The following is a 144,179-nucleotide window of genomic DNA, read 5'->3' as shown; positions in this document are numbered from 1 at the left end:
CCAAATCAATCGAGAATTCTACTTCCCTTTTAGGAGGTAATCTTGTCACTTCATCTGAAAATACCTTAGGGAATTCACTCACTACCCCCGATCTTCTCAATTCCACTATCATACACCGTATTGGAGGCAAAGATCACCATATATGCATCATAACCTTATTGGATTAACTTCTCGACACTAACTATCGATAAGAACTTGAATTGCTCTAAAGAAACTATTGTTACAGACCACACTGGCAATGAAACCACCTTTCTAGCACAATCGAGAGTAGCATTATTCACTGCTAGCCAATCCATGCCAATAATTACATCTATTCCTTTCATAAGAATACAAATCAGATCAATCTTAGAAACTCTGTCCTTAAATTGAATATCTACACCTTGACACGCTCTACTCGTAATACTAGACGATCCAGAAGGTGTCGTTACTCTAATGAGCACATGTAATTCTTGTAAAGATAGTTGTAATCGATTCACACATTCTTTAGATACAAAGGAATGTGTGGCACTAGAATCAAATAGTGCCTCTACTTGGTGACCATAAACAGAAATCATACCTTTGATCAGGTTCAAAGATGCTCTGGTCTCTTCCTGCGTGATTGCACACACTCATCCAGGAATTGTGATATTTGCTTAGTTCCCTTAATTCTACCCTTCAGGCACTGCCGCATTATATGACCTAACTTGTGACTCTTGAAGCAAGCCTAACATCTTTTCGGATGAGATCAGCCACAAATGTTGCATTAGGGCGTCCTTTCAGTACTCATGCCCCCACTTCTTTGTATTGACCCCCTCTACACTAAGCAAGACTAAGACTTTTTCATAAAACCTCTCCTTCTTAAAGAACTAAAATTGCCAGCACTATATCCAGGCCTTTTTGAAATTCCACCTGTCAGACCTAAAGGGGATGAGAATCTCCCCATATTGTCTTGTCTCCTCTCGACATCTGCCTCTTTACCATGCCTAGCCATTACTCTCTACTTGTGGTACATTTCCTCATATGTTGTCGCATCTAACAATGCTATCTGCTAGCAATACTCGGGTCTCATCTATTCCAGTAACCTTTCAACTTTCCACTTTGTCTCTCTGCTATGCTGGAGGTATGTGAAATAAGTCGATAGGTCATTACACCTTCAGATAAACTTTTCCTCATCAAGATCTACTTGCCTAAATGCATGAAATTCTTCCTCATTTTCAGTCCTGAAGGAAACTAGAAAGTATTAGTCAAAAAAGACCTTCTTAAATTCATCCCAACTTAATTGAATACCACTGGTTGACCTCACAGACTCTTACCATCTCCTGACAACACTAACTAGCTGCATTGTGGCTAGAACAACCTTCTACTTAGGGGTATAGATTATTGAAAATTGTTCCCTAGGCCAATCATTATGCTATGCATATTATTATGTAATGAACTTCTCTTTTATTATCATAACAATTGCATGTTCAATATGGTAACTGTGTCTTGGACAAACTATAGTGATTGTCCTAAATGTCCTTGATTGATCATCTATGAGGGATCATAGATAAAACAAGACTAGTATGACTTTGATTAATTATAGAGATATAACTCAAGGTCATAGGCACTTGAAAGAGTACAAGGTGTTGAATCGAGCCGCTATAAGAAAGCTGTATAGTACAAGTCATAAGCTTATCGCATATGTAAATATATCACTAAGCCCTTTTATAACATCCTAAATTTTTTAATCATAAGTTTAGAGGTTAATCGAGGGTGAAGTGGAAATTAGTGTGGGACTAGAGATTCAGATGATTAATTAGTATTTTGACTTGTTTGTGTATTGTGTGAATAGATATAGGTGATAAGAGTGCATTTTGGGTCGAAGAAAGTACGTATGTTGAGAATAAATCTCACTCCGCCAAACGCCGCAGCTCGTGCTACATGCGCTGTGGCGTATGGACTAGAAAATCACTTCTTAAGTCATGAAATTGGATTGTTTTCAAAAGTGAAATTTTAGAAACACATGAGATATAGAGAGGAGAAGGCCTGAGGAGCTAAGACAAGTTATTTTAAAACAGTGGAAGGTAATTCAGATCGGTAACTTGCCAGATAAGCTACGTATAACTCTTACCTTCCATTCTACATAAATTTCTTTGGAAAATAAGTTATAAGGAAATTGAATCGGTGGAATTTGAGGGGTTTGGTTCTTGTTCAATAGTAATAAAAAGGTTCTCAAAAGTTAAATTAGAGCTTTACGACTGGTTAGGAGTTGAACGGTGAGCTTTGAACCCACGGACTCAATTTTACCCTTTAGAGAGAGAAAGTTAGGGTAAAAATTTGATTTGAGTAAAATAAGACCGGTTGGGGTGATGTAAAGTAGTAATTGGGTAGTCATAGAATTAAATCGATAAATGAAAAAGAGTTTACAGATGAATGTAGCCCTAAGTAATAAAAATAAGTTTTTGGTCAAAATGGACCAAATGACTAGAATGTGCCAAATATGTTTAGATTGGCATATTGGATGTGCGAGTAGAGAAAGGAAACTTGAGATAAGCTTGTGTGATAGTTGAAATCTATGGGTAACTTTTTTAGTGATAGAAGGGTTGAGTTAATCAAATAATTTCCTTTGTTTGACTGTTTATTGTAACTATATGTTAGTATGCTATGTAGTGCATGAAACAGTTTTAAACTAAGCATGTTTTATAGCATTGAGTGATTATTGTGTGTGAAATAGCTTTTGGTTAAAATGTGCATTGAAATGTGTATTTTTGTATTGTAAAGTATTATATGTATAAATTATGTGCAAGAAAGTGTGAAATAGTAAATAGGAACCTTATATGGTTCGGGAAAGCATGATCATAAGGGTAAGAGTTCACCCAAGTATAAGAGATGATAAAGACCATATGGCAAGGTTTTCTTAGTACCTAGTAGGGTATGACGTTGGAAATAATTCTCCTTAGTGCCTTGAAAGGTATGGTGTTGGAGAAGATGTCCTTAGTGCCTATTGAGGTATGGTGTTGGAGATGAAAGACTCCTTAGTATCTTTACAATATAGTGTTGGAGTCAACGACGCCCCATCGTGTGTATTGGGGGAAACCATAGTCCGTATTGTGCATTAAAACATCTTTGGCCAGGTGATTTTACCACTACAGGTGAGCTCAAGACTAATGAGAGTGTACATTAGTCTAAGATAAGCCTATAGTTTTGTGTCGGGGTGATTTGGAGGTTTAGTTGGTAGAAATCATGCTAGTGTGTTATGTGATACGATGAAATATCTTGAGATAACATGGAATCTTATGTGATATAAATATTATTTTATGAGATTTTAATGATATACTATGTTTATTGTTGCATGTGATAGTCAATAGGAGTGAATTATTCTGTTACTGAGATTTTTTTCTCAACCCCATGGTTACATGTTTACAAGACTAGGAAGTGATTAGGGTAAGGGAAGAGAGTCTTGACTGGCTTGAGTGTGAAGCTGTGTACCCTAAGGTTATGAAATGAACTGAACTGAGATTGTATATATAAGTGTATATGAGTTTTCATAGGATTGCATGCATGTGTTGTTTGAAACAACAGGGGCTATGATTTGAATACATTATGTTGAAATGATTTTTTTTGTGTTGGTAAATCTTAAGCTAAGGAACAAATTATGATGAAATGAGTAATTTGGGGGCTAAGATTATATCGTGAATATGATTATATATATATGGGTTGAGAAATAGGCAAGTGGGCTAAGTTTTACTAAGAAATGGCAAAGTATGTGAAATTAGTTAATTATGGATATTGGCCGTAGAGAGGTCAAATTTTGATATATGAGTATGATTTTGAATAATTGTGGTCAATCAAGTGTATTATATCTTTTTAGACTTAGTTCAAGGCCTAGTGTGGTCTAATGAGAGAAAGGGTTCAATTTAAGCGCTTGGGTACATAAATTTTTTTAAAAAAGTGACTTTTTACACCTGAGTGTCTAAATTTTGATCAGACCATTAGATCATGTCTAAACCTATCTCATTAGTTAGTATACAAGCTAAGCTTCATGTGGGCACTTAAATCAGTCTAATTGGATGTCATATGTAAAAATGACGTACGCTTGAAATTCATCATTTTTGCTGTCAAAATGACAACAAAATTCCAAACAGGTTAGCCACAACGCATGGTGACATATGCCATGGTGCACGGCACAGAATGGGCAAGTGTGTGGCTTTATGCCACATGCCGTGGTGAACGGACTACCCACCGCGGCATACATACCATTTCTCAGTTTTGTTTTTGTGATGAAATGCATGTAATTAGAATAGGAATGCTGGTGGGTTATGTCCACTATATATTTGAGGAGTGTATGATTTACTTCCACTGTGTTTTTCTCTGATTGCATTGTGATTTAATTGATTTTACAAAATAAGTCTTCAGCCAAAGCTTTTGAAATGAAACTTGATTATTGTGATTGATGTTAGGTAGTGGTAACACCCTGATCTTCTCTTATATTGAGTAGATATATAAGAGGAGGTTATACCTTTGACCTGAGATCATCATGGATTCTTACATGGTGACCACTGAATTTTGACCTAGTTAAAAGTCACCTTTGATCGAGTGATCATAAGGGCTATGATTGAGTTTAGTGATATTCATGCAAAGGAATATGAGTGGCCAAGATGGAATTTGTCCCTCACCTTAAGTGAGAGATATTACTGAGCCCCTTGATGAGTAAGACTGAAAAAATGTATGGCCATACTATAATGGAAAGAGTTTTTCATTGCTACTATCAATCTACTTAGAGATCAAGAAAGTAACAGTCAGGTAAAGGAGAATGATAAAAGGGATGTGATACGGTTGCATGATAGGTTACATCAGATCATCGACCCCCATGTGAATTTAGTAGTTGCAATGTCTTGCTAGAGGCCACTTGTGACTTGTGGGCTAATACCGTAATTAGCCTACTGCCAATTTTATATGAGCCTACAAGGTTGCACATAAGAGCAGCCCAACTTCAGCTATAATGTCCAAGTTCATTGAATTTGGAATATGTGTAGATTCAATGAATGTAATATAAAGTGAATGAATTATATATATATATATATTTGAATATTTATTTGATAAATATTTATATATATATTTATATAAAATATAAAATTCAAAATATAATTATACACATATATTTATATATATTTAAATTTATATATCATATATATTTCATAAATATATATATATATATAATATATAAATATATATATAATATATATATATATATTCAAAATATATATGTATATATATATTCGTGTATATATATAATATAATATGTATATGTGATATATGTTATATTATATTATATTACGTTAGTTTTAAATTTACCTTTATATGATAGATTAAATTTAATAACTAACATGATATGAGAGAATATCATATCAATTTTATAATTTAAATTTATAAGATAAATTCAAATTAGATGTGATATCATGAATTAAATTTATGAAATAAATTTAATTATTTTTTCGTGGGCCTTTTAAGTGAATGACAAAAACCCTTATCTATATACTATATATAGATAGGGAGATCCTTTATGAAGGATGAGAGTTTAAAAAGTTCTAATAGCATAAACACTATGAGAGTCATGAAACACCCTATAAAAAGAAAAAATAACGTTCAAAGAAGAATGGATGCTGGGAGTGCTAGCATACTATTTGAGTTAGAGAGCTATTTGTGTGGATACCGATAGAGGGAGCAGATCTACATTGCCAGCTCCTAAGTTCAAAGAGTAAAAAGTAACTCTTCTATCCACCTTAAGTTAAACGAGTTCGTTTGGTCCATAATAGGATAGGAACTTTAAAAATTTTAATCTTCTGCTGCGCCTCCCTATCCAATAGTAGTATTAGAGCCAGGTCAAATTTTTGTTTAAGTTGGGTTTCGATTGATCACGTTCTTAAATTTTCATGTGATAAACTTCTTTAGATAAATGTTTCTTTAAGATTTTCAAAATTTATATGTGATATTTTTGAAATCTATATATGTTTTTCTTGTGATGTTTTTGAAACATATATATATATATATATAAAAACTCTTTTTATATATATTTAAATTTATATGAATTTACATAAATTATGTGATTAATATTTAGCTATGTGATGTGCGTTCTCAATGTCATTATTATTCATTCGCATTCTCATATTGTTTAGGCTGGATTGTCAATATGATTGATGAATCTAACGGGTTTAAGGCAGCAAATTTATATGAATTGTTCATTTGTTGTGTTTTTCTTGCCTTGAAGTTGTTTGGGTATGGTGACACATATGGCTCTCGTTTTACAAGGGTTGTAAATTTTAAATACGGCATGCATGTCGTGTCTCTCTCTATAAACTCTGAATGTACATTCTCTTCTCATCCTAATCCCCTCATATGTATAAATGAGGCTTCTTGATGTAATTCATTTGTTTAGAAAGGTCCTCTCATTGGCTTAGAAGAACATAGGTTAGGTGAGCAATATGGTGTCACATTTAATTATACTTTTGACTAGATCATAATATGCATGGTTTTATATAAGATATAATTGCTTCAACTTTGCACGATTATTAAATTAATAAATCAAACCCTCTAATTAAAATCTTAAGTCATGATGCCGTTAATTAATGAATACTTGTCAAAATCTAGATCACTCAATGTAGGATCCACCAAAGCAGATACATTTAGGTTATCTTGGTGAGACAAGCATGAGTAATGGTGCTACTCACAAATATTCATTATTGTCTGACTTAATTAAGATTATCAAAATGGTTTTCGATCTCAAGGCATTAGATAGGATTGAACATGCCAGATCATATAATGATTAAATCTATAAAGATCTAAGAGTTACATGTGATGTAATTGGTAAATGAGTTGCCTACCTAAATAACTTAATTTTAAGCGTCTTTCCAAATGAGTTATGACCAGTTTATTATGAACTATAACATGAATGACATGGAGAAATCCATTTTGAACTGTATGGGATGCTTAAAACTGCTGAGCAAAACATTAAGAAAAAGCCTAGCACTATTTTGATGGTTCATAAAGGAAAGAGTATGAAAAAGAAGGGAATGTGCAAGGGCAAGGGAAAGGGTAAGGCTCATATAGTAAGACGAAAGAGTCAAACAAGCTTGAAACCAAGCCTCCAGCCAAGAAGGCAATGACTCCAAAGGAAGGAGTTTGCTTCTTTTACAATGAACCGGGTCAATGAAAGAGGAACTGCAAGCTGTACCTGGAAGATCTGAAAAAGAAGAAAGATAGTAGGGCTACTCCTTCAGGTATTTATGTTATAGACATTTACCTTTCTACTTCTTCTACATGGGTATTAAAGACAGTAGAAAGTTGATAAAGGGTGAAGTGGACCTATGAGTTAGAAATAGAGCAAGAGTTGCTGCTTTAGCTGTAGGCACTTATGAATTACTTTTTATCTAGTGGGCTTTTGTTAATTTTGAACAATTGCTATTATATTCCTACTTTGAGTAGCAACATTCTTTCTCTTTCTTATTTGGATAAGGAAGGTTTTACTTCCATTATTAGAAATGGTAAATGTTCTATTTGTCGGAATGACATTTTTTTTGTTAATGGTGATTTGCACTTTAGTCATTATCTTTTAAATCTGGAACATCCAAGTAATGAAGATATCTATAACATAACTATCAAAAGGATCAAATCAAATGATTTGAATCCAACTTACATATGGCATTATTGTCTCAGCCACATAAATGAAAATGCATTTCTAAGCTCCATTATGACTTATGAAGTGATTTTCTGGTCCTTGTGCCCAGCGCATATAGCACAAGCTACGGAGCGTGGCACAGTGAGATTCATTCTCACCATATATACTTGCTTCGATCCGAGACGTACTCCTATCACCCATATCTGTTCATACAACATACAAACAAGTCAAAATTCTTATTAATCATCTGAATCTCTAATCCCACACTAACTTTCACTTCACCCTTGATTAACCTCTAAACTTAGGATTAAGAAATTTAAGATGTTACAAGATGGACTTCTCAACTTGTTTGATTTTGAATCTTATGACACTTGTGAATCTTGTTTATTAGGAAAGATGACAAAAGCACCTTTTATTGGGCATTGTGAAAGGTCTAATGACTTATTAGGACTCATACATATAGATATATGTGGACTAATGAGTATAATTTCCAGAGGGGGTTATGTTTACTTTATTACCTTTAGTGATGACTACAATAGATATGAATACATCTACCTAATGAAACACAAATATGAATCTTTTGAAATGTTCAAAATATTCTAAAATGAAATACAAAACCAACTTAGTAAGACTATTAAAACTCTTCGATCTAATTGAGGAGGTGAATATTTGAGCCAAGAATTCATTAATCATCTCAGGAGTTATGGGATAGTCTCATAATTAACTCCTCCGGCAACACCATAATGGAATGGTATTTTTGAGTGGAGAAATCAGACATTATTAGATATGGTTCAATCCATGATGAGTTAAGTAGATCTTCCACCATCTTTTTGGGGCTATGTATTAGAAATAGCTATGTTCACACTGAGTCATGTTCTATCTAAGGTAATTGAGAAGACACCATATGAGATATGGACTAGGAAGAAACCTAGTTTTTCCTTTCTCAAGATTTGGGGAAGTGAGGTTTATATTAAGAAACAAGCCTTAAACAAGTTAGCACCCAAATCCACAAAGTGCCTTTTTGTGGGGTATCCTAAAGAAACAAAGGGATACTATGCCTACAATCCCACTAATAACAAAGTGTTTGTAATTCGAAATGGTATCTTTTTAGAAAGAGAATTTATCTCTAAAAGAACCAGTAGGAGCAAGATACATCTTAAAGAAATTCAAGAACCACAAAATAACACAAAGTCACAGATGGAAAACCGAGAAGACTTACAAGAAGTAAATGAGCCTACTCAAATAACACAAGGCCCATGAAGGTTTGATAGGACACAGCATCATCCTCAAAGATATGGATTTCTAATTAATGAATGTCGTGATATGTTGCTTATTGAACATAATGAACCAATCACCTACTAAGAAGCTATAGTGGGACTAAATCTTGAGAAATGGCTAAATGCCGTGAAGTTTAAAATGCAATCCATATACGATAATAAGGTATCGACCTTAATCGATCCACCTGAAGGAATAAAAACTTTAAACTCTTCTTATATTCACTCAATATAATAGAAGATTATGATGTTACCACTACCTCACATCAATTACAATAAACAAAATTTCATTTCAAAAGCTTCGACTGAAGACTTATTTTGTAAAATCAGTCAATTCACAATACAATCAAAGAAAAACACAACGAAAGTAAATCATACACACCTCAAATATATAGTAGATATAACTCACTAGCATTTGTATTCCAATTGCATGCATTTCATCACAAAATAAAATTGAGAAATGGTTCGTGCATTGTGGCGTGCAATCCGTGCGCCGTGGCACATGGCATAGAGCCACACGCTCCCCCTTTTTGTGCTATGCGCTGCAACATGTGTCACCACGCATCGCGGCATGCCTATCCGACTTTCTACTATCATTTTGACAACAAAAATGATAAACTTTCAACGTACGCTATTTTCAAATATGCATCCAATCGGAGTTATTCAAGTGCCCACATGAAGCTTAGCTTGTATATTAACTAATGAGATAGGTTTGGACACTCCGATCAAAATTTAGACACCTGATTGCAAGAAGTCACTTTTTTTGAAAATTTTGTGCACCCAAGTGCTCAATTTGATCCCTTTCTCTCATTAGATCACACTAGGCCTTAAACCAAGTCCAAAAGGATGTAATACACCTAATTGACTATAATTGGTTACAATCATACTCATATATCCAAATTTGACCCTTCTATGGCTAATTTTCACAATTCACTAACTTAGCATACTTTGCCATTTCTTGGCAAAACTTAGCCCACTTGGCTATTTCTCAACTCATACATATACAATCATATTCACAATGCAATCTTAGCCCCTGAATTACTCATTTCATCATAATTTATCCCTTGGCTTAAGATTCACTAACACAACCAACCATATTAATAGAAACATGCTCAAATCATAGCCCTTTTTTGTCTCAAACAACACCTATACACATAATCGGGCTTGATTTCACAAAATCACAATTCAATACATGCATGCAACCTATGGAAACTCATATACATTTATATATACCATCTCAATTCAGTTTATTACACAACTTTAGAGTACATGACTTCACACTCAAGCTGGTACAGACTCTCTTCCCTTGCCCTGATCACTTTTCGGTCCTGTAAACATGTAACCATGGGGCTGAGATAAAAATCTTAGTAACATAACAACTCACTCCTATTGACTATTACATGCAATAATATGAAAATAAACATAGTATATCATCAAAACCTCATAAAATAGCATTTATATCACATATCTCATTTCATTCTCAACTTTTCATCATATCATAAATGATTCCATGTTATCTCAAGATATTTCATCATATTGTATAATATACTAGCATGATCTCTACCAACCGAACCTCCGAATCACCTCGACACAAAATCATAGGATTATCTTAGACTAATATATACTCTCATTAATCTTGAGCTCACCTGTAGTGGTAGAATCACCCGGCCAAAGATGTTATAACGTACAATACAAACTATGGTTTCCCCCAATACACATAATGAGACGTCATTGACCGCAGCACCATATCACAAGGATACTAAGGAGTCTCTTATCTCTAACACCATACCTAATAGGCACTAAGGAGATCTTCTCCAATACTGCACCTTTCAAGATACTAAGAAGAATTGTTTCCGATACCGCACCCTATTGGGTATTAAAGAAACCTTGCCATATGGTCTTTATCATCTCCTACACTTGGGTGAACTCCCATTCCTATGATCATGCTTTTTTGAACCATTTAAGGTTCCTATTTACCATTTCCCACTTTCTTACATTATATATACAAATAATACTTTACATTACAAAACACACAATTCCATCCTTATTTCAAGCAAAAGTCATTTCATATAACAATCACTCAATGCTATAAAACATGCTTAGTTTGAAACCATTTCATGTACTACATAGCATACTAACATATAGTTATAATAAACAGTCAAACAAAGGAAGTTATTCAATTACCTCAATCCTTCTGTCATTAGAAAGGTTACTCATGGATTTCAACTTTCACACAAGCTTATCTCAAGATTCCTTTCTCTATTCATGTGTTCAATAGGCCAATCCGTACACATTTAGCACATTTTAGTCATTTGGTCCATTTTGACCAAAAACTCCTTTTCACTACTCAGGGCTATATTTATCTGTAAACTCTTTTCTATATATCCATTCTAAGTTCATGACTATCCAACTACTACTTTACATCACCTCAACTGGTCTTATTTCACTCAATTCAGATTTTTACCCTAACTTTCTCTCTCTAAATGCTAAAATTGAGCCTACAGGTCCAAAGCTCTACCATTCAGCTCTAAACCAGTCATAAAGCTCTAATTTAACTTTTGAGAACTTTTTTATTACTATTAGGAAAGAATCAAACCCCTCAAATTTCACCGATTCAATTTTCATATAACTCATTTTTAGAGAAATTTGTGTAGAATGGAAGGTATGAGTTATACGTAGCGTACCTGGCAAGTTACCAATCTGAATCACCTTTCACAGCTCTAAAATAACTTGACTTAGCTCCTCAACCCTTTTCCTCTCTCTATCTCGTGTGTTTCTCAATTTTACTCCTTTGAAATTTTTAAATTTTCACAACTTATGAAGGCAATTTTTGGTCCATGTGCCATATGCATGCAACATGGGTCGCGATGCGTGGCACAGTGATGTTTATTCTTACCACGCGCACTTGCTTCAACCCGAAATGCAATCCTATCACCCATATCTATTCATATAACACACAAATAAATCAAAATACCAACAAATCATCTGAATCTCTAATCCCATACTAATTTCCACTTCACCCTCGATTAACCTTTAAACTTAGGATTAAAAAATCTAGGATATTATAAGATAGAATTCTCTAACATTGTAAAATCATAAATTTCTTAATCTCGTGATTAACTAATAATCGAGGGTAAAGTGGTCATTAGTGTGAGATTAGAGATTTGGATGATTATGTGATAACTTGACTCATTGGGATGTTGTATGAATAGGTATGGGTGAGAAGATAGCATTTCAAGTCGAATCAAGTACACGTGGTGAGAATTGTTCTCACTGTGCCATGTGCTGTGGCTTGTGCTATATATACCACAATGCATGGACCAAAAAATAACCCTTTAAGATATGAATTTTGAGTAATTTTTAGAAAGGCAAATCTAAAAACAAATGAAAGGAGAAGAGAAGAATGGCAGGTCAGCTAGGGCAAGCTATTTCAGGTCATTGGAAGGTGCTTCTAAATGATAATTTAGCAGGTAAGCTATGTATAACCCTTACCTTACATTGTACCCAAATTTCTCTAAATGAGTTATAGAGAAATTGAATCAATGAAATTTTAAGGTTTTAATTCTTGCCAATAGTAATAAATATTTTCTCAAGAGTTAAATTAGAGTTTTGCGACTAGTTTAAGGCTAAATGATAGAGCTTTGAACTCATAGGCTCAATTTGGCCCTAAATAAAGAGATTTTTTAGGTGACAATCTGGTTTGAGTGAAATGAGACCGGTTGAGTTGATGTAAAGTAGTAATGGACCTAGAATGAATAAATGGAAAAGAATTTATGGTTGAATATAGCCATAAGTAGTAAAAATGTATTTTTGGTCAAATTAGACCAAATTACTAAATTATGCCAATTGTGTTTAGATTGGCATATTGAGTGGGTGAATTGAGAAAGGAAGCTTGTGACACATTACAGTGGTGGTTGAAATCCATGAGTAACCTTTGTAGTGATAGAAGGGTTGAGGTAATTAAATAACTTTCTTTATTTGATGGTCTGTTGTAACTATGTGTAAGTTTGCTATGTAATGCATGAAATAGTTTTCAAATGAGCATGTTTAGTAGCACTGAGTTTTTATTGCATAAAAAAGGATTTTGGTTAAATGAATAAAGAAGTTTGTGTAAATTGATGTGAAAATCTATATATGTATATATATGAGTAAAGTAGTGATTGGGAACCTATGAATGGTTCAGAAAGCATGATTATAGGGGTAGGAGTTCACCTGACTGGAGAGGTGGTGATAAGACCATATGTTATATTCTCTTTAATGCCCGATAGGGTGCGATGTTGGGGAATTATACCTCTTTAGTTTCATTCGAGGCGTGGTGTTAGAGAAGATCTCTTTAGTATCCATTGAGGTGTAGTGTTAGAAATTTGGGACTCCTTAGTGTCTATGTGATATAGTGTTTGAGTCAATGATATCCCATTATGTGTATTGGGGGAAACCATAGTCTAAAAGTGAGATAGAACACCTTTAGCCAGGTGATTCTACTACTAATGGTGAGCTCAGGACCAATGAGAGTGTACATTGATCTAAGGCAAGCCTGTGGTTTCGTGTCAGGGTGATTTAGAGGTTCGATCGATAGTGATCATGCTATATATTATATATGTGAAAAAGTAGTGATCAAAATGGTAAAAGAAATGAATTGACTCTTATGGTTATGGATTGGAATAGAATATGTGATATGTTATAACAAATGATATATTATGTCTTAGTTTCATATAGCTGCATGTGATAGTCAATATGAGTGAGTTATTTTATTACTGTGATTTTTATCTCACTCTGTGGTTATATTTTTACAGGACATAATAGTGATTAGGGTAAGGGAAAAGAGTCAAGATCGGCTTAGGGTTGTGAAAACTGTGTGAACTCAGAGCTTTATATAATAAACTGAGAACTCGTGCATATATATGTATATAAGTTCCCATAGGGTTACATGCATTTTTTGAGTAGTGGTTTTGTGAAATCTTAGTCTAATTGTGTATATAAGGTGAAATGAATTAGGGGGTAAGATTTGGGTGTATTTGTGTTAAAAATATTGTAATAATGGTGAATCTTAAGCCCCTATATGAAATTATGATGAAATAAGTAATTTGGGAATAATATTGAGTAATAAATATGTTATGGATATAGTTATATGTGAATGTGTTAAGAAAGGCCATGTTGTGCCAAGTGATGACAAATTGTGAAAATTTATGAAACATGAAAATTGGCTGTTAAGGGGTTAAATTTTGATATATGAATATATATATATATATATATATATCTGTGTGTGTGTGTTATATTGTGGTTAATCAAATATAATGAGTCCTTTTGGACTTGGTTCAAGGCCTTATGTGGTCCGATGAGAGAAATAAATTGATTTAAGTACTTGGGTGTGTGAAATTTTTATAAGAAGTAACCTTTTTCACTCGAGTGTCCAAATGTTGATCGGACTGTTAGATCATGTCCAAACCTATCTCATTAGCTAGCTTACGAGGTAAGCTTCATGTGGGTACTTGAATCACTCCGATTAGACATTGTATGTGGAAACAGCACATGTTAGAAGTTTATCATTTTACTGTCAAAATGACAGCAGAAATTTCAAACTAGCGCATCACAACACATGTCACAAAATCTTTAGACGTGTGGCTCTATGACATATGCCACGATGCATGTACTTAGCCTAATTTCCAACTTGATTTTGAGGTTTTGAATGTATCGAATGAATAAGATTAATGTATATGATTTATTTCCGCTATGTATTACTCTAATGCATTATGGTTTTGATGATTTTGAAAACAAGTCTTTGGCTAAAGCTTTTCAAACAAACTATTTGATTACTTATTGGTGTGTACGATGTGGTGGTTTAGTAATCTTCTCTTATATCGAGTGGATATGGAGGAAGGTTACAATTTTGGTGTCAGTTTCTCAAGTTTTGAGACCTGATTATGGTGATTGAATTTTGTTTGATGCATTCATTTAGAGATATGGAAACTTATAATTGTTTATTACACAACTCTTTCCCTGATGCTCTTTGTCTTCCTTATTTTCGTCTTTATGAGGGGAGAAAGTAGTACAGTATGAGGAGAGGCATTCGTACAAGAAGTACTGTGTATAGATGGGTTGTTGAGGAGGAACAGGGGTCGAAAGTTTAACCGATTTAGCTACAAAGGGATATACATGATAAGCTACTAGAGGAGCTCAGAGACATGGTGGTAGATATAAGGAAAATTGTTGGGGATCATGACACAATACTAAGAGGTATAGAGAAAGAAGAGAGAGTTGAGGCTCAAGATGTTCAAGTGCATGAGGAAGCAGATAGTAAACCTGTACTGTCTTTTGATCATGCTTGGAATATGTTTGTTCAGTTTAAGCCACCGATTTTTTATGGAAGCATGAAAGGGGGGAAGTAGAGCTATTGATTGAGCGACTGGAAACCAACTTTGAGGTGGTGATTTGTACCCCTAAGCAAAAGGTTATTTTGGCCATGGTGCAACTTGTTAGTGCCAACAAGAAGTGGTGGGAATCTGTGAGGCCTTCGGGTGGTATTTGGTTGAATTAGGATAAGTTCAAGAAAGTTTTCTTTGATCAGTATTTCCCAGTCTCATTTAGAATCGAGAAGGAAGAAGAGTTTCATGCTTTCAGGTAGGGAGACCTTGACGAGGAGGAATTCATAAGAAGGTTTAATGATCTATCGGCTTATTTCCATATATCTCTAGAACAGTAGTGATATAAAGTGGAAAGCTGAGAGGTTACTGGAAAAGATAAGACCCGAATATCACTAGTAAATAATGCTTGCTTGATGTGACAACTTATGAGGAAATGTGCCATAAGCTAAGAGTAACAGCTAGGCGTGGTAGAGAGGTAGATGCTGAGAGGAGACAAGATAGTATAGGGAGATTTTCATCCCCTTTAGGTTCGACATGCAAAATTTCAAAAAGGTCTAGGTTTAGTATTGGTCGTTCCAGTTCTTCTAGAAGGAGAGGATTTGTTAGAGGATCTTAGTCTTGATCTGTGCAGAAAGGATCAGTTCAGAGAAGTGGAGGTGTGAGAGTTAGGCTTCCACAGTCTTCAAGGCAAGCATTGAATGTTCAAACACTGACTTTGAGTACGGGAAGAATACCTTAGTGTAACATTTATGGCCTATCCCATCTGAAAAGATGTTAGGCTTACTTCAAGTATGTGAAGCCAGGACATAGTGAGGCAGTGCCTGGAGTGTAAAATTGAGGGGACTGAGCAGAGATCTATAATTCCTAGCTAAGTATAGTCATGCAGGAAGAGGCTAAAGCATCTCCGAACCTGATTAGAGGTATGATTTTTGTTTGTGGTCACAAAGTAGAGGCACTGTTTAATTCGGGTGCCATATATTCATTTGTGTTTGAGGAGTGCGTTGATAGATTGGATTAGTCTTTGTAAGAATTACCTTTTCTCATTAGAGTGACAACACCTTTTAGATCATCTAATATTACAAGTAAAGCTTGTCAAGGTGTAGAGATTTGATTTGACAACAGAGTTTCCAAGATCAATCTAATTTGTATTCCTATGAAAGGAATAGATGTAATCATTGGCATGGATTAGCTAGCAGTGAATAATCTACGCTTGATTGTGCCAAAAAGGTGGTTTTACTATCAGTGTTATGTGCATCAATGGATTCTTCAGAACAACCTAAGGTTTTATCAGTGGTTAGTGCTAAGAAGTTAATTTAGTAAAGTTGTGAGGCGTATATGGTGTTCTTTGTAGCCAGTACAGTGTATGATGCTAGACTCAAGAAGATCAAAGTAATAAGTGAGTTCCCAGAGGTATTTTCAGATGAAGTGACTGGATTACCTCTTAAAAGGAAGTTAAGTTCTCAATGGATTTGGTTCCTAGAACTGAACCATTATCAAAGGCCCCATATAGAATGTCGCCATCGAAATTGGTTAAGTTAAAGAAGAAAATTGAAGACTTGCTAGACGAGGGATTATCAGGCCGAGCATCTCACCTTGAGGGTTGCCGATGTTGTTTGTAAGAAAGAAGGATGGTAGTCTGTGTCTTTGTATAGATTATACTGTCAAGAACAAGTATCCTTTACTAAGGATAGATGATCTTTTAGGTCAATTAGCTAGTACCTCTGTTGTTTCCAAGATTGACTTGAGAATAAGGTATCATTAGTTGAGAGTCAATGCAGTAGATGTTCTAAGATAGCTTTCAAAACTCTGTACAGGCATTATGAATTTTTGGTTATGCTATTTGGTTTGACCAATGTGTTTGCAGTGTTCATAGACTATATGAACCACATATTCAAACCATACTTAGATTAATTTATAGTAGTCTTTATAGATGACATCCTAATCTATTCCAAGGATGAGGAGCAGCATGTGAAGCACTTAAGGATGGTGCTTTAGATTTTAAGAGATAAGAAGTTATATGCCAAGCTTAGTAAGTATGAGTTTTGGCTGAGAGAAGTCCAGTTTTTAGGTCATGTGGTGTCTGCGGATGGGAAATCTGTGGATCTGTATAAGGTTAATGTAATGTTGAAATGAAAATGTCCTAGTTCAGTCATGGAGATACATAGTTTTCTAGGATTAGTTGGGTATTATCAACAATTTATCCAAGAATTTTCCTAGTTAGCTTCTTCTTTAACTAAATTAACGTGAAATGATCAGCCTTACATTTAGGATGATCGGTGTGAATTGGCATTTTAGTAGTTAAAAGAGAAGTTAACCACAACACTAGTGTTGATTATCCCTAATCTGAGATTACTTTACAAGGTATACACAGAAGCATCATTGAGAGGTCTTAGTGTGTCTTGATGTAAGATGGTCAGGTTGTAGCTTATGCTTCACGACAATTAAGATCGCATAAAGAAAACTATCCTGTGCATGACTTAGAGCTCACAGCAACGGTGTTTGCTCTAAATATTTGGCACTATTACCTGTATGGTGCAGTATTCACTGTGTTTAGTGACCATAAGAGTCTGAAATACCTGGTGGATTATAAGGAGCTAAATATGAGGTAGAGGAGATAGATGGAGCTCCTTAAGGATTATAATTTTGAATTGAAATACCATCCAGGTAAAGCTAATATGGTTAATGATGCATTAAGTTAAAAGACTTTTTATGTGGCAAGTCTTATGGTTAAGGAGCATAGATTGATGGAATCTTTTGTTAAGTTGTAATAGGATGCTCTACTAAAGACATTATTAGTGCCTATTCTATAGAGGTCAGCAATGATGTCTGGAAGGAATTGAAAATGACTCAACTAAAAGATGAGAGTCCTTTGAGGATTAGAGAAGAAATCAAAGTGAATCAAGCCATTAATTTCAATTTCAATGATGATAGGTTTGTTATCTACTAGGACAGGATTTGTGTGCTCGATGATAAAGACTTGAGGAAAGTGATATTGAGTGAAGCTCATTATAGTAAGTACACAATCTATTTGGGAGTTACAAAGATGTACTAGGACATGAGGTAGTATTGGTGGTGGCTTGGTATGAAGAGAGATATAGCTAAGTTAATGACTCGGTGTTTGACCCATCGAAGGTTAAAATAGAACACCAAAGACTAATAGGAATGATGCAATCACTTAGCCAGTTATATCTCACTTACAGACTATGGTTTCCCCTATTACACACAATAGGGTGTAGTTGACTCCAACATTGTATCACAGATGCATAGGGGCCCAAATCTCCAACATCACACCTCAATAGGCACTGAGGAGATAATCTCTAATACCGCACCTCAATAGGTACTAAGGAGATACAATTCTCTAACATCACACCCTATCAGGTACTAAGGAGAATAATGCCATATGGTCTTTTTATACTTTTCCATATAGGTGAACTTCCACCTCTATGATAATGCTTTCATATAAATCACATCTTTACATATATATTAATGTTGGTGTACATATAACCCTTTGTAAAGTTACAAAATCATGCAATTAATAAAATCAATTCTTTTAAAATCACATTCATGCATTAAAATATTCATTTAACACATATGCTCATTTTAAAACATTTTCATATAATAATATTCATACTCCCAACCAATTACAAGAGATAATAAACTGGAGAAAGTTATTTAGTTATCTTAAGTATTTTATCACGAGAAAGGTCACTCATGGATTCAATCACCGCTAACGATTCACTATAAGCTTCTTCTCTCATTTTACATCTATAATGTGCCAATCTAGACACAATTGGCACAATTAGTCAATTAGTAGAAATAACCAAAAATACTTAATTGTTGCTTAAAGCCATATTTACTCAATTTTCCCGCCTTTTTCCTTCCTATTTAGGGCCAAATTAAGGTTACAGCTTCAAATTTCTATCGTTTAACTTCAAACCAATTACAAAGCCTTAACTTAACTCCCTAGAACATTTTTATTATTATAGGGTAAGAAACTAACCCCTTAAACTTCCCTAATTCAATTTCTCTATAACGTATACTAAGATAAATTATAGCAGAATCGAAGGTAAGGGTTGTATGAAACTTACCCGATAAGTTATCAGTTGAAATTCTCTTCCAATGCCCCATAAATCCTTTCCCTAGCTACCAACTCTTTCCTCTCCCTTTCCCTTTTTCATTTTCTTTCATTCCCTTCTCAAACTCACAAGATGATCGAGTATTAATCAGCCAATTTTTGTGCCATGCGTAGTGGCACAAGTAGCTTGTGCCATGACACATGGCATAGTGAGGAAAATCCTCCCCATACACACATGCTTTGTTTTGAGGCGTAGTTATTTAAACCATATCTATCCATTCAACACTCTAATGAGTTAAAAGACCAAACGTTCATCCATAATACTGATCATTTATTAATTATTAATTCATCCACGATTAGTAACTAATTATAGGATTAAAAAAATCAGGATGTTACAAATCATAATGAAACCTAAATCTAGAATTACAAAGGAAAGTAAAATAGAATAGTGAGGTCAAAGTAATTCTTATCCAAAGGTGTAGGTCTAAAATGGTTGCTCATCCTCCTTCATTCTCACTCTACAAATCAAAATGAGCCTAGACTTCAATCTCCATGGAAATCTCCATCAATTTCTTGAAGTAGCTGAATTCTTGCATACCTCCAACTTGAGTTTGAGGCTTTAGATGGATGATCAAGTAGTGTAGATGAGAAGAGGATGATGAGACGATAGGAATGGTGGTGGTTTTGTGAGGATGCAGCAGTTAGACATAAAGATAAGCGTTAGGGTTTTGGAGAGATAAATGAGAGAAAATGAAAAACAAGGTGAACAAGAGAGAGAACGTAAAAGTTAAAATGAAGATGATGAATTTGAATTGTGTGAATCTAAAAATATGTGACGGAGGATGTACAAACCTACTTTGGATCAGATTTGGCTCCCAAAAATAATTCAAAACGAAATTAAAATCATAAGGGAGCTTCACATTTTGTGTGCATGCCCTTAGATGACATCTTCTCATTAGTTGGGTAATAGTTCTTATGTTAATATGAATAATCCCATACATTGCAATTAGGAAATCAGATCTACCCCATCCATTAAGCCTTTCGTCATTCTACATATGGTCTCCCAAGTTCTCTTGCATTTCCTTGACCAATTGATGCAAGTCCAAGTACACATATGTCACCTATGTCACATAATAAACAAAATTTAATTAAATAAATGTGTGTGACATAATAATTCATATCTTGGCATATGGAATTAATTATTTAGATGGAAGGAAAATAATAAAATACAAAAATAAGGCTGCAACATGTGAAGCCAACCTTGCACACACACATGTACAAAACCCAAATTAAGTCAACAAAGTCAACCATCCTAAATTATAATTTTTAATTAATATCCCTCAAACCAAATTGAATTTTCAAAATCAAATGTTGCATTCATTCTCCTGGGCATAAAACACATTAAATTTAATATTAACCCAAATTTTCAAAAAAATTATATGTTTTTGACCAAAATGCCTCTAATGCACATATTTGACCCTTAAGCGATTTTTTCAATTTTAACACCGTAAATGCACTCAATAGGAAATAAAACATGAAAAAATGGCTCTTAAATGAATAGATAAAGTGTGTAAATAATGTGTCTTATTACCTACCCTTTCCTTCTTATTTTCAAATTGATCCACGTCCTTAAAAGTTACTTGTATGTGCCATGTGCTGCAACTCATGAATCATGTACCACAGCATATGGCATAATGAGAAGAATCTCATTGCTACTCACACGCTTCACTCTAGAACACCATTTCTTCCATCCAATCCTATCCATTTAATAGTACAATAAGCCAAAATGTCAGTTTACCATTCAAAATCCTGATTATCTATTTAAATAATCCACTAATTTACCAATTTACCCTTAGGTAGTGATAGGTCATATTTGTTACACCCTTTTTTAGGCATTTAGGATTGCATTTTATAGTAAGGAACTCTAGAATGTGCATTTTTTGTGTTAAATTAGGGTTTTGGGTCTTAGAGAGAAGTTATGCAAATTAGGGGTATCCTGGTCATTTTGCATTTTGTTGGAAATTTAAGGGAAAATATGGAATTTGATGTGTGCATTGGTATTAGGTTCATTTGGATTAAAATATTTGGTCTTAAAAGTTGCATTTGGACCTGGGGTTAAAAAGTCAACATTTTGGATTAACTTGTCAATGTGACAAGTTTGACCTAATTTGCATGTATGCATGGCCATCTTATATTTCTCATGTGTGTTTGTAAAGTTTTGAATGAATTTTAAAGATACAATCAAAAAGATATTATGGTTTGAATATTTTCATATTTTATTACATGTGCAAATACCTTAGTCAAATTTTATGTTGTTGTCTTAGGTGATACTTTGTATGGAAGAGACTTGTACATCAAGACTTGGCTTTACACATGAGGATGCTTGTGACACATGATTCAAATTTGATTGAGAGGCTTTGGCTGTGAATTTCAAGGCTTAAAGAGGAGCATACGAAGTTTACCATGTACTACATATAAGGGATCAAAGATGACATCAACTTAGCTTGTCTTGTTCAAGATGGTTACAATTTGGCTAAAGAGGCTTATGCTAGGCACGATTTCCAATGATGATTAAGGGAACACAAGATCTTATTATGTTCATGCACATAAGAGATTAGGAGAGTTAGCAAGAGTAATATTGGAACTATCACACTAATTGACTTATAACCTAATCTACCCTTAACCTTACCTTGCCTAATCTCTTGTAATTAGTTTTGAGGCAACTTGCTAATCATGTAAACCATAGGAATTTTGGCCAAAACACTTCTTAGCTAGGTCCTTACTAAATTTTTAAATCATTCACTTCATTTTCTTAATTTTTATCTTCTTCATCAATTCTCTCACTTCTCTCTCAATACTTTTACTCTCTCTCCTCCATATCTTTCATTCTAACCATCCAAACCTTACAAAAATCACATCAATCTCTTCCTCTCATCTTGCTCTCCATAACCTAGAGTCTTCATAAGGATTAAGCATTAATTTTCAAGAGAAGGTGACCATGATCATGGAGCTTCACCTTGGTGTCAACTTAGAGATGCAAGGCTAGATTCTTGAAGGAGCTACTTTGTGGAGAAAGAAACCTTGAATTTGTATTGCTCTCTAGCTAGATTTAAATTTCGCTCTCTATCTTTCTCTCTCTAAAATTATAAATTTGTATGACTCTTTGATCATGAGATTTCAAGTGATGATACATGTGATTAAGAGATATTTGTTGCAATATGATGATGTTATGTTAAGCCATTGATTTCAGCCTCACCTATTTATGCCATAATCTTACTGTAGCTTGATGAGTATAACATACTATAGAATTAAGTATATTTGATGATTATTTTTGTATATATTTGATGGCTAAAAATTTTCAAATAAGCCCTTGTCATTTATGCAACTCCATATAGTTATGGTTATTTTAATTGTCAAATATGTGTTAGTATACTTGATAGTTTTTAATGACTGTCAAGTATAAGGTACCAGAACTAATTTTGGTAATAAAAAGCTGGCATATTTAATGGTTATTTGTGAGAATTGTTGAATATTACCCATTATATTTGATGTTATTTTGAATAACCATCAAATATTTGTACATATTTGATGGTTATTAAAGTAACCGTCAAATATGTTGAAGAATTTTTTTTAATATGGAAGCTGCGTTTTAAGCAGTCCTCCTGCAACAAAATTGACAATTTACAGCCATAACAATCCCAGAAAATCTAGCAAACATTATCACCAACAACATTGTTCCAAAATTAAAAGAATATGTATATATATACACATACACACATTAATTAGAAACAAAAAAGTTACAAATCTTATTCCTAAATCACAATTTTATCCTAAAAAAATGAAACAATTATATCTTAAGTCACATTCTTGTTGCTCCTAGCTAGACCAAATGTGAACGCACTAAAGATTAATGTGTGAATTTTGCATGATCCATAGTTGAAATATGAGTTGGCACCACTCTTCTAAGACTTCATTAATGTGAGCATCCCTAAAATCTTCACAATAATTGTCATCATAATATTGGAATTTAAATTATAACCACAACAAAGTTAGCTAACTAATGAAATTTTACCATATATAAAATGTATATTTAAATTAAATATGAACCTTGGTACGGATTGAAGTCTTGGCATGAGTAATGATATCCCTAGTGAATCTCATCACACAATATCCATAGTCTACTAAATCTAGTCTTTGATGTGGGTACTTTAAAATTAAAACAAACAAAATATATTAAAATATTGAATAATTGTTAATAAATACTTGAATAATTAATATTTAAACATGTACCCTTAGTGAAGTCAAGAATTTATGTGATAATTGAGGCTCCGTCTTTTGAAGTAGGGGAAGTGAAACAATCTTTGACTCATGGCTGGTCAATTGTTTGCTAAGGAAGTCTTTTTCCTTGGTAATAGAGATAGTTAGAGATCAAAAGTTATTATTTATATACCTTATCTTTATTAGAGATTAGCCTTATAAATGATATATATATATATATATATACACCTTATCTTTGTTAGATATCAACCTTATATATGTGGTAGGTCATGCAATAAAGGTGCCTAATACATTTCCTACAATCATCACATCCTTAGTGAAAATGGGTAATTGATAGTTGTCATCTAAAGAAAATTTTAGACAAACTTGTACATGGCCCAAAGGAATTGGCACATTATGTATAGTTCCCCTAGGGACATTATACATTATACTAGTTGCAACCACGTCGCAATCTGGACTATTTGCCAAAAACTCACATTTGACTTCACCTTAAACCAATGGAAACATATATAAGTTGTCAATACAAAAATGAGTCTAACTAAAGAAAATATTAATATTACCTCAGGAAGGTTCGAATGGGAAGGCTGAGCTACGGTGCAACTGTCTCTCTTACTATTGAGACTAATTTCCATAGGAGTAAATGTCTTTCCTTAGGAAGTGAGCAACACATCAACTAGGCAGTACAGCCTATCAACCTCATCTTTTAGCACATTAAACTCAGTTAAAGAAGGCATTGCACCTTTTGATGGCTTCAAATTAGGTGACACCAAAATCAACACCCTTAACATGTCTAGGGTGGTCAGCATTACCTAATGCTTGACACAAGATATCTTCATCCTCCAAACACCACCCTTTGAGACTTCATCTAAGATAGTAGCCTGTGTGATACAAATTGGAAAACTTAAATTATTTGTTTGAATGAACAAATTGAATTTATTATCTCAAATTAATAATAATGATACTTACACATTTATTAGCTATCTTCTAAATGTGCTCATCTGTAATGTTACCTTCTTTATTGGTTCAGCCTTCTATGAAAAGAACATGATAGGATATGGTACTAACTCTTGTGCTTTCTCAATCAATCTATGCATTTCAATAGCAAAATAATTAGTAATTAGCAAATATAACAAATAAATATGGACAAATTTTAAAATTAGTAAGTTTTAAGAATTAGTAAATAACATCTCTTCCTTTATGCCTGAATATCCTACACACCCTTTCTTAAAAGGATATGGGTTTTTCTTAACTAACTCCTGATTTTGTTAGCTCAATTGCTGTGAAAAACAATTAAAATCAATTAAACTTATGATATAACACGATATTATTAGAAATTTAAATCAGTTAGTAAATTAAAATCACCAAAAATTCCATTTGGAAACAAGATGCAATAAATTCATCACATTGTTTTTGATTTACCAAAGGTCTTATTAAAGTGGGGACCTCAATACTAATGTCTCCACTGACTCTTTTAATATATTTTGATCCCATAAAATATTGAAAAGTACGCATTCCTCTCTCAACTATTTGAAGAACATATTTCCTTTGACTAGCATCAATTATAAATGCTGACTGCAAAACATTAGCATGTTATTAATAGATTGATAAATTATTATGGGCACAACAGTCATATAATGGTAAGTTAAAAAATATACCTCTACTTGTTCCCAAATATATTGCCTCATAGATTGATCAGCCTTCTTCCAATTTGTAAGTATAATAGGCACATTTGCTCTTGTGACAACTCCAATATAGCTGATGAATTTATCTTTATTGTCCTTAATCAATTGACCTTTAGCATTCCATCAGAGGGATATTTTTGTTAAGTTATCCTCCATCTATTTACTTTTGTCATCAAAACTAATCCCTTTCTAATCTCAGTTTCCTCCTCTTGAAGCTGATTGTAACCTCTCCCATATCTACTTGAAATTAGGAGGGGTTAACTTAATCACCATACTCACCAACCTAACTATACTAAAAAATATTGTTTGAAAAGCTTGAGACCCAAGACTTGTTTTTCAAATCATCAAAATTATTTAAAATACAATATGCAATAGTCATTGTATAATAGAAGACCAATGCCAGCATTCATCACATTCAATGCATGCCTTTAGAGTAAAGAAATAAAGTTAGAAACTGAGCCATGGGCTGCGGCATGTGGCACAAAACCACAAGTAGACCTTCTCTATACCATGCACTGTGGTATGATATGCAAATTGCTGCAGTGCACATGATAGAATTTTTTATTGTCATATGATAGTTCGCAGGGTGAATTTCTAGCGTGAGCCATTTCCACATGCGACATCTTATTGGAGTAATTCAAGTGCCCACATGAAGCTTATTTTACAAGCTAGCTAATGAGATAAGTTTGGACACGATCCATGGTCTGATCAAAATTTGCACACTTAAATTTAAAAAGCTATGTTTTTTAGAAATTTATCGCACCCAAGTTGTTAATCACTCACGTTGTCTCATTAAACTATTCTAGGCCTTAAACTAAGTCCAAAAGGACTTAATACACTTGATTGACCACAATTCACATTATATATACCCACATAACTAAATTTGACCATTCAACTGCCTAATTTCACATCAGACAACTTTTCATAATTTTACACAAAAACACTAGTTTAGCCATTCTTACCATAAATTCACAATAAATTTTCAACTTTCTATATTCATAACATATTCACATTTAAATCTTAGCCCATGTTACTCATTTCACCACATATTTACACATATAGGATAAGATTTACAAAACCACTATAAATCTTAACAAATTACTACTTTAAACATGCATCCAAGTCCTATGGCAATTTATATATACAATATCCATAATAAACTGAGTTTATTACACAGACTCTAAATTTGCACGGCTTTGGCAACCCTAAGTTGGTCCTAAACCTTTCCTTTTGTCTAGCTTACCACTATAACATGTAAAAATGTAATCACGAGGTGAGATAATAATCACTGTAATAGAATAACTCTCAACTACTAATTATCACATATAACCATAAGCAAATATAGCGTAATATATAGTTGAACATGGCATGTAACGTGGATTCATCCTAATAATATCATTTTCATCACTGTTCACCAGTTTCATAAGCATTTTCAAAACAATTCACTACTAATATAGCATGATCACTACCATCCAAACCTCTAAATCACCCTAACTTGAAACCATAGGCTTACCTTAAACCAATGCATACTCTCATTGGGCCTGAGCTCACCTTGGGTAGTAAAATCACCTGGCCAATGGCATTCTATCTCACTTTCTAGACTATGGTTTCCCTTATCACACATAATGGGGTGTAGTTGGCTCCAACACCATATCACAGATGCTAAGGAGCCCAAATCTCCAACACTGCACCTCAATAGGAACTAAGAAGATAATCACCAACTCCACACCTTAATAAGCATTAAGGAGATACAATTTTCTAACACCGTACCCTGTCGGGTATTAAGGAGAATAATATCATATGGTCTTTTACTACTTCTCCCTACGGGTAAACTCCCACCGCTATGATTATGGTTCTATATAAACCACATTTTCTTATGTATATAAAACCACACACACACACACATGTGTATATATATATATATTCACAAAACATGCGAATTCCATCAACTCAATACTTTAGGAATCATTTTCATGCACTAAACCTTCACTTAGGAAACATGCTTACTCTAAAACATTTTCATGCAATAATATTCATACTCCCAAATAGTTACAGTAGATAATTGAATAGAGGAAGTTATTTGATTATCTCAACCCTTCTGTCACAAGAAAGTTATTCACTATAAGCTTCCTTTCTCACTTTACATGTAAGATAGTTCAATCTACAAACAATTAGTACTATTAGTCAATAAACTAAATTTACCAAAAGTACTTAATTATTGCTTAAAGCCACATTTATTCGTCGATTCTTTTCCACTTAGCCATTGAAGGTGCATTATCACTCAATTGTCACTTTATATCACTTTTAACAATCCCATTTCACCTCTTCTCAAATTTCCACCCTTATTTCCTTTGAGTTAGGGCCAAATTTGAGCTTACAGCTTCAAAGCTTTATTGTTAAACCCCAAACCATTCATAAACCCTTAATTTAACTCTCGAGAACGTTTCTATTACTATAGGGTAAAAAGTTAACCCCTTAAATTTCCTCGATTCAATTTCTCTATAACTTATACTAAGAGAAATTATAGTAGAATCGAAGCTAAAGATTGTACGAAGCTTACCCAATAAGCTATCAGTTGGAAATGCCTTCCAAGCTTCTAAGAATTGATACTCTAGTAGCCAACCCTTTCCTTTCCCTCTCCCTTTGGCATTTTCTTTCCTTTCCTTTTCAAACTCATGAGCTAACCACGGCTTAAGAATTCATTTTCTATACCATGTATTATGACATAAGAAGCTTATGCCACAGCTTATGGCACAGTGAGGAAAATCCTCACCGCAAGCACACACTTCATTTTGAAACGCGATTCTTTCACTTGTAAATGCTTATTCAACACCCAAAAGACTTAAATCATCAAGTAACCATCCAAATTTATAATCATTTGCTAATTACTAATTCACCTCTGATTAGTAACTAATTACAGGATTTAAAAATCAGGATGTTACATTGATCATCATTCATTGTCAGACTAAGAGTAGTACTGGGAGCATCATCACTAGCTATAACATTAGGGCCATCGCTAGGGTCAATGCTGGGGCCACCCCTGAGAACATCAAGGTCATTATGTCCTTTACATTTACCTATAAAATGCAAGAACACACATAATTAGAAAATCAATAAACACTGTAATAATTATTTACAAAATTTACCAAACATGTAACAATTATTTAGAAAATAAAAAACCATATGCAATAATTAAATAAACATAAGTAATAATTATTTACAAGATAAAAACACACATGTTTAAGTTCATATTTTCCTTTTTCTTGTCTTCTTGTGATCTGTTCCTTGCTTACTCTTATCTCGAATTCTTTTTCTTCTCTTTGAAATGTAATACCTTCAATATGATCATTTCTCATATAGAAGGCATTACCTTTAGTGAAATTACTTTTAAGTGATGTTCCTAAAAATGGATCATCCTCAACAACAGTATCATCCATGTCTTCTATATAGCAGAAGATTAACTAAATCACCAAGTCATACACACTAATAAGTAATGAAAGAATTTTTTTGAATGAAGTCTAGCTGGCCGTGATACCTTAAATTGTAATAGGGATCATGAGGAGCTGAGGTCAGAGCAAGAGGTGAGACCTAAGGCTAATGTGAGAGTAGAGCTTGAGCAACAACCTGAGGCACAGTTGAGTAGGCCAGCAATCTCCCATACTTCAGCCTTCAGGGAGTAGGCTAGTAACTGGTAAAGAAGATCAGGAGATTCCCATAGACTGAGTCTAAAGAACTTTTTCATGGTTAAATTTGCCAACTTTCAATGGGAGAATGAAAGAAGGAGATGCAAATAATTAGGTTGAAAGAATGGAAAAGATTTTTAAGGTCACTCCTTGTTCCTCCAAGTAGAAAATAGTATTAGCTATAGTGCAATTGATAGAAGATGCCAAACATTAGTGGCATTCAGTAAGACCCTCTGGTGGTAGTTGGCTCAGCTAGGAGTAGTTCAAGGAAAGATTCTTTAACTACCATTTCCTTGTGGGATTTAGAGGTGAAAAGGAAACAGAGTTCTATACGTTTCAATAGGGAGATATGGATGAGGAAGCTTTTATGAAGAAGTTCAACTAGCTATCTAAGGTTGTGACTTATCTACATGAGCATGATGACAGTAAGTGGAAGGCTAAAAGGTTGATCGAAAAGACCTAAAGTATAGAAGACAAATAGCATTATTAGGTAAAGCTACTTATGAGGAAACCTACAACAGATGTATAGTTGTAAGACAAGGTCAAGAGGCAGACTTTGAAAATGGAAGAGACAATTATGGGTAGTTTTCTACTCCATTAGGCCTGATTAGAGGAATATCAAAGAGGAGTAGTTCCGGTGCCAGTGGTTCTGGATCCTTCGGTAGGATAATTCTTAGTAGAAGATCACAATCTTGAGGAATAATTGGCTAAAGCAGAAGGTTTAGTAGGACCATAACTGCCCCTATGTCTCGTGTGAGCACTGCACGTTCACCTATGTGTGACATGTCGGAAGAATCATGCTGGAAGATGTTAGGTGTACTACATCTGTAGTGGCATAGGTTATTTCACTAAGGATTGCTCCAAGAACTAAAAGGGAGCTTATGAGCAGTAACTGACAGTGCCAAGTTGAGTATATATGATTTCTCGGGAGGAGGCCCAAATAGTTTTGAATCTGATCACAAGTATAATTTCTATTTGTGAGCAAAGAGTTAAATCTCTATTTGACTTTGGAGCTACTCATTCATTTGTATTGCATAATTGTGTAAAGAAGTTAGAATAATCTGTGCATGAGTAACCTTACATAACTAAGGTGTCTACGCCATCTAGATTACTAGATAAGACTAGTAAGGTGTGTAAGGGAGTTGAGTTGTGCTTTGAGGGTAGAACTTTTATGATAGTTCTAATCTTAATTCCTATACAATGATTATATGTGATCATTGGGATGGAAAAATTGGTAGGAAATAATATGACTCTAGATTATACTGGAAAGATGGTATTACTACTAGTTAATGTGACGCCTACTGTAATTTCCATAGCAACTACCAATTCGCCAAGGTTATTGCCAATAGTACAAGCTAAAAGATTGGTTTTTAAAGGTTGTCAAGCTTATGCAGTTTTCTTTGTAGTGGAAGGCAGTGGTAATACCAATGTTGATGAAATCTGAGTTGTGAGTGACTTTTCAAAAGTATTTATGGATGAGGTTTCAGGTTTACCCTCGGATCGAGAAGTAAAGTTGTCCATTGATTTGGCACCTAGTACTAAGCCTATTTTGAAAGCACCATATCGAATGGCTCTTTTAGAATTGGTAAACTCACTCAAAATGTTGGACAGCCTACTGTAATGTCCACCTTGACATTACTAAAATTCACCACACAATCACAACAAACAATCATAATTAGGAGTAAGGATTTGCTCCTAATCTCAAATTATAAATATAAGGGTTAAATATAATAATCCTTTGGAAATAATTTTGGAATAATTTGAGATCCCATAAAACCCTTCAAATTGATAGTTTGAGCTCAAACTTGATGATTTATAAAGGTATTGGAAGCATGGAAAAGTTTTGGGAAGCAAAACACTTCAAAGCAGGGCAAAAAATGACATTTTTGAGGGTTTTGGTCTATGCGCCATGACTCGTGGTCCAAACGTCATGGCATGTGGCACAGAAAACCAAGTTTTCTTATTGTATCGTGTGCCGTGGCTTGCGCAAAATGTGCCGCAGCGCACGTATCCATGACAGTAATGCTGTCATGACAGCTTTTCTGGATGAATTTCAAACGCGCACAATTTTCACATCTAATGTTTGATTAGAGTGATTCAAGCGCCCACGCGAAGCTTATTCAATAAGCTAACTAATAGTATAAGTTTTGTTATAATCTGACACCGTATGATAATTTTAGACACTCAGATGTAAAAGTCAATTTTTAAAGAAATTTTCAACCATCCAAGTACCCAAAACTCATAACTTATACAATTAACCCATCGTGAGGCTTGAACCAATCCAGTAGACCAAAAAACATTTGAGTGACCAATCAAACACACTAAAATATACCAAACACAAAATTTGGCCACTCAATGGCCATTTTACTCAATATGGCCAAACACACAATTAACACGATAAGTACTATTTGGCCTCTATTACCACATAATACACTACAAAAGAAACCCTAACTCTCTCTCTCTATATATATTTTTTATGTTTATTAATTTCAAAAATTAGATTAAGGGATTAAAAATCTGATTTTGGATTAAACAAATATTTTAAAAAAAATCCTAAAAAGGATTAAATTTTATTTTTGTATTTTTATATATTTTGGTTATTTATTATTATTTTTATTAAATTTAAAAAATGCCCAGACAAATTACGGTGTTCACAGTTGCCTCTCTTTACTTATTTCTTATGTAAGTATATGAAAAAGTGTGTTTTTGAATTCTTACATAAGTGACAAGTAAAGATAGAACATGTATTTTGGTCGGCCATGCAATACCTATGAAAAGACCTAGTTGCCCCTGACAAGATATGATTAAATGCAAGACTATTGCATAAAAAACACAATGACATGATTTTTTTTAGCAACGTGATGAGGTAATGTGATGAAAATGATCAATTGACAAAGATCCAAATACAATGCAAAACTATTGGATATCAAATACAGTAAAATAATTTTTTTTATTTTAGCAGTGTGATGCAAATAACCAAACAACATCAAAGAATGCAAGACTATTAGATAACAAACACAATAGAATATTTTTTTTTTTGTTTTTGGCAATGTGATGCAAATGGAAATGTCCAAATAAAAATATAGAAAGATGTTGCAAACAATTGACAATGATCCAAACAAAATATATGTTGATCAAATGCCCCCTTCATTAGATTTCTAAGTGAGAATTTCATGAGATGATATTCTTCTCTTAGAAATGAATGAAGAAAAAAACATGTATTTTGTTAGGAAGGGTAAGACTTTTACGAAAACCTAGATTCTTTAGTTGATGGTCACTTGTCTTTACAAGGCTGCAAGCAGAGACGAAGTGTCTACCCATATAGGGCTTTTAGTTAGTGCTTGTCTTTACAGGCTTTAAATGGTAAGGAAGTGCCTACCCTAGTAAGGCTTTTAGTGAGTGCCTGTCTTTACAGGGCTTTGAATGGTAAGGAAGTGCCTACCCAAGTAGGTCTTTTAGTGGGTGCCTGTCTTTACAGGACTTTGAGCGGTAAGGAAGTGCCTACCCAAGTAGGTCTTTTGGTGGGTGCCTGTCTTTACAGGGCTTTGAACGGTAAGGAAGTGCCTAGTCATGTAGAGCTTTTGGTGAGTACTTGTCTTTATAGGGCTTTGAATAATAAGGAAGTGCCTAGCCATGTAAGGCTTCTAGTGAGTTCCTGTCTTTACAGGGCTTTGAAAGGTAAGGAAGTGCCTAGCTGTATAGGGCTTTTGATGAGTGCTGTCTTTATAGGGCTTTGAACGTAAGAAGTGCCTAGCCGTGTAGGGCTTTTGGTGAGTGCCTGTCTTTACAGGGCTTTGAACGGTAAGGAAGTGCCTAGCTGGGTAGGGCTTTTGGTAGGTGCCTATTTTTACAGGACTTTGAACGGTAAGGAAGTGCCTAGCCGCGTAGGGCTTTTGGTGGGTGCCTGTCTTTATAGGGCTTTGAACGGTAAGGAAGTGCCTAGCCGTGTAGGGATTTTGGTGAGTGCCTGTCCTTACAGGGCTTTGAACGGTAAGGAAGTGCCTAATAGTGTAGGGCTTTTGATGAGTGTCTGTCTTTATAGGGCTTTGAATGGTAAGGAAGTGCCTAGCCATGTAGGGCTTTTGGTGAGTGCCTGTCTTTATAGGGCTTTGAATGGTAAGGAAGTGCCTAGCCATGTAGGGCTTTTGGTGAGTGCCTGTCTTTATAGGGCTTTGAACAGTAAGGAAGTGCCTAGCCATGTAGGGCTTTAAGGGCGTGAGAATAGGTTTCATCTCATATGAAAAATATGAGAAACTCACAAGTGAGGTTTGTCATGTCTTCTCTTGCTTCCTTGGGTTCTGCAAATTTTTGTTTTGCCCCAATCCAAAGGGCGCACTTTCTGTGGCAACGTATGCAATAGGGTAATGTGCAATGTGTGATTTTTTTTATTTGCCCCAATATAAATGGAGGCAAATTTTTGTGTTGAGCATGTAATAGATGGATAATGCATAATGCATGATTTTTTTGATCAAAAGTTCAATTTTTTTTTCTGCCCTCAATTTAAATTGTGGCAAATTTGATGTAATGCATGCCATAAGTGATATAAAGAGTGAATGATTTGCTTTTGATTTGCCCCAATCTAAATTGTGACAATTTTTATGTGAAGTGTGCAATGGGTGGATACTGCATAATGCATAATTTTTTTTTATTTGCCCCAATTTAATAGAGGAAAATTTTTATGTTGAGCATATATAATGGATGGATAATGCACAACACATGATTTTTTTTATATTAAAAGTTCAATTCTTTTTTTTTCCCCCAATTTAAAGTGTGGCAATTTTGATGTGAAAGATGTAATTTTTTTCAATTCATATGAAGATATGGAATGCTCAATGCATTTAAAATTATAAAACGTATTTCTTTTTATTTGCAGGATTTTGATGCGAGAGGGGAACAAAACTTAAAATTAGCAAAATGCTAGGGTTCTCTTGGTCATTTGCAACAAGAAAGTTGTTGGTCTCTCTAATGAAATTTGCAAGACAATAACTTAACAACTTTTGCCATAAGAATTGGACATGAAGGGGTCACACTTTCAGATATTTAAAACTGTTTACTCTTCCTAGATTGAGAATTTTCAAGACGATTTGTTTGCCCATATGAAATTCTTGTTAGACATGGATGTTTCATCTTGTCTATCTTTATCATCAATGCTTGTATAGCCAATAAGTGAAATTGGCACTAATTTTTATTTAACAATGTCAATGTAAACAATCATTGTAAACAAATGGTCATGTCTGAAAATGAAATGGAGTGGCCAACCAATAGAATGTTGGGAAGGTTTAGAGACATCCCCATTTAGGTGCAGGAAACATATGAAGAATAGGCATCACATAGATAAGCCAAAGTGTGAAGTGGCAAATGATGGAATGGTAATATTAAGAACTTCCCAAATTTTATATGATATGTCTTTGGATAGTATAGAGATGGAAGGAAATGAGTATGGGAATTAAAAAGGGGGGTCCCCTCTTTGTTTTGTATGTCCCTTTGAAAATGACACAATTTTTCAGTAAAAGATCTTATGTTGAGCTATAAATTTGCCCCAATTTCAATAATCTGCATCTTAGAATGATCTCCAATAAGAAAACTGCCCCGAGTATATTCAAACAAGTCAAATCTCAATAAAGACTTATGGGGTTTGTAATGTGGCTTGGGTAAATTGACTTATAAAATAAAAGGATATTTGGCTCAAAAATTCTGTGCCCTCATGTAAATTCTTCCTTCAACCTTTTCTTCTTCTACTCTAACATAAAATTATGCTAAAATTCACTTAACAAGAGAGGATATTTAGGGATTGTGATATAGTAGAATAGGATAAAATTGCGGGTTAAGGATGAAAAGGATATCACTAGTACAAAATATAAAATTTATGGGGTACTTTTTACATCAGTTGAAAGGCAAATGGTGTAAAAAATAAAGGCGGTGGCATTTTTATAATTATATTGAATTATTTGACACTTTTTACACTGGGTGTCCAGGCACCCGGTGTAAAAAGTGTTTTTTAAAATTCTTCCTTCCTTCCTCCATTCATCAGTTCCCTCTCCTCCTTCTCGCGCCCTCCCCCTCGTCTCCCCTTCGTCCGCCTAACCCCCTCCCCCTTGTCTTCTCCCTCGCCGGCCCCCTTCCCCCCCGTTCGCCCAGCCCCTTCCCCCTCCCCCTCCTCCCCTTGCCGCCTACCCCCCTTCCCCCTCGGTCCGCCCAACCCCCTCCCCCTCCCCCTCATCCCGCCGCCCCCTCCCCCTCCCACTCCCCCTTCCTCAGTCGCCTCCCTCCCCCTCGTCCCTTTGCCCCCTCCCTCCCCTCCCTCAGCTGCCCCCTCCCCCTCTCCCTCCCTCTGGCCCCCTCCACCATTCCTTCTCCCTCCCTCTTAGTGTTGAGATGTTGCTGTAGCTACTGCTACCCAAGTATGTGTTGAATATAAATTTTTAAATTTTATAATGCTTAAATTTAGTTTTTAATGATATTGATTGTTGGTGGGAGTACTGTTAGTGGCTTCATAAGGCCTAAGGTTGTTACATGTGATCATTTATTTAGTTTAAAATTGTTAATTTTCTCATGTAAAATTTTCTAAAACTTTTGGGAAGTCCAATTTTTTAGGGAGACTCTGTTGAAATTTTTTTTGAATTCATTCTTTCCTCTAATTTGCTTAAATTTAGTTTTTAATGATATTGATTGTTGCTGGGAGTGCTGTTAGTGGCTTCATAAGGCCTCAGGTTGTTACATGTGATCATTTATTTGGTTTAAAATTGCCAATTTTCTCTTGTAAATTTTTTTAAAATGTCTTGGGAGATCTAATTTTCAAGGGAGATTCTGCCAAAATTTTTTCAAATCTTAATTTAATTAGGAACTTAGTTCTTGAAATAGTTTGAAGGTAACATTAGTTATATTCTTTAGGAGGTGACACATGGATCGTAGTTGGATGAATGCTAGACGAATGAGTGATGAGTATGATAATAGGGTGAAAGAATTTTTAGAATTTGCTAAGAAAAATGCTGCTGATAATAGTGAAAGATTATATTATCCTTGTGTTAATTGTTTGAATGGGAGGAGACTAGGTGTTGCCGAAATAAGAGAGCACTTAGTTTGTAATGGGATTTGCAAAAATTATACAATATGAATTTGGCATGGTGAACAATTGAAAAATTATAGTAACACATCTCAATGTGTGGGAGTTGATAATCTTAATGATGAAGTAGAAATAAATGAAGATCGATTAGAGGACATGATCCGTGATGTTGGGAAAGAGGCTTTTGAACGAGCACATGTGTATGATAACTTGTGCACTGACACAGAAAAGCCTCTATACCCGGGGTGCACTGATTTTAGTTTGTTATCTAGGGTGTTAAAACTAGTTACCTTAAAGGCAAGAGCTGAGTGGAGTGACCAAAGTTTCACATGGTTTTTAGAGTCACTTCAAATAATGTTTCCGAAAGGCAATGCACTACCAAATTGTTATTATGATGCTAAGAAGATCTTGTGTCCAATGGGTATGAAGTATAAAAAAATAGACGCATGTCTTAATGATTGTGTGTTGTACAGAAAAGAGCTTGAAAGGGAGGAGAAGTGTTCGAAATGTGAGGCACCACGGTACAAAGAGAAGGGGGCTCCTACAAAGGTCTTATGGTATCTTCCAATTATACCAAGGTTCAAGCATTTGTTTGCAAATACTAATGATGCAAAGAACTTGATGTGGCATGCAAATGAGAGGATATCTGATGGAAAACTTTGACATCCAGCCGATTCTCCTTAATGAAAGAAAATTGATCAATTGTTTCTCGAATTTGGCAATGAGCCAAGGAACTTGAGGCTTGGACTTTCTACTGATGGAATGAATCCTTATAGTAGTCTTAGTAGTATACATAGTTTATGGCCTGTTCTTTTGGTGATTTACAATCTATCACCTAGGTTGTGCATGAAACGAAAGTACATGATGCTATCCATATTGATTTCGAGACCAAAACAACCGGGAAATGATATTGATATTTACCTAAGACCTCTGATTGAAGATTTGAAAGTGTTGTGGGAGGTAGGTGTGGAAGTGTTTGATGTAAATTAGAATGAGAATTTTAAGTTACATGCTATGATCTTTTATACTATAAATGATTTTCCTGTTATGGAAATTTGTCTGGTTATAGTGTGAAAGGTCATAAAGCTTGTCCAATTTGTGAAGAAAGCACAAACTACCATCAACTTCAACATGGAAGGAAGACAATCTACCTTGGCCATTGGAGGTTTCTTAGACGAGATCACCCATATCGTAGATTGAAGAAAGCTTTTCATGGTCACCAAGAACACAATGATGCTCCGGATGCTTTGACTAGGGATCAAGTGTATGAACATGTGAAAAACATTAATATTGTCTTCGGTAAGACTAAAAAGAATACTGGTGCAAAAAGCATATGGAAAAAAAGGTCTATCTTTTTTGACCTCCCATATTGGCGCAATCTTGAAGTAAGGTATTGTATTGATGTTATGTATGTGGAGAAAAACATGTGATATAGTATTATTGGAATGCTTCTGAACATACCAGGTAAGACTAAGGATGGTGTGAATGCAAGATTGGATTTGAAAGAAATGGGAATACGGGAAGACTTACACCCAAGACCAGAAAGTAAACAAATTTATTATCCCCCAGCCTCTCATACATTATGCAAATTTGAGAAAATAAGTTTTTGTGAGTGTTTACATGGAATTAAAGTTCCTTCGGGGTATTCTTCAAATATTATAAAGCTTGTATCTGTGAAAGAGTTGAAACTGGTAAGCTTAAAATCTCATGATTGCCATATCTTGATGCAACAGCTATTACCTTTGGCCATTCGAGGTATATTGAAAGAAGATTTAAGACTTACAATAACCAGACTTTGTTTCTTTTTCAATGCTATATGCAGTAAAGTTATTAATCCCCGTAAACTGGAAGAGTTAGAACAAGAAGCTTGTACTATCTTGTGCCAACTTAAGATGCACTTTCTTCCTACATTTTTTGACATTATGGTTCACTTAATAGTGCATCTAGTAAAGGAGGTAAAATTGTGTGGCCCTGTTTATTTACAATAGATGTACCCAATTGAGAGATACATGAAAATACTGAAAGGGTATGTCAGAAATCCATTTCGACCCGAAGCATCGATAGTTGAGAAATATGTTACTGAAGAAGCTATGGAGTTTTGTTCTGATTACTTGTCAAGTATAGAATCAATTGGACTTCTTAAATCTCGTCATGAGAAAAGGCTATTAGTCAAGGCACACGTGGAGTATCAGTGAAGAGCATGAATCATGATGAATTACAAGAAGTACATTTATATATCTTGATAATATTGATGAAGTTAAAGATTACATATCATCTCATAAAGAACTTTTAAAGGCAACAAATTATCGAATGAGAATGATAGAACAAAAGTTATTGAAAGAGCACAATAGGACTTTTGTGAATTGGTTCAAGCAGAAAATTTTAAATGAAAGTGGTGTTTCTGAAATAGTTAAATGGTTGGCTAGAGGTCCTAACTTTAATATTATATGTTGGAGTGCCTATGATATTAATGGGTATTCCTTTTATACAAAGTCCTTTTATGAGAAGAGTACGGTGCAAAATAGTAGAGTTATGATAATGGCTGAAGCCGTACACTTCTCTAGTTTAAAAGATAAGAAACCTAAACTAGCATTCAGGACTTACTTTGGGGTTATTGAAGAGATTTGGGAGGTTGATTATACAAAATTTAGAGTTCCTGTTTTCAAATGCAAGTGGGTTGACGTCAATAGTATTCGTGATGATAAGTTTGGATTTACAATGGTTAATCAAATAACTAACTTTTGGAGATGAGCCATTTATTATGGCAGACCAAGCTAAACAAGTTTTCTATATCACAGATCCAGCAAATAAAAATTGGTCAATAGCACTTAAAGGAAAAAGGATGATTGATAGTCACAATCATGAATCAAATTTTGATATTTTGAAACTTCTAACTTTTCAAGTGGGCTACCAATTTTGGATATGGTAGATGAAGTAGATGATGAACATGCTATAAGAAGTGATCACCATGAAAGGATATGGGAGAATATCCCTATGTGAGTTTAATTTTGAAATTAAAGTGTGTTAATTTAGTTCAATTAAATTTATGTTGTGGGATTGTTTTTCTTAATTATCTTATCTTTAATTTTTTTTAATTAATTTCATTTATGTGAATTAATAGGAATATGGAGAATCAAGGTGATAACACTCAGAGACGATCAATTGGTGATGTTGCTCCTAGTGGGGAGCTGAGTCAGGGCACCCCTAGTGAGGAGCCAAGTCAAAGCCAGTCTGTGAGGAGGGGGAGGCATGGCACACGATTGAGAGATCTGACATTAAGTAGGAGTGCTGGGCATAAGTTACTAATTCAATTTGACCAAAGATGGAATTCGATAGGGCTACATAAAGCCAAGTTTGTTAGTTTTTTTAGCCTCCTATTGCGTACCAGGCCTCCTATTGTGTTTGAGGACTGGCCTGATGTGCCAGAACATGTGAAGGAACAGATTTGAGAAAGTATTCAGGTAAATAATTAAAAATTAAAAAATTTTTTATAGTTATATATTATTGGGCAATTATTGATTATTATCTTTTGTCTTCATTATAGCTCACATACGATGTTCCATCTAATCAAAATTGTCGACACAAGTTGATTTCTTATTGTGGAACACGTTGGAGAAAATTTAAGACTGATCTTGCTAGAAGATATATCTTTATCGAGGTGCCAGAGGGTCAGGCTCGTCCCAATCCTCTTGATACATACCAGTTCCTTGATGAAGATACTTGGGAAGAATTTGTCAGGATTCGGACTTCTGAAAAGGCTATGGTTTGTTAATTTTTAATTTATTTAAGTTTTATTTAGATTTACTTCAATTATAAATCTAAAATTCAATTTATTAACAGGAAAAATGAGCTAAAGGGCGAGAAATTGCTTAGCAGAATTAATGCCCCCACACCCTGTCTTGTGGAGGTTATGCTAGAGCTAATGATATACTGATGGCAGAGAAACAGAAGAAGAGAGAAGAAGAAGCCAAGTCTGATCCTTCCATACTCCTTTCTCCACCATTACCCGTCTCGAGAGGAGAAATGGAGATATAGACATCAGTACAAGAAAGGAGGCTATACAAGTGAGACAGCATGGGAGATTGCCGAGAGGATTGTAAGTAAAATTATTATTCCTTGTCTCTTTAAATTTCTATACAATTATATATATTATTAATTAATATTATTATTTTTATATTATAAGATACTCTTAAGGAACAATAAGCCCAAGGAAGCTTCATTCCAGAGGGTAGAAATGATATCTTAACAGTTGCTACAGGCAAGCCAGAGCATTCGAGTCGTGTGAGGGGCGTTGGATATGGTGTGGGCATTAAGGACTACTTTGGAGCACCTGCACGTCCCAATTTAGGAGGTGTAGTGACTAGAGAAGAGCTTGATACATTGATATCCACTATGAGGTAGCAGACTAAGGATGAGTTTGAAGCTTCATTTGCAGCTCAGCTTCTACAAATGAAAGAGCAAATGAAGGAGGAGATGATGAGCATGATGAGCTAATGACAAGAGACAACTGCTGAACTAGTTCATACATCTCCTGCATTTCATAGTACAAAAGGGAGTAATATTCTTGAGTGTGTTTCAGAGGGTCCTTTTGGTGACAACATTGGTGAATCATGTGAGATATTTCTAAAAGATCTTGATAAATGCTTGGTTGCTCTTGGTAGCATCTATAGCTTGGGGTCAACTATCCACCACAAGCAAATTCAAGATGATCAAGTAAAAGTAGTGGTTGCAGATCCAAAAGTGCCAGATGCTTTAGTTCTATTCCCTACTGATGAGGTGAAGACTGTGGTTGAAGCTGTTAGCAATTTTATCCTATAGCCTAAGAGACTTGTGAATCTGGTTTAAGCTGTGGTAAGAAATTTCATGAATTTTTATTATGCAGCAACTTCCTAATATATGTTTTTTATTAACTATTTCTTGCCTTTTATTATGTAGAAGCTTTCCTCGCCGAATCTCCCAAAACTTCTACAACCCTCATTGACTCTACATCAGCGAATGATCTTAATGGCGTATGATTCATCATTCAAATTTAAGAGTTTAGAAATGGATCTGGAGGTTGTGAGCAAGAAAGACATGATAGTGACAATTGAACGGGAAGATTTGGTTCGACTTCTGTCGAATAATCAGCTTACCACACCACACATTGAACTATTTATGATGTAAGTATATTTTTCTTTAATATAATTACATTGTTGTAAGTAAACTTAATCATCAAGTTTAGTAAACTAATATAATTGCATAGTTGTAGATATCTTCATCATTTGTGCATTACATCAGGCAAAGGTGATAAGTTTGGATTCCTTTTCCCTCATCACATGACAGAGAAAGGTAATACTCCAGAGTTAAGGGCCACGTACCTCCAACAAAGAATATGTGAAGTCAAAAAGGACGTTTTTATGGCTCTATATGTGCACTCGTAAGGATTAATTTATAATTAATAGTTTTTTAATATGGATTTACTTTAACTTGTGTCATATTTAGCAGGAACCATTGGCAGTTGTTTGTTCTTTCAATGAAGAGCAACACTGTCGTCTTTTTATGCTCCCTCCATTACAAACTTGGGAAAGAAATGAAGAATACAATAGACTTTTAAGAATACTTTTACTAAACTATTTAATTTAATTTTTTTTGAATATTTTTACTAACTTGGTAATCTTGATCATAGGGTAATGAGAATATATCAAAATGTAGTCTTACAAAAGCATGGACATGAGCTCAAGGATCCCACATAGATTGAGCCAAAGGTGATGTTATACTTTATTAATATGTTCAATTATTAAGATTTCTTACTAATTTTTTATGATTTGTTCTTATAGAGTCATAGGCAACTGGTGAGGATGAATTTGTACGGTCTATATGTCATGAGGCACATGCTCAATATTATCACATTAGGCATGACCGAATTTATAAAAGAGGTAAATATATTTTAAAAATTGTATTTTATTATGTTATTTGAGATTGATTAATATGCCTATTTTATAAATCAAATTTTTGATGTTCGACAATTCGGATGCATTTTTTGAAGCTGAAATTGAAGACATCCGCATACGTTGTGAAACCTATTTTGTGGAGAACTTATGAGGTTTTTTGTTACTTTTAGACATGTTTTAATTTTGATAGTTGACACAATTTAGAAAATATTAGTTTTCCTAATAGTTAAATAGTTTTGTATAGTTGATAAATACTTGATAAACAATTGTAAATAAATTAAGTTATCTGATTTGGCAATTTTTATGCATAGGAATGGCAATTTTGACAATTTAGACAATTATTAGTTTTTTTAATAGTTAAATAGCTTTGTATAGTTGATAAATACTTGATAAACAATTATAAATTAATTGGGCTGTCTGATTTGGCAATTTTTATGCACAGGAATGGGTAAAATTGATAAAATAAATATAGTATAAAAAAAATAAAATATTTTTTACACCGATTATTACCACAACCGTTGTAGAATATAATATTTTTTACACTAGTTATGGTAATAAATACTTTTTACACCGGTTCGGAGCCCAACCGGTGTAAAAAGTTAAAGTAATTTTTTTTTAATTTTCTTATATATAATTTTCAACATCGGCTTTATAACCGATGTAAAAAATTTAATTTTTACATCAGGTTTATAACCGATGTAAAAAGAGAGATTTTCTACACCCCCTGGAACAACATCGTCTCTTTAACCACTGTAAAAAGTCATTTTTTTACCGCTATAAAAAGTCATTTTTGTACTAGTGTATGATGGTCTAAACATAGGTGCAAAATCACAATGGAATGTTTTTCCACATGTGAACTTGCAAGACTTGGCATTTCTATGGAGTTATCATTGGGAAAAGAAGAAAAATTCATTTTCTATTTCTTCTTCTTTTGTTTTCCTTCCTTCCCTTTTCAATTTTCCTCTTTATGTCCCATTCAATGAGTGAATGCTAATGGAGGGATAATCTTTTTTTTTCAGCAATAGGAATGCTTTTTTCCTTTTTTTTTTGCTTTTTTTATTTATTCTTAGCTCTTAAGCTTTGCTTTCATGAGCTTGGAAATGGAAAGAAAATATTTGAATGGATAAATCTAGAGGGTAAAAAAAAAAGTTTCAATTGGGTGAAAGAAGGTCTTGATCCTCTCTTAAAATTTAAAAATTCAGTATAAACATATGTTTAAGTACCTAACCCCGATGGTATTTGTAAACAGGTGGATGAAAGAAACACTACTCCTAGCTCAATATGGGTGACTATAGGAAATTTCTTCAAGATTTAGGAAAAGAAAAAAATGCGTCATATCTTTTACTTAACTTGCTAATGAGCATGCCATCTTATCTCTCTAATCAGTCTCTTTTTATCTTTATTTCTTTTTCTCTCTTTTTTTTTCTTTCAATTTATTCACTTTGCTTCATATTTTCATGAATTAAGGGCATTTTTCCTAAATTGATCTTTTCCATATCCATTGTAATTTTTTTTCATTCGGAATACCAAACATTAAGGGAATAATGCATAGGATAAGAGAAGTTTTGTGGTCAAGGGGTAGAACAAGCAAATAGGGGTGTCAAATGAAAAAGTATGATTACAACATTGACAAAATTAAACAAGATCGTTACTAGTGATAGAGTTTGACCATACAGACATGAAGATAAGATATGTTAGAAATAATATCTTTGAATTCTCTCTTTAATGGTGAATGATCTTATTGATGAATGTGACATTTGGGCTTGATTTCTTTATCCCTCTCCCTCTATTTTAACCTCACAACGTGATCAGGAAAACTATACGTCCTAAGTGAATGCTAGCATCCACATTTACCATATCATTTTTTGTGGTCAAGGCAAGGGTATGAAAGTTTATTGTGAAATGTTAGTGTGCTTAGAATGGATGAGATAATGACAGCAGGCAAGGGGCGAGAAAATAACTGGCATTATGGCAAGTAAGGTGGGGGACCTTGACCTTCCTATGTAAAGGACCAAAAAAAAATTCAATATTTTAAAAATTTTAAAGTCTTTTATCATGGCATGTGATATGAAAATGCATGGATGTAAATGTATTTGTTTTCCATATATGGCCTTGTTCTGATGGATGATTATTGTGAAATCAAGTAGGGAGTAGGGATGGGAAGATGTATAAAAAAAATTTATTTATTTACAACTTTGTGTTGGTGTAGGGGACCAATTTGAAAGGATTTTGAATCTCACTCAGAGATGTAAGGTTTGTGATCGAATTGGGAGAATTTTTTTAATATAATTTTGGCTTGTTGTTTTAAGCAAGTGCACAATTGATGCTTGTTTGAGCCTTAAACCTTCATGCTAAGGAAAGCACAAGATGATTCGGTGATGCCTATAAAAGGGTTTAGGTATTAAAATTGTCATAATTTTATGCATTCTCTTAAGTAATTACAAGGCTACCTCATTTATGCCAAACAAAATGTTCTTTCCTCTATATGCTTATTGCATTATAGGGAAATAAAAATAACTATTAACCTACAAGGGACCAAAATCCCTACATGATTAAAGTCATGAGAGTAATAGCCTTATAACTTGTTATTGTTTTTTTTAAGGAAAGAAAAAATAAATTAAGGATAGTTGGTTTTCAGTCATTTATACGTAAGAGTCAACTAATTTTTGTTAAACAATGCTTAATTTGTCATTCGGGTAAATGAGAAATTTTCAATCTCCTCCAAGTGCTTATTGCACTATAAGGGGAAAGAATTAACAATTAGCCTATGAACAGTCAAAACTAATACATGGCTAATGTTTCACTTTCAAAATGAAATGTGTTATTTTACCCTATAACAAAAAAAGTTGCTTCACGGGAGTTAGTTGACAAAATGCATCAACTCTTCAATGTTATGAAATGAATTTATAGTCACTGGGGTCAAAGACCCATGGGTAAAGCTTAGTTATTTAATGCTAGTACCATCCTTGTGACACATTAACATTGATTGGTGTAATGACATTCAATACCTGCTCTAGCATAAGGTAGCATGCACAAATGATATGTCATGATGATGATAATGATGCAATAAAACATGCTCTCACTTTATGTCCTATTTAGGAAACTTAAGTCTGTTTATCTTTATAATTATCAGGTATAAGCTAAAATGATTAGCTACTAGTTTTCATCTAAAACTTGTAGCTCCAGGGTAGATTTATAGTCCTGATAGATGGAAGGTTCTTAAGATGCCCTCACCACACAGTGAAGACCTTACTTAGTAATTTTGACCCTCCGAGAACATAAGCTCTTCAGGGACCAAATTTACTGAGTAAGTAACAGCTTGGGTGAGGCATTCATAGTAACCTCCGAGAGTTTAAAAACTCTTCAGGGAAACCATTAATAACCTTCACTAACCTATAATATTCACAGACCCAGGTATAGGGCCCAAAATGTGTGTGTTGAATTGTGTAAGTGTACAGTGTGTGATAAGAGCATGCAAGCATGTTATCTTATACCTTTATGCTACCCAACCCTTAACTATTAATCAGATCAAACAAAGAGACAATTATATGTATATATAAAAGTCTTCTATCCTAGGATTTATTTCGCATGTTATTTATCCTAAGACATGTTATAAAACAAATAAAAAGAGAGAGAAGAGAAAAATAAGGGGAAAAAGCACACACAAATTAAAAGGAATAATAATAATAACAAAAAAACATATTATATTTTAAGCACAACAAACTTATATAGGTTTGACACCCTAACTCTCCCCAGTAGAGTTCCCAACTGTTGCACCTAGAAAATGTGATGCGGATGGCGCAAAAGTAGAGGTTCTGGCCTTCGGAAGGAAGACCGGAGAAATGGGAGTCGCCACCAAGATTTTGAGGGAAATCTCAGGAAACCATTTAAAAGTGAATAAGGGTGGTCTGCGAAAACAGAAAATAGGTTCAGGAGTCGATTGAGTGTGGGAAAGGTGTTAAGCACCCCACAACACCCGTTCGTAAGAACGGTTATCTGAAGTTTGTTGTGCTATATAAATATAGTTTTAAAATTATTTTAATTATCCCTTTTATATTCATGTGTTTGATATAAAAAAATAAAAATTAAGCGAGAAATGTTTATTTATTTACGGGGAGGATTTGACTTAGAATCTAGCTCTGAGGCCTACGTACCCTGTGATAGGGATCAAAGTCTACGTAGTTCGGGCTTAGAAGTTTGTTGGTAAAAATATTTTTTTTAAGAGAAATTAATTAGAAATAATTCACTATTTTGCAAATAAAACAATTTCTGAAATTTTGATATGTGTGTTTTAAATTGTAAAAAGTGATTTAATTTCAACTATTTTCTCAAATTTTTTAAATTTTTGGAACAAAGAAAAGAAAAGGGTTTAAATTTTTTTTTATTTTTTTATTTTTATATTTTATGATTGGGATTAAATCGCAATACCTGCAAAGCCTTATTGGCTCATACGGTAATACAATTATTCTTTATATCTGTAGAGAATCCAACCTTTCACACGATAAAAGAGTTTAACAACTTAGTTTATTTACTTAAATTTTTAAATATTAATAATATCATTATTTTTTTGGGCATTCATACATATATACTCTTTTTTTAAAAAAAAAAAGACTCTTAATCGTCATATGTGCAAAGCCTTATTGACTTTTATGTAATAAGATTATCCTAAATATCTGCGGAGATTCAAAATCCTTACACTATAAAGGATTAAACATTATATATTTTAATGCGTGAGTAGACAATTCACATTTTAAACATTATATACCTGCGAAGTCTTATTGACTTTCACGGTAAGATAATTATTCTAGAGGTCTATGGATATTTAAAAATCTCATATAACTAAAAGACATAATTGGCAAATATAATTATAATCTAAATTCATTAATTAAATTAATTAAAATTTTAAAAACTGTACTATATTTTATTTACAAAAATTCATTTATTTATTTACTATATACATAGTGATAATCACATCATCTATAAGGATTTATTATCTCACATGATGATGTATTTAATTTAAATCTTAACGAAGATTTTTGAAACCTCTCATTAGACTTAAATATTTTATTAATTTAAATTATATATAAAAAAAGAGTTAATTTTAATGATGGGCCCTTGAAACTCATATTATTATATACGTTTATATATATAAATTATATTTTCATACATGTATAATCTTATTGACTTAAATGGCATGAAATCACTTTAATTGTCTACGCAGATTCTTAAAATCTCACGCAACAAATAAATCAAAGGCCACATATGTTAATATTATGATCAAACCATACCCAAAACAATCATCATGAAATTAACAAATTTTCGTGATTAATAAGCAAGCATAATGATAAATTTTCAAACACTAAGAAATTAGTAATTCAATTGAACTATATTTTTTTGATCACTAAGGGGTATAAGATCATATCTAGTCTCATATATAGTTAGATAGTGATCCATGAAAACTTGAAATAAAAATGTGATTCAAACCCATAATCTTTAGCCGATGCTTTAAAACTTGAGAACATACTCTTATATTTCCTAATATATTATCAAACACTAAATTTGGATAGTTCTCATAAAGCAAGCAGTAAGATCATGAAGTCACAATTTTGAAGAACTAGATTGTTAATCCATCTTTAAGCATTTAAATGGATTTAAATATATATTAATCACCAAGTCCGAACAAATAATCACTCAATACATGCCCATATTAAAAAAATTAAACGGAATTTCACAGGTTCCTTCTTCAATATATATGCCCATAAAATTTTTCACAGCCATAATCACATTAGCAATCCTTCAAGCAAAATATTTTAGCCAAACCTGTTAATGCAGGCTCAATGCATTTTTTGAGAAGGAAGTCAAGACCTCATCCATGAACCAGGTCACTCTGAATCATATGCCACACACAACGCCATGCATCTTGTGAAAATACAGGAGCCTTGATCTCAACAAAGGCTGTATAGGACGGTGCAATATCCTGATTCCTCTTGTATTATTTTTTGAACTTCACGATTGCTGCTCTCTCTCATTCCTCCCCCCAGTGCTTTTCTACGTGTTCATACCTACTCCTCCATGCTCTTTTTTTTTACTCCTCCTATTTTTTTTTTTTGTTGTGTTCGTTTCTAGCTTCCCTTCCTCACTCAGCCTCTTTTTCTTTCCCCTAAAAATCTGAAGCCAAAATCACAGGCTCTCCCTTTTTTTTTTCCGGTCAACTCCGTTTACCGCTGAAGCCACGGTCTTCTTCTTCCTTGTGCATGTCTGGTTTTTCATTTCTTTCTCCATTTTCGTTTCTCTCCTTCTATGCTCTGTTTTCTTCCATTTTTTCTCGTCCATCCTCGGTCTCTCCTTCCTCCATTTTTCCTCATCCTGATGCTCCGTTTTTGCTTCCTTTTCTGTCTCCTCTCAGACTCACGTTCTCAGTCTTTTTCTTGTCTGTTTTTATCTATTTTCTTATCCTCGATTTCTCGTCTCCATGCTCTATTTTTTTTTTGCTTCTCATCTCTCTCTTTTCTTCCTCTCCTTTTCTACTCTGTCTCTGTTATCCTTTCTCGTTCTATGCCTCTCGTCCCCAGTTCTTTGCATGTTCTCCATCTCTCCCTCCTTCAGTCTTCCTCTTTCCCTCATCTCTAGTCTTTCTCTACTCCCCCTCCATGCTCTGTTTTTTTTCATTTTTTACCTCTCTCTCGTGGACTCCCTTTTTTCATTTTTCTTCACCTTTTCTTTTTCTCTCGGTCCCCCTTTTTCATAAGTATAGAGTGTGATTAATAAGTTTTAAACCTTACCAGGTCCTGCTTCAGAAGTTTGCATGGGAGATGGAAAACCGATTGCGTGTTTTAGATTACTGCATGCAACAGCATTCTCGTGCCTATGTTCCTGCTTTGTTTGCTCGTGTGTGTTACTACTATCTGTGTGCGTTTGCTTTGCTCTTCTTTTTTGTGTGTATCAGCTGGCTTGTCGGGTTCTGTTTCTGTGTTTACTGTGCACGTTTGCTTCTCCCTGGTTTGCTACTGCTGTAACATGTATGATTTTTGTTTCTCTCCTTCTGTTTTTTTCTTATGCTTTCGTGTAGGTTAGGGTCTCTCTCTCTCTCTCTCTTCTTCCTTTCTGCGTTTCATCTCTGCTTCTTCTTCAAAATGCTCATGAGTACGTACGTATTGCTTTTTTGCTGTGTTATTTTTTCTTTTTTCTCTCATCCAAGGCTGAGCAGATGGCCAGGAGACATAAGGGCAAATGCACATGTATTCTGACTGAAAGAACTATTCTGGAGTTGATGGTTAACCTTTGGTTTATATATATATTTATATATTTCTTAAAAGAAACCCCAACTCTCTCTCTATATATTTTTTATTATTTTTTTATGTTTATTAATTTCAAAAATTAGATTAAGGGATTAAAAATTTGATTTTGGATTAAACAAATATTTTAAAAAAAAATCCTAAAAAGGATTAAATTTTATTTTTGTATTTTTATATATTTTGGTTATTTATTATTATTTTTATTAAATTTAAAAAATGCCCGGATAAATTACGGTGTTCACAAGGTTGATATTTTTTCAGTTGAGAATCATGAAAAACATCATGAATCCCAGATAATTGTGGTCGTAAGGTGATTTGGTAGGCAACCGTCCCAACTTTCTTAAGGATCTCAAATGGACCCATGAATCGAGGAGATAATTTATTTGCTCTGGTTGACCTCCCGATTCCCGTCACAGGTGAAATTGTTAGAAAAACATGGTCACCAACCATAAACTCCAACGGCCTTCACTGTTTATCAGCATAACTCTTCTGCCTACGCTAAGCCATTAGAAGTTTCTGCCTTATCATTTGAATCTTTTGTGTCGTTTGATCTACAATATCTGGACCCATAATGCTTCTCTCACTCAATTCGACCTAACAAAGAGGAGATTGACATTTCCTTCTATATAGTGCCTCATAAGGAGCCATCCCTATAGTAGAGTGGAAACTATTATTGTAGGCAAACTCAGCCAAAGGAAGATGGCTATCCTAATTGCCTCTCAATTCCAAGGCACAAGCTCTCAACATGTCCTCTAGAGTCTGTATAGTCCTTTCTATTTGTCAATCAATCTGCAGATCATACGCTGTGCTGAATTTTAATTCAATACCCATTGCTCTTTACAACGCTTTCCAACAATTTGAGGTGAACCTTAAATCATGATCAGGGATAATGTCTTTTGGCACCCCATGCAATCTCACAACTTCCCGAATGTATATCTCTGCCAACTTCTCCAATGAATCACTTATTCGCACTACCAAGAAATGGGCTAACTTTGTCAATCTATCTACAATCACCCAGATAGAATCGTGATTGGATTGAGTTCTTAGTAATCCCGAAATAAAATCCATAGATATACTATCCCACTTCTACTTGGGTATCTCTAGTGGTTGTAAGGTTCCTTCTGGTCTCTGATGCTCAATTTTAACCTTTTGACAAATTAAACACTGAGACACAAAATTTGTAACATCCCTTTTCATTCTAGGCCACCACCAATATCGCTTTATATCTTGGTACATCTTAGTTACTCCAGGGTGAATTGTATATCTACTCTTATATGCCTCATTCAGAATTTTCTTTCTCAAATCACCCTCATCTAGTATACAAACCTGATCTCGATATACAACATATCCATCATTACTGAAACCAAAGTCTGTGGTCTACCTTTCCTTCATATCTTCTCAAATTTTCAACAGATACTCATCCTCAAGCTGTGCTGTCCTTAACTCTCTCCAAAACTCATTGGTAATTTCTATGGAATGTAAACTATACAAAGTTAATTCCGATAAGTCATGCTGAATATACAAGTAGGATTCTAGCAATTTGTGCACTTGCACCATTAGACAAGTGACATGCAATGACTTTTGACTTAAGGCATCTGCAACCATGTATGCTTTCCCCGGATGGTATTTAAATTTGAACCTATAGTCCTTCAAGAACTCTATCCACCTTTTCTACCTCATATTAAGTTCCTTCTGATCCACTAAATATTTCAAGCTCTTGTGGTCACTAAGAATACTGAACACTGCTCCATACAAATAATGCCGCCAAATCTTTAGTGCAAACACAACTGCAGTAAGCTCTAAGTCATGGGTCAAGTAATTCTCTTCATGTAGCCTGAGTTGTCTAAAGGCATAAGCTATTACCCACTTATCTTGCATCAACACACATCCCAGACCCTTTAGAGATGCATCCGTATACACTTCATATGGAAATCATGGATTAAGAATAATCAACACCAGTGCCATAGTTAGTTTCTCCTTCAACTTTTGAAATGCAATCTCGCATTTGTCATCCCAAATGAATGGCTGATCTTTTCGGGTCAACCTAATCAATGATAAAGCTATCTGAGAGAAACCCTAGATAAATCTACGATAATATCTAGCCAATCCTAAAAAACACTGTATTTCGGTCATAAAACTATGTCTCTCCCATTTCAACACCACATCCACTTTATGCGGATCCATCACAATCCCTTCTGCTGACACAATATGTCTTAGAAATTGGACCTCTCGTGGCCAAAACTCACAGTTGCTAAGGTTGGTATAGAGCTTGTTGTCCTTCAAAATTTGTAGCACAATCCTCAAATACTTCGCATACTGCTCCTCATTTCAATAGTATTTATCAAAATGTCGTCAATGAATACCACTACAAACTGATCCAGGTAAGGCCTAAATACGTGATTCATATAGTCCATGAAAACTGTAGGTCCATTTGTTAACTTAAATGGCATTACCAAGAACTCATAATGCCTATATTTGGTACGAAAAGCCATCTTGGAACATCCTCCAAGCACACTCTTAATTGATGGTATCCTGACCTTAGGTCAATTTTTGAGAAAACCGAAACTCCTACCAATTGATCTAACAAATCATCAATCCTTAGTAAAGGATATTTGTTCTTCACCGTCACATTATTCAACTGTCTATAATCAATACAGAACCATAAGCTACCATCCTTCTTCTTAATAAACAGCACAGGTGATCTCTAAGGTGACACACTGAGTCTAATAAACCCCTATTCAAGTAACTCCTCTATCTGCTTCTTCAACTCAGCCAGCTCAGTTGGTGACATTCGATATGGTGCCTTTGAGATTAGTTTAGTTCCTGGCACTATGTCTATGGTGAACTCCAATTCCCTTTTTGGAGGCAAACTAGATATATCATCTGTAAATACCTCAGGGAATTCATTCACTACCCCAATCTTATCAATACTTCTATTGTAGACCCCATGCATTGAGAAGAAAACCATATAAGCCATACACCCTTGTTGCATCAATTTCTCTACTTGTACCACTAATAAGAGCTTAGACTCATAAGAAATATTAGTCGATGTAGTATGTACCAGTAACAAAACTATCTTCCTAGCACAGTCCAAGGTGGCATTATTTGCCATCAACCACTCCATACTGATAATCACGTCCAAACCCTTCATAGGAATCCAAATCAAATCGAGAGTGGTCAAATAATTTTCAAACCTCACTTCTACATTCAAACATAGTATGAAACAAGTGCAACCAAACAAAATGATATGCATTCCTAGTTAGGAACATATAATATCATATAACAAGTTTATGTACACGACTCAAATTGAAATCGGGCTTTACAATGAGAATGTACCAAGTATGCTAGCCCTTGCCCGATTGCCTCCCTGGCTCAGTCTCACTGGTAAATGACTTAGATTCAGACTCTGAATTTGATTTTACTTTTGAGGAATTAAAACTTTGTATGGAAGAGATTGGTTCAAGACTTGGCTAAGCACATGAGAGGCTTAATAGCACATGAATTCAGACCTAAAATGGACTATTTAGGGTGTTAATTTCAAGCCACAAGAGGCACACAAGGGTTTTCCATGCACTTGCACACAATGGATCAAGTTAACTCGTTAAAGCTCAAGATAGTTGTAATGTGATTAAGAGGATTTGAAGAAAATTTCAAATCTGATTCTAATACATATGGGCCATGAATTCCAAGGCTACCAAGGGAACATAAGAGCTTAATATGTCCATGCACATATGAGATTAGAAGAGCAACATTGAAATTATTATTCAAGTTGACTTGTAACTTAGACTACCTTTAACCTCACTTGACTTAATCAATTGTAATTAGTTTTGTGGCAACTTGTTTAGTAGATAACTCCCTATGAATTTCAGCTAAATAGATTTAGTGAGGGCTTAGGATGAATTTTGAGATCATTTAAACATTTCATTAGATTTTCATCTTCTAATTCATCAAGTTCTCTCACTTCTCTCTCTAAAATTTCACTCTGTCTCCTCCATATCTCTCAATCTAACCATCCACCTTCCACAAAATTTACATCATTCTCTTCCTCTAATCTTTCTCTACATAACCTAGAGCTTTTAGAAGAATCCAAGCCTTGCTACTAAGGGTGATTTTTAGGTGAAGATTTAGCCATGGACTTAAAGCTTCATCTTGTTCTTTACATGGAAATGCAAGGCTAGATTCTTGAAGGAGCTATTATAAGGAGGAGGAAATCTTGAGTTTTTATTATTTTCTAACTAGATTTGAATTTATCTCTCTATTTTCTCTCTCTAGAATTACAAATTTGTATGACTCTTTGATCTTGTAATTTCAAGTGACGATTCATATAATTGAGAGATAGTTGTTGCAACTTGAGTTTTGTTACTTTGAGCATATGATTTTCAACCTCTTTGAGGTTTATCATAATCTTGATATAGCTTGATGAGATTAATATGTTTTCTTGCTTGTCATAATCTTGCCTACTTGAATGCATGTGAATATCTTTATGAATCATGATCTTGAGCATGTTGATTCCATAATATGTGCTTGACCTAATTGACTTATGTTTGTGACACTTTAGTTTGGCTTCTCGCTAGCTTTGCTATGGCTCACTCTAAGACCTAATCTTAGGTTAGGGTTGGTTAAGAGATTTAACTAAGTGACTAAAATAAAAGAGAAGGGAGAGGAGACCAAACTAGCTAGGTTGTAATCAAATAAGGATAGGTGACCAAATCCACATTAAGAGTTCCTACTTCTAATAGTTTTACACACACCCATTCCATTCCCTCTAGAATTAGGTTTAATAGGTTAATTAGTTTGAAGGCTAAATCTTTCCCAAATCACCTTTACATGGTAGCACACTTCAACCTAAAATTTCCAACTTAGCCTCATCATAGAAGAATGACCTAGATTCACATTACTACATTAGTGTAACTTAGTACTATTTTGTAAAGGTAGTGACAACCTTGGTCAACATGTTACATTAGTCTTAATATGTTTTGTATAGCTTGGTTCAAATGGTGATTATCTTCCATCTTCCATCTTTCATAGTTCAATTCATATCTTCATTTCCTCATCACACCAGCCCAATTCAAAAAGGCAAGGTTCCTATTTCCAAGGAGTTAGAGCAACTCAAAAAGAAAAGAAAGTGAACAAGAAAAGAAAGAAAGTTAAAAAATAAAAAAGGGGAAAAGAAACTTATGAAGTGATGGTTGCTAGTTCAACATTATTGCCCAACTCATCCCCATCTCCATTCCTACTTACATTTCTAAAGATTGTCACCTATTTGAATTTTATTATGCAATGCATACTAGGGGGATCATTTTGGCCAAGACTAGTTCTTATAGAAAACCTTAATTTCTCACATGCATTTCTAAACTATCCTTTCATATCCTACATTACATCCATAATAAAGTCCTCTTGATTCTTGATTGCACCAGCTATATTGGTGGTGAAGATGTAGAAGTGTTACAAGCCCATAATATGGCAATTTTTTAAGGGAACTTGAGTGATATTACATACCCTAAACACTCTGAGTGAAGAGTGTATACAGTTAACTATGTGAGGCTACTCTTTGATATTGACTATTGTTAAAGGCTTGTTTGTAAAGTGAAAATTGTTTCTCTAAAATTATCACATTGATTTCAAATGGGTTAAGTTTCTTAGGCTCTTGGATTGTCAACCTTGGACACTTTATTTCTTTATTTCTTTATTTCTTTCTCCTTTTCTTCAATCTTAGTCTTAAGGGATGAAGGAGCATCTTTGTCATTGTTTTGCTCGGTGTGTAAAAGATAAGTATGGGAGAATTGATTAGACACATTAGTTACAAACTTTATCCACACATTTAGGACCTATTTTGCATTTTAGAGTTGATCAATCATTTGTTTTGTTAATATACTACTATAAAAAATGCATTTCAGAGCACTTATATTTTGCCTACAGGAGTACTTATCAAGCATGTCTAGAGCTAGTGCTCTCGTATAAATAGGAGCACTTTTGGGTGGTTGATTAGACACATTATTTACACACTATATCCATACATTTAGGACCTATTTTTCATGATATATTCCCTACCTTTATGCATTCTTGGTGTTAAAAGTTATAAAATCGCCTAAAAGGTGAATTTGTGCACTAAGGGCATTTTGGTCCAAATTTGCACTTTTATGAAAAATTAGTTTTTATTAGATTAAATTTCATATTTTCACAGATTTATAATGGTCCAATTGGTTTTTAAAAATTCATTTTGGTTTGGGAGATATTGCATAAAACTCACACTTTAGGGTTGTTGACTTGATTAACCTAGTTTGGGCTTTACATGTACATGTGTTTACATTGTACTTCTCATATGGCATTGCTCTTGAATTTCATTTATAAATGATCTTCCATTTAAATAATCAAGTCCTTGTGCAAAAATATAATTTATTTTGTCAGACATATATTATTAGATTAAAAAATTGTTATTTTGTGATTTAGGTGAATAAGTGCACTTAGACTTGTGTCAATTAAGCTAATGGCAAGCAAAGAAAGCTTTTAGGCTTCAGTTAGGCATGCAAAACCTTGCAAGAAGAGGAGAGGGAGCTTTAAAAATTAAAATTAAAATTTAAAATGATAAGCATGTGGCACTAAGTCAATCAAATCTCCTAATTAGGAAAGTCCTATCCTCTGCTTAATCCTTGTTTTGACTTTGTGATTTGGAAAATTAGATTTGTAGCCAATAAAATAACCTTGAAATTGGCTTCTATGCTTCCCTTCTAATCTGAACCTAATTTTCTTTGTGTCCAAGTTCATTCTAGGCTTGGTCCACATATATAATTTCGGCCAACTCACACACACATCACTCATCACTCACAAGCATCCATACTAATTCAAAGATGGAGCAATTTCATCCAATACTCATTCCATTCAATTATCTGCTCATTTCTCTCATTCTTTCATCTCTTCTCTTCCATCTCTCTTCATAAATTTTGTCCATCACCTATACTACACTAAGAAACACACACACACAACCCTAGTCTTCATTCATTCAACTATTCATCCATCCACAGTTTTCATCTCCAATGGTAGGTGAGTTTCAGTTTGGCCAAGTATGAAGAAGAGGTTTTCCATGGAGTTTGAAGACTAAAAGGCTTGTGGATCTTAGAGGAAGAGGAAAAGAATGAGGCCGAACACTTAACATCTCTTTGGTTTTTAATTACTCTACCCTAGTTTTCTTCAATGTCTTGATGTTGTAAGGCCATAATCTTAGTTCATTTGTGTGTATTGTTGAGAACTTTTTGGTTTTATTATGTTTTTGTATTTGATACTTCCTTACATTAATGGATGTTATCATAATTTTGAGATTTCCATTAGTGTCTTATCTTGCATTTTCTACATCATAATCTTAAGTAGTTTAGGCTTGATTTCTTGTTTTTCTCACTATAATCTTAAGTGGTTGAAATTTGATTTCTTTTTTTTCTCACCATAATCTTGGGAGTTTACATACCTTTTAGGAAGGCCCAAATCACTTATGCATAATTTACATCACACTTGCTCAATGCTTAAAATTAACCTAATTAGTTGAACATAAGACCTTAATTTATGAGTTGGGAAGGTTAAGAGACTAGAGATAATTTTTCTAGTTTTCTTCATTTTAGGCCAACAGGGTAAAGTAATCAAAAGCCAACTTAATTAAATTTTAAGCCAATGAATCACTCACTATTCCAACTCTAAGATCCTACCCTTCATAAGAAACCATAAAAAACACTTTAATCTAGTTTTAAAGCTTTATTTTAAATTTTAAGAAAATCAAATCAAAACCAATCAACCCTTTAAGTAGTTTATTTGACATTGGTTAGCTTTAACTAATCATAGTAAGCCTCCTCAAGAGAATTGACCTAAGTTGACAATTATCTACATAGTGTGAAACTTAGCACTATTTTGGTAGTTAATGTTGGAAGCACTCTCGTGGGCATCTCATGAGATAACGCTTTGGATAGTCCTATTGGAATGCTTTTAGAAGAAGTTCTCCCATAGATGGACCTATCAAAGCACTTTTGGATAGAAGCGCTCTGGAAATACTAGTGCGCTCTTACATAAAAGTGCCCTAATAACCTCAATTTTTAATTTTTTTTTACAATACTACATGTTACATAACTTTAAATTTATCTACAATATTCTAAAATTGAAACCATAAAATGGTAAAAAAATATACTTTCATTTAAAATTTTAAAAACAATGTTTTTATGAGTTTGGTAGCAACAATCTTAATCAATTACTTGATAAGTTACATTTATTACATACTTTTCCTTGTTATTGTTGACCAAAAATCATATTATATTTGCCCAAATCACATACTTATTGTATTAATTGTGAAAAAATGCTTAAGTGTAGGATTTTGTGCATTAGGGGCATTTTAGTCATAAAATTAAACTTTTGAGAAAATGTTTGGGAGTAAATTTAACCTAAGCCTAATTAAAAAGAACAGACAAGGAATCTAGCCTCTCATAACTTCTAAGACTCCGATTTAGGAAGGTTTAAATACTAACATTTTCATTTTACTAGTTAATTAGGTTTTTTAATTAAATCTATCCATTTAGTTTAATTAGTTAAAATCAATCTACTCTTGGTTAATTTAGTTCACTAGTTTAGCCCTAATTGATCTTAGTTAGCCTCCTCAGTGAAGAATGACCTAGGTTGCCATTAGTACTATATTAGTGTTAACTTAGTGAAGAATGACCTAGGTTGCCACAAATGACATGTCCAAAGGGAAATCCTCATCAAGAAATCTAGACTCTATATCTTTACAAATATTACATGAAATTCTATCAATGCATGCACAATCCATACTAGACTCAAAATTAGATGATAAAGTATCACATGAAAGAGGCAAAGATAAAGCATGCTCATCTACTAAGTTATCAACAACAATTTCAATAGTATTTATTTAGACCTAGCAAAGAATAATCTTCATAAGGATGTTTCATGGTTTCATAGATGTTAAAGAAAACAATCTCATCACCACATTTAAGTACAAGAGTCCCCTTGTCCATATCAATGAGGGACTTTGTGGTCCTCATGAATAGCCTACCTAAAATGAGTATATCCTCTCCATTCCCCTTGTTAGCCATATCCAAAACATCAAAGTCAACGAAAAATAGAAGATTTTTCATACTAATAATCAAATCCTCAACAATTCCTTAAGGTCCCCTAATACTTCGATCGACTAATTGACAAATCATGTTAGTAGCATGCAAACAATCAATTTTCAATTAAGCATAAATGGAAGAAGGCATCACATTTATTGCTGCACCTAAATCAATCAATGCATGATAAAACTTTAGAGGACTAATTTGGCAAAGGAATAATGAAGGATCCAAGATCCTCACACTTTATGGGAAGTTGGGGCTTCATGATAACACTAATAAAGGATGGCAATTGAACTCTAGCATTTGGTTTAAATTTCCTGTTATTTGTGCAACACTCCTTGAGATACTTGGCATATTTAAGAATGTTTCTAATCAAATCTAAAAGAGGCACATTCACTTGAATTTTAGAAAAGATGTTCATCACCTCTTGGTCTTGTGGTGCTTGAGCTAGTGATTTGGATGCTTGAGCTTGAGGGAAGGGCAATTTCCTCACAATTTCTTGACTTAGTGTAGCTTCCTGACCCTTCTTCTCCTTCTCATGTTACTGGACATTCACGTTTTGGTGCTGTACAGTGGCATTTTGGACTTGATTTCTTAAATTTTCTTGCTCTTTTGGCTCCTTTTTAGGTAGGGGATCACTATAGACTTGTTCTACACCTTCCTCATCTTCATCATTACAAGAAATAGCATCATTAGTGCAAGAATTTGCATTAAAATCACAAAGAATAGGTGCTGGAACAGATTTTTCATAATTAAATTTTCCATCAACAAGTTCATTTTCATCATTTTTACCAACCATTTATCTACTTCTAAGCTTAATGGAGTTAATAGAAGACTTAGGATTGATGACCATATTTGCTAGGCAAAATAGGTTGTTGAACATTAGTAGAAGAAATATGGTTAGTTAAAACACTCATTTGCTTATACAAAACTTCTATAGCATTTTTCACAGAGGACATATCATTATTGGTAGCTTTGTTTAGAGCTTGTTGAGCTTCTCTATCACTCTTAACCTCATTTAATAACAACTCAAAATTTTTGGACGGCATGGTATTGGCATTAGAATGTGAAGAAGATGGTCCCTCTATAGGTACAAGTTGCCTAGAAGTACTAGAAGGTTGAGAGTAAGAACCATTACCTTTACCTTGATAAAAATTTGAGGTACTACCTTGTCCTTATGGCACTGAGTTGTCACTATTTTAAAACCTTTGGAATTGCCCTACTTGTTGTCCTTGATTTAAGACTCCACTTGGATTGGCGTAAGACAAATTATGGTGGTTCTTCCAAGTTGGATTGTATGTTCCCATACATGCCTTGTTGACCTCATCCTTGGTTATTTGCCCTATACATATCATTCAATTCATGAGCATATTCATATTGTAAAGGACAATTACCATCACTATGCATGAAAGAGTTACAACAAGAACAAGACATAGGAACCATAGCATTGCAAGGAACACCAACATTTGACACATTCCTAAAGTTAGCATGTGTATTTGCATTTATTTATGGTGAAATGAGCTTTCCAATTCTTTATGCAAGGTCATCTAATTGTGAGCTTGGCAAACCATTAGCAACTGAAGCTACTTTGGTTCCCTCACTCTACATTGAGCTTTACTTTGTGCCATTTTATTAATCAATTCCTAAGCTTTGTTGGGAGACAAATCACTAAGGGAGCCATTAGAGGCGGCATCGAGACTCATCTTATCCTTAGGCAAGAGACCATCATAGAAATATTGAAGAGTGCTCACTTAGGATTTATGACATGGACATCTAACTAGCATAGATTGGAATCTATTTCAAAACTCAAAAAGACATTCATCAAAATTTTATACTATGCTTATGATTTGTTTTCTCAAGCCAGCTGGCTTAGGTAATGGAAAGAATTTATTCAAAAACATATCCCTCAACTCTTCCCAAGTGTGTACCTTAATATGAGGTGGAAAGTTCATATACCATTCTTTAGCATGTGACTCAAGACAAAACACAAATGCCCTAACTTGAACTTCATCTATATGAGTACCCACTGATTTCATGGTATTGCACACAAGATATAAAGAATGTAAGAATTTATGACAATCCTCACAGGGCAACCCATGAAACTTAGGTAATGGTTGAATAAGAGAATGTTTAAGGTCAAACATATGATCATGTTAAGGAATGTACAAACCATAGGAATTAGTATTCAAACTAGGAGAAGTAAGTTGCCTAATGAAAATCTCATCATTTGGAGGATTACTGAAATGCACGATTATGATTTTGCATGAAGTTTCCATTATTCCCTAGGTTTGGTGAATGGATTTGAGTGTTGTTTAAAGGTGGAATTGGTGCTAGACCCTCAAGATTTATACCATTTCCTTGGTTAACAACCCCAAAATTTTGGTTTTGAACATTTTGAAGCATAAGATTGACATTAGGTTGGGATTATGGTCATTATTGAAGTTTCTAGGCATTCTTAAATGAGCAAGATCAATGTTGTGATTAGGAGCAGCCATGGAGGATTCTAAAACAAGATGGTTGTCAATTGAATTTTTCTCTTTTCTTATCCTCCTAAGGTTCTCTCAATCTCTTGATCAATTGGTATTTACTCACTAGGTCTCCCATGGGTCATGCAATGTAATGCAAAGAAAATGAAGAACAAGAACCAAAATCAACAATAAAAACACTAAAGACACAAAAACAAGAACACCTAAAGCTGGTTCTAAAAAAATGAAAGACTCAAAGAATGCAAAACACACAAAAACTTGCAATGCAAGCAAGTAAAAGACTTACAAGCAAAGCAAAAGAGAAAAGTAATATTTTTTTAAATTAGAGAAAATTTAAAAAATTACTCAAACACAAAATTAAGTAAAATAATAAGGTGAAGTCAGCACTAAAACACGCAAGGGAAGAGTTTAGAAATTCTCAAGAAAAGTCTTCTTCTAAAACTGGATGTTTTGGAACTCTACTTTCTACCCAGTCTGCTTGTGCAATTTCTAAAAATAAATTCCCACATCCAAATGACCTGAAAATTTACTTTTAATTAGGGAAGATACTAAAAAAAATATATAAAAATTTCATATTTTTCAAATATCCAATACTTCCCAGTTTTTCTTGCAATTCTAGCTACAGCAATCTAGAAATAGAATTTCTTCCAAATTGACCTTGTGAGGTTTATCACTTGTTTCAAAGAGGTTAGTGGCTTAATCACAAAAAACAAAAAAAATGAAGATAAGATACTAAGGAGAAATCTAAGATTTGGATGGAAAAATTTGGATACATACAGAAAAAGTTATGGGCACATAAAATTAATACAGAGTCCTGAAGTTCTCTGAAAAAGTGTATTTGACCTTATGTACTTCAAAAATTCACTTAGTGGAGTATACAAATCCAAATTGTACCACACCACTTTTTTTCAATAGCTAAGATATAAATATTTTTATACACAAATTTTTATATTTTTTCCCTAATAGAGTAGTTCCCAGCAAAATTTCAAAATTCATCCAAGAAAATTAGGAAATCAGTTTTCACAAAGCTACACTCTTAGTAACCCAAACTTCACAAAATCATGCCAAAAATCACAAAAAATCACAAAAAAATATAAAAATCACAGAATTGACAAATTAAACATAAGTCAACCCTAAACAAATCCTAGCCTTGCCTCCCCAGCAACAATGCCAAATTTTCACTAAGGTTGTTACTATCTTAGCAAAATAATACTAAGCTATACTAATGCAGTATTAGTGTGAACCTAGGTTGATCTCTATAAGGAGGCTTAGTTGGAAAATTTAGGTTTAAAATGTGCTATAAGTTAAAGGTGATTTTGGATAGATTTAATATCAAAGCTAAATAAGCTAATTAACTTAATTCTAAGGTGAATGGAGTAGGTGTGTGAAAACCTATTGAAAGTAGGAACTCCTATGTGGAATTGATCACCTATTATTGTTTGATTACAACCTAGCTAGTTCGGTTTCTTTTCTCTTCTCTTTGGTTTTAGTAACTTAGTTATATTAATCAAGACTTAGCTAATACCTTAACTAACCCCAATCCAAGATTATGGTCTTAGAATGAGCTAAAACAAAGCTAGCATTAAGCTGAACCAAAGTCTTACAAACATGAGTCAATTAGGCAAAGCATATATGAAGGAATCAACATACTCAAGATTATGATCATGAAGATATTCACATGCATTCAAGTTTGCAAGATTATGACAATTAAGAAAACATGTTAAACTCATCAAGCTAAATAAGATTATGAATCAACTTGAAGAGGGGAAAATCTGGAGCTCAAAGTAATAAAACTCAAGTTGTAACAACTATCTTTCAATCATATGAATCATTACTTGAAATAACAAGATCAAAGAGTCACACAAATTTATAATTCTAGAGAGAGAAAAAGTAGAGAGAAGAAATTCAAATCCAACTAGAAAATAATACAAACTCAAGGTTTCCTCCTCCTTATAGTAGCTCCTTCAAGAATCTAGCCTTGCATCTTCAAGTGATGAACAAGATGAAGCTCCAAAATTATGGTCTTCTTCACCATGATTTCGCCCAAAGATGGCTTGGTTTGATCCTTAAGAAAGCTATTATGTTATGTGGAGGAAGAAAAGAAGAAGTGAATGGTGGTGGTTTTGTGAAATTTGGATAGTTAGATTGAGAGATATGGAGGAGAGAGAGTGGAGGTGTAGAGAGAGAAGTGAGAGGATTTGATAAAATTAAAGGTTGAAATCTGAAAATATGAATGAATGATCTAAAAATTAATCCTAAGACTAGGTAAAATGTGTTATTGGATGAAAATATAATGGCCACCTACTAAACAAGTTGCCACAAAACTAATTACAAGTCATTTGGTTAAGTAAGGTTAAAGTTAGTCTAGGTTGCAAGTCACTTGCATGATAATTCCAATGCTTAATCTTCTAATGCCATATATGCATGTATTGTTGGATAGGGAGATGCAGTGAAAGATTAAAATTTTAAAGTCCCTATCCTGATATGAATCGAACGAACTCGTTTAAGTCAAGGTGGATAAAAGAGTTACCTTTTAATTCTTTAAACTTGGGGCACATTCTTTTCAAGAGTTTGGATCTCAAGAGCTGACAACATAGATTTGCTCCTCTAACAGTATCCACACGAATGGCTATCTAACTCGAATAGTGTGCTAGTGCTCCTAGCATCCATTCTTCTTTGAATGTTATTTTTCCTTTTTATAGGGTGTTTCATGGCTCTTAAAGTATTTTTTTTCCACCATCAGAACTTTTCTAACTCTCTCATCCTTCATAAAGGACATCCCTATCTATATATAGTACATAGATAAGGGTTTTCGCCTTCCACTTAAAAGACCCATAAAAATATAATTAAATTTATCTCATAAATTTAATCCATGATATCACGTCTAATTCAAATTTATCTTATAAATTCAAAGTATAAAAATTACATGATATTCTCTCACATCATATTAGTTATTAAATTTAATCTATCATAACCAACTATTTATGTGCTACTATAGGGTATGACCGATAATGATTCAGGTCATAATAGAATATAAAAGGTTCTCAGTCCTCTTTCATACTAAGATTAACAAGCCAGAAGTCTCTTAATCTTGGCTATAGACCTTTCACAGAACCACTTCCTTCAGACCAGCACAACACAGCCTTCCTTCGTTTCCTGTTGGAGGTGTAGCCATAGCAACACATAACCAGCAATCCCCCTTATAGGATCATTGCGGAAATCAAAATTTTGTTAAGGGTCAGATAATAATTCCCCTTTACTCCCTAAAAATAAATTACTCAGCCATACCTATTACTCTTTAATATTTGCAAAGGTTGAAATAATTGAAATAAATACTTTTATTGATAGTAAGAAGAGATCAAAGAATTTTAAACTCGAGATTACAAGAGGGAGGCAAAGAGAAGAAGTTGAGCTCCTGTCCTACCTCTGAGATTACAAGACTTTATATAGAGCTAGCATACCAACCTTAATCACATGATCATGGTTAATTGATGATAAAAAGTAATCATTATGATTACAAGGAAACAAACCTACTTTTTGACTAAATGGAAAAGTAAAGAAATAATTACAATGATTGCAAGAGACAAACTAACTTTTGGCTTCTTTTTGACTTTATTTTTCACTTTGCCTGCTACCTTACTTTTCTTTAAGAGTTGGCAATCACTTTTGTCTTGTCAGCTACTTTTCTGCCATCTTCTTATTGTCTTTATATGTTAATAAGACTAATCCAAAATATTCATGTTGATGGATGGGTCTTCATAGTCTTTATTAGCTTGTCTTCTCTCTTCACAATACTTACATTTGTGGATTGCATATTTAGATAATACTTAACATATTTTCTTTTTTGTCCCTTCATCATTTTCCATTTGATTATTTCTTAATCTTTCATACCAATTATTAAAACTTCTTGAATTTCTTCTATTTCTTCCTACTAAGAAGGTACATATATTAGGGCCAATGAAATATGTCCACTAAGCTTTATCTACAGTTGTTGTCCTATTGAGTTCTTGAAAAAATAATGTTCACTTCTTGTGCTCTGATAGTGGAGATCTTGTATCTGAGGTCTTCATCATTCATAATATCTTCTTTTTCTTCTTTGTCATACTTAAAAGGTCTTCTTGTTGTCTCAAATTTAATCAGATTAATTGAATGATAAAATTTGTCAAGAGTTATTTCAGCTATTGTTTAGTAACACTGAATATAAACTCGGTATTGAGTTACAATTTCAAAATAATGTTTAGCGGCTTCTTTGATGGAATCTGGAAGTTTGGATATTTCTGAGATATCATTAGATTGACATATTGAGTGGATAAGGCCATAATTAAAAAGGCTTTTTACAAGTTCTGGATTAGTGTTTAGATAAACAATGACTTTTTTTGAAGGAATAATGGGAAATATATTTAATATTATTGGTGTTTAGAAGGAGAAAATGGTTGGTCTTATTGATAAAGAGTTTGAAATAAGTATACTGTTCTAGGGTTTTAAAGGATGGAGAGGTCACTAGGCTTGAACTTCTTCTTTTAGAAGAGGTATAAGTTGAATGGAAGATGAAAAGTCTAAATCCTAAATATTTAATAATTCTCTATTCTGACATGTTTTAGTTACTATTTAGGCTTTAGACTTTCCAGCTTCTTTTACTATTTCGGTAAAAGGAATTATTGGACCAGATCTATTTGGACTATGAGGCTAAAATAGAGAATCAAGTGTCTGAGTAGATGACTCAGCTACTTGTATTACTTGTTTTTGAGGGAATTGGGATATTGGTTTCTTAGATTTCTCTAAGACCTTTACTTGACTTGTCAAAATATTCACCTCATTTTTTAGATGAACTACTATTTTAGATAATGATTGCATACTTGTATTTAATTATCCAACCATTAGGCTCATATTCATTTTTAGAATATTCACCTCCATAATTACTTGGTCTAGTGGGGTCATTATTGGTCCTTTTGGTGAACCACCACCACCATATGTCATCATACTTGTCTCCTTTATATTTAGCTCGATCTGGACAAATAGTCAACAATAAGATTATTTTTACCCTTGATATATTCAATTTTATAATTATAATAAGACATATCATATTGCCACTTAATTAATATTTTATTATATAATTGAGTTGTCTTAATTCCTTTATTCAACCAATGTTTTACTTAGTATTATCAGTTCTTATAATGAACTTAGTGTTTACAATAAATAATTCAAACTTTTGTATAGCTTTTACTATTTTTAAAAATTCTTTCCAATTAGAATGATATCTAGTTTGAGAATCATTAAATTTTCTGCTAGCATATTTAGTTATTACTTCTTCTTAATTTTTATTGATGTGAGATAAAGCTGCTCCCCAATAATTTTCGCTATCATCTATATAAATTATCCATATTACATTATTATTTACTGGAATAGTTAATTTAGGTAAATCTTGACATAATTTTTTGATCTAGTAGATTATTCTTTCTTTTTCTTTATCCCATATCCATATTGTCTTTTCTCCAACTAATTTACTTACTTTTGCTGTTAATTTTAATAAGTTTGAAATATAGTTCCTACCCTGATTCACTAGTCCTAGAAATAATTGAATTTCTTTCTTATTTTTTATTTTATCAAATTCTAATATTTTTTTAATAATATGTTCCTGTAATTCTATTCCATTATTAGTTATATATTGACCTAAAAATTCTATTCTTTCTTTTCTTAATTTTGCCTTTTTAGGTGATATATTCAATCCTTTCTCTTCTATTAAGGTTATAAATTTTTTTAAGTGTTTTTCATGTTCTTCTTTATCCTTTAAGAATATTAAAATATCATCTATATATATTATAGCAAAATCTTTTATTGGTAATAACAATATTGTCACATGTTCTTGAGATATACTAGGGCTATTATGAAATTCCATAAGTAATACATTCCATTCATATAATCCTTCTAATGCACTAAATGTAGTATATTTTTTACTTTCTTCTTCTAATTTTATTTGAAAGAATCCTAATTTACAATCAAATTTGCTAAATATATTTTTTTTCTCTTATTAGATTAAGCAACAAGTCTATTTTTAAAATTAAATATCTATTTCTTATTGCTAATTCATTTAACATTTTATAGTTTATGAGTAATATAGATTTTTGTCTTTTTTTTTCACTATATTTTATTATAATTATTGCAGGCGATGAATATTCAGATCTACTTTCTTTTATTAACTCATATTTTTTCATTTCATTTATATGCATTACAAATTTTTTTTTATCATTTTCTGTCTATGGATAAGGTTACGGTTTATTTTTTTACTATAGTCTCTTAATTATTTTTGCTAAAGGTTTAGATTTTTCCCAATATATTAAAGGATTATCACTATAATTTTTTAATAATCTTTGTTCAATTGATTTTATTTCTTTTGTAGTATTTAACATTTTTACTGAATTTATGACTTCATTATTATATAGAGGTTTTTTATTTGGCAAGAATTGTACTTCATATTCTTCCGTTTTCTTTTAAAATTTTTCATCTCTTCTACTATATGGTTTAATTACTCTTACTCCCCATGATTAGTGATTACAAGGTGTTATTAGTATTATTACTTTTTCAAACATATGTAAGAGATAATATTGTTCAATAAAATCTATTCCTAATATTACATCACATGAATTATCATTATATTGGTTTAATTTACTTATTTTTAATTCATATTCTCCTATTTGTATCATTAATCTCTGGCCTCTAATTCTATACAATTAATTTCTTTTCCTACTCATTGCATTCTTAATATTTTACTTTTCTTTTTCCATAATTCATCAGGTAATACATTTGCTTTTGCTACTGAGATATTTGCTCCTGTATCAACTAAAACATGATATTTTCTAGATCTACATTTTTTATAATTTAATTGTATCAATATGTAATATAATTTTGTCATATTAACTTTATCTTTTAAATAACTATTATTTGGTGATTAATATTTATTATAATTCTTTCTTTTTGTATTTGCCATGATTTTACTTATTCTAAAAAGTCTTTTCCTAAAATTATTTTATGTTGGCCATTATTATCATCTATTACCCAAAAATTTACACTTATGACATCTCTTTTATTTATTGATGAAATTGCTCTATTTCCTTCATTAGTTACTTCTAAATTATTGTTTGTTAAATCTAATTGTATTGTACTTTTTTTTTCTGGGTCTACTAAAGTCATTATATCTATCCAATTTGATTTTTGTTTTACTTCTATTAATATATAATTATTATTTTCTCTTAGTGGTTCAGGTCTTAATGACTCTAAGTTTGAGGTTATAGGTCTTTCATTTCTTGATCTTAACAGTAATCTTTCCTCTTCTAATATTCATCTACTTGTTCTAAGTCTTTATTCTAAATTTAGACTTCTTCTGGTAGGTTGATTTATATTTATATTTAATGTAGGTGTACTGATTCTTAATGATCTTTGTCCTATATTATTATTAGTTATTAATCTTCCAGGATTATTTTTAGTTTCATAATATCCTATATTATTATCTAATTCTAACCATAATTGTTTAGGTATTATTATCCTAGTTGGGTTTAATTCTATTTCTTATAATACAGGCATAAATTGTTTATCTATTGTTAATTTTCCTTTGTTTCTTTTATAAATTTTATATTCATTTATAAATACTAATCCTATCATAGCAGTTATACTTATTGTTCTTGATTCTGGTAATAATTTTATTCCTCCTAATTTATGATAAGTTAATAAGGTGTTATTCATATTTTCATCAACTCTGAAAATACAAAAATTAGTGTTTATTGTGAATTTTAATTTTTGATATATTAAATTTTTTGTTAATATTCCTAAAATACTTTCTTCAAAACTACTTCTTATTCTTCTATCAATTATTAATAATTTTATTAGTGAATTTCTTTTTTCTTGAAACTAAGCTTTTACAAATAATTGTACTCCTACAATATATATATTTCAGTTACTTCATCTTTAAATGGTAATTTGTTTATTTTAGCATCTATTAAAGCTTTACTTATTAAAGATATTCTTAATACTCCTTCTATTAATGTTGATTCTATAGGGTGCTTCTTTTCTAATACTGCACATGCATATTTTTTTTGTTTCTTAAATTTTACAAGTTTTCCTACTTTGTTCATAAAACTTTCATTTTTTAATTCTTTAGGTTTTAAATTTAATTTAATATCTCTTATCTTTTCATATTGTTTTTAATTAAAAGTCATTCTTTTTTGAAATATTCCTTCTTTTGCACTTATAATTTCTTCATATTTATCATATTCATTATTACTACTTTCAAGTTCATCTTCTAACCTATTCATCATATACATATAACTCATTTCTTCTTCTATTTCACTATTTTTACTATTTTCAGTTTTAGTTTCACTAATTATTTTTAATTTATAAATTTCTGTATCTGATTTATTTAACTCTTTTTCTATTTCAAATATTTCTTCATCATATCCTATAGGTTCTAAATTTTCTTTATAAGCTTCTTATATTATTTTTATTATTTTCTTATCTTTTTTACTTGCACAGTTAGGTAATATATGTTTTAATTCTCCACAATTATAACATTTACATTTCTTGAGTTTTTTATTATAATTTATTCTTCTTTTCCCTTTTGATTTAAAGAATTTTCTTGGTTTGTATTTTTTTATATTTTCTATAATATTTTTCTTTTGGATATTTTCTAAATTTTATTTTCAACTTTCTTTTCTTTCTTTTTCTTCATACTTTTCTAGTTTACATCCCCATTTATGTCCTTTTATTAATTCTCCACATCTTAAAATTGTTTTATTTGTTTTATAATATTTCATATTTCTCCATACATTTTTACATTTATTAGCTATATATTTTCTATAAAATAATTCTCTTCTTCCCATTGTATCTACTTTATTTAATACATTTATTGGGCCTTGAGTTAAATCATCTAATATTGTATCCAATAATAATTTTGGTAGTTTTCTATAAAATAAATTTAAATAAAATCTTTCTTCTTTTATGTCTCCTAATCTTACTTCATAGTAATGATTTTTATATTTACATATCAAAATATTTAAATATTCTAGTTTTAATGAACATAATTATATTTTATGTAATATTTTTATTACATTTTTTTGGTTACTTATTTCTTTTATATCTCTAGTTAATCCTACAAATTCATTTAATAATAATATTTGATATTTTTCTACTATCATTGCATAATATTCTCTTCTATTACTATTTTTTTTTGTTTGGTTTCCTAAAATTTTCACTAAATTCTTGAGGTTTAATTCTCCACCAATTTTGTACATTTCTTAAAAATGTTGCTTCCGTTAACATAGTTACAGTTTGTATATCTACATTATTTTCTACTAATGCTATTAATGTTGCTTTACCCCATTCTTCTAATATTTTACTGTTATATAAATTGCAATCTAAATCTAACCATATTTCTGAATTTGATATTTATTTACTTTCATATTGTGCTAAGGGTGTTAGTATAAATTCATTATTTCTTGGTATATTAAATGTAGCTTGAAAAGGTACATTATTACAATCTATTTTGTTTAGTTTTATAAAATTAGTTTCGTAATATAATTCATGTTCATCTGGTTCTAACATTCTTTCATCTCTTGGTTCTTCTGATATTCTCCTTGATTCTCCGTTTCTATTGTTATATGATGGATCATCTAAATTTGGTGGTCTAAAGTCTTCAAGCATTCCATAGAGTTGTTCATGAATTACTAGTTATGAATTTTGCATATTTGTAAAAGCTTCATCATAATTATTATTTATCAAATGCTTATATGTTTGTTTTATTTTTTCTAATTCTTCTCTTTCTTCATTTTCTTCATTTTCCAATAATTTTTCTAATTCTTTTGATTGACTTTTTATTTCATCTTCTAATTCATTTATTGCTTTAGCCATATTTATATTTACATTTTGTTGAGGTATTTGTTGTATTTTCCTTTTGGGTTTATAATTATAATTTCCTAACATTATTTCTGCAGCTCTATTTACTTCTTCAAATTCTTCTTCATTTATTGCATTTTCTCCTCTTAATTCTATTTCTATTTCTATTTCTAGTTTTTGTTTTCTATTTTCTCTATCAAATATTTCTAATTCTAATTTTTTTTATTTGTGCATGTATAAACCATATATTATTATTCATTATTTCTTATCCTTTTCTTAATTTTTCTATTTCTATTCTAGTTTGTTTTATATTTTCATGCATATCTTATTTTCTTATTTTTTCTTCAGTCATATAATTATCTTCATTTATTCTCACCATATTTACTTGTGACTATTCTTCTTCTACACTATTATGAGAATTTATTCCTAAAGCTTCCATTATTCTATAAATGTTATGCTTTATTAAACTTTGTTCAGATCTTAATTGTTTTGTATCATATTTTATTTCTTTTAATTGTTCATTACAATCCTTTTTTAGTTCATATACTTTTTGTTTTAAAGGTTTAGCATATTCTTTAAGTCTTTTCATTTTTTCTCTAAGATTTTCTTTTTCCAACATTATTTGTACTTCTTTTGGTAATATTTTTATTATTTCTTTTTCATTAAATAAATGTTCTAGATCACTTATATTTTTGTTTATATAACAACCTAATTGTTTTATTAAAAATATATTTGTCTAATTTGCTTGATTACTTATACTATTTCCTTCTCCTTCTAATAAAAAGGTACTAAAATATATGAAAGATTTTCTACAGGTAAATAAGAGCTTTTTGGGATTTTATTTGGTTCTACTTTATACATTTTTAGTTCAATAGTTTTAATTATATTCATTATGAAATATATATATACATTCGAATATATATACATATATATATATATCTTGAACATATATATATATATATATATTTAATTTTATATATCATATACATATATCATTTATATATGATACACACACACACACATGAATATATATATATATATTTTGAAAATAAATATATATAAAATTATATTTTATATTTTATAGTTCATATAAATATAAATATATATATATATTTATCAAATAAATATTCAAATATATATAACTCATTCACCCTATATTACATTTATTGAATGTAAACATGTTTCAGATTCAATGAACTTTGACATTATAACTCGAGTTGGGCTGTTCTTATGTGCGACCCTATAGGCCCATATAAAATTGAGAGCAGGCTAATTATGCTATTAGCCCACAAGTCACAAGTGGCCTCTAGCAAGACATTGTAACTACCTAATTTATATAGGGATTGATGATCTAATGTAATCTATCATGCAACCATATCACATCCCTTTTGTCACTTGATATTTTGGTCAAGTATAAGATATGGAATTGTTATTCTCCTTTACCTAATCGTTACTTTCTTGATCTCTGAGTGGACTGACAATAACAATGGAAAAATGCTTGCCATTGTAGTATGGCCATACATTTTCTCAGTCTTACTCATCGAGGGGCCCAGTAATATCTCTCACTTAATGTGAGGGATAAATTTCATCTTGATCACTTATATTCCTCTGTATGAATATTACTAAATTCAATCATAGCCTTTATGATCACTCAGTCAAATGTGACTTTTGACTAGGTCAAAGTTTAGTGGTCATCATGTAGGAATCCATGATGATCTTAGGTCAAAGGGCTTAGTGATATAGTTATATATGAGATAAGCTTATGACTTATACCATGCAGCTTTCTTATAGCAGGTCGGTTCAGCACCTTGTACTCTTTCGAGTGGCTATGACTTTGATTTGTATCTCTTTAATTAATCAAAATCATACTAGTCTTGTTTCATCTATGATCCCTCATAGATAACCAATCAGGGACATTTAGGACAATCACTATAGTTTGTCCAAAGATACAGTTATCATATTGAATATGCAATTGTTATGATAATAAAAGAGAAATTCATTAAATAACAATGTGATAACAATGTGCATAGTACAATAATTGACCTTAGGGTACAATTTTCAACATCCTACCACTTGTACTAGGTAAAATCATTAATTTGTCTAGTTCCCATTGTCCTGACATGACGCTCATGCTTTGCCTGTGTAAGAGGCTTTGTAAGAGGATCAACAACATTTTCTTTTCCTACTACTTTGCATATTTTTATATCACCTCTATCATTAATCTCTTTGATAAGATGGAAATGCTTGAGTATATGCTTGGTCTTTTGGTGTGACCTTGGCTCCTTGCTCTGTGCAATTGCACCACTATTGTCACAGAACAAGTTTATTGGATTTGAGATGTGGCACCACTCCTTGTTTAGCAATGAACTTCCTGATCTAAACGACTTCTTAAGCTGTATCTGATACTACTATATACTCAGCTTCTATTGCAGAAAGCTGTTATGCCCTACTTTGAGCTCTTTAGCTCACTGCCCCACCATTTAAGGTAAACACATATCCTGATTGTAATTTAAGGTCATCCTGGTCAGTTTAGAAGCTTACATCTGTGTAAACTATTACAACTAGCTTGTCATCCAATCCGCCATATACCAAGAATAAATCCTTAGTCCTTCTTAAGTACTTTAGGATATTCTTGACAGTAGTCTAATGATCCTCTCTTGAATCTGCTTGGTATTTGTTGGTCATACTCAAGGCAAATGAAACATTCGGTCAAGCGCACATAATGGCATACATGATAGATCTAATTGCTGAGGCATATGGAACCTTACTCATATGATCTTGCTTATTTTGTGTATTAGGACACTGGTCTTTACTGAGATGAATGCCATGAGACATGGGGATGAAACCCTTCTTTGAATCCTGCAACTGAACCTATATAGTATCTTGTCTATGTATGTGCTCTGACTAGGCCTATCAGCTTTTTGGATCTATCTTTATATCTTAATCCCAAGGATGTTAGTGGCTTTACCTAAGTCCTTCATAGAGAAAGATTTTCCTAATCAAGACTTGACATTCTGCAAGGTAGGAATGTCATTCCCAATGAGTAGGATATTATCTACATATAGCACTAGAAATATAACTGTGCTGCTATTAACACTTTTATAAACACAAGGTTCATCAATGTTTTGAATGAATCCAAACTCTTTGATTACTTCATCAAAACATTGACTCTAGCTCCGAGATGCTTACTTCAATACATAAATGGATCTTTAAAGCTTACACACCTTTCCAAAGTCTTTTGGACGTACAAAACCTTCAGGTTGTGTCATGTACACTTCCTTAAGTAGACATCCATTAAGGAATGCTATTTTAACATCCATCTACCATATTTCATAGTCATAATCTGCTGCAATGGCAAGGAGGATTCTGATTGACTTGGCCATTATGACTGGTGAAAAGGTTTCATCATAGTCTATATCATGTGTTTGGGTGAATTCTTTTGCAACCAATCATGCCTTGAAGACATTCAGTTTACCATCCATGTCAGTTTTCTTCTTAAAAACCCACTTGCACCTGATGGTTTTTATTCCTTCAGGTGGATCGATTAAGGTCCATACCTTATTATCGTACATGGATTGCATTTCAAACTTCATGGCATTTAGTCATTTCTTAAAATTTGGTCCCATTATAGCTTCTTGGTAGGTGGTTGGTTCATTATGTTCAATGAGCAACACATCACAACATTCATTAATTAGAAATCCATATCTTTGAGGATTTGGGTAGTGGGATTGTAGACATAGTATCCCTTTGTTTCTTTAGGATACTCTACAAAAAGGCACTTTGTGGATTTGGGTGCTAACTTATTTGAGGCTTGTTTCTTAACATAAACCTTACTTCCTCAAATCTTGAAAAAAGACAAACTATATTTCTTCCTAATCCATATCTCATATGGTGTCTTCTCAATTGCCTTAAATGGAACATGGTTCAGTGTGAACGCAGCTGTTTCTCGTGCATAGCCCCAAAAGGATGGTGGAAGATCTACTTGACTCATCATGATAAAACCATATCTAATAGTGTCCAATTTTTTCCCTCAGAAACACCATTTCATTGGGGTGTTGCTAGAGGAGTTAATTGTAAGACTATCCCACAACTCCTGAGATGATTAATGAATTCTTGGCTTAAATAGTCACCTCCTCAATCATATTAAAGAGTTTTAATAGTCTTACCAAGTTGGTTTTGTACTTCATTTTGAAATATTTTGAACATTTCAAAAGATTCAGATTTGTGTTTCATTAGGTAGATGTATCCATATCTACTATAGTCATCAATAAAGGTAATGAAGTACAGATAACCCCTTTAGCAGTTGTACTCATTAGTACACATACACCTATATGAATGAGTTCCAATAAGTCATTAGATCTCTCATTATGTCCAATAAAAGATGCTTTTATCATCTTTCCTAATAAAAAAGATTCACAAGTGTCATAAGATTCAAAATCAAACGAGTTGAAAAGTTCATCTTGATGGAGCTTAGAAGTGCATTTCTCATTTGTATGGCCGAGATGATAGTGGCATAAGTAGGTTGGATTCAAATTGTTCGATTTGATCCTTTTAGTAGTTACGTTATAAATGTTCTCATTATTAGGATGTTCCAGATTTAAAAGATAATGACCAAAATGCAAATCACTATCAGCATAAAAAATGTCATTTTGATAAATAGAACATTTACCATTCCTAATAATGGAAGTAAAGCCTTCCTTATCCAAATAAGAAAGAGAAACCATGTTGCTACTCAAAGCATGAACATAATAGCAATTATTCAAAACTAATAAAAGCCCACTAGGAAAAAGTAATTCATAAGTGCCTACGGCTAAAGCAGCAACTCTTGCTCTATTTCCAACTCGTAAGTCTACTTTGCCCTTCATAAACTTTCTACTATCTCTGAGACCCTGCATATTTGTACAAATGTGAGAACCACATGTAGTATCTAATAACCATGTAGAAGAAGTAGAAAGGTGAATGTTTATAACATAAATACTTGAAGGAGTAGCTCCGCTATTTTTCTTCTCTTTCAAATCTTCTAAGTAGAGCTTGTAATTCCTCTTTTAATGACCTGTTTCATTGTAAAAGAAGCAAACTCCTTCCTTTGGAGGCTTTGCCTTCTTGGCTGGAGGCTTAGTTTCAGGCTTGTTTGACTCTTTGGTCTTACCATCTGAGCCTTTACCCTTTCCCTTGCCTTTGCCTTTTCATTTCTTTTTCATACCCTTTCCTTTCTGAACCATTAAAACAGTACTAGGCCTTTTCTTAATGTTTTGCTTAGTAGTTTTAAGCATCCCATGTAGTTCAAAAATGAATTTCTCCATGTCATTCATGTTATAATTCATAACAAACTGGTCATAACTTTCTGGGAGTAAGTTTAAGATCAAATCTGTAGCTAACTCCTAGCTCAAGGAAAATCCAATCCTATCAAGGTGATCAATATAGCTCTTCATCTTTAAAATATGAGTGCTAACTGATGCACCCTTAGCCATCTTGCAAGAGTGTAAGGCCTTTATGGTCTCATACCTCTCTTGCCTTCCCTGTTGCTAGAACATTTCCTTAAGATGTTCAATCATCTCATAAGCCTTCATGTGTTCCAAATCTCTTTGAAGTTTTGAAATTATGGTCGCTAGCATTGGGCATCCTATATCCCCCAAGTCATTGGTGTGCTTTGTGTAAGCATCCCTTTGAGCTCTTAGAGCATTAGTTGCAGGCTCTTCAGGAATAGGTTCATCTAGGATATAAGCCTTTCTTTCCCGATTGAGAATAATTCTCAAGTTCCTGAACTAGTTAAGAAAGTTTGTCCCATTGAGTTTGTCCTTCTTAATAACTAATCGCAACGATAGTATAGCAGTGTTACTAGTCGACATGATTTTACAATAAAATACACAAAGTTAATTTTATACCTCTTACTAAAACTAACAACCTTCAAACTTGATTAGTAGGCTAAGACCTATATTTCACTTAAATTTAAGTCAGCTTTGGCAAGACACTTAAAATTAAGTTATTTAGGTAGGTAACTCATGTACCAATTACAGCACATGTAACACTTAGATCTTTATGGGATTCAATTATCATATGATCTAACATGTTCAATCCCATCTAATGCCTTGATATTTAAAACTATTTTGATTATCTCAATTAAGTCAGACAATAATGAATCTTTATGAGTAGCACCATTACTCACACTTATCTCACCAAGATAACCTAAATGTATCCACTTTAATGGATCCTACATTTGAGTAATCTAGGTTTTGACAAGTTTTTATTAATTGATGGCATTATGACTTAAGATTTTAATTAGAGAGTTTGATTTATTAATTCAATAACTGTGTAAAGTGAAAGCATTTGTATGTCATACAAAATCATGCATATTATGATCTAATCAAAAGCATAATTAAACATGACAAAATATGGTTCACCTAACCTATGTCCATCCTAAGCAAATGAGAGGACCTCTCTAAGAAGATAAATTACATCAAGAAACCTTATTTATACATATGAGGGGATTGAGATGAGAAGAGAATGTACATTTAAAGTTTATAGAGAGAGGCATGACACGTAGGCCATATTTAAAATTTACAACCCTTGTAAAACTAGAGCCATATATATCACCATACCCAAACAACTTCAAGGAAAAGAAAAACACAACAAATAAATAATTCATATATAATGAAGGGCTACAAATTGTGAATTAAGTTGTGTTACCTAGAGTTAGTCACAGTGATCTCACTAGTTGGTTAACGGGCGAGGTCAAGGGCTAATGCCCCTTGTGGGGGGTGCAGGGGCGCAGCAACCCCCAAAGATTTTGAAATGCAAATTCTTTTTGAATGAGTAGCCTTAGGCCCTTTGGATTCATTAATCATATTGACAATCCAGCCTAAACCATATGAGAACGTGAACGAACAATAATGACATTAAGAATGTACATCATATGGACGAATTAGTCATATTGAAAACGCACATCACATAGCTAAATATTGATCATATTAATTTATTTAAATTTATATAAATTTGAGTGTGTATATATATATATAATGAGTTTATATATATATATGTTTAGAAAACATCACATGAAAAACATATATAGATTTTGAAAATATTACATACAAATTTCGAAAATCTTAAAGCAACGTTCATCACATCAAACTCTAATTACTTTTCCTAATAAATCTCAACCTAGGATGAATCAGTAAAAACTAATTGGACCAATCATCTCAGTTTATCAAAAGACATAGCCCTAATTTGGTGAAAAAGTGCATTTTAGGACTAAATTACCCCTAATGCATGTATTTTATTACTTAGGCAAAATTGCACTAAGAATGTGATGTCAATACATATAGAGACTCTTAACATATAGAAATGATCCTAAAGGTAATGCACACATAAAATTCCCAATTTTTGCCCTTGAAATCCCAACAAAGTGCAAAATGACCAAAATACCCTTAATATGCACACTTTCTCATTAGGGCTCAAAACCCTGATTTAACATCAAGAATGCACATTTTCGGGTTTCCTATCATGAAATGTGGTCCTAAATACTTAAAAAAATTATGTAACAAATATGACCTATCAGAAGCTAGTATAGGGAGAATGACAACCCATAGTGTGAGAAAATGAGGGAGACCATGACCTACAAGTAAGTTATGAAAACATTGGCCAGCTAACCCCTCACATATGTTTAAGCTAGGAAAGGCCTAGACTATAGACTATCCTCGTGTATTATAGCCTACAGTTTCTTGTCAAAGGAATAAGGAGGACACAAGGGAGATGTGATCATGCATATAGTGAAAAAGGGGCATATGATTGTTGTAATGTGACCCTAGAGAAATAAAGTATGTGAAAGCCTTATTCTTTATGAATGACATTAAACTAAATAGTATCCTATGAGTATGCATCATTGTGAATTAGGAAATGTGGATGTAACTTTTGAAATATACTTTATGATTGGATATTAATCCTTCTCTCAATATATGTTTTAATGTGAACTAAAAGGTTGGAGTTACACTCCTAAACATGCTTGTGTTTGTTATATTGCTTAACTTGCCACTTGTATAAAAATTAATTGACATACATTAGTATGAGTTAGTTGGACCTTAGTTACTAAGTAATTGTACTTACCCTATTATCTTCAATATTATAGGAAATAGCTCAAGAGGAGCTGACAAAGGAAAACAATTAGAGGCATAGGATTGTTATCCTAATAATAGGCCTCATTTATTTTAAGTATTTATGTGTATATGATGATTTATATTGCCAACTAGGATTCATCCCTTTTGGGTCTTACTTGCATTATGTGTTTTGTGAGTTGTAAGTGTATTTTGGGTCTTAGGATGTGTGTTTGTGATGTATGGCAATTATGGTATGGCCAAAATACTAGTGCAAGAGTGAGGCATAACATATGGTGTTTGTGGATTATTTGATCAAATGGGTGATTTTAGCTCCCCCTTCTATTTTTGACAATTAAGGGTTGAGTGTCAAAAATGTGATTTAAAAGAGTTGTGTGTGGTGGTACATTGCATAAGTTCAATTTAGGTTATTACATATCATCTATATGGTGTATATGGCTTTTGGCTTTTGGTTTGTGAATTTAGACACTTAGTTTTGTGAAAAGTAATGAAAAGTGCAAGTTTTGAAATGAGTGTCCAATTTTTGTAGTTCATGTCAATCAAACATTGAATGGAGAAATGGGGTATGCCGGAAGTTGCTCCAAAAGCTATTAAATTGACAGTAGAATTTTGCTATCATGGAAAGTGTAATGCATCGCAGTGCATTGTGCAACAAGCAGTAGTGATAGAACACATTTGTTACTGAAGAATTTGGGCAAAAGGATGATTATTCTATTCACAACTAGGGTATTTATCTAGGTTTAACCACACAACATTTTTGGTTAATCCTTAGAATCAAGGTAAAATTAAAGAGATATTTACAAGATCAATTAGAATCTTATCTAATTAATAAGATACAATAGGAAAGAAATAAGAGTCAAAGATGGCAGACTCGTGCTTCTTCAACCCTAACATGTTTGGGCTTAACCTAATGGGCCTAAGATGTCATATTCCAACACTCCCCCTCAAGTTGGTGAATAGATATTAATCATTCCTAACTTGTCACTTAGTTTTTCAAAATGTTCTCTCGTAAGTGGCTTGCTCATGATGTTGGCAATCTAATCTTTTGAAGGTATATAGGCCAAGTCAATCACTTTTGTTTCAACTTTCTTAGTTATAAAATAGTGATCGATCTCCACATGTTTGGTTCTATTGTGATGTACCGGATTATGTGCACTCTTTATTGCTAACATTTTATCACACCATACCTTGTAAGGTCCCCTTATTTCAATGTGTAGCTCCTTTAAGAGTCTCATGATCCACATTCCTTCACATGTGCCCAGAGCTAGAGATCTGTACTCTAATTCTACTAAGCTTCTTGAGACCACTGGTTGCTTTTTGCACGTCTAAGTCACAAGATTACCCAAATAAAGGTATAATATCCAGTAGTAGAACGTCTGTTAACTACAAAGCCACCCCAATCTGCATCAGTGTAGACTTCTCCATTCTTGTTATTTCCTTTTCTAAAGAACAATACTTTTCTAGGGGTCTTCTTTAAGTATCTTAGAATCCTGAAAGTTACTTCCATGTGCTCTTTATGTGGGCCATTTGAGAATTGACTGACCACACCAACTGCAAAATTGATGTCTAGCCTTGTGTGAGATAAATAAATGAGTTTTCCCACTAGTCTCTAGTACCTCCCTTTATCTATGGGTGATCCTTCTTTTCTTTTCTTTCTTCTCAAGTTCTTTTTATAGTTGGTCTCCATAGGTATATCCATAAGCTTTAACCTTAACAAGCCTGTTTCCATTAATAAATCAAGTGTCTATTTCCTTTGTGAGATGCTGATCCTCTTTTCTGATCTTGCTACTTCTAGACCCAAGAAGTATCATAGGTTTCCAAGGTCATTAACTTTAAATTCCTTGGCTAGATTTGCCTTCAATTGTTAAATCTCTTCTAACTTATTTCATATCAATACAATATCATCTATATACACAATCAAGATAGCAACTTTATTGTAATTATGTTTCACAAACAAAGTATGATTTGATTGACGCTAAGTATAACCATACTATTTGACTGCTAAATGTCCAAACTAGGCCGAAGGGGATTATTTTAAGCTATAAAAATATTTTTGCAATTTACAAACTTGTCCAAGTCTTCCACTTCCTTTTAGCTCAGGTGGTAATTCCATTTAAACTTCCTTCTCTAGGTCACCATTTAAGAATGCATTTTTCATATCTAGTTATAGTAACGGCTAATCAAGGTTTGCAGCTAGTGATAAAAGAACCTTAATGGTATTAAACTTGGCAACTAGAGCAAATGTCTCTTGGTAATCTATGCCTTGGGTTTGGGTATATCCTTTGGCTACGAGTCTTGCTTTATACTTGTTGACAGTCCTATCAGGGATGTATTTGATAGTTAACACCTATTTATAACCCACAATAGTTTTCCCTTTCGGTAGATTAGTAACACTCCAAGTTTGATTCTTTCTTAATGCCCGCAACTCCTCTTGTATTGATACTATCCATTTAGGATCTTCTTTTGCTTCTTCAAAGGTTTTTGGTATTTTCTCATTGGTCATGTTAGCCATAAAGGATTTCATAGGTCGAGAGAGTTTCTTATAAGAAACATACTTACAAATAGGATGTTGAGTACATGTTTGTTTGCCTTTCCTTAAGGAAATTGGCCAATATAAGTCTTCAGAACTTGCATCCTGTTCAAATTCTTGGACTTGCATAAGAATAGTTCGGTCACTACCTTTACTCACATTCTGTTTATGCCCTTGTTTTGCCATTGTGATTGATCCTCTAATATAGTGCCTTTATTTCGCCTGATGTAAGGTTCTTTCTCCTGTATACTAGGTTGTTCCACCCTTGTCTCATTAGTACTAGAATTTTCTAGATTTTCTCTTTTTGTATTACTAAAATTTTCTAGAATATCTTCCTTTATACTAGGTTCATATGAGTTGATATTGGGTTTAGAGGAAACAATTTGAGGTGATTAAGGGTCATTTGATATTGTAAGAAGAGGAGGTATATTGTCATAATTGGTATAGGGTCAAGAAGGGGTTCAGGTGGCATTTAGGACCTACTAGATTCAGTACTTGGGCTGCCAGATGCAAGTTTATTAGAATTACTATTTTCAGAACAAATTAAACCATTCATTATTGGTTTCACTCTCCCCTTAAATGGGTAATTTTTGAAAAAATGGTTGATCTTCACAAAACCAAGCATTCATAGTGATATAAAATTTATGAGTGGAAGGTGAATAACACTTGTAACCTTATTGAGAGACTGGATACCCTAAAAAAATGCATTTGATAGCTCTTAGATCCAATTTTCATTTATGCTTATCATACACAAAAACAATGTAGCCAAAAATTATTTGAGGTATGTTTAGAAATAGGTAAGAGTTTTGAAAAATTTGTTGAAAACTTTATATAAGGGTTTGAAATTTTAAAATTCTTGAGGGCATTTGATTTATTAAATATGCTGCAGTTAAGACAGCTTCACCTTAAAACATTTTTGGAACATTATTGGTAAGCATTAAAGCCCTTGAAACTTCTAAAAGGTGTCAGCTTTTCCTTTCAGCTATACCATTTCATTATAGAGTGTTAACATAAGAGGTTTGATGATGAATCCCATTTTTAAACAAGTATTTTAAAAAGGCTATACTAGTGTACTCACAGCCATTATCACTTCTCAATATCTGAATTGAAGATTTAAATTGATTTTGTATAAAAACATGAAAGCATTGAGAAATTTCAAGTTCTTTAGATTTTTTTTTCATAAAAAATACCCAAAGTTAGACGAGTGTGATCATCAATAAAAGTGATAAACCGTCTAGCATTATTTGTAGTTGAAATTCTAGAAGGTCCCTAAATGTCACTGTGTATCAGTGTAAAAGGTTGGGACATTTTATAAGGATGAGGCAAATACTAGTTTCAAACTTATTTGGGAAAGTAGCAAAAATCACGGTGGAAAAAGGAGGGATTTATTTTATTAAATAAATCTGGAAATAAAAATTTCATATGATTGAGACTTGGGTGGCCTAACCTATAATGCCACAACATCAACGCATTATCTAATGCTACTTTATTTCTCTCTCCCTTTCCTCTCAAGTACTAGAGACCATCTAATTCTTTAGTATTTCCAATCATCCTCTCCGAAGTCAAATCCTAAAAAAAAACAATTAGTGTCAAAGAATATAGCACTATAACCAAGCTCCTTAGAAATTTATTTCACAGAAACCAAATTGTAGTCAATTTCAGGCACATATAATACATTTTCTAGTTTAATATCCTATGAAATTATCACAGTTTCAGCCCCTTCAACCTTGGCATATGTCCCATTAGCAACTTTGACATGAGGATATGCAAATTCAGTTTTAAACTCATTGAGTAATTCTTTAAAACTAGGAATATGGTGAATGGCACTAAAGTCGACTATCCAAATGTTCTTGGATGTTGTGTGGGTGCTAAGTACTGCTATGAGAGACATACCTACTTGTGCTAGAATAACATATGGGTTAGAATTCTCACTGGATTGAGGAATAACTTCATGTATTTCTAAAAGTCTCTTGAGTATTGTGATTTCCTCTTAGCTTAATGGCTGTTTTTCAGATGTAGGACCAGTATATAGTCCTCGAGCTTCACCTTTGCCTTTTCGCTTATTGAGGTTGGGTGGTTTCCCATGAAGTTTCTAGCATTTATCCTTAGTGTGACTACTCTTGTTACAGTGATCAGACCAAAGTACAGAGCATTTGCCTTTGGATATCATAGTAGAAGATTTTGAGTTAGTACTAGGAGTAGAGGAAGAATTAAGGTTTATACCTTATACTAATTCTTTCTGACTTTCCTCAAATTTGATGGTATTGATAGTATCTTCAAGGGAAGCTAAAGGTTTGTGTCCCATAATCCTCCCTCATTCATCTTGAAATCTATCATTCAACCCTAAGAGAATTCATACGTGCATTCCTGTTCTGCAATCTGATGGTAGAGTATTGCATCAGCATGACTAGTCCATTGATGGACCTCATAGAGATCTATCTGCTACCAGATTCGCATAAGGGTGTTATAAAACTGAGTGACTAATTTATCTCCTTGTCTTAGGTCTTTTAGGGCAATTGAAATACTACTGCTAGGATCTCCTTAACAATATACGTGCATTTCACTGAGTCCTATATCTCTTATTCTATTGAGGAAAGCATGTAGTTGCTGCTAACTTCTATAGTCATAGAGTTCACAAGCCAACTCATCACCATATTATTTTCTAATATCCATGTGCAATAGGCAGGATCGCCTGATTTTAGTTCTTTTACTTCTCCAGTCAAGTACTTCTCCTTCCTTTCCCTCAGATGAATATCAGAATATCACGGGACCATAGTAAGTAGTTGTTTTCAGTCAATTTGTGAGTGACCATAACATGTGGGAAGCCATCATTACTTGTCATGGCTTGCTGTTCTAGAATTGATGTACCTTCTATTTGCGATATCTTGGAAGATGAAGATTTATCTACAGTATGAACTCTCACACTGCTGAATTGCATTTGCCCAATAAGTCAAGAGCCAAACGCTCTAATACCAAGAAGAATTTGGGCAAAAAGATGATTATTCTATTCAAAACTAGGGTATTTATCTAGGTTTAACCACACAGCACCTTCGGTTAATCCCTGTTATCAAGGTAAAATCAAAGAGATATTTACCAAATTAATTAGAATCTGATCTAATTACTAAGATATAATAGGACAGAAATAAGAGTCTAAGACGACAAACTCGTGCTTCTTTAACCCTAATTATTCTTAAACCCTAACGTGTTTAGGCTTAACCTAATGGACCCAAGATGTTGTATTCCAATAGTTACATACTTATCTATGTCAATTAGGACCATTCAATTAATGTTTTATCATATCAAAGTGCACACATTGCATTAGAATTGGAAAATTGCCTCAGCGTCTAAGTTATGTGCACTAGGGGCATTTTGCTCCTAAAATAAATTTTGAGAAAATGTACAAAAAAAAATTGACTAAGTGCATATTATCTCCAGAAGAAGAGTGGTCAAATTATATTTTTAAAATTCATTTTATCTTGGAAGTAATTAAATAAAAAGTCAACATTTTCTTAAATGTCCTAGTTTTACATAGTTTATGATTTGCCTTCGTGTGAAAATTTTTATATAATTTTTTATGGCTTGGAACTTGCTTATTTTAATAAATTCACCCTTTTAATTATGAACTTAATTCTAGACTTTAATTATATTTTATTATGTCACATGTTATTTAATTGAATTATATAATTTATGTGACATAGCTGGCATGTGACTTGCGCATCAATTGGGCAATTGAAATCAACACTCCTTGAGGTCAAAGGCTAATGGTTTGGAATTTTTTCTCTACCTTATTTAGCAGATTAAATTAGTATGAAAATGTGGATGGCATATGAGAAATTAGACACACATTGGAATACTCTGCAAGCCAATAGGAAGATGCCACCTTGCAAGTGTGACAAGGCTCCCATTTCCTTTTTATTTCCTTTTCTTATTTTTTAATTAGGCTTCAGCTGATGGGAAACAAGAGGAATCACATCACTCAGCACCAAATGAGATTTAACACCTCATTTCATCATCTTCCACACACACTCTCTCTCTTGTTTATAGTGTTTTTCATTTTCTCTCTTTTGTTCTTCATTTTCTCGCACCACATCTCCCATTTTCAACCACCAAACCTCCACAAAACACACACCATTCTTCTCATCTCTTCAATCTCATCCCATCCCTCCTATTTCCTTAAGGATTGAAGCTTATTTCTATCATTCAAGAGCTACGGGATTCGGCCTTCACAAGCAAGTTCTAGGGTTCTTGAAGATGATAAAGATTCACTAAGTTCCTTGGTGCAATCCTAGAGGAATGAAGATAGAGGATAAGTCTTGAGCTTCAAATTGGCTAAGTTCTTTTGTTTCCTATCCTATTGTCTTTTTACTAGATGGTTAGATTCCTCAATCGAGAGTTTAATCATCTTAGCTTGTAAATTCTAATTTGAATTTAATGTTAATGTAAAAAGAGAGGATTCTTTCATTTAATTTCTTACTTGGACAGCCATGGTGAATTCGGTCACTCCTTGATTGGCACACAATTTTATGTTTTTCATTTAGTGATTTACTTTTGTTAATGTTGCATAATCTTGTGATGTTAATGCTTGAGCTGTTGAGTAGCTTGACATAATCTTGTGGTTACTTAATTCCTTAGTTTGGCCGTGGCACTTGAAGGAGAATTTTGATTGAATCCCTTGACTAATTTTTACACCAATTGGTTAATTGAACTAAAGATTTTAATCTATAACCTAGGAAAGTTAGCTAATTATGTTAATTGACTTAGGATAATTTTTTTAAGACAGCTTTAGTCAAGAAGAAAGGGAAGCTTAATTTAGCCTAATCATAAGAAGATAATGAGTCTAAAATCAACTAATCTCTACGGTTCCATACTTGTGAAAAAGGGATGTTCATTTCACTCACTTTAATTAGCATTTTAATTACTTGCACATTAGGTAACTACTTTAGATAATTAAGTAATCAACTTCCAACTCTTTGGGTGACTTATCATATTAGGCAACCTTTTATTAAACTCTAAACCATTCCTTAGGAGATAACCTTAGGTTGGCCCTATATTGTATTAGGGTTAGCTTTATTTTAATTTTGAGGGTAAGTGACAATTTCGATCAAAATTTTGGCACCTTTGCCAGGGAATGTGTCTAGGTTTGATTTTAGGGTTGTTTAGCGCTGAAATTGTTTATTTTATGTTTTTGGAAAATTTTAAGAAAATTATAAAAATTTGTCTTTAGTGTTTACATTAGTGTTTTTGTGTGTTTTGTGTCTTTTTTTTCAATTTTGAAAAAAAAATTAGTGCAATTTTTATTGGTTTAGTATAGAGCTAACAATACTCTATTTCTATTATCTTTATCTAAAATTGAAAAATTAACTGGGAATAAGTCTAGGCACATTTTGACTTTAAGCTTTAATTTGAAAGTGGTTTGGTCAAATTTGGATGTGGGAATTGGTTTGCGGAAATTTTACAAGCTAACAAGGTTTAGAGAGCCTTTACAAAGGATTTTTGAAACCCTGTGGTAAATTTGAGTTAGAATATCTCTCACTCTGTGTGTCTAAATTGTTTTGTTCTAGTCTTGAATTTCTCCTCATTTTCTTATCTTTGTTTTATTTGTTGAGAATTTTCTTTGATTGTTCCTTTATCCTATTAGAAAGTTTGTTGGAAGCTCAAAAGGTCTTCTAGATGAAATCTGATTTCTATATAAATGTGGACCAACTTGTGAAACATTTTGAGAATGATTAGGAAGGGATTTTAATCTAGAATTTTTATATCATTATCTTATATACCTATTTTGTCTCATAAAATTTTCAAGAGAATTTCACATATGGATTGTTTGCTACAAAATCCATAAGTTCACTATCTCCTAAGAGCCATCTACAGAGTTTCCAAAACAAGCAAAGTTTTTTCAAATGAGCATTTCTAACTCTTTTGTCCTTTCTTTTTAGTGATTTTTATTATTGTGATTATTTGTTTGTTTGTTGAGTTGAAAAAAAGTTTCACTTGTCTTTGCATTCCAAAGCTTGCTTGTGTGCCTTGATTAATCATGTTCCCTCATAGTTATTATTGTATACCTCTTGTTCATGACAATTTCAAATACAATATAATTTTAACCCACCTCACTAACAAAGAAATAAATATTATGTGCAATATGAGTCTCCTTTTCATTTTTTATTTTAAGTGTCCTTTCCCTGTAGGATATTCATCACCATATCATGAATACCGAGTAGGAAATTGCTATAAACAATTGGAGAACTTACATTTGCTCAAGTTCAGAGTGAAAGAAGTCCATATGATTTTCAAGATAGTTACATGTGTCCTATGCAAGAACCATGGATTACCACCTAAGAAAAGATCAAATGTTTCAAGAAATGGTAAAATCTTGAGATGCTCTAAAAGCCTTGGATGATATGATAGACAGACTTAATCAAATCAACAATTCATTTCAATCTTCACAGATTCAAGAGTCATCTTGTTTAGGTAACAATTCTCCTATTTTTATTGAGGTTGATTCTTCTTCACATTTGACTTTGTCTAATGATAAGCATAATGATTTGAATAATGATGACATAGATGAAGAAATTATAGTTGAATCACCTTAGATGTTTGAGCATGAACTATATTATGAAAAAGTATATCCTTAGGAGAAAAATACTTTTTATTCACATGATCATTATCTTGATTTAAATTCAAATATCATTGAAAGTGTTGACTCTTCACTTAGCTTAAATAAAGAAAATGAAACAGATGTTGATAGTGGCGATGATATTTCTTATGTGCTTGATATTCTAATTCCTTCCTGTGATGTTGTTCGTAGCGCATATGCACTTGTTTCTTCTAACCATGATGTGCTTGAGAAAGGTTGTTTACCTTCTTTTCTAGGTGAACAAGGCAATGTGGCTAAACCATCTCTTGATTTCACTTGCTCAACTTAAATAGGCTAATGTGAAAAGCTTACAAGAAATTAAGGACAAGTCATAAGCAGGGGAGAGTTTGGAGGATTTAAAGTATAAGGAAATTGAAGTTAAAGCAAATGCTCTTGAAAATCCTAATAGTGAAAGCATCAAAGGAGCCAATGTTGAGGAATTTCCTCTACTCGAGCTTGATATCCAAAAAGTTTCTGACCTATTGGGGGAAAATTTAGCACTTGTGGTACCCTTGGTCGAGCACCATATTGAAATGCTTGAAGAGGCCATGGCTCTTAATGAGAATTTGAATAAGGAATTGAAAATAACTCAAGATGACAAGGAGGTTAGAATTCAAGGAATTGATTTTATAAAGCCAAATGGTAATGTGAATAATATTGATTTAATGCTTAATTATTTTGATACTAAGTTGGCTTTGCTTCATAGTACTTATTCTAATTCTATATTCACTTGTGATTGTTCACATGATTCTCCATGCCCTATTTGTTTAAATATTAATTCATTTGTGTTTAAAAAGAGTAGTGTAACATCCAAAATCTTCAAATCTAAAAAATTGATTAATTAAGGGATAAATTAGTTAAAAATATGATTAAAATATTTAATTATATTTTTGGGTTGCTAATTAGATTTTTGGGTCATATTTGGCTCTAAATTGAGTTAGGATGAAAGTTAGATCAAGTCGGGAGGCATTGGGGGGAGAAAAATTAACTTATTGCTTGCTGCATTCTGAGCCATGGCTTACATGGTGTGCGCTGTGGCGCACGTCACAATAGACAACTTGAAATTTAGGAAATTTTCAGAAAAAGTCATATTTTGTGGTGGGAATCCTAGAGCACGAAGGAAGAAACTTTAGGTACTGCTAGGGCATCAATTTGAGAGGATTTTAAAGATAAATTGAGCTTTCAAACTCTTGAGTAAGTTTCCTACCCTTTTCCTCAACCTTTTCATCTCATTTTCCATAGGATTTGGAAGAGGAAGAATTTTGGTCTGATTGGATTAAGCCATGAGTCAATGTTTTAAAGGTTTCTATTAACTCTAAAGGTTTAATAGGAAGCTACTTTCTTGTTTGGTGAATTTTGGATCAAGCCCTTACTTGATCATAGTGTTGAAGTGTAATAAGTTGAGATATTAAGTTTTACATTCTTATAGAGTAAAAGGAGGCTTAAAGGATTATATGAACAAATTCTAATCTTAACAAGCCTCTTTGTTGACAATATGAGTGAGAAGTGGGAGAATTGAGAGGTTATTATTAGCTAATAGTGCTTGTGTTAATTGAAAATTAACATATAGTACTTGTTGTTGTAGATTGTAGTATGGGAAGACTTACCTTGACATAAGAAGAGAATTAGTACCACGAGTAACCCTTTTAGTAACAAAAGGGTTGAGGTAACTAGATAATTTGTATTGTTTATTACCTTATATAAGTTATTCTCAAGTTGCTTTTCTATAATTTATTGAATATATATGTATAAATTCTTTAAAGGTTAACTATTTTAGAAAATGAGTGGAGTATTAGTTTGTGAAATTCAATATTTTTAAAGCAAATGGTAAGATTGGTTATATTTGTTTGGAAAGTTCTTGATGCATGATCAAGTGAGATATGTAGTGAAATGTGGCATATTAGAGGGTGGGAGGTCACCCTAGTGGAGATAGTGAAGATTAAGTCCGTATAGTATTACTGGCACCTCAAGACGCTAGGTGCAACACTTACTCTCTTGAGTGCCTGAAAATGGGTGCTATGTTGGAGACTTACTCTTCTTAGTACCTAAAAGGGCGCGGAGTTAGAGATTATGCTCCTTAGCATCTATAGGATGTGGTGTTGGAGTAACGACACCCCAATTACTTGTAATAAGGGGAAACAAAAGTCCAGAAGTGGTTTAAGACACCTTGGCCGAGTAGTCCTACCATGGATGTTGAGCTTGGGGACCATACATGTGGTTTGGTTTTGTGAAATAGCCTACTAGTTTGGTCAGGAGTATTAGAGGATTAGATTGTTAGGGATCATGCATGCAAATTTGTGGTGGTCTTATATGATATGATTATGTTACTTATTTTAATGCTTGTTTATAACTTGGCTTGTTAATCAATAATGTAGATTATCTTAGTTACTGAAATTTTTATCTCACCCCGTGGATTATCATTTTACAGGTTCTATCTCTTAGACTAAGCAGGGAAAGGAATCAGGCAAGGACTAGTAGATTTACTACATCATGAATAGTAATGCCCGATTTTGGTTTGAGTGGTGTATATAAACTTGTTATATGATATTATATGTTGCCAACTAAGAATGCATATCATTTTGTTTGGTTGCACTTGTTTTATACTATGTTATTTTGTATTTTAGCCCAATATTTATATGAGGTGAATATGCGGTAATTTTTGTGGTGATGGGCTAAAATACTAATACAAGTGCAAGGAATGTTTTATCTATGTGGTGATAATATATATGTAGTGTAATACATAGCAATAGAGGCCAAATAGTTTATATTGTGTTCATTTGGTATTTTGGCCATATTGGGCAAAATGGCCATTGAGTGGCCAAATTTTGTATTTGATATGTCTTTTTGTGTTTGAATGTTCAGTCAAGTGTATTTTGGTTACAAGCTTATGGTAGGGTTTATCCTAAGGAATTTTGAGAGAATTGAATACCTTATATACTTTGAGTAATGAGAGCAAACACTTAACCTAGAGAGGCTTACTCTTGACATTGATTTTTGGGACAGGTTTGTTTGTGATAGCATAATTTTTTCTTAATTATTGCCACATTAATTGATATTTTTAGATGTTTATGAGCTAGTAATTTAGTAACTGTGAGCATTATAACATTTGAGAAAATTAAGCATTATTAGTTAACCTAATGAGTGTGATTAAAGAATCAATGAGGTGTATGGCCAGAGGAACCTAATTAGTGTAATTAATTGTGATCTCAGCCTTAGAAGTGGGTCTGAATTGATGGCGAGCCACACGTAAGGAAAAAATGTGAAGGAATGCCCTCTGTGCCATATGCCGCGGCATGTGGTCAATTCATCCTAATGCGCAGAGGTAGGTTGAAATGTAATGGGCCTCTCTGTACCATATGCCACGGCAGAAGGCAGTGTGCGTTATGGCGCATGGCTAAAAATCTGATTAAATTTGTTCGTCTTTGCATGCGAGAATAGAAGAGATGAGAGGAAGAAAATGAAGAACAATCCTACTTGGCATCAAGAACTTACGTTGGCACTAACTGTTGGAATCAAGAGGTACCCTTGTCCAATGGATGATTTAAAACTATCCCACTTGTCCTATGAAGGACTCGAACCTGACTAGTCTCCACCAGTTTATGAGGAGGCTAGATTAAGGATAAAACACCTAATGGTTGTTAGTATTGGGGAAACCAGATTACATAAGTGTGTGAGTTAATCCTAGCCTGGTTGCTCTTCACAAATAGAAGGTTGGATTAGTCCGTAAAGGATATAGCCACATGATAGCCACCGGTTTCATGTCAGAGATAATAAGAAGGTATAAGGTTGGCATTTGATTATGTATGTAAATTCGGCCACATGGTTATTAGTATTTTGGTCCGACATGTGTTAGGGGTGCATGGTTGGTAATATTACGACCCTGTATTGTGCACTATGATTTAAAATGGATATATGTGTGATCTATCTCATATTTTACATGTTAAAACACTTGGTTTTTGGCATCAAATTGTGCATAATAGGGTTTAATTTGGTTTTGAGTTGTCATTTCTAGATTGACTTTATGAACCCTAGTAGTGCTATTTGATGATTGTTTTGACACTTTCATATCCTAAATTGAGATCTTGGGCATTAATTATCTTCTTTTCCTTTTTATTTCTTTTTGTTTAGAATTTATTTAGTCTTGTGTTTTTATTTTCAGATTTTGTGAGGGCAATTTTGGAATCAAGGATCAAAGGCTAGTCCACATGCTTGGAGACATTTAAGAGATAGCAAATAAATAAAGATGAAGAATTTAGGGGCTGTTAGGCGCAAATTCCAGAATTATTTGAGGGATGATGTAGCACCATTATTCAGATTTAATTGGGGAGAATTAATTAAATAAAAAATCAAAGGAGCATGGAAAGCATTGAGGGACACATCATCAAGTGAAAAAGGGGCATGGGAGGTGTGACATGATTAGATCTAATTGGATGACATGTGGCAGCTGATTGGGAGCCTAAGGAGGAGTCACATTTCCCACACATGTTCACATGTCCCTTGCCACATTTTCCACCTCATTTTTATTCCCATTTTAGCTTATTTTCGTCCATTTTTCCAGCTCATTTCAGATCTGGACCTTCCTTGTTTTTATCACCATCCATTTTGGTTTTATCACCACTCACATTTTCTACACATACATAAGCTGAATTTTCATATGAGAGCCTCATAATTCAGATCCCACTCTCTCACTTCAGCCATATTTCTCTCTCTTCTTCTTCATTCATTTTCGTCCAGCACTGTTCATCCGTTTTTCAGATTTCATTTCTTCATCTTCCATCATCAACACTTGGTCCAGATCATCATTCCTTCTCTATTCAGATTTTTGTCCACTTTCTTCTCTATTCCAGCTTACATTTTCGTCCATCTCTTGTCCAGATTTCCAGATTGCAACTTCTTCATCTTCATTCATCCATGGAAGCTTCTCAAGCTCAAGGTCTGATTCAAGCAAAGTGGAAGAGCATGAGAGGATGATCATTTAGAGCTCCAAGAAAGATGACTTGACATTATGAGATTTCCAGATTTGTAATTGTTGTTCATTTTCTTGATTTCATGTCTTGTCTTGATTCTTTGAGGATTTCAACTTTTGAACCTGTTTTGGTTGGAGACTTTGTGATTCTAATTCAGATTTGATGAGAATATGAATGTTGAATTTAGATTTTCATGCTATTTTCAGTTCTGGAATTTATGATTTACCTTGATGTTCTAGGGTTATTTCATAAGTTCTTGCTGATTCTTGTTCAAGTTCTTGTGTAGACTTGAGTTAGATCCATATTGGTTATATGAATTTGACTTAAGCTGTTTTTCTTCCACTAGTTTTGGTCTGAAACTTGTGTAGAACAAGGCTGAAGATAGTGTTAATTTCTAAGTTCACTTGACCTAGATTCATTAGTGTCCATTGAGTCTAATGGTGCACCATACTTAGAGGTTTCTAAGTGTCTCATTTTAGGTTAATCAAGAAAGTTTATGATGTTATAATTCTGGAAATCAATGATTAATGTTAGGAAATCTGACTTGGGTTCACCATAATCATCATTCATTTCATTCCAACTAAAATAGAATTTTACAAACATTTATTGTTGCATTATAGAGTTAGTTTAGTCACTTGAAAATTCAAATTAATTTGTAAGCATTTGAACAATGATTTGTATGCTTTGCTCTCTAGGGAAATGACCTAGAATACTCACTTCTATATTCTAGTAAAATTTGATAACCCAAGGCGACTAAATGGTTCATCAATGTGTTTTAGGCCTCGTCACATGGTTGTTAGTATTGTGAACCGTGGCCAAGTTCCTCACATGTGTTATATGTGTGTTTGCCTATTTGCATTTGTTTACAATTGATATGCAACTATATAGATTAGGTGAAACTTGGTTAATAAGTAGTTGTACTCAGCCCTCAATTCTTAATACTTTTAGGGCCTAACTCATAGAATCCGAGTCGAGAAAAACATGCAAAGGCTTGGGATTTGTACAGTAATCCTTTTGTATGCCTTTCTTTATTGTTTTATGTGTATGAATATTAATACAATTGCCAACTAGGAGTTACATGTGATTGTTGTACTACTTGTATTATGGTAGGATACAACTTCCATACTTCATGCCCTAGGTTAGAGAGTTTTGGTTGTAAACCTATTGATAGGGCTAAAATACTTGTACAAGTAGGAACATGCATATTTTGAATGATTTAAAATAAAAATGATGGTTTTGTGCATGATTTTTCTCCCCCTTATGTTTTGTTAAAATTTTGGGTTGAGTGGTGATTTTGAGATATATGTGTTTTTTGTTGGATATGGTGCATTGCACGAGTCTGCTAGAGTCCATTGAGTATGGTCTGATTGTCGGTGTAGGCTTTTGGCCCTTGAGATTGAGTTGGGACACTATGGTTATGAAATTTTGGTGAAAAAAGTGAAAATGGGTTTTGGTGTCTAACTTTTGTAGAAAATGAAATTTAGTATGAAAGCTGTGCCCTTAGCTAGAACAAGAAGAAAGATCCGTGTAGACATCAAAACCACCTCAATTGAATATCAGATGAAGTTTTGGGATGTGTCAAAAGTTTGCCCTACTATTGTCAAATGACAGCAACTGTTACTTGCAAATTCATGCAATGTGCCATGGTGCAAGGCGCCTCACGCAGCAGTGCATGGCATAGGGGTGAGTGAGCCACAGTGCATATCACGTAAGCCATAGCACATGGTTCGTTTTTTGCACAAAATACTGTTTTGAGTTTTGAAACTCATTATTTTGGATCCCACAGGATATTTAAGCTTCTGCCTTATTTTAAGACTCTGATTTGAGCATGTCAAAGGTTTGTTTGAGATTAAAAATTGAATTTTAGGATCCCATTATAAATGATTTGAGAATTCTTCTCTTTTATGTAATTTTACAACTTTGGTAATCCTTTGAGGGTTAATCCCTTGATTACCATCTTTATGTTTTTTGCTTGTTTCTTTATTATAGTGTTTCTTATGAACCTTTTTCACTTGATCTTGCCCGGAGTGCGAAAGATAAGTGTGGGAGAATTGATAAACACATTTGTTACACAGTTATCTATGTCAATTAGGACCATTTTATTAATATTTTATTATCTCAAAATGCACACATTGCATTAGAAATGGAAAATTGCCTTAGTGTCTAGGTTATACACACTAAGAGTACTTTGGTTCAAAAATAAACTTTTGAGAAAATGTACAAGAAAAATTGAAAAAGTGTATTTTATATCTAAAAGATGAGTGATCAAATTATATTTTTGAAATTCATTTTTGTTTGAAAGTAATTAAATAAAAAGTCAACACTTTCTCAAATGTCATAGTTTGACCTAGTTTATGGTTTGCCATTATATGAAAATTTTTATATAATTTTATGTAGCATGGAACTTGGTTATTTGAATAAATTATTTCTTCTAATTATGAATTTAATTTTTGACTTTAATTATATTTTATTATGTCACATGTTATTTAATTAAATTATGTGATTTATGTGATATAGGTGGCATGTACCTTGTGCACCAATGGGGCAATTGAAGTCAACACTCCTTGAGGTCAAAGGCTGATGGTTTGGGACATTTTATTATCCTTATTTAGTAGATTAAATTAGCTTGAAAATGTTGATGACATATGGGAAATTAGATACATATAGGAATCATCTACAAGCTAATAGGAAGATGCCACTTTACAAGTATGACAGGACTCCCATTTCCTTTTTATTTTCCTTTCCTATTTTTTTAATTAGGCTTCAACTGATGGGAAACAAGAGGAATCACGTCATTAGCACCAAATAAGATTCAACACCTCATCTCATTCATCTTCCACACTCTCTTTCTCTTGTTTATAGTGTTTTTCATTTTTTCTCTTTTGTTCTTCATTTTCTAGCAACATATCTCCTATTTTCAACCATCAAACCTCCACAAAACACACACCATTCTTCTCATCTCTTCAATCTCATCCCATCCCTCCTATTTCCCTAAGGATTGAAGCTCATTTTCATCATTGAAGAGCTATGGGATTCGGCCTTCATAAACAAGTTCTAGGGTTCTTGAAGATGATAAAGATTCACTAAGTTCCATGGTGCAATCCTAGAGGGATGAAGATAGAGGATGAGTCTTGAGCTTCAAATTGGCTAAGTTCTTTTGTTTCCTATCCTATTCTCTTTTTACTAGATGGTTAGATTCCTTAATTTAGGGTTTGATCATCTTAGCTTGTAAATTCTAATTTGAATTTGATGTTAATGTAAAAAGAGAGGATTCTTTCATTTAATTTCTTACTTGGACAGCCATGGTGAATTTGGTCACTCCTTGATTGGCACATAATTTTATGTTTTTCATTTAGTGATTTACTTTTGTTAATGTTGCATAATCTTGCGATATTAATGCTTGAGTTGTTGAGTAGCTTGACATAATTTTGTGGTTACTTTCCTTGGTTTGGTCGTGGCACTTGAGGGATAATTTTGAATGAATCACTTGACTAATTTTTATACCAATTAGTTAACTGAACTAGATACTTTAATCTAAGACTTAGGAAAGTTAGCTAATTAGGTTATTTGGCTTAGGATAATTTTCTTAAGTTAAGACAACTTTAGTTAAGAAGGAAGGGAAGCTTAATTTAGCCTAATCATAAGGAGATAATGGGTCCAAAATTAACTAATCCCTTGGGTTCCATACTTGTAAAAAAGAGAAGTTCATTTCACTCACTTTAATTAGTATTTTAATTACTTCCACATCAGGTAACTAGTTTAAATAATTAGGTAATCAACTTTCAACTCTTTGGGTGACTTATTACATTAGGCAACCTTTTGTTAGACTTGAAACCATTCCTTAGGAGATAACCTTGAGTTGGCGCTATATTGTATTAGGGTTAGCCTTAGTTTAATCTTGAGGGTAACCAATAATTCCAATCATGCGGCACATGGCATAGAGGAGATCAAGCAGTGGCACATGTCCCCACAAAATTGCTTTGTTTTTTATTTCTAAGAAAATGCATTGATGTGTTAAGTGATCCTATGCTTCTGCATAGTTAATAACTCTGATTTGTCAGTTATAAAGTCCTTTGAAATGGTTTTAATTTTGAAAACTTGGGATTCCATCTTTACAACGTATTTGTGAACTTGGTAAATTTGTTTTTACCTTAATCCAATCTCTTAATTAACTGAGATTTGGAGTTAATTGGGGAGTAGTAGGGAGGAGATTACAAAAATCACTACAAATTCTAACAATTTACCATTTAAAATATGCATGCAAGTCTTATGGCAACTTATATTCACAACATCCACAAAGATTTAGGTTTATTACACAAACTTCAAATTCACATGACTTTAATAACTTTAAGCCGGTCCTTAGTCTTTCCCTTTGCCTAGCTCACTAACTTGATTTGTAAAAATATAACCACGTGGTGAGATAATAATCTCAGTAACAGAATAACGCACTACTACTAATTATCACATGCAACCATAAGCAAGTATTATATAATATATATTGAAACATATTATATAACAAGGAATTCACTTCAATTCACTACATCAATATCACTACTAATCACCACTTTCATAAGCATTATTATAACAATTCACCACTGTAGTATGATCACTACTAACCAAACCTCCAAATCACCCTAACTTGAAACCATAGGCTCACCTTAGATCAATATACACGTTTATTGGCCCTAAACTCATCTTCAGTGGTAAAATTATCTAGCCAAAGCATTCCATCTCACTTTCAAACTATGATTTTTCCTATTACACACAATGGGGTGTCGTTGGCTCCAACACCGCATCACAGATGATAATGGGTCCAAATCTCCAACACCGCACCTTAATAGGCACTGAGGAGATAATCTTCAACACCGCACCTTAATAAGTACTAGGAGATACAATTCTTTAACACTGTATCCCATTGGGTACTGAGGAGAATAATGCCATATGATCTTTCACTACTTCTCCCTATGGATGAACTCCTACCCCTATGATCATGCTTCCGGTTATATCACATTTCATTTATATAAAACCACACACAAACACACACATACACACACACATTCATAAAACACGCAATTCCATAAAACTTGATACTTTAGAAATCATTTTCTTGCATTAAGCATTCATTTGGCAAATATGCTTATTCTAAAACAATTTCACGCAATACTATTCATATTGTCAAACAATTACATTAGATAATCAACTAGAGGAAGTTATTAGGTTACCTCAACCCTTCTATCATAAGAAAGGTTACTCGTAGATTTCTTACACATCTATAATTACCACACTAGCACTTCACCTCAAGTTACAAGTGGCATATGCCAATCTAGCCACAATTGGCACTATTAGCTAATTAATCCAATTGATTAAAAATACTTAATTTTTGCTTAAAGCTATTTTTAGCCATCCTTTCCATTCCACTTAGCCCTTCTAGGTTCATTACCACTTTCTATCACTTCTAGTGATCTGATTTCATTCTACTCCATTTTCACACCTTTTTCCTTTGATTTAGGGCTAAAATTAAGCTTACAGCTTCAAAGCTCTATCATTTAATCATAAACTAGTCACAAAACTTTAACTTAACTCCCAAGAACCTTTTTACTACTATAAGGTAAGAAAATCTCCCCTTAAATTCTCCTAATTTAATTTCTTTATAACTTATATAAACAGAAATTATAGTAGAATTGAAGCTAAGGGTTGTACGAAGCTTACTCAATAAGTTACTGGTCAGAAATCTATTCCAAGTCCCCAATAATTGTTGCCCTCGCTGATCCCTTCACTCTTTTATTGAAAATTGTGCCCTAGGGCCAATCATTGTACTATGCACATTGTTATTTAATGAATTTCTCTTTTATTATCATAACAATTGCATGTTCAATATGATAACTATATCTCTAGATAAACTATAGTGATTGTCCTAAATATCCCTGGTCAGTCATCTTTGAGGGATCATAGATAAAACAAGACTAGTATGACTTTGATTAATTATAGAGATACAAATTCAAGTCATAGGCACTTCAAAGAGTATAAGGTGCTAGACTGACCTGCTATGAGAAAGCTGATATTACTAAGCTCTTTGACTTGAGATCATCATGAATTTCTACATGATGACCACTGAACTTTGACCTAGTCAAAAGTCACCTTTGACCGGGTGATCATAAAGGCTATGATTGAGTTTAGTGATATTCATGTAGAGGAATATGATTGGTTAAGATGGAATTTGTCCCTCACATTAAGTGAGAGATATTATTAGGCCTCTCGATGAGTAAGACTGAGCAAATATATAGCCATACTATAATGAAAAGGGTTTTTTCATTGCTATTGTCAGTCTAGTTAGAGATTGAGAAAGTAACGGTCAAGTAAAGGATAATGACAATTCCATGTCTCATACTTAATCAAAAAACTGTGTAATAAAAAGGATGTGATATGGTTGCATGATAGGTTACATCAGATCATTGATCCCTATGCGAATTGGGTTGTTGCAATGTCTTGCTAGAGGCCACTTATGACTTGTGGGCTAATAGTGTAATTAGCCTTCTACTAATGCTATATGGGCTTACAGGGTCGCACACAAGAACAGCCCAACTCGAGCTATAATGTCTAAGTTTATTGAATCTGGAATATGTTTAGATTCAATGAATGTAATATAAGGTGAATGAATTATATATATATATATATTTGAATATTTATTTGACAAATATTATATATATATATATATATATTTATATGAAATATAAAATTTAAAATATAATTATATATATATACACATATTTTTGAAAAATATATATATCCATATATGTGTATATATATCAGATATATATATATGATATATGTATATGATATATAAAATTAAATATAATAATATAATATGTATATTTTTGAAATATATATATATATATTTGTATATATATAATATAATATGTATATGTGATATATATTATATTATATTATATTATGTTATGTTAGTTTTAATTTAACTTTATATGATATGTTAAATTTAATAACTAACATGATATGAGAGAATATCATGCCAATTTTATAATTTAAATTTATAAGATAAATTTGAATTAGATATGATATTATGAATTAAATTTATGAGATAAATTTAATTAAATTTTTATGGGCTTTTAAGTGGAAGACAAAAACCCTTATCTATATGCTATATATAGATAGGGACGTCCTTCATTGAAGTAGAGAGAGTTAGAAAAGTTTTGACAATAAAAACACTTTAAGAGCCATAAAACACCCTATAAAAAGGAAAATTAATGTTCAAAGAAGTACAGACGCTGAGAGCGCTAGCACGCTATTAAAGTTAGAGAGCTGTTCGTGTGGATATCGGTAGAGGGAGCAAATCTATGTTATCAACTCCTGATATCCAAACTCTTAAAGAGAATGTGTGCTAACTTCAAAGAATTAAAAGGTAACTATTCTATCTACCTTGACTTAAATGAGTTCGTTCGATCCAAAGCAGGATAGGGACTTTAAAATTTAATCTTCTACTGCACCTCCCTATCTAAGATCTTTTCTCTTCTTTGCTTGTGTTTCTCTTCCCTTCCATTTTGAATTCACAAGCAATCCACATAGTTATCAGGTCACTTTTTGTGCTATGCACAGCGGTGCCAGTAGCTTGTGTCGCGGAATGTGGCATAGTGAGAAAAATCCTCACCACTTGCGCACTCTTCATTCCAGAACGCCATTCTTCTACCAGTATCTATTCATTCAATACTCCAACAAGTCAAATCATCAAGTAACCATCTAAACTCTAGTCATTGGCTAATTACTAATTCATCCCTAATTAGTAACTAAATATAGGATTAGACAATTAGGATGTTACAATTGGCACCCAAGAGGGGAGGTGAATGGTGACACAAAAAATTTCTTGAAAGCTTAAAGAGTGAAAAGACTTGAGAAAGAAGGAAAGAGATAATACACCAAGATTTATCCTAGTTTAGCCCTAAACTTCGCCTACATCCAGTCCTCAAGATCACACTTAAGATTTCCATCTAAACTCATAAGCTTCAATGGGTGCTTGCTACTATAGTACAAGTCTTAAAACTAAACTTGTCTTAATTTAATAACAAACCTTGCTACAACCCAGCAAGCTATTACAATCACTTGAAAAATACATTTTCACCCCTTTTGCTTTTAATAATCTTCCTTTATGCTTGGCAAGACTTCCAAATAATGTTGCCACAGATCTTATAAAATTACTTTTTACTTCTTCAATAGTAGTGATTTTTGTAATGTCCACCTTGACATTATCAAAATTCACTACACAATCACAACAAACAATTATAATTAGGAGCAACGATTGCTCCTAAGCTCACATTATCCATATAAGTGTTAAAACTAATAATCTTTTAAAAATAATTGTGGAATAATTGGGATCCCACAAAAACCCTTTAATTTGATAGTTTGAGATCAAACTTAATGATTTATAAAGGTATTAGAAGCATGGAAAAGTTTTGGGAAGCAAAACACTTCAAAACAGGGCCAAAAATGTCATTTTTGAGTGTTTTGGTCCATGCGCCGTGGCTTGTAGTCCATGTGCTGTGGTTCATGGTCCATGCACCGTGGCTTGTGGCATAAAAAGCCAAGTTTGCTCGCTGTACCGTGCGCCACGATGCACGTGTATTGCTGTCATGACAGCTTTTCTGGATGAACTTCGAACGCACACCATTTTTCACATCCGATGTCCGATTAAAGTTATTCAAGCGCCCACGCGAAGCTTATTCAATAAGCTAACTAATGGTACAAGTTTTGTTATGATCCGACACTATATGAGAATTTTAGACATTCGAATGAAAAAGTTAGTTTTTAAATAAATTTTCAACCATCCAAGTGTCAAAAACTCATAACTTATACCATTAACCTATTGTGAAGCTTGAACCAAGTCCAATGGATCAAAATGCACTTGAATGACCAATCAAACACACAAAAACATACCAAACACAAAATTTAGCCACTCAATGGCCATTTCACTCAATATGGCCAAAACACACAATCAACACTACATGTACTATTTGGCCTCTATTGCCACTTAATACATTACAAATACATTGTCACCACATAGATAAAACATTCCTTGCACTTGCAATAGTATTTTAACCCACCACTGCAAAAATTTTTACATATTCATATCATATACAATATTAGGCTAAAATACAAAACAATATAGTATGAAACAAGTGCAACCAATCAAAATGATATGTATTCTTAGTTGGCAACATATAATATCATATAACAAGTTTATGTACATAACTCACATCGAAATTGGGCTTTACAATGAGAATGTAGCAAGTATGCTAGCCCTTGTCAGATTCCCTCCTTGGCTCAGTCTCACTGATAGAACCTGTAAAATGATAATCCACAGGTTGAGATAAAAATCTCAATAACTAAGATAATCTACATTATTGATTAATAAGCCAGGTTATAAACAAGCATTAAAATAAGTAACATAATCACATCTTATAAGATCACCACAAATTGCATGCATGATCACTAACCATCCGGTCTTCCAATACTCCCGACTTAACTCGTAGGCTATTTCACATAACCAAACCACATGTATGGTCTCTAAGCTCACCATCCATAGTAGGACTACCCGGCCAAGGTATCCTAAACTATTTCTGGACTATTGGTTCCTCCTATTACAAGTAATTGGAGTGTCGTTACTCCAACACCTCATCCTACAGATGCTAAAGAGCATAGTCTCTAACTCCACACCCTTTTGGGTGCTAATGAGAATAAGTCTCCAACATCGCATCCATTTTCAGGCACTAAGGAGAGTAAATGCTGCACCTAACATCCCGAGGTGCCAGCAATGCCATATAGACTTAATTTTCACTATCTCCACTAGGGTGACCTCCCACCCTCTAATATGCCACATTTCACTACATATCTCCACTTGACCTTGCATAAACAACTTTCCAAACAAATATAACAAATCTTACCATTTACTTTAAAAATATAGAATTTCATAAACTAATACTTCACTCATTTTCTAAAATAGTTAACCTTTAAAGAATTTATACATATATACTCAACAAATCATAGAAAAGCAACTTGAGAATAACTTATACAAGGTAATAAGTAATGCAAATTATCTAGTTACCTCAACCCTTTTATTACTAAAAGGTTTACCTGTAGTACTAATTCTATTCTTGTGTCAAGGTAAGTCTGCCTACACCACAATCTACAACAACAAGTACTATATGTTAATTTTTAATTAACACAAGTACTATTAGCTACCAATAACCTCTCAATTCTCCTACTTCTCACTCATATTCTCAACAAAGAGGCTTGCTAAGATTAAAATTTGTTCAGACAACCCCTTTAAGCCTCTCTCTAACTCTCTCACAATATAAAACTCAATATCTCAACTTATCACACACCTCAAAATCCCCTGATCAAGTTAAGGCTTGATCCAACTTTCACCAAACAATAACATAGCTTCATATTATCACATATTGAAGATTAATAAACCTAAATCAAACCTTTAGAGTCAATAGAAACCTTCAAAACATAGACTCATGGCTTAATCCAATCAGACCAAATTCTCACTCTTCCAAATTCCATGGAAAATAAGATGAAAAGTAGAGGAGAAGAATAGAAAAATTACTCAAGAGTTTGAAGGCTCAATTTGTCTTCAAATTCCTCCTAAATTGGTGCCCTGATAGTACCCAAAGTTGCCCCCTTTGTGCTCTAGGTTTCCCACCACAAAATCTAACTTTTTCTGAAAATTTCTGAAATTTCAAGTTATTTGCTATGCCATGCACCATAGCGCACGCCACGCAAGCCGCGGCTCACAATGCAGCAAGCAATAAGTTAATTTTGCTCCCCCTGATGCCTCCCGACTTGATCTGACTTTCATCCTAACTCAATTTAGAGCCAAATATGACCTAAAAATTCAATTAGCAACCCAAAAACATAATTAAATAAATTAATCATATTTTCAACTAATTTATCACTTAATTAATCAATTTTTTCAGATTTGAAATTTTCGGATGTTACAATTTTAGGTTGCCATTCAACAGGAAGATCTCTCATGATTTTTCTGATTGAAAAACACTTTTGCAAGATTTCAGTTGAAGAATAAAACTTTCACATAAAAACTCTCTTAAAGTGTAAATAGATTACAAATAAAAGCTTATAAACTTATGAGAAATTTTTCATAAACTTTATCAAGAATGATAAATAAATGTTAAATGTTTATGCATAATTTGAAAGCTTTTTAGAATGGCCAAACAATGAATAGTTCCTTCAAAGATTTGAATTCTTGTTTTGGACTTGAATTGTATCACATATATAGTATTGGTAGTTGATAAACCATTAGAATAGTTTATAGCCGTTGGTTACATTTCTTGCATGTAGCTAGATGATTCACGCATGAAATAGAGCTATCAAAGTTCTAAAGAAGCATATGTGACAATTCAACCATGAACTTTAGGGTGTCTTTGATAGAAATTAGTTGCTTTACCTTCAAAATTAAAACTAAATTAACCCTAATGCAATATAAGGCCAACCTAAATCATCTCCTAAGGAATGGTTTCAGCTTAATCAAAGGTTACCTAATGCAATAAATCACCCAAAATTGTGGAAATTGTTTACCTAATTACTATCTAATTACTTAGTTGGCAAGAAATTAAAATGCTAGCTAAGTGAATGGATTGAACTTCCCTTTTTTTTTTCAAAAGTAGGAATCCTAGGGTGTTGTCAATGGAGGAATCTTATCTTCTAATTAATTATGGTAGCTCGCTCAACTCCTCTTCCTTGGCTAAAAAATATGTTTACTTAAGACAATTATCTCAAGTAATGTAGCTTCACTAATTCAATTCCTTAAGTGCTATTACAAGCCCTTTAGGTAACCTCACCAGCTTAGCTCATGAATTAACTAAGTGTTTAGTTAAAATTCATTCCCAAATGCCACTGTCCAAAGCTGTACCTAAGCTCAAGACTATGAAACTGAAGCAACTCATCAAGCATTCACAACACAATTAGATGATAGGTCAATACAAGTCATTCACCAATTGAAATCACATATTACAAGGCAAAATCATAAGGTGGATGAAATTCCAGCAGCAAAAAGGTCATGAAATTCAACTCAACAATCTTGTTTCAACACCAACAATTACAAACAACCATGAAACTAATGTCAAATTGAACTACAATCAATAATAGTCATAGTATTCTAATGAAATTGAAACAAGATGAAGAAATAGTTGAGCTTAGCCAAGTGAAGACTCTAAAGCTCCTCTTTCATTAACTCACCCCTAGGATTCCATGAAGAATCTAGCTAGAAAATATCAAGAACACTTTGCTTCAGTAATGCTATAACTGCATTACCATATGCTCTACTTCAAAATCTTTAATCACTTCAAAAACATTTAAGTTGAAAATATTGAAAGCATTGGGATCCCAATAAAAGATTTTTAGAAATATCATTTCATAACTCATTCAAGTTATAAAACCCTAACATACTAATACATACACAGTGGAAGCAACTAGTATTCGAGCATTAAATACTGAAAGAAACACATGCAAATAAGAAAATAAAGACCAATTTTGCACTATGTGCCACATCTTGTGCCACATGAGCGCGACATGTGGCACAGAGGCCACAATCGATCACTCTATACCGTGCACCACAGCATGTAGTACATACGCCACAATGCATACACCTGAATTTACTATCAAATGGCAGTTTCTAATATGAAATTTAGATGCGCACGATTTTCACATACATTGTCCGATTGAGATGGTTCTAGTATCCACACGAAGCTTGTTTTGAAATCTAACTAATGACACTTTTTTCATGTCAATCCGATATTTCTAGCAAAAATTGAGCACTAAAGATCACTTTGACCATTTTTTGACAAAATTTTCTCACTTAAGTATCTCAATTCGAAACCAATTGTTATTAACCACTTTATGAGCTTTGACCACATCCAAATGGACAATACATACCTAATTAACCACTCACATGCACAATATATCACACATACAAATATTTGGCTTGTAAATTGCCCATTTTTCACTTTGGGCCAAAAATCACATTTTCTTTTCTTTAATCCCATACAAGGCCAATTCACTATCTATCCACTTCAAACATCACATATTCACACACATATACTTTCTTCCACTAGCCCATCTAGTCATTTTATCGTTCACACATATATAAGGGCTAAGGAGTTCAAAATGACAAAAAAACACAACATTCACCACAATATGCACATGTTTGAATCCTATGACAACTTATACATATTTACAACTACTAACCACAATTTCATTACACCAAATTCTTACAAAGGCTTAGTGAGAGGTCTTAACTCAGCAAATGTCTTTCCCTTTCAGACCACTAGCACCAAAACCTAAAAAATGTAAATAACTAAGGGTGAGATAAAACTCTTAGTAAGCAAATATAGTTCATTAAATGTCTATTACAACAAATAACCATGCCAAAGTAATTGAAATCATCTTATAGCATATATATATATATATAGTATATCATAACTTTCGCATATAAAGTATGTTTCAAATACTTTTACACCTTAACATGATCAACTATCTACTGATCCTCTAAAGCTCCCCGACACGAAACCATAGGCTCTCCTGGATCAACCACTTGTTAAACCGAGCTCACTTTCGATGGTAGAAATACTCGACCGAAGGTAATCTAATCCACCTATAGACTATGGTTTTTCTCTTTACACACTTGTGATAGAGGTGTCGTTGACTCCTAATCACACTCTAATAGGCATTAGGGAGTTTCCAGACTGTCCAGATGTCCCATAATAACAGTCTCATAATATACTATACCAGATTACCCATGGTAACAGCTCATATAATGCTACATTGGATGTCTTATAGTGCCAGCTTGACAATATGGATTTTTTGCTCACCTATCTCCACACACACACATCCTCACATATCCTGAGTAAACTTTCACTTCCTATGATCATGCTCTTTCACAATTTCTACTACTTATACACATTTCCACAACATATATACTTCCATATCATATATATATATATATATATCTATTAAAATCAATAACTTTTCAAATTCATTTCACAATGCAAAGTTCATGCTAAAAACCAATTCTATAACAATGATGCATAAAACTCATAAATTCACAATTTATCATTTGAGATTTACTTCTATACAATTATAATAGTTAATAAACATAGTAAACTATATAGTTATCGAAACCCTTCTATTCAATAGAAAGGGTTACCTGTGTAACTTCAACTCTATTCAAGCTCCTCTCTCATAATTCGTGTGTCACACACTAGAATTTACATAGAATTGGCATTTAAAGTCAATTCTTCTATTGACTAAAAGTGCCAATTATCGTATTTAAACACTTAATTGCTATCAAATCTACATTTTACATTCGATTGCGCACATTTCCACTGATCATCTCTCATTTCAAGCTTTAACATTTCTAGCCATTTTCTCTTACTACTCTCTCTAGATTAGGGCAATTCTTGCCTATAGCTTCAAACTTTACCATTTTGACTTAAACCAATCACAAAGCACTAGTTTAGTTTTAAAGAACCTTTTTATTACTATAAGGTAAGAAATCAACCTCCTAAAATCTCAAATTGAATTCCTCACTAGTTAGAACTAAGAGAAAATAGGGTAGATTTAGAGGTTAAGGCAGTACATGACTTACCCGATCAGTAACAGGTTGGAAACACCATCCTTACTCTTGATTTAGCTTGCCTTAGCACACCTTTTGCTTTTCTTCACACCAGACCTCTCCTCCCACGTTTCTCACTTCTATTTCATGACTTGGACACATCTCTATAAATCTGATTTCTACTCCATGCTCCGTGGTGCATCTATCCCCTGCTGTGGTGTTGGCATAGTGAGGGAATCCTCACTATGCTCATATGCTCTAATTGAGACATGCGGAATACATTATGAATCCTCGATAACTACGGAGGTAAAACAATTTGATAGGCAACCAGCCTGATTCTCTTTAAAACTTCAAACGGACCTATGAATTTAAGAGTTAATTTCTTAGCTCTAATTGACCTCCTAATTTCTGTTACTAGCATAACTTTCAAAAATACACGATCGCTTACCAAAAACTCTAATGGTCTAATTCTTTGAACAGCATAGCTCTTTTGCTTACTTTAAGCTATCAATAACTTCTGCCGTGTCAACTCAATCTTTTGAGTAGTCTTGTCCACAACATTTGGTCCTACTATACTTCTTTCACTCAGTTCGATCCAACACAAAGGCGATCTACATTACCTTACATATAAAGCTTCATATGGAGCCATTTGAATGCTAGAATAATAGCTATTGTTATATGCAAATTTAGCTAATGGCAAGTAGCTATCCTAACTACTATGTAATTCTAGCTCATAGGATCGCAACATATCTTTTAAAGTATAAATAGTCCACTTAGTTTGCCCATCAGTCTGAGGATGGAAAGCGGTACTAAACTTCAAAGTAGTACCTATGGCTCTTTGCAACGCTCCCCAGAACTTGGATGTGAATCTTGAATCTCGATCAGAGACTATATCCTTAAGCACTCCATGTAAATGTGGATATAAATCTTAGCCAACTTCTCTAGAGAATTACTAATCCTGATAGCAAGAAAGCAATCTGACTTCATCAATCGGTTAACTATTACCCAAATAGCATCATGCCCTAATTGAGTTCTTAGTAAACCGAAGATAAAATCCATAAAAATGCTATCCCATTTTCACTTAGGTATTTCTAATTGCTGTAATGTCCCAGCTAGCCTCTAATGCTCTATTTTCACCTTTTGACAAGTCAAGCACTATGCTACAAACTTAGTCACCTCTCTTTTCATTCTTGGCCACCACCAATAATGCTTAACAGCTTGATACATCTTCGTAGCTCGCAGGTACATAGTGTATTTACTACAATGTGCTTCATTCAAAATCACCCTTCTCAAATCTTCTTCACTAGGCACACAAATTCTATCCTGATATATGATGAATCCATCATCATTAAAGCTAAAATCCTTAGTTAAATTTGACTCAACCTCTTCTCGAATCCTCAGAAGACACTCATCCTCCAACTACGCCATTCTCAACTCCTTCCAAAAATCACTACTAATCACAGTAGTATAAGCTCCAACTAAAGACTCCATTAGATTGTGCTCTTAGACCATCAAACTAGCTATATAAAGTGTCATCCTGCTTAATGCATAAGCTACCATATTAGCTTTCCCCGGATGGTATTTCAACTCAAAGTTATATTCTTTAAGCAATTCCATCCATCTTTTATGTCTCATATTCAATTCCTTCTGATCCATCTAATACTTCAAACTTTTATAGTCACTAAACACATTAAACACTAACCTATAAAGGTAATAATGCCAAATCTTCAGCACAAAAACCACTACTGCAAGTTCTAGGTCATGAGTTGGGTAATTCCCTTTATGTGGCCTGAGTTTTCATGATGTATATGCCACTACCCATCTATCTTGCATTAGTACACAACCTAAACCTCTTAAAGAAGCATCTGTATAGACTTTATATGATAATCTTAGATTCAAAATCATTAACACAAGTGCAGTAGTCAACTTCTTTTTCAACTTCTAAAATACAGTCTCACATCTATCATCCCAGATAAAATATTGATCTTTTTGGGTCAGCTTCATTAATAAAGAAGCAATTTGATAGAAACCTTGGATAAAACTTTAATAATATCCAGCTAATCCTAAAAAACTTTAAATCTCCATGACTAAACTAGGTTGTTTGTGACATCCTAAATCTCTTAATCCTAATTTTAGAAGTTGATTGAGGGCTAAGTGAAAGTAAGGTGGGATTAGAGATTTGGATGATTAATTGATATTTTGACTTATTTGTGTGTTATATGAACAGATATGGTGATAGGAGTATGTTTTGGATCGAAGCAAGTGCGCATGGTAAGAATAAATCTCACTGTGCCACACGTTGCAGCTTGTGTTGCATGTGCCGCGATGCATGGACTAAAAATTCACTTTATAAGTCATGAAATTGTAGAAATTTTAGAGGAGTAAAATTAAGAGACATATGAGATCGAGTGAGGAGAAGGGCTGAGGAGCTAAGTCAAGCTATTTTGGAGTGGTGGAAGGTGATTCAAATTGGTAACTTGCTAGGTAAGTTATGTATAGCTCTTACCTTCCATTCTACATAAATTTCTCTGAAAATGAGTTATAGGGAAATTGAATGGGAGGAATTTGAGGGGTTTGATTCTTAGCTAATAGTAATAAAAAGGTTCTTGAAAGTTAAATTAGAGCTTTACGACTGGTTTAAAGCTGAACGGTAGAGCTTTAAACCTGTAGGCTCAATTTTAGCCTTTACAGAAAGAAAGTTAGGGCAAAAATCTGATTTGAGTAAAATATGACTGGTTGAGGTTATGTAAAGTAGTAATTGAGTAGCCATAGACTTAGAATGGACAAATGGAAAATAGTTTATGGATGAATATAGCCCTAATTTGCAAAAATGAGTTTTTGATCAAAATGGACCAAATGACTAAAATGTGCCATAGTGTTCAGATTGGCATATTAGACATGTGAATAGAGAAAGGAAGCTTGAGATAAGCTTGTGTGATAGTTGAAATTTATGAGTAACCTTTCTAGTGATAGAAGGGTTGTGGTAACCGAATAACTTTCTTTGTTTGACTATTTGTTGTAATTGTATGTTAGTATGCTATGTAGTGTATGAAATAATTTTGAAGTAAGCATGTTTTATAGCATTGAGTGAGTGTTGTGTGTGAAATAACTTTTGTTGTAATAAGCATGGAATTGTGTGTTTTGTAATGTAAAGTATTATATATATATATATATATATATATTATGTAAGAAAGTATGAAATAGTAAATGGGAACCTTAAATAGTTTAAAAAAGCATGATCATAGGTGTAGGAGTTCACCCGAGTATAGGAGATGATAAAGATCATATGGCAAGGTTCCCTTAATACCCTATTAGGGTGTGGTGTTGGAAACAATTCTTCTTAGTGCCTTGAAAGGTGCGGTGTTGGAGAAGATCTCCTTAATGCCTATTGAGGTATAGTGTTGGAGATGAGAGATTCCTTAGTATCCTTATGATAGAGTCAACAACATCTCATTGTGTGTGTTGGGGGAAACCATAATCCATAGTGTGCATCAGAATATCTTTAGCCCGGTGATTCTACCACTACAGGTGAGCTCCAGACTAATGAGATTATACATTAGTCTAAGATGAGCCTATGGATTCGTGTCAAGGTAATTTGGAGGTTCAGTTGCTAGAGATCATGCTAGTATGTTATGTGATATGATGAAATATCTTGAGATAACATGAAACCATTAGTGATATAAATTCTACTTTATGAGGTTTTAATGATATATTATATTTACTTTCATATTGTTGCATGTGATAGTCAAAAGGAGTGAGTTATTCTATTACTGAGATTTTTATCTCACCCCTATGGTTACATGTTTATAGGATCAAGAAGTGATCAGGGTAAGGGAAGTGAGTTTAGATGGGCTTGATTGTGAAGCCGTGTACTCTAAGTTTGTGTAATAAACTGAACTAAAAGACTGTATATGAGTTGCCATAGGGTTGCATGCATGAATTGAATTGAGATCTTGTGAAATCTAGCCCGATTGTGTGTACATATGTTAAAATGAATTAAGGGGGCTATGATTGACTATATTTATATTGAAATGGTTGTTTGTGTTAGTGAATCTTAAGCCAAAGGATAAATTATGATGAAATGAGTAATTTGGGGGCTAAGAATATATTGTGAATATGAATATGTTCATGTGTGGAAAATAGCCAAGTGGGCTAAGTTATGTCAAGAAATGGCAAGGTGTATAAAGTTAGTGAATTGTGGAAATTGACCATAGAAGGGTCAAATTCTGATATGTGAGTTTGATTATGATTAATTGTAGTCAATTAGATGTATTAGATCCTTTTGCATTTAGTTCAAGGCCTAGTGTGGTCTAATGAGAGAAAGAGATTGATTTAAGTGCTTGGGTGTGCAAGATTTTTAGAAAAAGTAACTCTTTGCACCCAGGTGTCTAAATTTTAATTAGACCATTAGATCGTGTACAAACTTATCTCATTAGTTAGTATACGAGTTAAGCTTTGTGTAGGCACTTGAATCACTCTAATCAGATGTTATATGTGAAAATGGCATATGCTGGAATTTCATCATTTTTGCTGTCAAAATGACAGTAGAAATTTAGATAGGCACATCATGGCGTATGGTGACACATGCCACAATGCACGACATAGAAAGGAAAAGCATGTGGCTCTGTGCCACATGCCGTGGCGCACGGACTGCCTGCCATGGTGCACGTACCAAATTTCAGTTTTATTTTTATGTTGAAACGCATGCAATTGAGATAGGAATGCTGGTGGGTTATGTCTACTATGTATTTAAGGAATGTATGATTTACTTTTGCTGTGTTTTTCTCTGATTGTATTATGATTTGAATGATTTTACAAAATAAGTCTTCGGGTGAAGGTTTTGAAATAAGTTTTCACTTTTGTAATTGATGCGAGGTAGTGGTAACACTATAATCTTCTTCTATATTGAGTGGTTATAAGAGGAGGTTACACTGTGCTAGAAAGTTAGTGTCCTTGACAATATTATCGACAGGAACTAGTTTTATTGAGCAGCCCAGATTTCTATCAGTTGTGCAAGTTGAGAAATTGATCAAGTAAGGGTACGATGCTTACATGGTGATTTGTGTAGCTAGTAATTATGATGGGGGTATTAAGAAGATTGGAGTAGTAAGTGAATTTCCTGAAATATTTTCTGAGGAGATGTTTGGATTACTTCTAAAAAGAGAAGTTGAATTCTCAATAGATTTGGTTCCTAGTACTAAGCCAATTTCTAAAGCCCCTTATCAGATATCACCTTTAGAGCTAAATGAGTTGAAGAAGCAGATTGAAGATTTACTTGACAAAGGTTTCATTAGGCTAACCATATCACCTTAAAGTTCACCGGTGTTGTTTCTAAGAAAGAAGAATGGCAGTTTAGGACTGTGCATCGACTACCGGTAGTTGAATAAGGTGACGGTGAAGAATAAGTACCCTTTGCCTAGGATCAACGATCTATTAGATCAGTTGGCTGGAGCCTCAGTCTTTCTTAAAATTAACTTAAGGTCAGGGTATCATCAGTTGAGGGTCTCTGAGAAAGATGTACCCAAGACAGCCTTTCATATGCATTATGGACATTATATGTTCCTTGTCATGCCATTTGGTTTGACTAATGCACCTATAATTTTTATGGATTACATGAACTATATTTTTAAATCATATTTAGACCAGTTTGTTGTGGTTTTCATCAATAGCATCCAAGTTTATTCAAAAGATGAGGAATAGCATGCTAAGCATATTTGAATTTTCCTCCAGATTCTTAAGGAAAACAAGCTATATGCCAAGCTTAGTAAGTATGAGTTTTGGCTAAGGGAAGTTAGAATTTTAGGCCATATGTTGTTAGAAGATGGAATTTCTATTATTCACATAAAGTTGATGCTGTGTTGAAATGGGAGTGGCCTAGCTTAGTCATGGAGATTCAAAGTTTTCTGGGATTAGCTGGATATTACCAAAGGTTTCTCTTAAATTGCTTCTCTATTGACGAAGTTGACTGGGAAAGATCAACCTTTTGTTTGGGATAACAGGTGTGAGACTGTGTTTCAAGTATTAAAAGAGAAGTTGACTACTGCACTTGTGATAATAATCCTGAATCTAAGACTACCAGATGAGGTATATAGGGATGCTTCTCTAAGAAGGTTGGGTTGTGTGTTGATGCAAGATAGGAGAGTAGTGGCTTATGCATCAAGGCAACTCAGACTATATAATGAAAGTTACCTGGCTCATGACCTAGAACTTGCAATAGTGGTCTTTGTGCTAAAAATTTAGCATCATTACATGTATGGTTCAGTATTTAGTGTGTTCAATGACCACAAAAGCTTGAAGTATCTGGATTAAAAGGAGTTGAACATGAGGCAAAGAAGGTGGATGGAGTTGCTTAAAGATTACAATTTTGAGTTGAAATACCATTCATGGAAAGCCAATATGGTAGCTGATGCGTTGAGTAGGAAGATGCTATACATAGCCAGTTTAATAGTCCGAGAGCATAATTTGATTGTGGACCAATTGACAAAGTCAGCTCATTTCTTAGCCATCACGATCAGTGATTCTTTAGAGAAGTTGGTAGAGACATATATCTATGAGATTGTGCATTTGCATAGAGTGCCTAAGGATATAATCTCTGATCGAGATCTAAGAATCACATCTAGGTTCTGGGGAGCATTGCAAAGAGCCATGGGTACTACATTAGAGTTTAGTACTACTCACTATCCTCAGATCGAAGGGTAGATTGAGTGGACTATTTAGACTCTAGAGGATATGCTACGATCTTGTGTGCTAGAGTTGCCTGGTAACTAGAATAACTACTTACCATTGGCTGAGTTTCCGTATAATAATAACTAACATTCTAGTATTTAGATGGCCCCATATAAAGCTTTATATGGAAGGAAGTATAGATTGCCATTATGTTAGACCGAGATAATTGAAAGAAGCATTGTAGGACTTGTATTATGGACCAGATCACTCAAAAAATTGAGTTGATATGACAGAAGCTATTGACAGCACAGAGTAGGTAAAAGAATTATGCCGATCGAAGAAGAAGACTATTAGAGTTTTTAGTAACCCTTTCTTGTGAACAAAAAGGTTGAGGCAACCATATAGTTTATTATGTTTGTTAACTCATATAACTGTAAAAGTAAATGTATTGTTGTTTTGCAAAGTTTTGTATGCATGAATTCATACTATGAATAGGTTTAGCATGACATTAATTTTTAAAAAAAAGGAAGTTCAATGATTTTTGGTTTGGTTGATTTATATAAATATGTCTATATATATGTGTGTGGTAGAAATTGTGGAAAGAAAGCATTGAAAAGTGTGTGAAAAGTATAATCATAAGGGTGGGAGTTCACCCAAGGTATGTATGGATATGTGTGTGTGGAGATAGGTGTGAACAAATCCATATGGTCGAGCTGACACCACAGGACATCTAGTGCAGCTTTTACGGGCTGATACTATAGGTAATCCGGTACAACATTATATTGGGACTGTTACCATAAGACATGTAGGTAGTTTGGCAACTCCCTAGTGCTCGTTAGGGTGCAATTAGGAGTCAATGACACCTTTATCACAAGTATGTGAGATGAGGGAAACTATAGTTCGCAGGTGGGATGGATTACCTTTGGCTTGGTGTATCTGCCATTAAAAGTATGCTCGGCTCAATGAGTGATTGATCCAGGAGAGTATATGGTTTCATATTGGGGAGCTTTAGAGGATTGGTGCATAGATGATCATACTATTGTCTTGACTGCATGAAATGATTTGTAATAGAAATAAAAGTTATGTTCTTTTGACTATATAAACTGTTAAAATGGTTTTTTGGTTGCTTTCATGTGGTTGTCTATGTTGGTGAACATTTATGAGGTATATTGGTTACTGAGATTTTGATTTCACTTGTGGTTATTTATATTTTTTTCAGGTTCTAGTAGTAGTGGTGTAAAAGGGAAAGAACTGGGCTGAGAATAGAGATTTATCAAGATAGCCCTTATAAGAACTGGTGTAATGACTCAACATATAAGTTGGGTTTATATAAGCATATAAGTTGCCTTAAGATTCAAAACATGTGCATATTACTGTGAATATTTGTTATCTTTGGTGTTTTGAATTCTAGCCCACTGAACTGGTGTATATGTGTGTACACGCTAAAATAGCAATGTGGGCCAGCGGACGAATGTAAGTATGTGATAATATGATAAATGCTTGATATGTATGTGAAATTGGCCATATGTACGAATGAGAGTGAGAAATGAGAATTTGCCTAAGTTGTGTGTTATGGGTAGTTGAAAGGCCAAACATGCATATATGTGCGGTAGTATGATTTGAATTGTTCAATCAAGTGGTGCTTGTCCTTTTGGATGTGTTCAAGGTCCTAAAAGTGGCTAATGACTTGTGGTTTCAATTGGAGATGCTTAAGTGAAAATTCTAACTTAAAATGGTAAAAATGAATTTAAGTGCCAAATTTTCAAACGGGATATTGGATTCAGTGTCATTAGTTAGATTTTGAAACAAATTTCATATGGGCACTTGAATCACCCCAATCGAACATTAGATGTGAAAACAGCGCACTTATAAAGTTCATATAAAAATCTAAAATTTGATAGCAAATTCAAAAATGGACCATATGCCACGACGCATGGCATAAAGCATATAGTTATGGTCTCTGTGCCACATGCCATGGCGTATATGGCACGAGCCGTGACGCATAGGCCCTATTTTGACTTGATTTGGTTGAAATTCACATGTTTTTTTATTGATCTTGAGGTGCTATTGCACAATGCTTTCGTTGTGTAATATTTTACTACTCGTATATATATGTATATATATATTATTAAATGGTTTTAGAAATATTTTTATATTGGGATCTAAAATTTTTCAAAGTTAATTTTTTGATTAGTAGTTAGCATGGAGGATTATATGGTAATGTTGTTAAGGGTATTATAGCATCTAGCCCCCCATAACTACTATAATTAACTCCACTTTAGAAAGGTTTAAATACTAACATTTCCATTTCTCTAGTTCATTAGGTTTTTAATTAAATCTGTCCATTTAGTTTCATTAGTTAAAATTAATCAACTATTGTTTAGTTTAGTTTACTAGTTTAGCCTTAATTAACCTTAGTTAGCTTCCTTAATGAAGGATGACTTAGGTTGCCATTAGCCTTATATTAGTGTTAACTTAACTATTTTGAGTGTAAGCAACCTATCACTCCAATGTGGTAAAGAGCCACATGTTCTCATTCTATGACATGCGCCATGACATGTATACCATGTGTCGTGACGCATGTATCATGTTTTGTTGTCAAATAGCACCTCTAATACGAACTTTAAACATGCACAGTTGTCACATCTGATGTTCAATTCAAATAGTTCAATCACCCATACGAAGCTTATTTCAAAATACAGCTAATGACACATGTTTCTCTTAAATCCAATATTTTATTTGAAAATTGGACACTTGGATGAAAAATGACTAATTTAAGTCATTTTTATTAACCCAAGGACCTTAATTCCCAACCAAGTGTCATTAGCCATTTTTCGAGCCTTAACCACATCAATATGACATCAACACCTGATTAACTAATTATACACATAGTATCATACATAGAAATAAGTTTGGTCGCTAAACTACCCTTTTAGACACTTGGGCAAGTTCATGCTTCCATACAAATTTATATAAATACCCACACTTGGCCAAGCTCCATACTTTCATACCAACATAACATGTACAAATGCAGTTGTAATTATACTGTAGTCCTTAATTAAAGGATTCATCACAAAACACACATGCATGCACATTATAAGGCCAAGTTGCATAAATACATACCCATAAGCACATCTACCAAAATATGCTTTTGACAAATCTATGGCAACTTATATACATAAAATGACAGGTGCAAGTTCATTACACCTACTAGTAGGCTGGTAGTATCGTCACTACTCTTAGCCCGACTCTTTCCCTTTTGAGCTACCAACATCAAATCTTAAAAGATATGAGTAACCATAGGTGAGATACTAATCTCAATAACTATAATAATTAATCAAAAGTCTATTAACAGGAACAACTTCATATAAGTAAGCAAAACCATTATAATAATCATAATTACTATATATATGCATTTATAACAAAATATGGACATCATGCATCTTTGAAAAGTCCGAAGCACATTACAAAGACCAAAAGCCATCTTCCTATAGGTAGAAGTACCAAAGGGGCATGTAAAGGTGATCTTATCTTGGTCACTAGGAGCTATAGGAATCTAGAAATAATTACTGAACCTATCTAAGAAGCAATAATGGGACTTGGAAGCCAATCTCTCAAGCATTCGATCAATAAAGGGCAAAGGAAAATGGTCTTTGCTAATCACATTATTGAGCTTCCTATAGTCTATGCACACTCTCTAAGCATTTTGAACTCTAGTAAGGACAAGCTCTCCTTTCTCATTTTTTATCACAGTAATCCCTTCCTTCTTAGGCACAACTTGGGTTGGAGACACCTCCTCTCTGTCTGATAAATGATCCCAGCACTAAGTAACTTGAAAACTTCATTCTTTACCACATCTAAGATCAATGGGCTAAGTCTCCTTTATGGTTGCCTAATGGGCTTAGCATTGTCTTGAAGAAAAATTTTATGTGTACACACAATAAGGTCAATATTAGGAATGTCAACAAGAGTCCACCTAATAGCATGCATGTTCTTTCCTAACACATCAAGCAATGCATTTTCTTCCTCAAGAGATAAAAAGTTAGAAATTATTATCGAAAGCTTCTTATTCTCAAGGAGATATGCATACTTGAGATTGGATGGTAAGGGCTTCAACTCTAAGGCAGGTGACTCCTCACAAGAGGGAATGAGTTTCTTCAAGTCCAATTTGGTTGAGTATCCCAAGCCTTTTATCTAATTTTAAGCTCCTCATTTGTTTTTGACTACTTTTCCTCTTTTTCAAGATCAACTCCATTTATTAGTCCTTCTTTCTTCTTCATAGCCTCCCCCTTTTCATGCAACTTGTCCTCAAGTGGTTGGACATGAGCTATGACCTCAACATGTGTAAGTGTAGAATTTTCCTTCAATAGCTTGAGAATCCTAAGAACATCAAGCTCGAGTAGAGAAAAACTCATAGATTTAGCCTTAATGGTATTAGTGCCTACAACACAAGAAGATATACCCTTCTCAAGCATTTCAAGATAAAGCATAGGAGACATTTTAATAAATCATGAGAAGTAGTAGTTGTATCATTCAAGCACGCATCAATCTCCAAACAAATAGAACAATTACATCCATCAATGTATGTAGTAGTGACAAGAGACAAATCATCATCAACATGTGAGAAAGAATTAATCATGTGAGACTCACAAGCATCATGAAGCAATAACTCAATTAAACTCACACCTAACAAAGAATAATCCTCAAAATGATGTTTCATTGCTTCATATATATTAAAAATAACATGATCCTCCCCCATATTTCAAAATCAAACTACCCTTTTCTATATCAATGAGTGTATAGGCATTCTCATAAATGGCCTTCCAAGAATCAAAATATCATCCCCACTCCTTTCCTTGGACATGTCAAGCACATAGAAATCCATAGGAAATAATAGACTTTTAACACAAATGAATAAGTCTTTTACTAGTCCATATGGTCTCTTAACGCTTCTATCTTCTAATTGGCATATCGTAGGTGTCTTATGCAAGCAATCAAGACTCAAGTTTGATAAATTGAAATAGGCATGACATGTATGGTTGCACCTGAGTCTATCAAGGCATGAGAGAATTGAGAAAATCTTGCATGGGATTGTGAAAGAATCGAGGTCTTCACATTTGATAGGGAGTTGAGGTTTCATGAAAGCACTCACAAAATAGGGTAATTGAACCCCTATATTAGGCCTAAACTTTTTTTTGTTCGTACAACAATCATTCAAAAATTTGGCATACTTAGAAAAGTTCTTAATAACATCCACTAAGGGTACATTGACATAAATCTTATGAAAGAAATTATATACCTCTTAATCAAATTGCCCTTTTATTTGCTTAAGGACTACTTGTGCTTGTTGGAAAGGAAGCTTCTTCACAAGTACTTGAATTTGTTTTGCTTCTTCCTTCCTTAAACCTTCCTCGCTTTCTTCTTTCTTTTTTAGTCTCTACTCCTCTTTCTTCTCTCATCTTGGCCAAAGCTCCCTTTTCTACCTTAGTTGGTGGTTACTCATAAATGATCTCCTCAATGTTCTCATCATCATCATCCCTACAAAAAGATACATCATTAAGAGCAAATGAAGAACTGGAAACATTAACATTAAGAGAAGAATTCAAAATGGGATTCTCAGCCTTCCCTTCTATTTTGGCTTCTTGTAGCACTCTTTCTCCCAACTTCTTTCCTCTTCTTGATGTGATAGCATTGAGATTAGCCTTAGGATTAGCAATGATGTTGGATGGTAATATAGAGGCTTGAGCATTGGCTATACTTGATTGGTTAGCAAGCATATTTATTTGAGAAGGGCATCAATTTTAGAGTTCATGTTCTCATACTTATTACCCATATTCTCTACCTTATTACCTAATCCATCATATATGTTCTTGTACAAGGTATTCATTTCAATCAATTGCACATAACACACTCATATCATTTGAAGAATTAGAGTTAGAAGAACTCTCAATTGGTACAAGCCTCCTATCATGATAAGAATTAGAAGAAGGTATAAGAGAATCACCATTTGGATTGTAACTTTAGGAAGAACTACCTTGAGATAAATGAGGTAGAGTGTCTCGGCCAAAGTTGTTTGGATATGCTCCTCTTTGTTGGTTGTCTTGCAAAGCCACATTTGGGTTTGAATAGGAAAAATTGGGATGGTCTCTCCATGAAGGGTTGTAAATATTAGGATAAGCTCTTTGCCCTTGCGTCTCACCATAAGATTGTTTCCTATTGTAGATAGCATTCACTTGTTCAAATTTAATAGGATGATTGCTTTCTACATGCATTGGTGAGTCACAAAAAGTACAAGAATAAGGGACTAGTACTTGAGAAGTCTTACATTGCTCACTTGAGATATTTATGGAGCCAACATTCTCTCAATCTTGACGGCAAGCAAGTTCACATGTGAATCATTAAACATTAAGGAACCAACCATGTTCACCCTCCTTTTCTCCCTTGTAGAGTTGTAAGCACTACTTGAGCCCATTTTGTCAATTAGTTTCCAAGCCTTTAAGGAAGTGAGGTCAATCAAGTATCCACCAGTAGCAGCATTAATATTGATCTTATTTCTTGGAATCAAATATTAGACTAAATCCTCTCCTTGTTGGACCCCTTAAATTAGCTTTCTCAAGTTGGTTACTTTAGAATTTAGAAAGAATTTATCCAAGAAATGCCTTATTAGCTCGGCCCATATGCTTACTTGTACTTACTTTTACATAAGAAGGGTAGTTGAAATACTACTCCTTTGCTAAACCTTCAAGAGAGAAAACAAAAGCCTTAGCTTGAACATCATCAACATTTACATCCATGGGCTTCATAATATCACAAACTAAGTAGAGAGTATGCAAAAACCTATGGCAATCCTCTCCTGTTAACCTATAAAATTTTAGCAATGCATTAATCAAAGAGGGTTTAATTTTAAATTGAACATTAATAGGAGGAATATAAAAAGGTTAATTGTCTAATGCTCCTCTCCTCTCTAGGATTATGCAAGCCCTTAAATTTATTGTTAACATGGCCATCATCATGCAAATATTTATGCAAATATTCCATGGCCCTCATTATGTAAATATTTATACCTTATGATACCTTCCATTGTTGAATTACAAACTAAAAGAGAATCAATAATTGTTGTGATCTTCTCAACATTGAAATATTCCTTTCAATTTTTGGATCTAATTCAACAAAAGAGGTATGCTTCCTTTAGATCATGCACTAATCAAGCTCAAAAAGATGAAAAACAAAGCACAAATTATGCTAAAATGCAAATAACAAAGAGACAATTCAAACACTTGAAAACAAGAATTTTTTTATTAAACTCAGTAGCAACAAAATGAACAAATAAGCAGAAAGAGAGTTAGAAATGCTTAATCAAGAAGTTTTGACAATTTTGAAATTCACATAGCAAGCTCTCTAGAGACCACAACTTGTGGATTTTCTAGCAGCCAATCCACTTGAGCAATTCCCCTAAAAATATTATGAGAAACACAAGAGATATACAGGAAAATGATGTAAAACTTTCATATAAAAACTCCTTCCCAATCGTTCTCAGAATATTTCAAAAGTTGGTCCATAATTCTAGAGAAATAGGATTTCATCTAGAAAACCTTTAGAGCTTCTAACAAACTATAAAATAGCAAAATGGCAAAATCAAAGAAAATTCTAAATACAAGAAATAAATATAACATAATAAGGAGAAATATGAAACTAGAATCAAACAATTTGGACACACAAAGTGAGAAATTTGCCAATTTAAATTTGCCACAGAGTTTGTAGGATCCTCTATAAAGGCTCTTAAACCTTGTTAGCTTGTGAAAATTCCATAAGACAATCCCCATGTCCAAAATTGACTAAACTAAGTTAAAAATGAGGCTAAGAGATATATCTTTCAACTAAACACATTTCAAGTCAAAATTCTCCTAGACTCATTCCTAGTCAATTTTTTAATTTCAAACAGAGACACTAGAAACAAAGTATTTTCAGCTCTACACTAAACCAACAAAAATTGCACTAAATTTTTTTCTTTTCTCTACACCAAAATGAAAACACTTAAACAATACAAACACACTAAACAGAACACAAACACAAATTTTATGATTTTTCTCAAAATTTTCTAGAAACACAAAATAAACAAATTAAGCACTAAATCCAACCTAAACCCATTCCTTAGCAACGGCACTAAAATTTTGATAAAGAAATGAGTTGCTTACCTTCAAAATTAAACTAAACCTAACCTTAATGCAATATAGGGCCAACCCTAGGTTATCTCTTAAGGAATGTTTTAAAGTCTAATTAAAGTTATCTAGTGGAATAAATCACCTAAAATTTGAAGTTGATTACCTAATTGCTAACCTAATTATCAAGTAAATTAAAGTAGTAAACTTAGCTTGATTAAGAAAGAAGTGGCTTCCTGATTAAAGTAGGAACTCTAGGGTGTTGCTAATGGAAGATTCCTAGCCTCTAACTAGTTATGGTAGCTCATTCAAATTCTCTTCCTTGGCTAAAAAATATGTTTACTTAAGACAACTATCTCAAGCAACCTAGCTTTACTAATTTAATTCCTAAGTACTATTACAAGCCCCTTAGGTAACCTCACTAGCTTAGCTCAAGAATTAACCAAGTGTTTAGTTAAAATTTATCCCTAATTGCCATTGTTCAAAGCTGTACCTAAGTTTAAGACTATGAAACTCAAGCAACTCTTCAAGTATTCACCACAAAATTACATGATAGGCTAATACAAGACATTTACCAATTGAAATCTCATATTACAATATAAATTCATGAGGAAGTTGAAATTCTAGTAGCAACAAGAGCATGAAATTCAACTCAACAATCGTGTTTCAACATTATAAATTACAAACAACCATGAAACTAAAGTCAAATTTAACCACAATCAGCAATAGTAATAGTATTCTAATGAAATTGAAAATGAAGAAATAGTTAAGCTTAGCCAAGTGAAGACTTCAAAACTCCTCATCCATCAACTCTCGCCTAGGATTCTATAAAGAATCTAGCTAGAAAACATCAAGAATATCTTGCTTCCTCCATGAATATATGATGGCCATGTAAGATTTCATGAGTCTTAATGAATTGACCTTGAATTCCTCTTCTAGATGCTTGGGATATAGTAGGTGCATAATCCTAAATTTCTTAATCTTGTGATTAGTTGTTAATTAGGGGTAAAGTGGTAATTAGTGTGAAATTAGAGATTTGAATGATTACTTAATAGTTTGACTTACTGGGATGTTGTATGAATAGGTATGGGTGGAAGGATTGTGTTTCAGGTTAAAGTAAATGTGTGTGGTGAGAATTCTTCTCATTGTGTCACACGCCGTGGCTGGTGCCACATGCATTGTGGCGCATGAACAAGAAAATGACCCCATAAGTCATGAATTTTATGTGAATTTCAGAGAGAGAAATTAGATAACACATGAAAGGAGAAGAGGAGAAGGGTTGGTGTGTTAGGGCAAGCTACTTTGGAGCCGTGGAAGGTGCTTTTAATCAGTAACTTAGTGGGTAAGCTATGAATAACTCTTACCTTCCATTCTACCCAAATTTCTCTGAATATGAGCTATAGAGAAATTGAATTGATGAAATTTAAGGGGCTTGATTCTTTCCTAATAGTAATAAAAAGGTCCTTATGAGTTAAATTAGAGCTTTGTGACTAGTTTATAGTTAAACAATAGAGCTTTGAACCCATAGGCTCAATTTGGTCCTAATTCAATGAGATTTTAGAGTGAAAATCGTGTTTAGGTAAAATGAGATTAGTTGAGGTGATGTAAAGTGGTAATCGAATAGTAATTTACCTAGAACGAGTAAATGGAAGAGTATAAATGGCTAAATATAGCTATAAGTAGTAATTATGTGCTTTTAATAAAATTGGACCAATTGATTAAATTGTGCCACTTATGTTTAGAGTAGAATATCATTTGTGTGAGTTGAAAAAGAAAGCTTATGACAAGCTTTTAAGGTAGTTAAAATTTATGGGTAACCTTTCTAGTAACAAAAAGGTTGAGATAATCAAATAACTTCCTCTATTTGACTATTTAGTATAACTGTGTGTGGGTATGCTATATGTGTATGAAATGGTTGTCAACTAAGCATGATTTATGGCATTTTGTGAATATTGCTTGAAATGGCTTTTAATTAAATAAAAGTATTGAAATATGTGATTTTATATGGTATGTAAATCTCTGTGTGTGTGTGTGTGTGTGTGTGTTTATGTGTGTGTTATGTATGAGAAAACATGTAAAGTAGTGATTGAGAACTTAAGATTAGTTTGAAAAGCATGATCATAGGGGTGCAAGTTCACCTGTCTGGAGTGTGGTGATAAGACCATATGGTATATTCTCCTCAGTGCTCGATGGGGTATGGTATTAGAGAATTATAGCTCCTTAATGCCTTTTGAGTTATGCTGTTGGAGATTATCTCCTTAATGCCTATTGAGGTGCAATATTGGAAATTTAGGACTCCTTAATGTCTGTGTGATACAGTGTTAGAGTTAATGACACCCCATTATGTGTATTGAGGAAAACCATAGACCAAATGTGAGATAAAACACTTTTGACTAGGTGATTCTTTCATTAAAGGTCAGCTCAAGGCTAATGAGATTTTATATTAGTCTAAGGTAAGCCTATGGTTTTGAGTCAGGATAATTTGGAGGTTCGAACGGTAAAGATCATGATTGTGTTCATAAAGTGGTGAAAAGAAGGGTAAAAAGGTGAAATGTGAAATATTGATGTGATTTAAGTGAAACTCTTGATATATGTTATGTTAAATGGTATATTATGTTTTACTTTCATATAGTTATATGTGATAGTCAACAGGAGTGAGTTATTCTATTATTGAAATTTTATCTCACCCCCATAATTACATTTTTATAGGATAGAGTAGTGATTAGGGTATGGGAAAAGAGTTAGGACTAGTTTAGAGTTGTAGGCTCTGTTTGGTTTAAGAGGAGGGGAGGGGAGGGGAGGGGGCTCTCCCCCCCAATTTAAGGAGGAGGTTTTGGAAGGGAGGAGAGCCTCCACCTAACAAAATAATGGGAGGGGAGGGGAGGCTCCCCTCCCCTTGTTCAAACAAGGGGAGGGGAGGGGGCCTCCCCCTAACTAAACAATACCGTAAAGCTGTGTGAACTCAGAATGTTGTGTAATGAACCAAAAACTTGTGTATATATGTTGATAAGTTGCCATAAGGTTGCATGCATGCACTACTACAAAAATGGCTATATATAATAGGATTTATTCAACGGTTAATATTAAAACCATTTAATATATATAGGCGAAAAATCAAAAAATTCATATTAAATGGTTATTAAATAAAGTGTGAAATAATGTAGATCAATACTCAACGGTTTTTATGTATAACCGTAGAGTATATTAATAAATGAAATTTTTTCCCTCCTAAAAACTTACACAATAGTTAAATTAAAAAACTGTTGAGTATGTAAATGTAAATACTCAACGGTTAATATGAAAAACCATTGAGTATATAAATTCTTTGAATAATTTTTTTATCTTTTTAAAAACTTACTTAATGGATAATGTATAAAAACCATGAAGTATTTTGTCTAAATACTCAACATTTTTTATAATTAATAGTTTAATATATTAATTATTTGACTAAGTTTTTTGTTTTTTTTAATATATATGGAATGATTAATTATAACTGTTGAGTATATGGATATATACTCAAAAATTATATTCATTTATCCATTTAGTATATTAATTATTAAATAATTAAGGGTCTTCTTTTACATATATATATATATATATATAGAAATATGTAATGGATGGCTAAGCTATTTATTTAACAGTGTATATATATACGTTTGGCACATTTTTATGCAACGATGACCTATAACCGTTTAATATATATATATATATATATATAAACAAAGTAATTTTTTTTAAAAAAAAGAAAATTATATTCAACAGTTGAAATAGATAACCATTGAATATCTATGCACCACATATCTAAATAAAGCAGAGATAGCTACGTGTTAAGTATATTCAACGGTTTCATATATAACTATTGAATAGCAGAGAGCTGGCCTATGCATAAATATATTCAACGGTTTCAATATACAACCATTGAATATCTTGGCTTCTTCAACACACTTACGTACAACATAGCAGAGAGCTCGCGCAGCAGTGCTCTGTCATTCAAATAAATTTCCAGACTTTCCCATTCCAATTTGAAACCCCTAATCCCTCCATTATTGGCCTTAAGTTCTTTGCCTTGTGAGCTCGTCCTAGCCCATTATCAACCTATCACTGTTGTTGTCTCCATCTTCATTGTGTTCACTGCATTTCTTCCCTTGTTTCATGAGCTCATTGCTGGTACAGTGGCCTCTTCCCTTAGATGAATACCCTAAGCTCTTGTTCACCATTGAAGAACTGTGGTGGTCATCCTCACTCCAGCTCTCAAAGGCCGTAGTTGCATTCTGGTTTGAGGTCCCTGGAGCTCATTCCAATATTGCCAATCCAGCCTCCTGGTTCACTGGTGTTTGTGTTGTGCTTATGCTTCAATTTGTGGCTCATTGCTACTTCTCCTACCAATTATTGCTGTTCCCGTGGCCTTAATCCAAGTCCTCTTGCTTTTAGAACAACCATATCACATGATCTTATAAGGTAATTAATCTTTTCTTTCTTTCTTTCTAATTGCAATTATTGATGCTTTATACTTTGGGTTGATAAATAGTTTAAATTTAGAAACTTGAGGTTGTTATTTCAGGGAATTTAGCTCTGTAAAATAGGATTGAGCAAAGAGATAGTGTGATTTAGCTTGTAAAATAGAATTTAGCTATGTAAATTTATAAGCTTGAATGAATTGAGTGTTATTGATATACTATGTAAATTTATTAAGGTTGCTCTCACCATTAAAAATTAGTGTTGATATACATTGGGAATTTTTTATCCTTATGATTATCTATGGTGCATCTTTTAGTTTGACTATTGGATACTCTGTTATTAATTTGTTTTGTTACTGAGGGCCTTTGTAAATATGCATAGTTGATTATTATGTCAACATATTTTGCATTTTATGTTCATGTCTAATTGAAATAGCTCACTTTGTGGTTGAATTGTGAGTACTTGTGGCTATTATCTAAAATGAGCTTTGGTGATATTTTGCAATCAATTGCCTTCTACCCTCCACATTACAAGCTTATAAAGCTTATAAAATTTTGTTCTAAAATTAATTTGAGGTTGATCTATGTGTATGTTAGTTTGAAATTATTGTTATTTTAATATTAGATTTGTGAAAAGAGGGCATTAAGCTCAGGAAGTGCTCAATTTTATGCCGTTATGCTGCCGAAATTTTTTCAAATTTTTATTTTGAAATTATGTAGAAGAAATTTGAGTTTTCTTTGAAGTAGTTTAATGTTTTGCTTGATTAAATTAGTATAAATAGAGAATAAGGCTTAAGGAACACTTATTTTAAGCCGTTATGCCGCTAAAATTGTCTAATTTTTTTAAAAATAATTAACTTGTGACTCACTGAATGCTTTTCTATCTTTATTACCTTGCTTAGACAAGGGCATTAATTATGAATAAGGAGTGAATGTCTGCCAACCATTTATCTAAAGAATATTGGGATGGGATGGTAGACTTTGTTAAGTTTGCAGTAAATAATGTAAAAGATTATGGCTGAATTGTTTGCCCTTATTTAAGCTGTGGTAATGTGAGGTCAATTTCTCCTAAAACATGTGAACTCCACTTGTTTAAGTATGGAATTGATTAGAGTTATAAGTGTTAGGTAAAGCATGGAGAAATACCTGAAGATGTAAATAATTATAATTGGGGGCATATGGAAAGTTGTTCATCATCACTAGATTTTGACAAAAGTGCATATGAGACTAACTATTGTTTGGAAGAATTGTCTAATGCGATGGAAGGGGAACTCAAGAATTTTCCAGAGAAAAAATGTTGAAAACTGATGCAGAGACACCTTTATATGAGGGTTGTACTGAGTTCACTCTGTTATCTACTGTGTTGGAATTATACAACTTGAAAGCTACAAGCGGGTGGAGTGACACATGCTTCTCAAGCTTGCTCTCTCTGATCAAACTAATGCTACCAAAGAATAACAAGCTCCCGGGTAAGCTATATGATGCAAAGAAGGTGTTACGCACAGTTGGCCTGAGTTATAAGAATATACATGCTTGCCCTAATGATTGCATTTGTTCAAAAATGAATATGAAGAGCTAACCCACTGTCCTAAATGTGAGGCATCACGCTATAAGTAGAACGGGAAAAGTCTAAAGAAGGCAATGTGGTATTTTCCTATTATTCCAAGAGTCAGGCGCTTGTATAGCATACGTGAAGAGGCAAAGAACTTAACATGGCATGCACGTGGGAGAATTAAACATGACAAGGTTTAGCATCCAGCTGATTCTCCTAAATGGATAAGGTTTGATATGAAGTACCCTGAGTTTGGTAAAGAAGAAATGAATACGCCTTGCATTATCTACTGATGGGATTAGGGGTGTTCATAGGTTCGGTTTGGTTTGGTTTTGGGCAAAAACCAAACCGAACCGAACCAATCGGTTTACTTATTAATGGGACCTTATCGGTTTTTGTTATAATCGGTTTGGTTCGGTTTTATGTTCGGTTTGGTTAATGTTTAGATCAAGTTTTAATGAATTTATTTATTTATTTTTCTTTTTTATCCATATTCATTAAAACTAATTTTTTTGACTCCTTTTTTTATAAATAGAGGCATAAAAATATAATAAAATTTTAATATGATAACAATAATTAATCATAAAAATTGATATTAGTAATAGTATTTAGAATTAAAATTATTTAATGTTATGAATTTTTATTCAGGTCATTTAAAAATATTTATCTACATATCTATATTTTAACATGTAATATATAACGAAAAATAACTATAAAAAATTCTAAACAAAATGTTTCTTGTAAATAAATTGAATATATGAAACTTTTGGTTTAAGTCTTTTTGTGTGGACAAAACTAGAGGACAAATATCCTCGAAAGCAACATGGGGGAGGAACAAAATTAAACGAGTCAGGAAGCTAGGGCACATTTATTATATACTTATACTGTAATCTAGAACAACATATCCAACAGACCAACACCCATCATGGTCTATGTTTATCATTCTTTCTCTATTTTTAACATTTTAGCTTTCCAAGTTTATAATATAGTTGTCAATATAATGTAATCTCTTATTCTCTTTCCATTATGGCAAATCCTTGTCATCATTGTTTTCTTTTTCACTTTCTCACGTTGACACTAACTCATCTTGTTTTTTCCATTCTTACAGTGATGAGAACGACAGGCAACAATGAGGCCAAGCCTTTGATTATGAGCCGGAAGTTTGTGAAAATAAAAAAGAACATGTTAATCATTGACTTCCTTCAAGGTGTGCATGTGATAAGCCAATAATTATTCAAACATAGAGAAAGCAAAAAGTTGCCAAGTGTTGCTGTCTTAATCTAAAGCAATAAGATGATACTAATTGTTAGATTCTCATTTCTTAACACATACAATTTATATAACCTCATGTCTTTAGCAATCATTTCTCAATATCATAATATCTATCATAATATTCACTTAAACTATACCAAATGTCTAGCATTCAAAAAAAAAATTGACATATTTAATTACAACTTGTCCTTAAACTAAAAAGAGACATTCATATGCTTGAAATTATCCAAAAAAAAATCATTCCATCTCAAGCATCAATCAATTGTTATATGAGGCATAACACCTGAAATGAAGGAAGAAAACAAGTCAATATCCAAATAAAAAGAATAATTTTATGACAAATAAAATAATTGACACATATATACTATATAGTACATTAGTACTTACATATACAAAAAGAGGTTAGAAGATCTTGATAGCTAATTATCATCATCTTCATTCAAAGTGACAACACCAAGATCTATAATAATAAAACAAATTATCAAAGCAATAAATAATCTAATAAATAATTAAACTAAATAAATATCACTTTCAATTTATAAAAATATTACCAATTACATATACAAAAAGAGGTTAGAAGATCTTGATAGCTAATTATCATCATCTTCATTTAAAGTGACAACACCAAGATCTATAATAATAAAACAAATTGTCAAAGCAATGAATAATCTAATAAATAATTAAACTAAATAAACATCACTTTCAATTGTAAAAATATTACCAATTTCTATTTTCTCAATTTCATCCACCTTCTCTTCAACATCACTTGCTAATGGAGTAGATCGAAACCAATTATTTGCACAAATAAGGGCTTCCACTGTCTTGATACCCAATGAACATCTATACTCATTTAGTATACGACCCCCAGTACTGAAAGCAGATTCAGAAGCTACAGTGGAGATAGGCATGGCTAATACATCCCTAGCAATTTGTCCAATGACAGGATATTTAGATGAATTCACTTTCCACCAATTAAGTATGTCAAATTTGGGATTTGTTTTTTCTCTAGTCTCCATCAAGTAGAGGTCCAACTCTGATTGATTTTCAACATTATCATCTTCATTCATAACTTTATCAAACTCCATTGCAAATGAATCTTTTTCACCATCATCATAGGAAACACCTTCCTTCACTTGGGATTGAGTATTGGTTGAACTTTTTTTAAGGCCATGAAAAGACTTGTATCTATCATACATCTTGAAAAGCAACTCTTTCACCTGCCTAGTGAAATATTCAGCCATATCTTCATCGTAGAGTTTTTTCAAACTCCGCTCCACAAATTTCAACTTGTACCTAGGATCAAGTACCACAGCTATAAAGATCATCATATTCAAATTATCAACATTCCCCCAATACTTGTCATGTTTTTGTTTCATCTTCCTTGCCATTGAATTCAACAAAGGATCATCACTTAGACACATATCATTCAAAGTCTTTACTACCAAGCAAAACTCATGAAAATATTGAGAAGATGTAACATACAATGAGCCAGAGACTTTTTTGGTGACATCAAAAAATATTTTCAAGAATTTGACAAAAACACGTGCATTTTCCCAATCCTTTATGGTTGGGGGTCCTTCCTTATCAATTGCAAAAGTAGTATCCTTTTCTTCTAATCTCTTGAATGCCTTTTGAAATTTCAAGGCACTTTCAAGCATCATGTAAGTAGAATTCCATCTTGTAGGACAATCTAACTTCACAATATCCTTTTCTTGAATTCTTGTTTGCTCTACACAAGACCTGAACTTTTGGAACCGTAATGGTGATGCACGAATATATCGAACTGCATTTCTAATTCTTGTTAAAGTATCACCAATCTCTTTCAACCCATCATTAACAACTAAATTCAAGATGTGCGCACAACATCTAACATGCATGTATTCTCCTTTCATAATGTGCCCATTCCAATCAAGTATCCTATCTTTAACATAAGATATAGCAGTGTCATTACTTGAGGCATTATCAACTGTAACTGTAAAAACTCTATCAATTCCCCAACTCAACAAATACTTCTCAATCAATTCACCAATAGTTTCACCTTTATGATCAGCAATTTGACAAAAGTTCAAAATTCTTTTATGCAATTTCCACTCATCATCAATGAAATGTCCAGTGAGGCATAAGTAATTCATATTTTGTAAAGATGTCCAGCAATCAGTGGTCAAACAAACACTTTGTTTTGATTTACAAAATACATTCCTCAACTTAGCTTGTTCAGACAAGTAAAGACTCAAGCAATCTCTAGCTACTGTAGTACGTGATGGAAGGGGAAATAGAGGTTGTGCAATACTCATGAAATATTGAAAACCTTCATTCTCAACAAATTTAAAAGGCAACTCATCAACAATTATCATTCTAGCAAGAGCTTGCCTACAAGAATTAAGATCAAATGTCACCCCCTTCAAACTAGTTCCACAACCTTCTCCTTCTTCTTTTTTTTTTGGTTGGAAGGAAAGTTTAGGTTGTTTAGGATCTGTATCTCTAACACCAAATTTCTTGCATCTTTCTTCTAAATGTGTTGCCATGTTAGAAGTGCCATTTCTTTTTTTATGACAAGCATAATCAAAGCCACACCAATTACATGTGGCCCTTGGAAATTCAGGATCACAACCCTCCATCAAAGTAAAATGACTCCATACCCAAGATTCAGGTCTAGTTGGTTTTCTTTTACCTGTAACTTTTGAATTTTCTGGTTGCTTTTCACCTTTGTCTTTCTCTTGCTCTTGATCGTTCTGTTGCTCTTTCTCTTTCTCTTTTTGTTGATTTGAATCCATAGTTACATGAGCATTGTTAATCAATTCCGGCTTGTTATTCTTAGGTTGCTCATCATCATCATGAACATCCATCAACTCCATATATGTTTCTTGCTGAAAAAAAACATAAGCAATTATATCAATCAAATATGATACTAAATGCTTTTTGTAAAAAAAAAATACTATATAAAACATTTACCTCATTTTCACTCATATTGAAACTCTAGGATATGCACTATGCAAGTGGCCTCTCAAGAAAGACAAATAATCCTGCATTATATTATGAAAGGAAAGATAATTTAATAAAGTAAATTAAATTAAGTTGTTCTATTAAAAAGACAATATGCTATCCTCTTTATTAAAAAAGTTAAAAATTATGTTTACTCTATTACCTATTGTATATTTGTATTCATGTGCATATCATTGATATGATATCAAAACAAAACAAGTGGTCCCTCTTGGTCTCTTTGCTCTACCGGTCTACCCCACAGTCACACTTACTTATATTGTTTTAAAATCAAAGTAATAATCTTTTATCAATTGCAGAGCAAGTCAACCTAATTAGGCAACAATCTTTGATCAACAAACGCATCATATAACTTATAAATCTAAGTCAACCTAAACACCAAAATAAGAATAAGAATAGTGGCAAGGCAATCAGGCAACGACTAGGATTAGGAAACAAGATTATTACACCAACCGAAGCTCCAGACCGCAACGAAGCGATTCAGACTGTGCTCGAACTGGAAGAGTGGAAGTGGAACTGTAGAAGTGAACTCGAGTAGACTCTGTTCTGGGACGCCGCGAGTGTGAAAACCGAACTTGAGAGCCGACTGTGGCTGTGTGAGTGTGCGCGACTTGTGGAAGACTTGAACTCTGTTCTGTGAACTCTTTGGTCTGCAACGCGTGACCGACGAGCGACGGGTGGCGTCTGTGAGTGGCCGACGACTGTGGCTTGTGTGCGAACTGACTCGGTCGTCTAGACTCTCTCTCTGCGTCGTCTTTGGCTTGGTTCTGAGGTTTTCTGCAGTCTTGTGTGTGTCTATCTGTGTGATGCGTATTGTGCAAGCCTGGCTCAAGCATTAAGGAAACCTAAACCTAAAGTGTGAGCCACACGTAAGGGAAGGCAGGTCGTGAGTCGTTTGTGTCTTCGTGAGTCGTGACTCTCTAGGCCAGACTGAAGCTGAACCACTCCGTGACGTGATGAATCCGTGACCGTGAGGACTGAGGCGTGAGCGTGAGCATGACGTGAACTCGTGAAGTTTGGTCTGACTGAGCCTAATGGTCTCTCCTGATCTCATTTGGGCTTGGGAAGTGGGCTACTAATTATTTATTGGGTAATGGGCTGGGTAAGGCATAAGGGGGTTTGGGTTTATTTGGATTGAAATTAAGGTTAGATATTTTATAAATAAATAAATAATATTTTGTTAATCAGGTCTGGTTCAGGTCTGGTTCGGTTTTTAATTTTCAAAACCGAAACCTGAACCAAACCATTCGGTTTCCTTATCCTAAAAACCGAAGCAGACTTGATTGTTGATCGGTTTTGATCGGTTCCTTTCGGTTTGGGTTGGTTTGGATCGGTCCGTTCGGTTTGGATCGGTTTTGAACACCCTTAGATGGGATGAACCCACATGGGATGTAAAGTAGTACCCATAGCACATGGCCTGTGATGATGGTCATTTATAACCTTCCTCCTTGGCTTTGCATGAAGCGAAAGTATATTATGTTGTCCTTGCTAATCTCAAGGCCTAAGCAACCTACTAATAACATAAATGTTTATTTAGAACCACTAATTGAGGACTTGAAGCTATTGTAGGAGATAGGTGTAGAGGTATATAATGCTTACAAAGAAGAGATTTCAATTTGAGAGCCGTGCTTTTTGGTACAATCAATGACTTTGTAGCATATGGTAATCTATCAGGGTATAGCATTAAAAGACAACTTGGATGCCCTATTTGTGAAGAAGGCACACATTCGGTGAGGTTACAACATGGTATGAAGAATGTGTACCTTAGGCATTGCAGATGGTTGAGTGACAAGCATCGATACCGTCGTTAGAAAAAGTCATTCAACAGAATATCAGAAGAAGGGAGGCCACCAAAGCAATTGACCGGTGAGGAATTGTTTGAAAAGGTAAAAGACGCTGATATTCAATTTGGTAAACCATTTGCAAAGCATGTTGGAACAAGCGGGTGGAAGAAAATGTCAATATTCTTCGAGTTGCCATTCGGGAAGACCTTAAATGTGAGACACTTCATTGATTTAATGTATATTGAGAAAAATGTCTGTGATAGTCTTGTTGGCACATTACTTAATATTTCAGGAAAAAACTAAGGATGGCATTAATGCAAGGTTAGACATGGTTGTAATGGGGATAAGAGAAGAATTGGCACCTCAAGAGAAGGGAACTCATACATTTCTTCATGCCACAGTTCATACACTGTCTAGAAATGAAAAGAAAAGTTTTTGTGAGTTTCTTGATGCGGTCAAGGTTCCAGATAGGTACTCTTCAAACATTAGGAATCTTGTTTCACTGAAAGATCTAAAGTTAAAAGGTTTAAAGACTCATGATTGTCATGTTTTGATGGAGAATTTTATTCCGGTGGCTGTACGTGATATTTTACCTGATAATGTGTGAGCTACAATCATAAACCTATGCTACTTCTTCAAGTGTCTCTATAGTAAAGTAATTAGCCCTGATAAGTTACCAAGGTTGCAAATTTGAATTGTGCAAACATTATGTAAGATGGAAATGTTTTTCCCTTCTGCATTCTTTGATATAATGGTCCACCTAACAGTTCATTTGGTTAGAGAGGTACAATTATGTAGTCCTGCTTATTTGAGGTGGATGTATCCATTTGATCATCACATGAAAGTATTGAAAGGTTATGTTAAAAGTCGAAGTCGACCAAAAGGTTGCATTATTGAATGATATATTAGTGAAGAGGCTGTTAACTTCTGTAGTCAATACTTAAAGAATTCAAGGGTTGTTGGTGAAGAAGGTATAGAAAGGATAATAGGAAGAAAAGTTGTCACTATCTCAAGTGACCAGTGGGAAAAAGTACAACTTTTTATGCTATACAACTCTTTAGAGGTTGATGATTACACTAAGATTCACCAAACAGAGCTTAAGAGGCAAAACCCTTATCGATTAGATAGTTGTACACAATAAACACTTTATACACTGGTTAAAAGAGCATATAGAAAGGAGGTATAATGTCGATCCTAATTCAGTTCCTAATAGATTGAGATGGTTATCACAAGGACCAAACAAACATGTCCTTTCTTACACAAGCTATATCATCAATGGGTACAAGTTTTACACGAAGGAGCACGATGATCAAAGCATGATGCAAAATAGTGGTGTATCTACTATAGTTGATGGCATGCAAATTTCCAGTACAAAAGATAAAAAAACCCATCTAGGTTAGAATGCATTACTTTGGGGTAATTGAGCATATTTAGGAGTTGGATTATATCTCCTTTCAAGTGCTGGTCTTTGGTTGCAAGTGGGTTGAAAATAATAATGGGTTGGATGTCGATGACTTTGGGTTGATTAGGGTGAATCTAAAGAAGGGAAGGGTATAAAGAAGATCCTTTCATTTATCCATCTCAAGCCAAACAAGTTTTTTATGTCAATGATCCTGCTGATAAGGAATGGTCTACTGTTTTGTGGAGTAATAAGGAAGTTGAAGAAATGGAAGCTGTAGAAAGTAATGAAAATGAGTAAAATAGAAAAAATGATGAAGTTGAGGTTGATCCGTTTCATGGGACATCATTTAAAAATGATGATGACTTAGATAATGTTGAAGATAGTGATTTCTACATAAGACATGATCACAATGAAGGCATTTAGATTTCTAAGAAGGGGAAATCAATTCAATTGAAGAAGAAAGTTATTAAAGTTAAAAAGGAATTAGTTAAAAAAGTAGTTAGGACAAGAAAAAGGAAAAGAACGAAATAAATAGGTAAATGACTATTTTTTACTTACTATTTTTTCAGTTTTATATTTTTTATTTGATCTTGTTAAGATATTGCTCTTGTTTGAATTATTATTGTTTTATTTAATCTTGATTATTGATGTCTTCATAGGTAAATGGCTATCGAGGGTGCTTATCTAGATACTGGATCTAAATCTAGTAGTCCTAGCAAGCAAAATGATGGTAGTAGGCAAAATGTAACTAATAAGGAGGAAGAACAACTAAAGAAGGGGTTGGTTGTGATGGAGCAGGTGACAAAAGCAAGAAATTAAGGGAAGAAGTTTACTGTCAAGTAGAATAATAAAAATCAAGTAATTGATAGTAATAATTTCATCAGTTATATTAGGGTGGCAGCGAAGTCTTGTGTGCCTATTAATTTAAAGTCATGGAGGAATGCAACTCCCGCAATGAGGATGCAGTATGGAATACTATAATGGTAAGATTATTATTTTAAACTTGTTTATGATATATGTTCTTCTCACAAGTTGACTTGTTTGTTTTACAGTCGGGATTTGAGATTGAGGAAAGGCACAAGAAGTACATCCTATAAAAGGCTGGGGCAGCCCTCTGAGCTTTTAGAAGTTTTGTCTCTCATAAATTCTTGTAGAACCTTGATGTAGAGGAAATTGAAGACACAGTTCCTCCCCTTCTTAGGCCGATTGTAAATTTGAATGAATGGAAAGATTTTGTTGACTCACGCCGTAGTCCAGAGTTTAAGGTATTATTTTTGTTAGTCTATTAAAAGATTGTTACTTTTGTTGGCATTTATTTCAACTTATTTGTCATGTTTTGTGTTTTTAAAAGCATTAAGCACCAAGAACAAAGAGTTGGCAAAGAAGAATAAATATACTTATAAGGCTAGGCGTAAGGGATATGCAGGTGTTGAAAAGGCCTTGATTGAAAAAGAGCAGGTGCCGAAGGGTTCGATTTCTAATGGCAAGATTTGGGTTGAGGCTCGAAAGAACAAACAAGGTAATATTGATAATCCAAAAACAAAGGCGGTTGTTGACACAATAGTAAATGTTAATGATATAATGTTATTAATTATTTATTTTTACTTATTTACCTTACCTTTATTACTTTATAGGAGAGCTTGACTCAGAAGGCATCAGCAGGCACTCTTACTGTTGATGAAGATATCTTGGAGAAGGCATTAAGAAATACTGACCATCGTGGTCGTGTTTGGGGTGTCAGCTTTGGCATCACAAAGAAAGAATACTTTGGAGAGGGGTACAAGCGTTGTCAAAAAACTGCTTCTTCTACTGAGATTCAAGAACTAAGGCAAGAGCTAGCAAAACAAAAGCAACAGATATAAGCACAGTCATAGCAGATACAAGAGCAATCTAGACTTATTGACATGCTGTTGAATTGGCATAAGTTAGGACTTTCACTGAGTGACGCTAGCCCTAGTGTGAATGACAATTGCACAATCCCATCTCAGCTCCTACCTAAGGTAATATTATTGATTTTCCTAGCCTTATTCATAGTAATATTATTCATATTATGTAATGATTTTGTCTTTTTAGGGTGAGGCTGATGTTGATTGTTTAGGAGAGGATGGCAGTTTGGTTGTACTGGGACGAATGTACAATATTGCTGGCCAAATGATGCTTCATAATGAGATTCTCCCTGAAGGGACAGTCAAGGACAGTAGCAGATGCAATTGGAAGCTTTATAGCATGGTCGGTTCGTCTTATACATATTTCAACACCGTTCCCAAACGTATAACATCTAAATTCATAACTAAAATTTATTTATAGTTGATCTCTAATTGTGTGTGTGTGTGTGTGAGAGAGAAAAACTAGCCTGTTGATAAGCTTGTGGCCAAGAAAGCACCAGAGGCTATGAAGGCACCAGCGAATAATAAGCGGAAGAGGGGAAATGATAAGAACTCCGTTGATAAATCCAAGGAGTCCATCACATTTCCTAAGAATGCACTGAAGGTTCTCCCTCAAACCCATATGCCTAAAGCCTCTCAATCAACACCTCAGTGTTAACTAGTCACACCCAGCAGACACCGAAAGTTGCTTAAGACTTATGCAGAGACGTAAGAAGGAGTAATACTCCCTTTCCCTTTAGCAATGTATGGAGATCCAGAGTCTGTTAATCAAGTCAACAATGATGTTTCGAGTGACTTATTCAACCATGCACAAGTTACCACTATTTTGTGTAACTTATATATGAGGTATGTTTCTAAAACCTTACATTAGATATTTACCAATATCTATATCTTAATCATTTATTGATCAATTTATGTTGACATTATTTAAGAAACCTATACATTACCATGCTTGCTGGGAGAGATGTAGCGGAGAGGGTTATACTCGTCAATCCCCACTTGATCTCTCCTTATGGCCACGAGACAATGAGTCCTAAGCAAGGATTTGAAATAGCTCATAAGCTTTCTAAATACTTCGAGCAATGTGGCCTTAATAACAATAAAATATTCATCGCACCTTATTGTGAAGGGTAAATCATTTTACGATATACTTTACTTTCTTCAAAATTAAATTATGACACTTCCTAATTGTAATCATTATCATAGAGGGCATTGGATGATACTTATGATCAATCCAACTATAGGGAGAGTATGGTATCTTGACCCTATTAAAGGTGGTGATCCTACCAACAGACCGCATATAGTAGAGATGATTAATTAGTAAGTTCACTAACTTTTGTTCATATATATATATATATATATATATGTAATTCGTTCTTCTTATATGCATATTTCTCACATCAACTTTTCTATTGCATGTTAGAGCCATTGTCATGTACCGCACTAAGGTCAATCAACAATCTCGACAGCTAATAATGGGTAGCGGTCGCCTTGATAAAGCAACATCATGGACAATTATTAAGGTATATATATTTATTATTAATTGTGTGTTTACAACATAAATATAAGTCATGTCATGTCATTAACTGATCAGATTTTTTATCCAATGTGTGATTGTAGTGCCCAAAACAACATGACAAAGCTAGGGATTGTGGGTATGCTATCATGAGATATATGAAGGACATAATTCAACACGCTCCTGTCAGGACTCTTCCAGACAATGTATATATGTTGTCGACCTTCTCTTCATTATTTAATATTTTTAGTAATTAACATGACTTTAGTTTGTTTTTTTTTGCAATTAGTACTATGAGAATGCATATTGTGACACATTTACTAAGGATCAAATGGAAGAAGTCCTTGAAGAGCTAGCACATGGCATTTTTCAAGCGTGGTTTAGCTATAACAACCAGCAACAATGAAGGAATAGATGATGTTGGTATATATTTAAATTTGACAAACATATAGTTATACTTGGTCAATTTTTTGAGATATGAAGCTTTATTTTGGCCACTTATAGGTTTAATTTAAGCTAGTTCAAATTGTATATAGCTTATGCAGTTATGCACCATGTAAATTTTATCATTTTATGTATAGGATAATATTGTTGGCTATTAAAATTTTGTTATGGGTGTGTTGTATACTGTATCTGTAAATATTCAATATAGGGGTTGTTAGAAATGTAAAGGTTGTATAATAAAAATGTAACCCTAAATATTCAACGGTTAAATTTTATAACCGTTGAATATATTAATAATATGCAATGGTTTTCTATTAAACCGTTGCATATTCTGGCCATATATTCAACGGTTAATATTTACAATTGATCGTGCTTGAAAAACTTTAATTCAATTCAACACATCGACGTTTAATGGCAATATGAGAAGGGGGAAGCAAAGCTATAGATTGAGCAATTGGAAACCATCTTTGAGATCGTGATCTATGTTGGATAGGGAGGCGTAGCAAAAGATTAAAATTTTAAAGTCCCTATCCTAATATGGAATAGACGAACTCGTTTAAATCAAGGTGGATAGAAGAGTTACCTTTTACTCTTTGAACTCGTGGCACATTCTCTTCAAGAGTTTGGATCTCAGAAGCTGACAATGTAGATCTGCTCCCTCTATTGGTATCCACACGAATAGCTGTCTAACTCGAACAACGTGCTAACACTCCCAGCATCTGTTTTTCTTTGAATGTTATTTTTCTTTTCTATAGGGTGTTTCATGGCTCTCAAAGTGTTTTTGTCCTCAAAACTTTTCTAATTCTCTCATCCTTCATAAAGGACGTCCCTATCTATATATAGTATATAGATAAGGGTTTTTGTCTTCCACTTAAAAGGCCCACGAAAATATAATTAAATTTATTTCATAAATTTAATCCATGATATCACATTTAATTCAAATTTATCTTATAAATTTAAATTATAAAAATAACATGATATTCTCTTATATCATGTTAGTTATTAAATTTAATCTATCATATAAAATTAAATTTAAAACTAACATAATATAATATAATATAATATATATTACATATACATATTATATTATATATATACATGAATATATATATACACATATATATTTTGAAAAAATATATATATTATATTATATATATTTAATTTTATATATCATATATATACACACACATATATGAATATTTATATATTTTTTGAATATATATATAATTATATTTTGAATTTTATATTTTATATAAATATATATATATATTTATCAAATAAATATTCAAATATATATATGTAATCATTCACCCTATATTACATTCATTGAATCTAGACATATTCCAAATTCAATGAACTTGGACATTATAGCTCTAGTTGGTATAGTTATATATGAGATAAGCTTATGACTTGTACCATGTGGCTTTCTCATAGTAGGTCGGTCCAACACCTTGTACTCTTTCAAGTGCCTATGACTTTGATTTGTATCTCTATAATTAATCAAAGTCATCTAGTCTTGTTTTATCTATGATCCTTCATAGATGACTCGACCAAGGATATTTAAGACAAATCACTATAGTTTGTCTAGGATATAGTTATCATATTGAACATGCAATTGTTATGATAACAAAAGAGAAATTCATTAAATAACAATGTGTATAGTATAATGATTGGCCCTAAGACACAATTTCTAACATCCTCCAACTTGTACTAGGTACAATCATTAATTTGTCTAATTTCCATTATCTTGAGATGATGCTCATGCTTCGCCTGTGCAAAAGGCTTTGTAAGAGGATCAGGAACATTGTCTTCGCCAGCTACTTTGTATATTTTTATATCACCTTTGTCATTGATCTCTCTAATAAGGTAGAAACACCTAAGTATATGCTTGGCCTTTTAGTGTGACCTTGGCTCCTTACTTTGTGCAATTACACCGCTATTGTCATAGAACAAGTTTATTAGATATGAGATACTAGGAACCACTCCTAGTTTAGCAATGAACTTCCTGATCTAAATGGCTTCCTCAGCTATATTTGATGTTGCTATATACTCAACTTCTATTGAAGAATCACTTGTTGTGCTCTGCTTTGATCTCTTTCAGCTCACTACCCACCATTTAAGGTGAACACATATCCTGATTGTGATTTAAGGTCATCTTGGTCAGTTTGGAAGCTTGCATCTGTGCAACCTGTTATAACTAGCTCGTCATCCAATCCGCCATATATTAAGAATAAATCCTTAGTCCTTCTGAAATACTTTAGGATATTCTTGACAACAGTCCAATGATCCTCTCCTGGATCTGCTTGATATCTACTGGTTATAGTTAAGGCAAATGAAACATCCGATAGAGTACACAACATGGCATGCATGATAGATCCAATTATTGAAGCATATGAAACCTTACTCATGTGATCTCGTTGATTTTTTGTACTAGAACATTAGTCTTTACTGAGATGAATGCCATAAGATAGTAGGATGAAACCCTTTTTTGAATCCTGCATACTGAACTCATGCAGTATCTTGTTTATGTATGTGCTTTAACTTAGGCCTATCAGCTTTTTGGATCTATCTCTATAGATCTTAATCCCAAGGATGTAAGTGGCTTCACCTAAGTCCTTTATAGAGAAAGATTTTCCTAACTATGACTTGACATTCTATAAGGTAGGAATGCCATTCCCAATAAGTAGGATATCATCTACATATAACACTAGAAATATAATTTTGCTACCATTAACCCTTTAATAAACCCAAGGTTCATCATGTTTTGAATGAATCCAAACTCTTTGATTACTTCATCAAAACATTGATTCTAGCTCCAAGATGCTTGCTTCAATCTTCAAGCTTATACACCTTTCAGAGTCCTCTGGATGTATAAAACGTTCAAGTTCTGTCATGTACACTTCCTCAAGTAGATGTCCATTAAGAAATTCTGTTTTAACATCCATCTGCCATATTTCATAGTCATAATATGCTGTAATGGCAAGGAGGATTGTGATTGATTTGGTCATTGTGACTGGTGAAAAGGTTTCATCATAGTCTACACTATGAGTTTAGGTGAATCCTTTTACAACCAATCATGCCTTGAAGACAATTTGCTTTGCCATCCATGTCAATTTTCTCTTTAAAAACTTACTTGCACTCGATGGTTTTTGTAACATCCTAGATTTCTTAATCCTAAGTTTAGAGGTTAATTGAGGGTGAAGTGAAAATTAGTATGGGATTAGAGATTCAAATGACTAATTAGTATTTTGACTTGTTTGTGTGTTGTATGAACAGATATGGATGATAGGAGTGCGTTTCGGGTCGAAGCAAGTGCGCATGGTAAGAATAAATCTCATTGTGCCACGCGCCGTGGCATGTGTTGCGCGGTGCATAAATCAAAAAATTGCCTTCATAAGTTGTGAAATTTAAAAAATTTCAGAGGAGTAAAATTGAGAAATATAGGAGATAGAGAGAGAAGGGTTGAGGAGCTATGTCAAGCTATTTTGGAGTAGTGGAAGGTGATTCATATTGCTAACTTGTCAGGTAAGCTACGTCTCTCTTACCTTCCATTCTACATAAATTTCTTTAAAAATGAGTTATAGGAAAATTGAATCGGTGGAATTTAAGGGGTTTGATTCTTTTTTAATAGTAATAAAAAGGTTCTCAAAAGTTAAATTAGAGCTTTACGACTGGTTTAGAACTGAACAGTAAAGCTTTGAACTCATAGGCTCAATTTTAGCCTTTAGAGAGAGAAATTTAGGGTAAAAATTTGATTTGAGTGAAATAAGGCCGGTTGAGGTGATGTAAAGTAGTAATTAGTGGCCATGAACTTAGAATGGATAAATGGAAAAGAGTTTACGGATGAATATAGCCCTAAGTATCAAAATGGACCAAATGACTAAAATGTGCCAAATATGTCCAGGTTGGCATATTAGATGCGCGAGTAGAGAAAGGAAGCTTGAGATAAGCTTGTGTGATAGTTGAAATCCACGAGTAACCTTTCTAGTGCGAGAAGGGTTGAGGTAACTGAATAACTTCCTTTATTTGACTGTTTATTGTAATTATATATTAGCATGCTATGTAGTACATGAAACGGTTTTAAACTAAGCATGTTTTATAGCATTGAGTGATTGTTGTGTGTGAAATAGCGTTTGATTGAAATAAGCATGAAAATTTGTGTTTTGTAATGAAAAGTATTATATGTATGTGTTATGTGTAAGAAAGTGTTAAATGATACATAGGAATCTTAAATGGTTCGAAAAAAGCATAATCATAGGGGTAGAAGTTCACCCAAATATAGGAGATGATAAGGACTATATGGCAAGGTTTCCTTAATACCCGGTAGGGTGCGGTGTTGGAAATAATTCTCCTTAGTGCCTTGAAAGGTGCGGTATTGGAGAAGATCTCTTTAGTGCCTATTAAGGTATGATGTTAGAGA

The 144,179-nt window shown here is 33.3% G+C and overlaps 1 protein-coding gene across 1 annotated transcript; it reads right to left on the bottom strand.

Annotated features, from left to right (window-relative positions):
• Positions 1 to 52,009: 52,009 nt before the first annotated feature.
• On the bottom strand, positions 52,010 to 133,563 carry LOC129320394 (zinc finger BED domain-containing protein RICESLEEPER 2-like). The gene is made up of 5 exons (XM_054965822.1): positions 133,177 to 133,563; positions 130,861 to 132,594; positions 130,558 to 130,806; positions 123,512 to 123,574; positions 52,010 to 52,420 (listed from the first exon to the last, which is right to left on the bottom strand). The coding sequence occupies exons 1-5, from the start codon at positions 133,561 to 133,563 to the stop codon at positions 52,010 to 52,012; spliced, it is 2,844 nt and encodes a 947-aa protein (XP_054821797.1).
• Positions 133,564 to 144,179: the final 10,616 nt, after the last annotated feature.

This window comes from Prosopis cineraria, unplaced genomic scaffold (genome assembly GCF_029017545.1).
Source record: "Prosopis cineraria cultivar Desert tree isolate PC_DT_omini unplaced genomic scaffold, ASM2901754v1 PC9, whole genome shotgun sequence".
NCBI lineage: Eukaryota > Viridiplantae > Streptophyta > Magnoliopsida > Fabales > Fabaceae > Prosopis > Prosopis cineraria.
The sequence above is the reverse complement of the archived record's forward strand: the minus strand, read 5'-3'. Positions and strand labels throughout refer to the sequence as shown.

Excerpts from the sequence above, each read along its gene's own strand:
- LOC129320394 (XM_054965822.1), bottom strand. The coding sequence starts at position 133,563 with ATGCTTGAGCCAGGCTTGCACAATACGCATCACACAGATAGACACACA. Across the intron at positions 132,595-133,176 it reads GCGGTCTGGAGCTTCGGTTG|CAAGAAACATATATGGAGTT; the intron begins GTGTAATAATCT and ends GTTTTTTTTCAG. Across the intron at positions 52,421-123,511 it reads CCTATTCATACAACATCCCA|GGTTTGGACGTGATTATCAG; the intron begins GTAAGTCAAACT and ends ATTCCTATGAAG.